The following is a 140,384-nucleotide window of genomic DNA, read 5'->3' on the forward strand; positions in this document are numbered from 1 at the left end:
CTAAAGGAGGAAAGGAGGGAACAGACACTTCCTAGTGCACTTGTCCTGGGCACCAGCACTGCTGAATTGATAACACCATTTTCAGGAAAATCTGGAGAGCATATTTTGGCGTTTGTCGATAGTTTGGACACAGCTGCTATGTTAGGAAATTGGAGTAATGAGCAATTGTTGAGTACAGCCAAGTTAAAACTACTGGGGGCACATGGACACATGTGATGTACCACAAGAATTTAAGCAAAACGCTGTTGTTTGATGTCTTGAGAGAAGAGTTAGTAGGCAGATGTAGAAGGAAGGATACATCGAGACACTACCGTGAGCAACTTAACAGCTTGTTTCAAAAGCATGGGGAATTAGTAGAGTGTTTTGTAGATCGTATTAAGAAAATGAATGTCAATACATAAGAGCTCATGGAGGACGATAATGCTAATGAAGCCTACTTGTAAGAAGCTGAGCAAAGAGAACTTGACGCCTTATTACTGGGTTCACACCCAAAAATGTCTCGTAGAGTCGCGATGGAATTTCAAAAGACTCTAAACAAAGCAGCAGAAACAGTGTTGGTGCTAGCCAAAACTGATGTGGTCACCGAACCTTTGAAAAATAAGGTCCTATTTAACACAGATCTTAAATGTTTTACATGTGGGTATATTAGGCCTGATTGCAGAGAATGGCAGTGCCAGATATGTACATGGCTTGGACATTCTGAACAGAATTGCATGGACAGAAACTCGGAGAGGCATGGAACATGGCTAAAGGCCAGACCTCGCTCCTCTCAGTTAAACAAGGCAGCCAGTAAAAGTCAGCGCAAGTGCAAAATCAGTGGCAGACCCTTTTCTGACCAGTTACATGAAAAGGGACTTTGTAAATTTTTGTAAGACACCGGATTGCAGGTATCTGTGGCAAGTAAGGCTATACTTGATAAAGTGAAAGCGAATCCGCCATGTTGGTCACTAAGCAGCATAAGCTGGGGTCTTGTAGATTCAACTGGTTCAACTTTTTTGGTTTCTGAGTTGGGGAAGATAACTTCTGCGTTGGTGTAGACGTTTTTCCTGTGTTCGGCAGTGGCTATGTGGTCATTCTCGGTTTAGACTGCCTGGTTGCACATCACACCAAAGTTGACATTGAATGGCATATTGTAGAAATGGATGGAGTACCGTTTCATCTGTACTCTATGACCAGAATGCCATTACTGTCGCAAGATTCACCCCTAGGTCAGCGGCGACCACGTGATTGGTTTGAAGAACATTCTGGACAACTGGAGTAGATGATTTGGCCAATTCGAGTGGATGATTTGGCCATCCAGATCATATGATATGAATGCCATCAAATATTTATGGGACATAATCGAGAGGTCAGTTTGTGCACAAAATTCTGCACTGGCAACACTTTCGCAGTTATGGACGGCTACAGAGGCAGCACGGCTCAGCATTTCTGCAGGGGATTTCCAACGACTTGTTGTGGCCATGCCACACCGAGTTGCTGCCCTACAGGGGGCAAAAGAAGGTCCAACACGTTATTAGGAGGCATCCCATGACTTCTGTCACCTGTGTAGACCTCAGTTGCCACTATAATTTTCACAGTAACTGGAATCATATACTACCAACTTATGTGGAAAGTAAACCCAATCCCATCCCTGCCGACTTCCATCTATGAGTTCAAACTTGTCGCAATGGCATCAACCAGAAGCAATGATATGAGGGACAAAGTGTACCTTGAACATAGACCTCTGCACAGAAATAAGTGCTACTGAATTCGAGCAAATAATGTACAGTGTGATACCATCAGAGGGGAAATAAATCCGAAGTGTAAATATTTGTAAATAACTAGTGTTTTTATTGCAGTAAAATTTGAGGCCGAATTTTCTTCGTGGCAGGGAGGAATATAAAGGGATAAAGTTACAAGCGAGTCTTGGAACCAGCAAAAATTGCATCATGACGAAACCAGGGCACCGCTATTTCATTTGTAGTTGGCAAAGGGGTTGCACGGTCAGCAACTTCGCAACAGTACAGTGACGACAGACGACACGTGCCACTTGACGTAACCTACACAATTACTGAAACTCAGTTATGACAGCCGGAAAGTCATTGACACGTTACAGACAGTTCAGTGTGGCACACTAGCCGTGGTGAACAGCACGGAGAATCAGTATTTAAGGACGCTCAAAGCAGCCTGTCGTCTTCTAACAGGTGGCTAGTGCTATGACGTTGAGGCTATGCTATTCTGTCTCAGTGACGCAGATACTTCTGCCACAGCTGGGACATTAACCACTGCCTGATGCCTAAGCCTCTGGGCACCAGGTGCGACTCCACACTTGATCACCATCCTGGGAGTATGATAGGTGGTTCCAGTCATGTCTGACCCCGCCAGGTATTGACAGAAGACTGATACTCTCTGTGATGCAGGCTAATGTCCCTGCGTTAGCTGCAGCCAACCACACTCACTACAGCGAGGAAATATGGGAACCTGGCGATGCAGCACCTGCCGCCCAGCAGTGGAACCTGCCATCAGTAACCTGAGGGAGACGCCGTCATACTCCCCACGCCACACACTAATTATTGTAATGAAGCCTCATTAAAGAGGTCATTGAAACCATCATCGGACCTTCTTCAGTTGCCCGACATTTTCACTCAGCAGCGACTTCTAGTCCACACTAAGCTAGCAGTGCCATCCTGTTTGTTTAAATTCGGATACATTACTTTTAAGCATGCACTTGAAGCTTGTTTGGAATCAATTTAGCATTTTTGGTAAATATTTGTAACTTCTTATATTGCTGCAATCAGACTTCTGCCATATTAGCTCGACGCTGATAAGTGTGCGGCAGTATCGGATATGTAACGACATGGGATTGCCAGCTTGTTACCATTGAGCGGTTTGGCATCTGGCGGCCCCCATACACTGTCAGTCACAACGCTTCTCACACACCTGATTTTGCTCCCTCTCTGCAATTAGGTAGTAACATGGCACTTACCTCAGCCTTCCTTTTGCATGATTCATTTATACCTCGGGCTTATCGCTTGTAATTGCACAATGTACCTTTGATGAGAGATGGTCTTTGTCGAATGATCATCTGTCGGTTGGAACAGAATGCATTAATATTCCAGGTGGTGGCTAGCTACCGTCTGACATTTTTACCAGTCGAAGAGACTGTATCTCCAGGATTGTGGCCGACCGTGAAGAAGTGGTCACTGGTACCTGCCTACACCACAATAGAGATCCCTCGCTCTCCACCAGAGATAATAACACAATTCTTCACTCACAGCTCGAAGAAGATCGTAGCGTACGTTGTATTCAAGGACCAATATGAAGCAGTAACAAACAATCAATAATTCTACCAAGACCACGTGCTCTGAGATACACTGGGCAAAAGGATGAATAACGCATTTGTTTCTTTTAATGTATGTGGTACTCTATTAACTCACTTTCTTTCATTTAACGTTTTCCCAACACTACATACCTGATCGTTGTTAATTTACCTTCAGTGATCTGGCGTCCAGCAATTATTAACAACGGCTGATAGGAGAGGTGAGATACAGTATAAATAGTCCATGAAGTGGGACTATGCAAGTTGCTATCTACAAGATGAAGCTAATAAAATGGATTGAGGAAACCATTGGACTTGTGTAATATAAATTGTCACGATGCTGAGTTCTGTCTGGGAAAGTAATGAAAGCAATTTGATTGTTTTCAAAATTATGCAAACATTGTTGGGAAATTCGGTTTTGCATTTGATTTTGGTAATCATTCAAAATATGTGGCAACCTTTTGTGTTAATAATAAAATGGTGAAACCCTCATGTCTCTCTGTTTCTCCATTTAAACACGCTAATCTCCAAAACTATTAGACGAATTTTCGTAGGGTTTTCACAGGTAACACGAAAGTAGCTTGGTGCAATGCACAGACTTTATTTCATCCATATCAGATAACGGAAAAAATATAGTGTGATTTAAAGTTTTATCTAAAACTGTCGTGTATGTATGTTTGTTTGTACATGCTAATTTTCAAAACTACTACACGAATTTTCATGGGGTTTTCACAGGTAACTTGAGCGTGACCTTTGGCAACATGTCGGCTTTATTTCACTAAAATCGGATCACGGAAAAAAGATATCGGAATTTAAAGTTTTATCCAAAATCGTCTGCTCACCTAAAAGGAGAGGAGGAGCAAACTATTGTTTAATGTACTATCGACAACCACACTCATGCTCATAAATTAAGGATAATTGCAGAATGTGGTGCCACACAACGTGGCACTACACAAAACTGCCGCTAACAGCATAGGCACATAGGGAACACACACGACACAGATCTGTAAGTCCACGGTATTGGTGATAAGTTGAGAAAACCGTGCCGAAACACATGTGCTACAAAACGTCACTGTTTCCTGCGCATGTACCCCTACATCAATATTGGATATGATCACCAACCACATGTACACAGGCCGCACAACGGGTTGACATACTCTGGATCAGGTGGTCTAGCAGCTGCTGGGATATAGCCTCTCATTCCTGCACCAGTGCCTGTTGGAGCTCCTGGGATGTCGCAGGGGTTTGAAGACGTGCAGCGATAAGTCGACCGAGAGCATCCCAGACGTGCTCGGTGGGGTTTAGGTCTGGAGAAAAGGCAGGCCACTCCATTCGCCTGATATCTTCTGTTTCAAGGTACTCTTCCATGATAGCAGCTCGGTGGGGCCATCCATTAGGAGGGAGGTGGGGCCCACTGCACCTCTGAAAAGGCGGACATACTGGTGCAATATGACGTCCCGATACACCTGACCTGTTACAGTTTCTCTGTCAAAGACACGCAGGAGTGTACGTGCACCAATCATAATCGCACCCCACACCATCAAACCACAATCTCCATACAGGTCCCTTTCAAGGACATTAAGGGGTTGGTATCTGGTTCCTGCTTCACGCCAGATGAAAACCTGGCGAGAATCACTATTCAGACTATACCTGGACTCCTCTGTGTTGGGACCACCGTTCCAATGACCATGTAATGTGTTCTTGACACCAGGCTTTACGGGCGCTCCTGTGACCGGAGGCCAGTGGAATGCACCTTGCAGGTCTCCAGCCGAATAAACCATGTCCGTTCAGTCGTCTGTAGACTGTGTGTCTGAAGACAACTGTTCCAGTGGCTGCGGTAAGGTCCTGAGCAAGGCTACCTGCAGTACTCCGTGGCCGTCTGCAGGCACTGATGGTGAGATATCGGTATTCTTGTGGTGTTGTACACTGTGGACGTCCCGTACTGTAGCGCCTGGACACGTTTCCTGTATGCTGGAATCGTTGCCATAATCTTGAGATCACACTTTGTGGCACACGGAGGGCCTGTGCTACGATCTGCTGTGTTTGACCAGCCTCCAGTCGCCCTAGTATACTACCCCTCATAACGCCATCAATATGTGTTCTTTGAGCCATTTTCAACAACAGTCACCATTAGCGCGTCTGGAAACGTCTGCACAATTACTAACTGCACCGTACTCTGACATGCACCAACACACCTCTGTGTATGTGGACTGCTGCCAGCGCCACCGTGCGACGACGGCAGGTCAAATGCAAACTGCCCAACAGTGCGTTGTTTCACCATGTATCAGCATTATCCGTAATTTATGAGCATGAGTGTAGATCACCAGAGACGGAGCAAGAATGGGGAAGGAAATCGGCTGTGCCGTTTCAAAGGAACTAGCGCGGCATTTTCTTGAAGCAATTTAGAGAAATCATGGAAAACTTAAACCAGGAAGGCTGGATGCGTGTTTGAACCGTCATCCTCCCGAATGTGAGGCCAGTGTGCTAACTGCTGCGCCACCTCGCTTGGTCCCACCCAGAGATCTCAATAAAAACAAGATACACAACTGCTGTGCTTTGGACCCTTGAAAATAGTGACGATCAATTTGTATCAGATTGGCAACTCTGTACGTACGGGTGTAGGTCGTGTTGTTTTGTGCTTTCTGTTGTTTGATAATCATTCATTCGAGAGCGATTTATTAAGTTTGTGAAGCTATAATGGTGAAATATTGAGTAGCTTATGGTTGTAAAGAACTCTAGAGGAAAGACAGCGGACTTCATTTTCATAGGTAAGTTATGTTTTTGTTTAGAACTAGTGTCCCTGCCGCACTGTATTTCATGTATAAATTGCACTACTGAAGACGATATTTCTTGGATTTAGTTCTGTATATGCCTCTTGTTTATACAGGTTTCCATTTTCGCGTTCGGAAATGCAGAAATTGTGGGCGCAAGCAATTCGTAGAGACAAGTGCTCACCTACTGCGTACAGTACAATATGCAGCAGACACGTTACCGAAAATCGCTATAAAGTGAGGCCAGGAGCATCATTAAGACTGTTAAAAGAAGATGCCGTCCCATCCATCTTTGATTTTCCGAAACATATTCAGAGAAAGATGACTGCAAGGCAACAATTGGTTCGTAAAGAACCTGCTAGTACTCAAGTAAGTGGAATATATTACAAGCTTTTAATTATAATAGTATAGGCCTGAACAAAATAAACGTCAATAGGCCTATATTTATAATTATTGTTTTAAGCTTGCTTATGAAGTTTTATAATTTTGAACTGTTGTGATGAATGCAAAATTACAATGACCTCCTTTCTTGCAGGATGTAAATCACACAGGTGCACAACTGGAAAAGTCTCCTGAAGCAGTTGCTGAAAATAAAGGAATTCAGGCAAACCTCCCTTCACTATCGAAAACAAATTTAACAAAGAAGATAAGAAGATTGCAAATGACTGTAGGCCGACAAAACAAAAACATTTCGACAATGGCACAGCTGATTAATGAACTTTAAAAAAAAGGACACCTGAACAATGATATAGAGAATCATTTAAAATTTAGTTTTAGTGGTTTTCCTTTGCACTTCATCGTTAACGAATTGGAAAACTCCATGTGTGACGAACAAGTAAGAAGATACTGAGATATTATAAAACAGTTCGCTCCGACACTACATTTTTATTCACCTAAAGCATATAGATACGTTAGATCATTATTTAGTTTGCCCCATCCAAATTGCATCAGATCTTTGATCTCATCTGTCAGCTGTGAGCCTGCTTTCATCAGTGAAGTGTTCAGTTTCTTAAAAGAAAATATAGAGAAAAAACCCTGCTTAAAAGAATGTGCTTTAATTTTTGACAATATGATGATTCATAAACAATTCTTATGGGACAATATTAAAAAAGTTAACAGTGGTTATGTAAATTTTGGTGGCATTAAGCCAGTAGATTTGAATGAACTAGCTATAGAAGCATTAGTATTCCAAATTGTTTTGTACAGAAAAAATTTAAATGTCCAGTTGCATATTTTTTTGTAAATAGTATTCGAGCTGAACTTTCAGCTGAATTAATCCATACATGCCTCCTAAAATTACATGAAGTTGGTGTAGTCGTATGGTCCGTTACTTGTGACGGCCTAGTTGTAAACCTGCAAGCTTTGAAAAACATGGGCTGCAACGATGAACCTGATAATATTATTTCGTATTTTAAGCACCCTTAAGCTGAATGCAATGTTTATGTAGTTTTGGACCATTGCCACATGCGTAAATCAACAAGAAAGGTTGAGAAACAGATTTTGCAGATAGTTGATGGTGAAGCACAGTGGAGCTACATAGTTAATTTAAATGAACTACAGGAGAGTGAAGGCTTGAAGTTTGCTAATTGAGTCACCAACTAGCATGTTAAGTTCCATAATAAGACGATGAATGTCTCTCTTGCTGCTCAAACCCTGAGTTCAAGTGTAGCAGATGCTACTGAATTTCTTGAGTCACATCAACATACAGATTTTCGAGGATCAACTGCAACTGTTACTTTTATCGGAAAAGTAGACAAACTTTTTGAGTTGTTAAATAGCAGAAATATTTTTGCTAAAGGCTTAAAACCACCTTTACAGAAGTTCAACATTAATTTCTGCCATAATTATTGCGAAGAGATGGAATATTTTTTGAAGTCTATCTCCATTGAAGGTTTATCCATTCTACGGCATCCCCGTAAGACATTTGCTCTGGGTTTCTTGCTGTCTATTAAAAGTGTAGGAATGTTTGCTACAGTATGTCTTTCCCATGACACAGACCCATTTCAGCATTTTTTAACGTATAAAGTGTCTCAAGATCAACTGGAATTACTATTTTCATGTATTAGAGGTAAAAGAGGCTGGAACAATAATCCAAAATTTATTCAGTTCCAGTCAGCTCTCAAAGCCATTAAAAAATAGCATAAACTCTGGATATAAGACTAATGTACTTGATTTTGAATCATACAGTGTGTTTTCAATTGCTCACTTTAGGTACCACCATGTTCAAACAGAAAATATAGTGTAAAAGATGCTTCATTGAGACAGTGTTTAGATTATTGTAGTAGACTGAATGACGTAAACCTCAGTAATTATGTTAATAATATTTTGTATTACGTAGAAGGATTTGTAGTTAAAAATGTTAAAAAATTTGAAGTGTTGTGAGTGTGCTAGTTTGTTAATTTTTGGTAATGACAAAGTAAGTGACCATACATATTGTAGGAAGCCTTTGTCTGACCCAACTGCTTTCACTCAGCAGGTTTCTAGGAGAGGAATTAAGTTTGCAATTTACAAAATTATTGTTTATTGTGAGAAGAAGTTTCGTGTGTTTGCAAATGTGGAAGATTTCGGTAAAGTTTATTCCCAGTTCGTAAATTCGGTGTCTCACCATTTTTCTATTAATGAAAAAAATATTTTTGGACCTAATGCACATTCTGTAAATTCTGTATTTGACCTAGACGACATGCACGAAACAAAACTTATTAAAGAAATTGCGTCAGTATATATTGGAGTTAGATTAAGAGCAAATGCAAAAAAATGTAACAAATAAGGTCAATGGGAAAAACTGTTCTGTTCGACAGAAGCTGACAAAAATTATTTTGTTTTCAAATGTCTAACGTAAATGAAAAATATAAATTAATGTTGAACTGAAAATTATTTACTTTTAAGTTTTTTTCACCCTTTCCACAAAAGCGAGATCAAAGTATCAGAGGTTTTATCATTCCAAAACTTTTGTTTAAATAGAGGAGAATGGGGATGGTAAAAGTGGACACAAAATAATTTTAATTAAGTGATCTTTTTGTTTTGGGAAAACTGGTCTTATTTATATATATAAAAACGGTATCAACTTTTACCCTATGCCATTTCAGTTAATGTCAACACTTTACAATGGAGTAAATGTGGACAGATTGCATTTGTTTAGGTTTTTCCATTTGGTGATCAAACTATTGAAGAAACATAGAATCACTTTAATGATTCTTTTAGTATGAAAACTGGTTAATCGAAATACATTAAATCTTAAAAATCTGCCTCAAATTGTTTCGAGATAAATCGTGAAATATAAAAACTATCTGTACTAGCCCCACCAACTCCCTACATAGTGCATTTTTTTTTCGTATGAAGGTCGTCAGACTTTAACGAAACATGTAATAATAGTTACAATCAAATTAAAGAATTGCTGTGACTTCAAGGAAGTTTTGCTTTACAGTTTTTCAGCTGATAATGTGAAGAGGATATTTTTAAACAGTAGGCTACGGTTCTTTATTTTCTGTAGGTATTTAATGCTTCCTGGTCAATTAATTGCCAGACTCAGCAATCAGGGATGTCAAAAATACTTAATTCAGATAAAATGCGATGTTTTGTGCACATAATGATGGCAAAATAAAATTTTACTCGTTTACTTGCGGGACAGCTGTATACTGACAGTTGGATAGGGAGAGACAGATATACGTTCAGCAAAATGGCGGCTAAAGATGTCGAGCGTCAAGATTTCGTTACACATATAGTCCAGTAAAACTGTCAGAAAAAAGCCTGTTCCTTGCAAAAGGTGGGGTAGAAGATTTTATTTTTTTAACTCGTTAATTTTGTTAGAAAGGTTACAAAACTAAGTTTTGCCAACAAAATTTCTCGTGGGAAAACTTTCTGCAGTTAAAAAACTTCGAAAATTTCATACTTTTTCAGTTTTTTCAAAATACCTCAGTTTCATTTGCTCCTATCGCTTTAACCTCTATTTTCTTTTTTAAAGAGCACAAAATTCTCTACAAATTTGGTTCTTACCATTTTTTTCTACTCCCAGTATCTAAGGCGCTACAGCGCGTCAAAAATTACCAATTTTTCAAATTTTGAGCAAAGTGGCAAATTACCTAATTTTTGAACACTGTTATTTCAGTTTCTATATGTGTAGTATAAACATATTACTCATCATGTTATTCATTGGAATTTACCATCTCACTCTGCTGCAGGGCCAGGACAAACAGCATCATATTCAGTAACTACGAACACATTCACGTCGGATTGCGTGAAGTTTATTTATGTTACAATATGTAATACGATTGCATGAAGGTGCCGTACATTTTCTACAGTTGATTGACGTTAATGATCAGTTATAAGAAAAAGTATGTAGGAATTGTTCTTTAGCGGGCAAAAGCGTATTTATTCTTTGGCAGGCGGAAGGCAATTATCTCTGGTGATTGTTCACAGCGCGCTGACAGCTGTTAGCACACAGCAATAAGGGTCTTACAGTTTAGAGTCGCTTCCATTCAGTATATGTTGTGGTGCTGAAAATGATTATGTCTGACATGAATTTGTGTTTCATTTGCGAAAAAACTGTGGTGAGTGGTGGACGCAATGTGAAAAAGAAGCCGGCCGGTGTGGCCGTGCGGTTCTAGGCGCTTCAGTCTGGAACCGCGCCACCGCTACGGTCGCAGGTTCGAATCATGCCTCGGGCATGGATGTGTGTGATGTCCTTAGGTTAGTTAGGTTTAAGTAGTTCTAAGTTCTAGGGGACTGATGTTAAGTCTCATAGTGCTCAGAGCCATTTGAACCATTTGTGAAAAAGAAAGGACTGAGCACACTTATCGATTGTAGTGCTAAACGCAGAGAGTCTGCCCACACCCGTTTTTGAAAACGCTCAGTGAACTGATGTTGCGTGAAGCATGCTACAAGAAGTACATTAATGAGAGAATGATAGCAGCTAGCCTTCTACATCCTCAGGAACCAACAGGCGTGCTACGTCGGTCGCAGGAAAAAGGTCAGTTCAATTTCTAAGAGAAATGCTTCTTATTTGCAAAGGGCAATTCTGCTGACTTTTTAACCAAGCAGTTAAGATTGCCATATGCCAAACGAAATTTTGTTTACAAAGTAATGAAATTGGAAGTGCAATCGACAGTATTAGAACAGGTTAAACGACGTGGTGATGAATTTGGTCAACAAGTGATAGAGCGGATTCAAAATGTAAATGATTTGGTTGCTGCAGATGGGCGATACCACAGATTTTGCTACAGAAAGTTCTTTCACCGTGTTTCAGCTACTGGACAGAATCGAGGTAACCGACCTGCAACACAAGTAGATGAAGGCATGGAGGCTATATTTGCCTACCTGGAAACCAGTACGGAAGAATGTCAGTTTTCTATGGACGATCTGTTAGAGCAAATACCCACATCCTCTCGTCCTGATATTCGAACTGTCAAGGCTCGCCTTTTCCAGAAATATGGTGACGATTTGGTGATGGCTGAAACAGCTTCAAAGCCAGGCACAAGAAGATGCTGACGTTATGATTGTAACATCTGGCATTTCAAGAACCAAAGATTTTGGAAGTGTTGTCATTGTAGGAGATGATGTTGATCTGCTTTTGCTTATGACCGGTTTGGGGCAAGGCATTGAAAACTTATTTTTCTTAAAGCCCGGAAGAGGAAATGCAGAAGACAAGTGGTTTTCCACTGTATCTTACAAGTTTGACAGTGAATATATTCTGTTCACTCACGCCTTTAGCGGATGTGGTGCAACATCCGCTTTTTTTGGTCAAGGACAAATTAAGTGCTGCAATATTGTTGCGAAAAATGAACAACTAACCTCAGCACTTTGCACGTTCAATAAACCACATGCTACCAGTGAAGAAATAATAACAGCAGGAGAACAGGTTACTATCGCATTGTATAGTGGAGGTGTCAGCAGTTCCGACACACTAGACCATTTGCGGTACCAGCTATTCGCCAAGTCTGCCACAAAAAGCAAACTGAATCTTGGACGGTTGCCATCAACACAAGATGCTGCACAACATCATTCGTTGCGGACTTACCAACAAGTCCAAAGTTGGATGGGAAACTGGAAACCTCCTGAGAAATGGGGCTGGTATCACAGTGAGCACGGTCCAATATTCGTTATAATGAGCCAAGATCCAGCACCTGAAGCACTTCTTCACATTGTTTCATGCTCATGCAAGCTGAACTGTGGCGAAGCGCGCTCCTGCAGAAAAGCGGGTTTGAAATGTTCTTCAATTTGCAAGAAGTGTATTGGGGTCCACTGCGAAAACGTGCCAAAATTTTTATATGAAGACAGTGAAGAAGATGTTGAGGATGTTGAGGAAACCGCTGACGAAATCAACGAACTTGCTAAGGCTGACTCGCTGTTTAAAGAAGAGGTCAATCTGGGATCAACTCTATGTACAGACCCTGAATCCGTAACTCAAAGTATTTCTGGTGACACTGAGGAACCTGGCCCATCAAAACGTTGGAAGTGATGCTCATACCTGTGTCAAGTGCGCTAAAGTGCGATATTACAAGTATTACAAACCCAGAATTGTCAACATTTTTTAGTAACTGACAATGTATTTTAATTGTAATAAAGCTACTTATTTTTAATGTCAACTGTGTGGCCTTTATACACAAGAATAATTACCTTCCTAATTAGGTTGCCTATTGCACTAATAATAGTTCAGTTTCCTGAGACAATTTATTTTGTGTGTGTGTGTGTGTGTGTGTGTGTGTGTGTGTGTGTGTGTCTTTAATGATGCACATTTATATTTATAGTTTTACAAATACCAGGGCTGAGGTGGCCCATAGTGAACTTCAGGTAGTGATGTAAGAATCACAATAGTTGGTTGCCCAGCAATCCTCATGTTGCATACAGAGAAATTGAATACCTGAAAGTGAGGTGGTAAATTCCAACATATAGCATGATGTATCGTGTATTTATACTACACAAACAGAAACTGAAAAAATAGTGTTCAAAAATAAGGTATGTTGGCACTATGCTCAAAATTTGAAAAATTGGTATTTTTTGACGCGTTGTAGCGCCTTAGATACTGGGAGTAGAAAAAAATGGTAAGAATCAAATTTGTAGAGAATTTTGTGCTCTTTAAAAAAGAAAATAGACGTTAAAGCGATAGGAGCAAATGAAACTGAGATACTTTGAAAAAACTGAAAAAAGTCTGAAATTTTCGAAGTTTTTTGACTGCAGAAAGCTTTCCCAAGAGTAATTTTGTTGGCAACACTTGGTTTTGTAACCTTTCCAACAATATGAAGGAGTTAAAAAAATAAAATCTTCTACCCACCTTTTGCAAGGTATATCTGCAATTTGACTGGATTAATAGTGCTGCCTCTAGATTTTTCTTCTTTGAGCTCACTTGTCTCACCTTAGGAGTTCGGATGTTAAATCATCACGGTTTAGTACACCAAACAACAAATAGACTGCGCTGTTAGTTTGGTTGTACACCAAAGAACCAATAGATGGTGCTGTCAGTTTTTTTCTTTCTTTTTAACTGCGCGTAAAAATGCATGTAAGTTCTCGATGGCACACGACAAAATTAGGACTATAGTAGGTATCTTTTCAATTAAATATTGATTTCCCGTGGGCCCTGCACGGAGCCGAGTGTCGCGAAGTTTGGCAAGCAAGACTACTAGTGTGATGCCCAAGTTCATTGCACGGCCCGTATATCTCGCTGGCTTTGATTTTCAGAAGTTCAGGTCAGTGACAGAGTTACGCGATACAGTCTCATCTTTACAAATACAAATCAACAGCAAATTTACTACGTATATATGGATTTACTGGTTTCCGTTTGTGAATTTAAAACTGAACGATATTACTTTGCTTCTTTCGATAGGTTTGACTTACGTTCTTTGCTAGGAAAGACGAATTTATTAAATTTGCTATGTGATTTGGGTACTCATTACATTTTGCCGGCCGCGGTGGTCTGGCGGTTCTGGCGCTGCAGTCCGGAACCGCGGGACTGATACGGTCGCAGGTTCGAATCCTGCCTCGGGCATGGGTGTGTGTGATGTCCTTAGGTTAGTTAGGTTTAAGTAGTTCTAAGTTCTAGGGGACTTATGACCTAAGGTGTTGAGTCCCATAGTGCTCAGAGCCATTTGAACCATTACATTTTGATTTCGTTTTGCTTACGAAAACGGTCGAGTCTTTCTGAAAACGGTCTCAAAAATCCAGTGAAGATTACGGAGTGGGACTTGCTGCAGGATCTAGATTTTTTCTTCTTTGAGCTCACTGGTCTCACCTTAGGGCCCCTCCCATCGGAGGTTCGAGTCCTCCCTCGGGCATGCGCACGCGCGCGCGCGTCCGCGCGCGCGCGCGCGCGCCTGTGTGTGTGTGTGTGTGTGTGTGTGTGTGAGTGTGTGTGTGTATTTGAACATCATACTGTAACTCGTTCTCTGGAAGCTACTCTGCATGTGAAGTGCAACATAACTCTGATGGAGAGCGTCATGCATTATCATCTCGCTCCTCAGAACTTTTCACTCGCAGAGGGTTAAAGTTACTTTTCTTCAACGTAACATTATAGAAGCGGAAATTTTGACGGGAAATAACACAGGCGAGTGAGTGTTCATACCCTGAATCTCACTTATTCCTGTCAATTCACGATTTCGCTTCAAACATGTACAATTCTTCGTAAGCTTATGTTATGCCATGACCGTAAACAAAGTACGAGGCCAGACGCTGTGTGTTGTGGGTATTGACCTTATTGTCAGCTGCTTTTTCATTGGCAACTCTATGTGACTCTCTCCTGTATTAGTCAAGTAAACAACCTCTCCGTTCATGTCTCGTATCATATTACTTCAAACAGTGTATACATCGAAGTCTTGCCGCGCGGAGTGGCCGCGTGGTTTGAGGCGCCATGCACAGATTGCGCGGCCCCTCCCGTCGGAGTTTCGAGTCCTCCCTCGGGCATGTGTGTGTGTGTGTGTGTGTGTCTGTGTGTGTGTGTGTGTGTGTGTGTGTGTGTGTGTGTGTATTTGAACATCGAAACCTTATGCGACAAAAAATTCCGCACGTACGAAGTCTCGGGCACAGGTGTAAATGAATACCCAAGAAATGCTAGGTTTCTCAGCTAGCATTACATAAAGGTTGTCACAGTTTTCCACTGAAACTATAATCTCCACTTTTACACCATATACATATGAGGTAAAATATTTCATTCACCTTTCATTGCCAGTCTTCAAATTACACGTTATATGGATGTTTTCAACTGTGGTTCAGTTTCGATACATTAGATAATCTTTAGAAGTAGTATGGTCACGTTTGAATTCAGTCGTTTACTCCTGATCCCTTGAAAATGAAGAAACTCAGTCCTTATAAGCCTTCATCAATCTTAGACGAATTGCCACTGCCGATTTCTAAAATAGTAGGAAAGATTAACCCTATAATACTTACGGTGAACCAGTATTCCATTTCAACAACTGCAACAAAACATGTACGACTGCTATAAAAAGCTGCACAAAGAACAATTCTGCATATCAAGTTCATATTCAACTTACACGTATTAACATAAGAAATACAAAATGTCATTGATATGTAAGTCGTATTTGTGGTAGGCCGAGAAAATTTCACCTGTGACCACAGAGTAGAATGTCAGTTCACACAGCTGTACTTTAGCTCTGTTTAATGTAGTGTAGCCTAGACCTTAGAGCAGTGCAATAGAATTACAAGAAAATACCAGTCCAGGAAACATTACTCGTGCGGCGATTGAATTTGGTGTCCGTGGACGTACCGTGCTTGAAGTGTTATTGCAGGTAAAGCTGGCTGCAAATCTGGATCCCGTCTGCGAAGTGAGGCTACCCACTGGTCGGCTGGCATTCTATTGAACCCAGATGGCGCTTCACTTTTCTGTGTAGAGGTGTTTGAAGTATGACCTGTTTGAAGTCAGAGTACACCAACAAAGGACTTGTAATGAATTGTTACATAAACATATAATAGAGTTATGTTCTATGCAAATCAGAAAATTACAATACTTTCATTTAAACAGTGGTCCTGTTACTTTATTTATTAAATACTAGGGACGTTCAGTAAGTAAAGCAACTTATTTTTTTCTGAAAGCAGAAATATGAGCATAAGTTAAAAACAGATACTGTTGTAACACTAACACATAATGATGATGATAGGAATGATAATGACGAACAACTCATTGCAAACGGTAGTGCTACGGCAAGTGCGGGAAGAGGCGATGGAAGCAGTGACAGTGAATACCAACTGTCTCCCAAGCAGAAGGTTAAAGTTGCAAGTATCATCACGGCGTTTGATGACAACACACTGGAGAACATATACGATGATTATTACGTAAGAGGTTTCGACACATACGACAAGCTTCTGAAAAGATACCCTAAACTGAAGTCTAAAAGCAATATTAAAAACATACTGGATTACGTGGCAAAGAAAAGAGAAGGAAATACAGTTTTCAAAGGAAATCGATCACTGCTGTTCAAGACCATCAAGGAGCGTGTAATGGCGAAATTCGATGAAGCGCGAGAATGCGGTTCCGCCGTTCACTATTGGCATTTACAACATTGGGTATTGGACGTAGCCCGAAATCTCGGGTGTAGAAACTTTACAGTTTCACTAGGATTTATTACTAATTTGAAAAAGGAGTTTAGGATAACATCACGCCGTATCACTGTGCTCCAAGCACGAAAAGATAAGGATGACGAAGAAGAGCTGATTGAAAGAGCTCAAACGTTTGTTGCTGACGTCAATGAGCATATCACGAGAGAAAATATCGATATTAGTTCTGTATGGAACTGTGATCAGAGTCAGCTCAGCTATGAACTTTCTTGTGACAGAACACTATCCATGAAAGGGGAGAGAAACACTGTCGCGATGTTGCAATCAGTTAACTGTGTAACACATAGTTACACGATCGATATTGCTATATCAATGGACGGACGATTGGCAGACAAACTCTATATTTCCTTCCACGAATCCAGTGGAAATTTTGGACCCCGCGTGTCTAGGGAAATAGAAACGCGGTGCCCTCCAAATGTCGTCGTCGATGCAAGTGTGAGTGGGAAGATGACGAAACAACATCTGAAGACGTTTTTTCTGTCAGTTTTGAATCCACATTTGTCGAGAAAGTCATTAGTACTTTGTGACTCCTGGTCTGGACATAAGGATGAACGAGTACTACTGGAAGCACCTGCTGGAAAACATGTAGATTTAAAAATCATTCCGCCTAAAACTACAAAATATGCACAACCTCTGGATGTGTATTTCTTCAGGCAATATAAAACATATGCCAAGACAATAACAGACTACATTAAACTACGTTCCAGTAATATGCAGCCGAAATTGTACAGCAGATTCTTTATCATGAATATGCATTCTGTCATTTACAATAACTTATCTGCGGGAGTATACAGACCAAAGCTTCGTTACACGTGGCAGAACGCTGGCTACAATATTGGTGAACCATCCAACAACTTCAAAAGTTTCACTGACGTGGCCTTCAACACTGATATTATAGAATGTGCAAATACGCCATGCGATCAACTTGCATTTCTTCACTGTGCGTTTTGCAGTCATTCGTATTGCTCGGAGCATTTTATTGACATTCCGCATTTACATTTATAGTTAAGATTGCTGCACTGCGTATGGCGTCTACAATTACATCTACAGTGATATCTAGAGCATGACTGCAGAGTTTTGCAGAAAAACGACACCCACCAGCACATTCAGTGGTACATAATGGTCCTGTAACCAAACGTTCATACAGATCTGTTTGTTTGAGCCCAAGTACTTTCCTGGTCAGTTACCGATATAGTTTAGAAGGTTGTGTACAGGGGCACCATCTATCGGAACGTCATGAATTATATGGGCTGAAGCGGGAATATTCCACAATGTCCCACAACAAATTCCACATTTTTTCATCTGAAATTGGCCGAAAAAAGTGTCGTATTGCTTATCTAACACCCCTCTTATGTTACAACTTATTAAAATAAAAAAGAAAGAGAACAAGATTCCACTTAGAATGAGCTTTTCTGTCTCACTACCTCAGAGTAGCTAGAGCGAAATAAGGAAGACGAATGAAACAAATATTGCCATAATTAAAAATTTGTACTCACCCCCCGCCCATTGCCGCGCCTCTATCACTGTATCCCTCCTTCTCTCCACCTCCACACCCTCCATCTCCTTCATCAGGGCAATTTCCAGCGCCTCCCCCTTCCGGATGATGAACTTCGCCGTAACATCTACTCTTCCTTCCAACTATAACCTGGCCTTGCCCCCCCCCCCTCCCAAGGGCACCCTTTTTCCTCTTCCCTCCTTCTCCCAGAGCGGATTTTCCTCCTTCCGCCCCCCCCCCCTGAGACCCTGCACCCCATACTTGCCTCTTTCCTTCCCACATCCCTCCCTACCTGGCCCACTTCGGCGCGCCCCCGTCGATCTCCCCCCCTCTCTTCCCCTCCCACCCTCCCGGTCTCCCTCATCTCCTTGCGCCTGGCAGATCCACCATTTTGATCATCGTCAGAGTACCACGTCAGTGTTGTGTTTAGTGCTGTTTCTCCTGTGCGTCGAGAGGTGTGATTTTAATTGTGTGCTGGCATTGTACTTCGTGTCACTGTCAGTGTTTGTTTGTGCTACGCCATCCGGCGATACTTTTATGCTCTGGTCATTTTACAGTCGCCCCTTTTTTGTCTATTGTCTTCCATGATGTTCCCCCTTTTTTAAATCTATGTTCATCATGTTTTCTCCTTTTTATATTTTTAAATGTCTTCTATTGTTTGTTCTATGTCTTTCGGCTGAAGAGCAGTGCATATGCTGCTGCCAGCCCACCCCGATGGGGAATTGAAATACAATAAAGGGGGAAAAAAATTTGTACTCATTTCTCTGTCACCTGTAGTACCTTTAATGCATCCTTATACTGAGCTGAAAATGTACATTTTCTGTCAAAATAAGTTCAGATTTGATTTCTCTCCGCTGTTGTATTTTCATACGTGCTTTGTAGGAAAAAATGACAGCCTTCCAGTTTTCCGAGAAATTGATTTGTATGTGACAGCCCTGCGGTAACTTATATGATAAGTAATTTTCTATATTTGAAGCTATCCACAGCAAAGTACTAGAATAGCAGGTCAGAAATTAGATGTAGGCATTTGCAGCATGTTAGTGCAAGAAAAAATGCACAATGGAGTGACAGCACTACGTGACTTTCGTAACATTACCTAGAAACAGTATCAGCGTTTGTTTGTGTGGCCATCTTCCGCAGCAAACATATAAATACTTGTTTTGCAAACCAAACTGCCTTTTCCTGCTGCTCTGACGTGAAGTGAGCTACAGAAACAGCACGTTTGACATTGCTAACACTAGTGGAATCCAATTGGTAATTCGGTTCTAGGAGAGTAACTGCTCTCCCAAGTACTAGTACTATGAAAACCAAGGAAAAGAGACTGTGAACACAGTATTGTCGAGAGACAAAACTGCAGTTCGCCGCACGGGATTAGCCGAGTGGTCTGAGGCGCTGCAGTCATGGACTGTGCGGCTGGTCCCGGCGGAGGTTCGAGTCCTCCCTCGGGCATGGGTGTGTGTGTTTATCCTTAGGATAATTTAGGTTACGTAATGTATAAGCTTAGGGACTGATGCCCTTAACAGTAAAGTCCTATAAGACTTCACACACATCCGAACATTTTTGAGAACTGCAGTTCTAGGGACTAAGACACACTTCCTGAAAATAAAACAACAGTAACGAAAAGAAGGCACAGTGGAGCAGCCTCAGAGAGAACAAGAAGCAAGGCTTAGAGTTTAACGACCCATTGACGTTAAAGCCGTTAGAGACAGCGCAGTAAATCATTTAGAAAAGAATGAGGGTGAGAAATGTGACCTACTTGAGAATCCTGTCTCGGCATTTACCTAAAGGGAAACCAGCTAAAACTTAGACTAGGATGGCAGGAAAGTGGCTTGAGTTAAGGTTACTCACTGCGCCACATTACCCATTCAACATGTATTGAAAGGCAAAGATCAGTAGCTTCCTGTGACTCGTGATGGTTTTCCATGACTAAGAAACGTATGGAGGTAGCGATGTAACTAAGAAATGCCACGAAGAGTGGTAGTGTAATGATTTCCGAGGAGTACTTTTGATCCTTGCAGTCCTACAGTCAGAGGGTGAAATTCATTGTGTTGCAGTAACTCACAAGCTTGACTATGTTTGAAGCGGTGATAAGATGGTTCAAATGGTTCAAATGGCTCTGAGCACTATGGGACTCAACTGCTGAGGTCATTAGTCCCCTAGAACTTAGAACTAGTTAAACCTAACTAACCTAAGGACATCACAAACATCCATGCCCGAGGCAGGATTCGAACCTGCGACCGTAGCGGTCTTGCGGTTCCAGACTGCAGTGCCTTTAACCACACGGCCACTTCGGCCGGCACGGTGATAAGACACAGAGGTAAGTATGTACACTGATAAGCCAAAACATTAAGACCATTTGTTTACTTGCGTGTTGGTCCACCTGTAGATCGCAATACACCGCCGATTCTGCGTGTCATGGTTCGACAAGACTTGGTAGGTGTCTTGATGCATGTATCGACAGACGTCTATCCACAGGTGACGCAGTTCCTACAAATAACGGGATGGTGGTTTTTGGGCGAGGAGCTGATGCTCGACTGCATCCCAGATATTTTCCATCAGGTTCAGAACAAGCAAATTTGCCGGTCAAGTTGCGTTGCGACAAGGACAGTTACAGAGCTCGAAGGTATCGTCGCCGTCAGTGAAGACATCAAACAAGAAGGAATACAGGTTTTCCATAACAATGTTCACGCATACCATACCTGTCACCGTGTGTTCGACTACTATCACAGATCCCGTGGAAGCCCAGGTGAATGTCCCCCATAGGATAATACTGCCTGCGACCATGGCCCATTGCTTGCTTCGTGCATACTAGCTGCCACAAGATAGTATGAGTCATCCGACCGGTCGACACGTTTCCAACGATCCACGGTCTAATTTCGATGATAACTTGCCCACAGTAATCATATCTGACGATGTTGTTGGATCAACATGGGAAGACGTAGGAGTCGTCTGCTGCAGAACCCTATGTTCAGCAATGTGCGCTCAACAGTGTGTTCTGAATAACTTGAGCCTGCATCATCACTGTACTCTGTACTCAGATCTGCCACATGTTGTTGTTGTTGTGGTCTTCAGTCCTGAGACTGGTTTGATGCAGCTCTCCATGCTACTCTATCCTGTGCAAGCTTCTTCATCTCCCAGTACTTACTGCAACCTACATCCTTCTGAATCTGCTTAGTGTATTCATCTCTTGGTCTCCCTCTACGATTTTTACCCTCCACGCTGCCCTCCAATGCTAAATTTGTGATCCCTTGATGCCTCAAAACATGTCCTACCAACCGATCCCTTCTTCTAGTCAAGTTGTGCCACAAACTTCTCTTCTCCCCAATCCTATTCAATACCTCCTCATTAGTTACGTGATCTACCCACCTTATCTTCAGCATTCTTCTGTAGCACCACATTTCGAAAGTTTCTATTCTCTTCTTGTCCATACTAGTTGTCGTCCATGTTTCACTTCCATACATTGCTACACTCCATACAAATACTTTCAGAAACGACTTCCTGACACTTAAATCTATACTCGATGTTAACAAATTTCTCTTCTTCAGAAACGCTTTCCTTGCCATTGCCAGTCTACATTTTATATCCTCTCTACTTCGACCATCATCAGTTATTTTACTCCCTAAATAGCAGAACTCCTTTACTACTTTAAGTGTCTCATTTCCTAATCTAATTCCCTCAGCATCACCCGATTTAATTTGACTAAATTCCATTATCATCGTTTTGCTTTTGTTGATGTTCATCTTATATTCTCCTTTCAAGACACTGTCCATTCCGTTCAACTGCTCTTCCAAGTCCTTTGCTGTCTCTGACAGAATTACAATGTCATCGGCGAACCTCAAAGTTTTTACTTCTTCTCCATGAATGTTAATACCTACTCCGAATTTTTCTTTTGTTTCCTTTACTGCTTGCTCAATATACAGATTGAATAACATCAGGGAGAGGCTACAACACTGTCTCACTCCTTTCCCAACCACTGCTTCCCTTTCATGCCCCTCGACTCTTATAACTGCCATCTGGTTTCTGTACAAATTGTAAATAGCCTTTCGCTCCCTGTATTTTACCCCTGCCACCTTTAGAATTTGAAAGAGAGTATTCCAGTCAACATTGTCAAAAGCTTTCTCTAAGTCTACAAATGCTAGAAACGTAGGTTTGCCTTTTCTTAATCTTTCTTCTAAGATAAGTCGTAAGGTTAGTATTGCCTCACGTGTTCCAACATATCGTCTGCCACATATCGTCGGATATCGTGACATACAGAGCGAGCACGCCTCCGGCCATCATGTTCTATGATGTGGCGTAGACTACCAACACCTCATCATCTACTCGTGGCTTCACCATTCTTCAACCACTTTTCATACGTATATGCTAATAACATACCATAGAACCTGGCGACTAGCTCCGTTGTTTCCAAGATGCTCGTTTCCAGGCGACTTTCCATAACAATTTGCCCTTTGTCAAAATCACTTACGTCACTGCATTTCTCCTTGCGGCTCATATCGTCGCTAGAATGGTTCCTCATTCGTATTCGCTATAATTATACAGCGTTATTCTAAAGTACATCCGGGTTTTCAGAAGACATACAGAAAGTAGACACATATGAGTGGAGAGAGCATTTACCCAAGTTTTAAATTCACTTTACAGATGCTAAATATGGGCACAGTTTGTGGCAAGGCAAATGTCAATACGTGCGTGCAGTGCACTTAGGTTGCTGCTGCCGTTGCTACTTGGGAAGGTGCAACGGTAGCAGTCCTCTTTGGAGATCTGTTCAGTGGGTTGCGTATCTGCAGGAGTAAACAAATTCGATGCAACAATCCGGAGTGAATGGTTTACGAGTATCTACACTGATGGAGAAAAACCGCAACACGAAGGAGTTGTGCTACTTAAAAGCAAGTTGGCAGGCCTGCAGCCAATCTGTCTGCGTGCTAGACACGCTGGACCTATACCTGGAGTTGTGGTCTCGGGTGCGATTTCGTATGACAACAGGAGCACTCTCACGGTTATATTACGCACCCAGACTGCAAAACTGTACGTCAATCTACGTTAATTATGTTTTGATGTTGCGATTTTTTCCATCATTTTATGTTCTGATTTGCCTACCCCCCCATATACTGCACTCTGCACTCTGCAACTACTTCACGGCATGTTTTACTGATCGAAATTTGGAGGGATATTCTGATGCGTCATTTTATTGTGATGTCTTGTAGAGGTACGGAGCTGCTTGTGAATAACTCTATATACTTTCATTATTGCGTCACATGAATGCGTCATTCTACATCTGTATCTACACTTCGCAAAACACTGTGAAGCGCATTGCAGAGGGCACGTCCCATTGTACTAGCTATTACCGCTTTTTCCCTTCCCATTCATGCGTGGAGCGTAAGAAGAACGATTACTTAAATGCCTGTGTACATGATGTAAAAAGTCTAACACTGTCTTCGCAATATGTACGGGAGATATACGTAGGGGGTTGTAACATACTCCTCGATTCATCACTTTAAGTTGGTTCTAGAAACTTTCCAGACGGGTTTTCACAGGATGGTTTGCGTCCATCGCAAACGTGTGCCAGTTCAGTCTCCTTTGTGGATTGAATGCATTTCCCTAGAATCCTACCAGTGAACAGCGCAGTATTACGCCTGCTATACCTAGCCTGTGTGATCGGTTCATTTCATACCCCTATATACTGTTACATCCAGCTATTTGCATGAGATGACCAATTCAAACTGTGACTCTTTTATATTATAGTCATAGAAAACTAACTTTTTTCGTTTTTTGAAGTGCACAGTGTTTAATTTCGCACACTTTGAAATCTTATCAGTATTTGAATGAATGTTTGTGCGGATTCTTTCAGGTAGTACTTTATTATATAACTGTCATCTGCGAGGTTACTGTTAATATTGTCCGCAGTGTTATTAATAAACAATATAAATAACAAGGGTCCCAACCCACTTTCCTAGAGCACAGCCGAAGTTACTTCTACATGTGTTGATGACTCTGCTTCCAAGATAACTGCTCCGTGCTCCATCCAAAACATCCTCAATCCAGTCACTAATTTTGCTTGATACACAATACCCTCGAACTTTTGCTAATAAGCGTACATCTACGTCTACATCTACGTGATTACTCTGTTATAAAGTGCCTGGCAGAGGGTACAATGAAACACTTTCAAGCTGTCTCTCTACCGTTCCACTCTCGAACGGCTCGCGGGAAAAACGAGCACTTAAATTTTTCTGTGCAGGCCCTGATTTCTCTTATTTTATCGTGACGATCATTTCTCCATATGCAGGTGGGTGCCAACAGAATGTTTTCGTAATCGGAGAAGAAAACTGGTGATTCAAATTTCATGAGAAGATCCCGTCGCAACGAAAAACGCCTTTGTTTTAATGACTGCCTCTCCAATTCGCGTAACATGTCTGTGGCAATATCTCCCCTATTTCGCGATAGTACAAAACGAGCCGCCCTTCTTTGAACTTTTTCGATGAAATCCGTCAGTCTCACCTGATGCGGATCCCACATCGCACAGCAATACACCAAAATAGGGCGCACAAGCGTGGTGTAAGCCGTCTCTTTAGTAGACCTGTTGCGCCTTCTAAGTGTTCTGTCAGTGAATCGCAGTCTTTGGTTTGCTCTACCCACAACATGATCTATGTGATCGTTCCAGTTAAGGCTATTTGCAATTTTAATCCCTAAGCATTTAGTTGAATTTACAGTCTTAAGATTTGTGTCTTACCGCGTAATCGAAATTTAGCGGATTTCTTTTAGTACTCACGTGAATAAATTCACACTTCTCTTTATTCAGGGTCAGTTGCAACTTTTCGCACCGTGCAGATATTTCATCTATATTTTGCAATTCGTTTTGGTCATCTGATGGCTTTGCAATACGGTAAATGACAGCATCATCCGCAAACAATCAAAGAGGGCTACTCAGATTGTCTCCTATGTCGTTAATATAGATCAGGAACAATAGAGAGCCTATAACACTATCTTGGGAAACGCCCGATATACTTCTGTGTTACTCTATGGCTTTCCATCTATTACTACGAACTGTGACCTTTCTGACAAGAAATCACGAATCCAGTCGCACGACTGAGGTGATGTTCCATAGGCACGCAGTTTGGTTAGACGACGCTTGTGAGGAACGGCGTCGGAAGCCTTCTGGAAATCTAACTATGTGGAATCAATTTGACGTCCCCTGACGATGTGGACTGTGGTGTGTCCAAAGCGATTCTGGCATCAATATGGGGAGTCTGGGGAGGACTGGGTATCTTAAAGTGGCGTCGATATTTTCATCAAAACGGTCTCGGAGCCAACTCAACGGCCATCGCGGTCGACCCGATGCAATGCGTGGTTATGGATGGTCACTCTGTCAGTGTCGGTCATGCGCGGCTCAGAAAGGCACGCCACATCATTTCCGTTGCGACGAAGCAAGTGCTCCAATTCGTACTTCTTGTCAGAAACGCTAGTGGATATCCAGTTTAGGGTATGGAATGCCCTCAGTCTAATCTGAGCCATCACTGAAGACAGTTATGACAGCGTCAGCCACAATGACGACCTAGGAAAACTTGTCAGTGAGGGCCCGTAGTTTCGTGATGGTTTGCGTCGTAACTCGTGGATACTAAATTCTTTAAACAAATCTTTGATTTATTTCAGGGTTCCTGCGAATTCTGAGGGTATTTGCAGCTGGTAGTGGGCCCCGGAGTTGTGTCGTTTTGATAACGGTGGGGTGGGGAAGCAATTTCGGCGTTAAATCCGCTGCGGACTCGTTCTGGCCGCTGCTGCTGACTGGTGACAGTTCATTAAAGCGGGAAACTGTTCGGGGGTTGAGGTGTACATGGTTAGGCGTGTTGCAGTGGTGAGTGTGTCTTGCACGGAGCTGCAGTACCGGTATGTCGTCAACTTTCCAATATTTTAACGTAATTTGGCACTGGCTATAATGTGCTCGATGTGCTTCACCACATGGCACTCACGTTTGCTGAGTTATTCCTCAGTGTGACACATTTTCGAGACAGGTGATTCCCAGCGTACGTTACGCATGCTGGTTTCACGTGACACTGCTGTGCGTCATGATAAAATACCTCAGAGCGTTAGTACTGCGTGGGACCTTCAAATTCCTCGTAGTTCGTAACTGTCACCTTAAGGCGCAATAAGTTGGTAGGTCGACAAGTTCTTGTGTTTGTTCAATTAGGTCGCCAGGAACCGGAGCTGCCTAATCCTGCCTTCATTTGGACGTTCAGTGGTGGACACTTGGTCATGACTTTCACGCTGTCTACGGTGAAGTTCTCGGGAAGCGCTACCACTATGGCTCTGTTTTCAGATCTGTCAGGCCGGATGTCACGGACGTCCACCTGAATCTTGTATTTCTGTCCAGTAGGATATATGTAGAATTAGAAACTTTGTTTCCCAAAACCTTGGAGAAGGAATATATTGTCTTTCAAGGTGTCTGCCGGAAACCTAAACGTTTTATGTTTGAACGCTGTCTTCAGCTGACCAGTGAGACCAGTGGGTAGCTCACTGAGTTCCTCGTAGTTGCTGGTCGTGCATCGACAGGTGGGGGTAGCCTCCAAATGGCCGTCTTTTATCATATCTCTTCGTTAATTCACTCCTCCAGCAAGCAGTGATAACTAGTTGCTGGTCGGAACGTTGTCAGTCATCTGAGGAGTGTCCTATGCGCCCATGTTGTCGTCAGAGTCTTTTGAGTCAGACTCTTCTATTCCCTGGGTGCCAGCATATCGATTTCACTCCACCCTCTGTTACTGAATAATTTCGCGCGCTTTGTGCTTAATGTGCTCACTAGTCCTGTAACGAACGCGGTAAACAAAGTTTCGGTAGTGTTCAGCGAGTGATTCAGCATGGGCGCTAAGCAGTTACGAGACCAATGATTTATCACCAGTTACCCTTAGAGCTACTTCAAGGTAGGTTTCATGTGTTTAATACACGCATTGTTCATTCTTTCTCACATGTTATTCGAGAGAGGAATGATCTTATTCGGAGAAAACGGCATGGAGTGCATGGAACAAACACCGCATCTAAAAAAGAAAATAGCGACAGCTCAAGGAATAAAAGTCATTTTGTCATCCTGCCACTGAATTGTCTGCAAAGAAAGAGGGTGGTAATGACGTATTTAAAAAAAAACATGCATCTATCATTGCTTTGTAGTCCATATTTAAAAAAAGAAAATCATGACTGACAGTAGAAAAAATTTTTGTAAAAAAATATTACATTTCTTTCCAAACACTGGAGTCTGTGTCTATCATTAACCCCCGTCACTGTTCCATGTGTTGACCTGTGATATTGCAATGTAAATCACTTAAATATGTTAGCCGGTCGGTGTGACCGAGCGGTTCTAGGCGCTACAGTTTGGAACCGCACGACCGCTACGGAAACACAGTGGAGTTTGAGCCTGACGGAATAACTACATTTAATGGTAGTTCACTTGAAAACGTTGTAAACTTACAGTTGTACATCAAAAAATACGTGGAGTGCATTAACAATATTTACTTGCACATCTATATGAGCAGACATTAATAAAGAGTGGAAGCCATCTTAAATTAATTCGAAATAAATTCACTGTTTGCAAATATCTTGGCATTGGCTGTGTTAGGTATAGACTTACTATCTGTTAGTGAGATATAAGAACTTGTGCCGGACAAGGACTCGAACCTGCTTATCGCGAAAAGTCGCCTTAACCACTATGGCCATCCACGCACGCCTCCCGAACGGACCCATACTTCCATATGTCCGCTATCTATATCCCTATGACATTGTCCAGTATATTCATCACTTAATGCTCACAGCTTTACTCAGTATTCCCGCACCGGTGAGGACGAGACTGTGAGGAATCGAGACCCTTGCGATCACAGTGGCATGTAATATTTACTTTCGTGTCTGGATGAATAGACGTTAATGACGACTTACAGCCGTCCGAAATTAATTAGAAAGCCTACCATCAGCTGTGCCTCATAGACCGACTCAAACTTTCACTGTATAGGGATGCAGACAGTGTGACATATGGAAGTTTATGTCGGTCCGGGAAGTGTGCATTGATAGCTGAAGCTGTTAAGGCGACCGCTCGTCATCATTGGGAAATTCGAGTACGAGTGCCGGTCCAGCATTAATTCTCTTACAGGAAAAAAATTAGATACGTATTACAATTCGGGATCTGATTACTGGTTGGAAAAAGAATGAGAAGATTCTGATGCAGATTAAATTGTAATTTAAAATTAGCTAGAAATTATCAAAATTACGCCAAAAAGATGAAGGAAGAAATGTATCTTGCATGTAAATATGTATGCAACAATTAATAAAGATTTTGTACAAGAATATTTGTTTTCATATTCAATACACTATCAAGAATGGGTTGGTTTCTTTGACACCGAGTTGAGATTCGGATTCCCCCACCTAAGTTGTGTACCTACAAAATATTTGCAAGAACACTCCTTCTTCTTCATCATTATCATTTTCTTCCAAATAACTGCTCAGGAAAACTTTAGTCAACACAATGCTAGCTGTCAAAGCTACCCCTTGCACACAATAAAAGTGCACATTACATCCACACGAACTTCCTGTCGCATTATACATTCCATCATGTCACTGAATGCTGATCAGTTATCTGACATATTCTGTCTATGGCAAAATACAAAGCTTCATATACCCTTCCCAGGTCACATTAAATTTTATTTAATCATATACAACATTGGGCGACATGCATGCGATCGTTTAGTTGGCGTCACGGATTTTCTAAACAAACTCCAATGGTAGACATTACAAGAGTGGCGTGGTGTTTCACAGAAAGGTTTACTGTAGAAAATCCGACAGAGTATGTTCGGAGAAAGATGTATTATTTCCTGCCACATACATCTCGTAGGATGTTCACAAAGAGGAAATCAGAGGATTCAAATTCAAATTGCTCTGAGCACTATGGGACTTAACTTCTGAGGTCATCAGTCCCCTAGAACTTAGAACTACTTAAACCTAACTAACCTAAGGACATCACACACGTCCATGCCCGATGCAGGATTCGAACCTGCGACCGTAGTGTTGGCGCGGTTCCAGACTGTAGCGCCTAGAACCGCTCGGCCACTTCGGCCGGCGGAATCAGAGGAATTAGAGATAATACTAAGGCTTACCTACAATCATTCTTTTCATGCACCATTCACAAATGGAACGGGGATGGGGTTAAATGATAGAGGTAGCAGAAGTTCCGTTTCTGGAACGAAATGTAAGTAATGGATTTGTTTCTAAAATAACTGTATTCTAAAGTCAGTCACGATTTTATTTTTTAAACACCGCCCGTGTTTCGACCTGTCAGTGGTGATTGTGATGCATTCCATGCTGTCTTCTTCAAATATAACCATTCCACTCTTGAACAGTACACGAGAACAAATTAACAATGCATGATGGAATTGCTCTGCATCTCATGATTGCTTACTGTTATGGTCCTCTGTAATATATAATTGTTTAACATGCGTTGCACATTATGTGTGTTCAGTAATGATAAATTGTAATAGAATTACACATGACAGTGACCAAAGTTGGAGTCACTATGGTTGAACGCAGTGCATGGCAACGATGTCTTCAGCAGAACCACTTTTTCAGCATCACTCGCTCATCGTTTCATTGTAATAATTATTAATTATTAGGAGAGCAGGTTACCAGGTTTGGCTGTAGGAGTTGGCTGTGTATTTAGCTTCTGTGATCCAGGGACCGAGGGACATGATTGGGGCGGATATAATGCACAACTGGTTCAGGGAGTGGGGTGGGGGGTGGAGGCGCTTCATGTGTTAATTCAGGCTACAACCAGCAGCAGCTACCCTCGCGATGTGTTTCCGCCAGTGCGCTCTTAGCTGCATAATATACATCTGCTGTAGGTCCTTCACACAATCAGTGATAGTTAAATACCACTGCTTGCATGTCCAAGGAGGCAGTGGTAACTGTTAAATCTAGAACCAGGAGACTGTCAGTGTAATACTGCTACATATATGTTGAAGGGACTCGGAGAAACATTACGAATGTTTTAAATAAATAGATTATGCAATATGAAAAGTATGTTTCTCCGATTTTTTAAAAATTTCCTGCCTTTTTTACAGCACTGGCGTGTTTTGAATGTATCACTGCTACACACATATCTGGAGGGACCTAGAAACAATAAACAGTCCGTTTCATATTGAAGCTATCCCACTCGTATTTGTTTAATCTTCCGCTGTTTTTACATTCGGTGACGTCCATTTTGATGTCAAAATGTCAGACTTTTCTTGGGCAGCTGTGTTTGAATCCTACAGCCATATTGGGTAAGAAATTGTCGTGATAAGGACGATAAATTATAGGAGCAAGAAATGCAGTAGTTCTAATAAGGTAATAAATTATAGCAACAGCCATAGTAGTCTGTGCAATAAATTAAATCCTAAGTATACACCAACATATGCAGTCCAACTCATAGGATAACACACCATATTCGTAAGTTAGATCCTCAATAAACGCAGGATAACAGCACAAGCAACCTACAGGGAAAAGGGGAAGAAGGTGGAGGGGGGCAGGGGGAATAAGAGGGAGGCAGATAGTAATGATACGAGGGGCGTTTGAAAAGTCCTTGCAAAATCCGAGAGATGGCACCACCGGTGTATATCGAGGTCATGTTTAGCTAGTAGCATCTTTGGAAAGAACGCACACCAAGTTTCAGCCATATTGGTCTATTTCTGTGTGTTTGGCATTCGTGTGAATCAAGGAATTCGAGCGATTGTCAATAAATGGACGAAAAAGAATTTCGTGTAGTGATTAAACATTACAAAACGACACAGGAGACTAAGGAGAAGCTTGATAAACATTACGGTGTCTCTGCACCTTCAATTAGAACAGTTTATAAGTGGTTTCAAAATTTTCGGAGTGGCCATATGGGCACAAGTGACGTTGAACGCTCTGAACGCCTCATGGAGGTTACGACTCCAGAAATCATTGATAAAATCCATGATATAGTGATGGATGACAAAAGAGTTAAGGTGCCTGAGATTGCTAGTGCTGTGGGCATCTCGAATGAACGGGTACATAATATTTTTCATAAGCATTTGGACATGAGAAAGCTATCCGCAAGATGAGTTCTGCGACTGCTCACGCTTGACCAAAAACGGAATCGTGTGAAGTGTTGCAAGGATGGTTTGCAGCTGTTCAGGAAGAATCCGCGGGACTTTAGGTATCGTTTCGACACTGTGGATGAAACCTCGTACTCCAGAGACCAAACAACAATCTAAACATTGGGTTTACCAAGGGAGAATCTGCACCAAAAAAGGCGAAGACAATTCCTTCGGCCAGAAAGATTATGGCTACTGTCTTTTGGGATTCACAAGGGATAATCCTCATCGACTATCTGGAAAAGGGTAAAACTATTACAGGTGCATATTATTCGTCATAATTGGACCGTTTGAAAACCGAGCTGAAAGAAAAACGCAGGCGATTGGACCGCAAAAAAGTCCTTTTCCATCATGACAATGCATCAGCACACACCTCAGCAGTTGTGGTCGCAAAATTAATGGAAATAGGATTCTAACTCGTTTCACATCCCCCCTATTCTCCAGACTTGGCTCCATTGGACTACTATTTGTTCCCCAATTTGAAGAAATAGCTGGCGGGACAAAGATTTTATTCAAATGAGGAGGTGATTGCAGCAACTAATAGCTATTTTGCAGACTTGGACAATTTATATTATTCGGAAGGGATCAACAAATTAGAACAGCGTTGGACGAAGTGTATAAGTCTAAAAGGAGACTATGTCGAAAAATAGAAAAGGTTTACCCCAAACACGTAAGTAGTTTTTATTTTTGCATGGACTTTTCAAACGCCCCTTGTAGGTCATAATCATTGCCCAGGACCCTCTCAATCAAGTTTGATTGTGATGTCATAGTGTTGGCCGTACTGCATCCGCCATATTGAGTCACAAATTATCCCAATTGGGTAATAAATATCAACGATAAGGTAATAAACTGTAGTGATAAGGATAATTAATTGGGTAATATATTACACTCTAAATAAACACCAACATTTGTCCTTCAACCCATAAGATCCACTCCAGGGTAATAAATTAGGTCCGAAATAAACAATGGATAACAGCCCAAGTGGCATAGAGGGGTGGTGGCGGGGATTTGGAGTAGGAAAGGAGTGAACTAAGGACGATAGTTCATAAATCTTTGCCTCAATTACGGTGGCTAAGAGGGTATGTGGCCAGAGTCACCAGCTTCAAAAGTGGAGGGGTTTGCTGCCAGTGAACCTGGTTGCCCTTTCGTTAGTACCTGCAAGGAGGTTTCCAGAGCAGAGCCAGTCCCTCAGAACTAACGACACAAGCGGGTAACGAGGTAGTGTCACGGGCTGTGGTATGCTGGTTTCCTACACTCAAACCCCATTTTACACCAGCGACTTTCTCGCCACAAACGACTACTCATTGTTGGTGCGCATTCTGTGCTTGCGTGTAAATCAGCAGCCAGCTAAGTAGGGAGCGGAACAGTGACGTCAGTGACCGACTGCCTGTGCCTAGTGTGGAGCTATGAAATCTTGAGCATGTTTCAGACTTTGCATGCGCAGAATAGATTATGTCGTCGTCTGCTATCATCAGAAGTTAAGGGAGGTAGACCAGGGTGACGCTCGATTTGGAACCGATGTACACGTTCCTTTTTTTTCCAACTAAAAACAAACAAATTACCAAACTGACTTTAGACATTTATTGTACACCCTTAAGATTGTTTTCTGTCTTTTTAAGTAAAAGATTTGCGCCCAGAAGACACTACACGACATCGACGAAAAATCTTCACAGAGTGCGAAGGCGGCTGGTGGGAGCTCTGAACGCCACAATTTTCGACCTAGAATAAAATTTCAAAAACTGCTTTGAAACTGATGATATTGTCTAACGTAATACGTACGGATATTTTAAATGGTTTTTAACAAAATGGCTTCACTCTGAAGTACAAGTCAATGTTTTGGGAAAAGAATCGTTATAAAAATGCTGGCGCCCGATAGCGTCCCAGTTGGGTTTAATCTGATTCAGATAAGCCGAATTTTATGACCAAGACATCAACGTGAGCTCACAATCATGCTCCTCAAACCATTGCAGCACGATTCTGGCCTTCTGACACGGACTGTTATCCTGCTGGAAGATGCCATCGCTGTTGAGGAAGACATCAAGCATAAGGAGTTACAGGTGGTCCCCAATAATGTTCATGGATTCCAGATGTGTCATGGTGCCTTCGATTACTTCCGCAGGTCCCATGGAAGCCCAGGCGAATCTCCCCCATGCCATAATACTACTCAGACTGGCCTGCGTCCGTGGTGTGCTGCATGTTTCGAGCAGCAGAGCGCCTGGATGACGGCGTATCTGGACACGACCATCGGCTTGGTTTATCAATAAATGGGATTCATCCGACCAGGCGACACAGTTCCACTGACCCGCTGCCCAGTCACGGTGATCCCGTGCCCACTGTAATTATAACCGACGATGTTGTTGGGTCAACGTGGGAGCACGTAGGGGTCCTCTGCTGCGGAACATCACTGTGCGCCGAATGGTGTGCTCCAAAACACTTGTGCCTGCACCAGCACTGTACTCTGTAGTTAGATATGCCACAGATCGCCACCTATCCTGCTTTAGAGAGCGGGCAAGCCTCCGTTCCCTATGTTCCGTGATGAGGTATGGACGTTTATTCATTTACGTTATTATTTACGCATTGTCTAGGCTTTTACTTTGTACACATATTGTAAAACGTATTGTCATCTGCTCCTGGTTTCATCATTCTTCAACCACTTTCCATAGACGGTCACGACAGTAGCAAGCGAAAAGCCGACTAGTTTCGCCGTTTACTAGATGCTCGCTTACAGGCACTGGGCCAAAACAATCTGGTTTTTGTCAAAGTCGCTTAAGTCAGCGGATTTCCGCATTTGCGCTACTTATCGTCGCTAGAATGATTCCCCATTCGTTACTGCTCTGCTCATATACACTATGTGATCAAAAGTATCCGGACACCCCCAAAAACATACGTTTTTCATATTAGGTGCATTGTGCTGCCACCTACTGGCAGGTACTCCATATCAGAGACCTCAGTAGCCATTAGACATCGCGAGAGCGGAGAATGGGGCGCTCCGCGGACCTCGCGGACTTCGAGCGTGGTCAGGTGATTGGATGTCAGTTGTGCCATACGTCTGTACGCGAGATTTCCACACTCCTAAACATCCCTAGGTCTACTTTTTCAGATGTGATAGTGAAGAGAAAACGTGAAGCGACACGTTCAGCACAAAGCCGTGAAAATGATGGTCCCTCGCAAAGTCACTGTCACCTTGCAGGTGCCAAACTGCACAGCAGACAGCTCTGACAACGCACGAATTTTGGTGCTGCCATGTAAACGAAAATGGTCACTCGTGACGGACGAGACAGAGTACAGGATAACACGTCCGAGTTGTTGCAGTAGACTCACTTGCCACGAGTTCTCAACTGAGACAAGAAGTTGTTCGTGTAAAATGGGCTCAAGGTGAAACAAGAAGGTTGCCTCACAGGGGCAGTGGACGAAAGCAGGTCGGTAAGATCGGAGCCAGTTGGCACCCTTGGCCCTGCAAATTGCGCAAATGGAACTACACTCATCAGGAAACCGCCAGAGACCAAAATTACACAACTGACAATGTAGAAAAACGCAACAGGCAAATAAAACAACCACGAAAGCATGACAGTCGTGCTCGAAAAATGTTACACAGCGTGGCAAACAAGCCCTACGGCAGCAACAACGACATCAAGCTCGTGAGGCCTCACAACACACACGCTTTGTACCACAGATGATGGGTATCTGGCGGCGGAATGCGTGTCCGGCACTCCTTGTGAAGCCAAGCCAAGTCCGCTGAAGCGGGCAGTGGCGCTGCGGTGGTCGTGAGCAGTGCACTCTGCACTCGTGCCGACGAACGCTTATCCGGGCCGCCGGGCTCTAGATGAACCGGCGCGGCGTTTCAATCTATCGCGCGATAGAACACACCAATGAGCATGTTTCAAACCGGTCGACACTAAAATGGGCTAGGGGGAGATTAGCAGTCGGATGTGCACAGTCGTGAGATTACGATGGAATCTCAAATACCACATTCATCTTCAGTCATGCAATGTAGTATAAGGGGCAGTTGTATGAAAATGAGGCAGATGGATAAAAGTAAGTAAAGTGTTCATTATTTCAGATGTAATCGCCATAACTGTTGACACTTTGCCGTCCGCCCGTCTCTTATAAATTTATTCGCTTGGTGCCGGCAGCGCTAATTCGGATTGGCTTGTCGCCGGCCGCTTGTCACCTTTGGGTTAGTGACAAGCTTCAAACACATTGATTTTTGCGAGCTTTAATTTTTCCGGAAATCCTCCATTTTGCTGTATCGTTCCACAAACTCGAATTTTCTTTTCAAGTAACTTCTCTGCAAGTTCTACACTGTTATAATAATTATCTATGCAGAGGTGATGCCACTTTCCATAAGAAGGTGTCAATAGTTCCATCATTGTTTTTGCTAAAGGTTGTCCAGCGCCGGAACATATTTCGAATGAGGAAATATATCCCTTACTCGAATCACACAGCTCCGAAAGCCATATTTGGTAATTTTCGACGGATTGTAAACTTTAAAATTTAACTGTCCACGCCATGGTTTCATTCCTTCATCAACTGAGATGTTTTGACTTAGATTAAACGTTTCTTTAAACTTTATGGAAAAATAATCAGTTACGAATTGCACTTTGAAAAGCCGGTCGGCATTATTCGGTTTATTGTTGTTGTCGGAAAAATGTAAAAATGATAATATTTGTCTGAATCGTTTTGCGAAATATCGGTGTGTCTATCAACGAAGTTCGGGCCCCATAACGTCGACAAATTTGGCATTTTTTAAAATCCAGTTCCCTTCTATTGAAATTTTGACTGTAATACTTATTGGTTTCGTTGCTAATATATTCAAACAGATCGTTCCCAATACATAATTCTACGATATCCACCACGCTCTGTGTATCTTTGGGAAACATGTGTGGACCCGGAGATCCTTCAAATTTGTTATTGGTCCTCAGTAAATTCTTCCGAATCAGATGGCAACCGTAGCGTTCGCCGAGTTCTTCTTGGACGTATTTCACTATCTATCCTCTGACGGTTTTGCTTAATTTTCATTTTTTTGATATCCAATGTCTTCTTCCCAATCACGCCTGAACGTCAGACAAGACGTCCGCGCATTCATCGTAAATAATCGTATCGTCTCTTCCGTCTGCCATGATGAAAGTGCACAAGTACTTATAAAAACAAAAAACTTGATGGGGTGTGTAACTTATTGTTACCTAAACAAAACACCAACAGAATGAAAATGATACTTAAGTGCTGTCACAGGCCACTGTGCGATAATATGCTCACGACCCCACTGTGATGTCGACGGCCTCTCGGCGATACTGTGCACACGACACCACTGTGGTGTCGCCGGTCTTTGACGACTATTTCGCGCACGACACCGCTGTGGTATCGCCGGTCAGCAAAGTGTTAATACATTTATCCCTCTGCGAGGCAAGGGGGTCACTACCTTCTTGGAAAAGTGTTTGCGGTTGCCTATAAAATGATGATTGTACCCATCCGTGCACCTCTTCGTCCGAAGCAAATCTATAGCCACGAGTATCGTTCTTCAGGATTCCAAAAAAATGGTTCAAATGGTTCTGAGCACTATGGGATTTAACATCTGAGGTCATCAGTCCCCTATAACTTAGAACTACTTAAACATAACTAACCTATGAACATCACACACATCCAAGCCCGAGGATGGATTCGAACCTGCGACCGTAGCGGTCGCGTGGTTCCAGACTGAAGCGCCTACAACCGCTCGGCCACTGAAGCCGGTGGTTCCAAAAAATCTGGAAATCGCATGGGGAGGGATCGGGACTGTATGGGGTACGTGTAAGGGATTCCCAGCGAAACGACTGCAATGTAGCCAACACAACCTGTCAACAAAATGCCCGCCCTCACGTTTCGACTACGCTGCAGAAGTTTCACTCGGATGCCCTTACACATACTCCATGGAGTCCCATTCTCTCCCCATGCGATATCCATAATTTTGGTGCCCTGAAGTAAGATACTAGTGGCAGTCGATTTGCTTCGGACGAAGAGGTACAAGCCCGGGTAAAATCACGGTTCCGTAAGCAACCGCAAACTTTTTTCGTGAAGCCACTGACCGTCTTGTCTCACAGTGGGATAAATGTATTAACAATTATGGCGATTACTTTTGAAATAATGAAGACTTTTCTTCCTTTTTTCCCATCTGTCTAGTTTTCATTTGTCTGCGCCTTATACAAATGAAGGAATGTGGTCAAACCCAAAGTTCTGTCAAGAATCCAGGAAAACTGACAAATAGTAATATCTGAGTCGTTCAATGTATGTTGAAATCCGACCGGAGACTTGTAAGATTCGTGGCAAACGCAGGCCACAGATTTGTCATTTGGAAGCGGAGCCAGCACTCCCACCACCCAGCCTGGTGTAAGTCCTTTTAGCCTGACTCAATTTCGGCGGCTCATGTGTCAATGTTGACACTTACTGATTCACGCAGCATGTCACGCGCCTTGGACCCAATTGCAGACCTCTCAATTCAAGAATAGTTACCGGAAATGAAGCTCCTACCTAACTTTCTAGTAACAATCAGCAACACTAACTATTAGAGATAGACGGTGACAGCACATAAAATAAGGCTCGTGAAACTAAAGAACTGCCGTGCATCAAAACTATCTAAACCGTAGCCTACGGAGTAGGCTGCGACTGGATTCGTGATTTCCTGTCAGAAAGGTCACATTCGTAGTAATAGACGGAAAGTCATCGAGTAAAACAGAAGTATATCCGGCGTTCCCCAAGGAAGTGTTATAGGCCCTCTATTGTTCCTGGTCTATATTAACGACATAGGGGACAATCTGAGTAGCCGTCTTAGATTGTTTCCAGATGATGCTGTCATTTACCGTCTTGTAAAGTCATCAGATGATCAAAAATACAAGCAAAATAATTTACATAAGATATCTGTATGGTGCGAAAAGTGGCAATTGACCCTGAATAAAGAAAAGTGTGAAGTTATTCACATGAGTGCTAAAAGAAATCCGCTAAATTTCGATTACCCGATAAGTCACACAAATCTTAAGGCTGTAAATTCAGACAAATACTTAGGGATTACAATTATAAATAACCTAAATTGGAACGATCACATAGATAATATTGTGGGTAGAGCAAACCAAAGACTGCGATTCATAGGCAGAACACTTTGAAGGTGCAACAGGTGTACTAAAGAGACTGCTTACAACACGCTTGTCCACCCTATTCTGCAGTATTGCTGTGCTGCGTGGGATCCGCATCAGGTGGGACTGACGGATGAAATCGAAAAAGTTCAAAGAAGGGCAGCTCGTTTTGTATAACCGCGAAATAAGGGAGATAGTGTCACAGACATGATACGTAAATTGAAGTGGTAATCATGAAAACAAAGGCGTTTTTCGTTGCGACGGGATTTTCTCATGAAATGTGAATCACCAGTTTTCTCCTCCGATTGCGAAAACATTCTGTTGCCACCCACCTACATAGGGAGAAATGATCATCACGATAAAATAAGAAAAACCAGGGCTCACACAGAAAAATTTAAGTGCTCGTTTTTCCCACGTGCCGTTCGCGAGTGGAACGGTAGAGAGACAGCTTGAAGGTGGTTCATTGAACCCTCTACCAGGTACTTTATTGTGAATAGCAGAGTAATCACGTAGATGTAGATGTAAATGACGTCACTGAAGGAGTATGGATTTTTCAGCTAGTACCAGTCCAACGATGGTTTTTAGTGAAGTTAGTTCTAGCTACTGGAGTATCTTGTTCGCTTAGAGAAATATCGTAGTTGAGACACTATGGTATGTCAATGCGTTCTGGTTTTTTTTCAGCTGATGATAACCCCTCGGATCCTGAATTATGAAGATTTTGAGGTAATACGGAACAGCTGTCTGCTTCTCACACTGTGTAAACCAAGTGGAAGTGGCTGATGCCCTCTTCACTGGACTGGTGGGTCGGAGGATCGAGTTAAAAGTCTCAGCTCAGATTTAGATTTTCCGTGGTTTCATCCTAGCAAGTGGGATAGATGCTTCACTACGGCCGGAACAGCATCCCCCTCACGATACTGCCACAATTTTTGTGGTATCGATAGCTACGATGCGACGGCTTAGGTACAAGTTCTTAGGTTGGCACTACGAGAGCGGACGAACAACTCCGACCACAGCGCCCTCTAGCCGACGATGTGGAGCTCGACGAGCGCCGCTCCACGTTCAGCCCATTTGATTACGAGCAGACGACCTAGCAAGATTGTTTCTATTGCATAGTGGACGAGCCACTACAGATTTTGCCTTTGAAACTTCTAGTCGATGTTAGCTTTGATTGATGTACGGCTTCGCATGAACGCCAAAGTTAAGTAACAATTTAAGTATTCATATTCTTCCTATAGTAAAGGTGCTTTAAATTTACACGCAGTACCGAAGTACTTCACCCTTTCCTGCTCCTACTCGCGTCCTTTACTCTCGGCCTTTTTTGCAGAAGCGGTTCACAGGAGCAGATCCACGCGCTGGAGCAGATACAAAATTTTTAATGAACTCGAAGACGGGGGATCACAAGCGCTCACCCTCTTCTCTTTTATTCCAGCATACTATCATTCATAGAGCGAAGGCTGTGACTGGAGATTTCATGAAAAATGTTCCAGGGAAAACAAATGGCCAACTCATAGCTGTAGTATCAACATTCACTATTTGAGCAGAAGTATACGGTTACCCTTATATAATACGGAACTGACCACTGGATGTCACGTGAGGCGGATCCGCCAGTAGAAACGGAGGTGTGGAGTGTGTTGTCAGTAGAGGAGTAGTAACGGCAGAATGGGTCGGTCAGGAGAGCTTAGTGACTTCGAACATGGACTGTATAGTCACTGCATGTCACCTAAGTAATGAATCCATCACGGATATTTCGGCCGTTCTAAAGCTTCACAAGTCGACTGGTGATGCGATTGTGAAGTGGAAATGCAAAGGAACAACAACAGCTAAACCAAGACCATGCAGACTCAATGTATCGACCAACAGGGACCGTCGAGCACTGGGGTAGGCTGATTGTAAAAAGTCGTATGAAATCAGCGGTAAAAATTACTCATGAATCTCAGTCCATCTAGCATAATGACTGCATAAGGAGTCGAAAAGAATGGCGTACTCTTATGGAATAATTCCTGTTAAGTCACAAATTTCTGTAGTCAGCGCAAAGAGACACTTGTAGTGATGTAAAGTGCGACGCCACTGAAGAGTGAGTTGTTGGAAACGAGTGATTTTGAGTGATGAATCACGCTACACCCATCGAGAATCCGATAGAGAGGTTTTAGTTTGTTGAGTGCCTACAGAACGTTGCTTGCCATGATATATAGTGCCTACGGTGAAATACGGTTACAGATGGCCGTATGGGTGCATTTTTCGTGGCTAAGATGTGGTTTCCTTACTGCACTTAAGAAAGCGCTGTACTGCGTACAGCAGGGGAACACTTCGGAGACAATCCTGGTTTATACCAGCGGGACAATGTTCCCTGTCGTAAAGCAGCATCTGTGAGATAATGTTTTGTGGCCAATAATATGCCTAAAATGGAGTGGCCTGCTTAGAGTGCCGGCATGAACGCAAAGAAAAACCTTTAGCGTGAGTCAGAACGTCAACTTTACTCCAGACCCCAGCATCCAACATCACTACCATCTCTGGTTTCGACTCTCGAGGAAGAATGCCATTCCTCCACCGTCATTGAGACACGTCATTGAACGTGTCCCCAGCAGAACTGAAGTCGTTATAAAGGCGAAGGAAGCACGCACCCCTTATTAACGTCCACTAATAGGTGTCTGGATACTTTTGATCATATAGTGTATGTAAATATTGTACGGTACCCGTTGACAAACCGCCACAGCCACAAAGTGAGGGTAGGCGGTTTGCGAGCGACTGACCTGTGGCGGGTGACTTGTTCCTGTGCAGGCGGGCGCGTGGGCGGTGAGCGGGCTGCGGGTGCTGCGTGGCGGCTGTCCGGCGCTGTGGCTGCGGGGGCGGCGCGTGCGACTGCCAGCGCGTCGTCGTCATCTTGGTGAAGGCGAACGGCTCCAGCAGCGTCATCGCGTCCATCATCCGCGTCACCTGGTGCAGCGCAGAGTGCGACGACCTCGGGCTGCAACACAGCACGCAGTCGGCTAAATGCGTACTGCCGATCTCTGCCTATCATGTGTTAGCATTGCCAGAGGGAACTTTTGCTGTATGCTCGGACAACGAATGCAGAATAAAAATCTCTACCAGTTCCATTATTTATATGACTGAACATCTCCTGCAACAGAAGTAATATCGTATGGGAAAGACATGGAATCTATTGTTTCTTGACGAGACCACAAGTTGCGGTAATAAGTTACACGTATAAAAGACAGAGCTATTTATCTCGAGATAATATAGACAAATGGTGATGCCAATTCGCACGGGTACAAAATGGAACTGTTGCTTTGAAATAAAAATACCCCACTTGGCGACAGTAAGTGATACGTACGCAAGACAATGTCTGTTGTTTGTACGGGGTGATCCAAACGTCAGTTAAAATTAGAAAATTCAATACTTCGCGGGGAAATGTAGACAGAGAGGTAAAAATATACACACATGCTTGGAATTAGATGGGGTTTTCTTGAAACCAAAAAAGTTCAGCAAATCACCAGCGCATGGCGCTTCACATAATAAACACATCAAAAAAATTTTGCTTCACCTCGGTTCCGAGAGTTCCGGAACCTGTTCAGAAAATTGGTATACAGATAAACATAAACATCATTTCCGCCATTTTTATTGCTCATGAAACCCACACATTGCATATTGCACCACCATACAGCGAGGCCTTCAGAAGTGGTGGTCCAGATTACTGTACACGTCGGTACCCCTAATACCCAGTAGCACGTCCTCTTGCATTGATGCATGCCTGTATTCGTCGTGGCATACTATCCACAAGTTAATCAAGGCACTGTTGGTCCAGATTGTCCCACTCTTCAACGGCGATTCAGAGTAGATGCCTCAGAGTGCTTGTTGGGTCACGTCGTCCATAAACAGCCCTTTTCAATCTATCCCAGGTATGTTCGATAGGGTTCATGTATGGAGAACATGCTGGTCACTCTAGTCGAGAGATGTTGTTATCCTGAAGGAAGTCATTCACAAGATGTGCACGACGGGGGCGCTAATCGTCGTCCATGAAGACGAATACCTCACCCATATGCTGCTGATATATTTGTACTATAGGTCGGAGGATGGCATTCACGTATCGTACTTCCGTTACGGTGCCTTCCATGACCACCAGCGGCGTACGTTGGTCCCACATAATGCCATCCCAAAACAGAAGGGAACCTCCACCTTGCTACACTCGCTGGACAGTGTGTCTAAGGCGTTTGGCGTGACCGAGTTGCCTCCAAACACGTCTCCGATGATTGTCTGGTTGAAGGCACATGCGACACTCATCGTTGAAGAGAACGCGATGCCGATCCTGAGCGGCCCTTTCGGAATGTTGTTGGGCAAGTCTATACCGTACTGCATGGTGTCGTGGTTGCACAGATGGATCTCGCCTTGGACGTCGGGAGTGAAGTTACGCATGATGCAGCCTATTGCGCTCAGTTTGAGTCGTAACACGACGTCCTGTGGCTGCATTATTCAACATTCTGACGTTGCTGTCAGGATTCCTCCGAGCCATAATCCGTAGGTACCGATCATCCACTGCAGTAGTAGCCCTTGGGGGGCCTGAGCGAGGCATGTCATCGATAGTTCCTGTCTCTTTGTATCTCCTCCATGTTCAAACAACATCACTTTGGTTCACTCCGAGACGCTTGGACAGTTCCCTTGCTGAGAGCCCTTCCTGGCACAAAGTAACAATGCAGAAGCGATCGAACCGCGGTATTGACCGTCTAGGTACGGTTGAACTACAGACAACACGTGCTGTGTACCTCCTTCCTGGAGTAATGAGTGGAACTGATCGGCTGTCGGACCCCCTCCGTCTAATAGGCGCTGCTCATGCATGGTTGTTTACATCTTCGGGTGGGTTTAGTGACAGTCAAAGGGACTGTGTGTGTGATACAATAACCACAGTCAACGTCTATCTTCAGGAATTCCTGGAATCGGGGTGATGCAAACCTTTTTTTGACGTGTATACAAAAGTAATAATTAGCATAAAAATTGATTTTTGGGAAAGACGGTGTTTTTTGTAACACATGCTCAACATATCGGCTGTCATTCATCAACAATACCTGTAGTGGAGCGACAATGTTGTGAACAGCACTGAACAGTAGGTATGGTGAGAAACTGCCGTCGGATGTTTTCTTTTAGCGTTCCTAATGAAATCGGATGATCGTGGTAGGCTTGCGACTGCAGATGACCCCACAATCAATAATGACACGGATTAAGGGCTGGGGACTTGGGAGGTCAAGGATGACGGACGTGACAACGCAGCATTCGATCCTCACCAAGCGATGTACACAAGACGTCTTTCACAAGCATAGCAATATGGAGAGGAGCGCCATACTGAATAAAGGTCGTACCTTCCAGCACGTGTTTATAAACCTTCTCTCATTACAGCTCATTTTATACACGATTCTCATGCGGCGTCACCGACATTTTACTGTCCAGCATTGTCTGTTAGCCAGTTTTTGCACTCGTTTTTGGTTTCAGTGAAACACCATGTCATTTCAGGCATGTATATCAATTTTTACCTCCCTATCTACATTATTCCCTGAATTAGCGGGTTTTAAAATGTTAACAAACTTTTAGTTCACCCTGTATATTAAACGGAGTTACACAAATGCACCGTATAGCACTGACCTAGTTTGTTAGACCTCACTACATTACGTGAAAAGCGGCAGGATTGATAACAAGCGTCAAGTGCATTTGGGATCATGGCAAGCGAGTGCGCGTTCTTTAAATATCTGTGACTGCATCGTTGTTACAACTGTAATGATATCAGTACGCTACATGGGACTCCACGTAGCAGTAACTGAACATTTCAGTAGTAACTAACTTCTAGTACTAATTTGTTCGGATACTATAACGACGATGGAGAGAGGATATGAGAGCAGGTGAAAAATTAATTATTTAATGTTCTACCTATGTGTCGAAGCTGGAACTGCTATAATTCCGACTAAGAAGTAAGCATATATTTGAACTAACCGTGATTATCCTTAAATTAGAAGCCTATTCTCGCTCACTGCCTGTCATCACTCGCTCATACTTTTAAATATTTGCTGGCATTCAGGTTAGATTTGATGGGAGGCTAAAATTAACTACGCTACCACCAACAAAATTTGATAAATGGAGCACAAAATAACGTAAACGTAGATTCAATTATGGTCAAAATAACTGCAACTTTCCTTCGCTCCGCTCTTTGAGATTCCGTGGCGTAGCGCGTAGTGTCAGGGGACTTGAAAGAGTTACACGCGTCGTCCCAGGCTAAGATCATTACGCAGCACGAGTGGCGCACTCTGAGAAGAGAGCACATGTTCTTGGTCTGCTGCAGTGGCAGTGCTGCGGTGTGCATCACACTGTGGGAGCGGCAGTTGGAAACGAACTCCAGGGCGTAAGTGAGCGCCAGAATTTCACGTTGAAAATGTATACAATTTAGATGTACAATTCTTATAGGTGAAACATCTAAATGATTCACAGGGTCACCGTGAAATTCTGGTGGTATTTAAACTAAATGCGATGTCACGTCCAGCCATAGTGAAACAGAGCTGGTAATCTGACAACGGCGCACAGACATGGGTCATGCTGAACGGGAAGGAAGACCATCGATATGGGCCACAGACGGAAATTTTCAGTCAATCGAGAAAGTGATTCACAGCAGTTACAAATTTTCCGACGATGAGGACGTTCACACAGTGGTTCTCGAATGACTGCCTCAGCAAGGGATGGATCGTCGAGGCGCTGAACGATTGGTTGAACATCCGATCGTTGTTTTACAAAGAGCTGGTGACTATGTCGAAAACAAGTGTCACGTATGTCTGCCATTTTAAAGAGTAGTACAGCATTCAATAAAAGTTTCTTTGCCTGCCATAATAACGTATAACTTACATTCTGAAGTCCTCTCGTATCATCTGGACCGAGCAAGATGGCGCAGTGATTAGCACAATGGACTCGCATTCTAGAGGACGACAGTTCAAATCCCCGTCCGCTCACCCAGATTTAGGTTTTTACTGATATCCCTAAACTTCTCCGGCAAAATGCCTAGCTAGTTCCTTTGAAATGGCCACGGCCGATTTCCTTCATCATCCTTTCGTATCCCGAGCTTGTGCTCTGTCTCATACCGCCGCCACTAGTTTTCGGTGCTACTAAGCGGAATTGCCGCAGCTGTTGTAAGGAGGCCGCGACCGCCACTCGGCACGGAGCGAACCAAAACACCATTGCATGAGATGCGGCAGTAACACCCTCTGGTTTCCACATTGCGTGTCAGAGGCCAGTACTCGCAGTACTGTCGGCGAAGCAGAATGGCAGGGCGACCACGGAAGTCGCAGGCCAGTTGCCCACATTCTGGCCGCAACACTGTCTTGGGGTACGTGTTTAGAAGCAATGCCCCGGCACTATTGGACACCAAACCTGTATAGATACCCATTATTTCCAGTAGAGATAATCGGAGTCTCGCAGCACCTACTATGGCTGTAGGTTGATATCAGGCAACAGGGTGACATGGTCGACGAGCCGACTACTGGCTCTAAGTCTACTCCCGTGAAGTTGGCACCTTCCACTGGTGGACCACCTCGGGTTCACTTCGGCAGTAGCTGGATTTCTGCCTCGGAGGTCAGCCGTTCGTGACCGGAGTTGTACACCCGACATCAGCCTGTACTTGCGCTGTACGCCTCCGCTAGGAATGGCGAACACTACCGATGTGAGCTGTCATCCGCTACAAGAACCATGGCGGACTACCCTGTCTACAGGCGCGCCCTGTGGTCAATGAAGGAAAATTACGAGAATAAAAACATAGACACAAAATTTTGTATAGTTGTATGAGGAAGTGTCATGAACGACATACTATAAATCCCCACCAGTTGGGTGTGAGCGTGGTAAGCAATGCACCCTCTGTAGTTTGCCGGATGGGCAGCACCACAGTTGGCGCACTTGCGAGGTGCTGTATGGGGGAGTTTGCAGCGTTGGGTTGTGTGACCGCCAGCGCAAATGCGGCAGCGGGGTGCGAGACCGCATCTGATACCCGCGTGCGCATAGCGATGCCACAACTGCCAGCGCTATGCGCACGCGGGTATCAGATGCGGTCTCGCACCCCGCTGCCGCATTTGCGCTGGCGGTCACACAACCCAACGCTGCAAACTCCCCCATACAGCACCTCGCAAATGCGCCAACTGTGGTGCTGCCCATCCGGCAAACTACAGAGGGTGCATTGCTTACAAAGCAGCTCTGAGGCGCAAAATCGCGAAACATGCGAAACCTACCGCCATCACAGTTCCAAAACCGCCCCCGCGCCCAGTAAGAAGTGGAATATCCTTTGCTGGAGTGGTCGCTGGCAGCCCCAGCAGCGCGGGACGGTCAGAGGAGCCCCAGAGCTCAGAACACGCTCAGCAAACACCCCCAGCAACAGACACACAACAGACAAGCACAACGCCTGACACCACACCCGCACCGGGCACACCACACGAGACAAGCAACAACACCCTACCCCCTGAGATCGCGAACTGCAGCCCACCACAGGCTACAGAAAACGCACCCACACAGGGACAACCACAGCGCCAGAGGAGGAGGAGAAGGAGAAACAGCCGAAGCACGAGGAACACGACCACACCACAACAACCACACAGGCAACAGAACACCAACACCCACGAACACATCCCGGACACCAACTCAACAACTCACATTACACACCCACTCACCACAGAGAATACACAGGCGACCACAACTGCCACACGAACAACCGACTCGCAGGCCAGCCCTCACCAAACGCCAACACTGGAACAAGCGGCCGCTAACACGACCAATAACTCGCAGGCCGACATGACCAACATTACTACAACATTCCAGAGAATAATGGAAACATTATTCCCCGGACGCACGACCACCGAAATAGTCTCGAAGATTATGGGGTGTGTCTCACAACTCTTCATGCCGTTCATGTCGGGTACGCTCAACTGGACTAGCTTCCAAGCCACTATCACACCGCTTTTCACACTTCTACATGGATAATACACCAAACCAGCCCCGAAACGCAGACTTAAACACAATCACACAGATCCTGTTTTGGAATGCCAACGGGATCGCAAGCAAAAAAGCCGAGATGGCCGCGTTCATGGAGCGAAAGGGTATCCGAATCGCTCTTGTGAACGAAACACTGCTTACGCCTCGCAAACAACTAAACTTCCCAGGTTTTTGCGTCTATCGTACCGACCGAGCGGATGGCAGGAGGGGAGGCGGCACGGCAATCATCATACACAGAGACATAGACCACACGAACATCGAGCTCCCAGCACTTGAAACACTAGAGGCTACGGCCGTCAGGGTCAAGTTCAACGGAGCCAACACCACACTGGTATCGCTATACAATCCTCCTAATCACATAGTAACACGCGATATCAGCACAGTACTCAACATAGCACCGCGGGTAATAGCCGCTGGAGACCTCAACGCAAAACACCCTGATTGGAACTCACGAATACAAACCTCCAACGACAAGAAACTGTACGAACACGCGCTAGGCCGAAACTACATCATACTTGGACCGGACGTTCCCACGTTCGTGCCTACACAGGCCCGACATAGGCCAGACGTGTTAGACATAGCCCTCATAAAGGGCATTACATGTACACTCAACCTAACGGTTGAAAACGATCTGGACTCAGACCACATGCCTGTAATACTGCACATGGAAGAGACACTGCAGGACATCGAACCACGCAGGATGCTCAACCACAAGCGTGCGAATTGGACACTGTTCAAGGAAACGCTTGATAGTCGCATTCCTGACACACACGAAATTAACAACACACAGCAAATTGATGAGGCTGTGGAGGCTCTCACAACTGCCGTTCAAGACGCAATGACTGACGCCATTCCATTTACAACACCAAGACAACACTCGACGGCCCTGCCCCAGGAAATCCTGGGCCTTATCTCAATGAGGAACCGCCTCAGGAGATACTGGCAGCGTACCAGGCGCCTGTTCTATAAACTGCACGTCAACAGACTCCAGGGCATAATACGGAATAAAATTCAAACATTCAGAAACGAACAATGGGGACAGAAACTCGCTGGGCTGGATACCACACGTCCTGGCGTGTGGCAGCTGGCCAGACACTTCACCAGGGAGAAACATTACATTCCCACGTTACAAGGACCAGACGGCCCAGCCTACTCCGCGACGGAGAAGGCAGAGCTTATGGCCACAACACTTGCAGCGTCTTTCATGCCGAATCTGGTTCCTTCAGACCCAGCATTCACACTTGAAACGGACCAGGAGGTTACACGACTTGTAGCCCAGCCCTCGCGCAACGAAATAAGACGTGCTAGCACAAATGAAATCACATGGGCTATCAAGCACACCAACGCTAGAAAAGCCCCTGGGCCTGATGGCATTCAAAATCGTGTCCTCCAGGAGTTCACGGATAAAGCCGTAGAATACCTCACACACCTAACGAATGCCATCCTGACACACCAACACTTCCCTGACTTTTGGAAGGCGGCCAAGGTCCTGATGTTCAGGAAGCCAGGGAAAGACCACGCCCTCCCACAAAATTACCGACCTATCAGTCTGCTGTGCTCGCTCAGCAAGATTGTTGAGAAGGTAATACTAAAACGTATCACCAGGCATTGCATCGCCAACGACACCCTAAGACCGGAGCAATTCGGCTTTAGGAATCACCACTCGACAACACAACAACTCCTCCGCGTAGTCGAACATATAACACACGGCTACAACATGAACAAAGCCACAGGGGCCGTGTTCCTAGACATCGAAAAAGCTTTCGATCGTCTCTGGCACAACGGACTCATACGCAAACTAAGCGAAGCTGGTTTCCCGGACGGACTCGTGCGTCTCATACACTCATATCTCACGAACAGATGTTTCAACACTAACGTGCAGGATAAACAATCAACACAACACGGTATCCAAGCTGGAGTACACCAAGGAAGCATCCTAGGGCCCATCTTGTTTAACCTGTACATTAATGACTTCCCAGCGACACGAAACACGACGTTAGCCGTCTACGCGGATGACACAGCCATCCTCGCGCAAGCCTGGAAACCGTCGAACATCAACTCACGAATACAGACAGCACTCAGAACAGCTGAGCCTTGGCTGGAGCGATGGCGTATTAAAGTAAACGTCGACAAGTGCGAAGCAGTTCTGTTCACACGCAGACCGAAACTACTGCGCAAACACCAACACTGTAGACCGATAACACTACATACACGCCCAATACGTTTCCGAGAGAAAGTCAGACACCTTGGTGTCTGGCTGGACCGGAAACTTACATGGGGGGACCACATCGAATACGTTGCCAACCGAGCGCACGCGAGGCTCAAACAGCTCTACCCAATGCTCAACAGGGCAAGCACACTGAATAGGAGGGTGTCGAGGTCTTTATACATGACACTGATTAGACCTCTGATGACGTACGCAGCTCCCGTCTGGGGATATGCAGCTCCCACACGACTGCGCCGCCTGCAGATCATACAGAACAAGGTGCTACGAATCATCAGCAATGCTCCACGCTACACACGCACCGTGGATCTTCACCATGAATACCACCTTGATACCCTCAAGGAAGTATTCAAGAAACACGCCACACGACTATACAGGAACGCGAGACACTCGAACAATCCTTTCATCCTCACTCTGGGAAACTACGATCACAACCACAGGTGGAAACACAAGCGGCCAAAGACACTGCTAGCTAGGACATAACCACCTATGGTAAACTAACATACGCAAACAGCGACAAACGCCGGTAAGCCCCTGCATATCAGCAACACTGACTGGCAACTACCAGCTGCTATTAGAGCCAACCAACAGGCCACAGCAGGGACACCGACCAGCTCGCCCACAGACGCACGAACAATCTGCCAACACTCCCTCACACTGTGCCTCCGGTATATGACCTATCGGACACAAGACCGATAACAAACCTAACTGTTGCAGGTTGCAGGACGCTGAACGAGGACTCTGTACCAGCACCCAGCGCCAGCCGCCGAGCAGCTCAAACGCACAACGTCAAGGTATCGACATGCATGATACCCACTACTAACAAAGCCTATCCTTACACAACCTATCGCAGGCAGCAAGACAACCGCTACTGCTCTTGCCGCCCGACCTAACTTTCGCAGAGGTTTTTTTCCCTTGGCTCTTGCTTTGGCACTTTTTTTCCTCTGCCCTTCAAACCGCTACCCTTCGTCAGATTTCGACCAATCTATCTCCAGATGAGCGCGTATTAATGGTTAATCCTAACCAGACGTACGCAGACATCGCAGTACCCACATCCTGCGACACCTCACTTTAGTGAATACTAACCCTTATGCAGAGATGGCAGTAGACCTTTTGTGTTGGCCATCATGCCGGTGTGGGCGTGGAGGGGCTCCACCTCTTTAAAAAAAAAAAAAAAAAATGTGAGCGTGGTGGTTGGGGGGGGGGGGAGGGGGTTAAATGTAGCTTTTTTTAGGTTTTGTTTGAATGACTCAAAAAACAAAGCTTCTAGCAAGACTGTTTCCCAGTAAAAAATTAAAATAAAAAACGTACTATTCGTATTTTCTCTACGACCAATAGTTTCGGCGTTGCTGAGGGATGGAAAACCCGCAGTTTATTAAAAGTAGTGTTCTGATGGTATCAAATTAATGCCTGTTGTTAGATGAAGTAGATTAAGATGAAATGTTAAATGTCTGTACCCCGTATAAGTATCTTAGAGCCTACTGCGGCATAAATTATACTCGAGTGTGTAACAGGGTGGAGAGGGTGAAGATAGAAGTGCGAGGGAAGATAGTTCGCCAGACTGTGGTCATGCCATTCCCTCCTGAGGACAGAACAGGTGATTTCCACTCGCTACATCACAAGAAGCAACTACTGGGTGTTTCACAAACTTATTTAGACCCTCTGCAGCCCGCCATACTAATCACTGGCAAAGCGTAAGCGTTTCTGCGTTAGTATTAGTGGCACAGTAACTCATAACTGTATCCCATGTAGTGTAACACACTTTTGTGGAAAATAAACACACCATCCTGTGGAGGGCAATTGTAGTATAACGTTGTGAAACACCCTATAGTTGCTTCTTGTGAGGTGGCGAGTTACATAGAGTGGTGGGAAGTCACCACTCGCTCTTCGTTTTGCAGACATATGAAGGAGAGAAGTGCATGACTACAATTCGGCAGCCTACTTCCCTTGCACTTCTGTCCTCTACCTATGCCTCCCCACTCTCTTACACCAATAGAACACAATTTATTCCTTATTGCATCGCTACTGCACTTAAACGTTGGACACAAATTTAATATTTTTCTTCCTACCCCACCTTATTTAACAGTAAACAGTAATTTTTTACCATGAAAACAGTATTTTTAATAATCTTCAGCTTTTCCATCCCCTGCAACGCCGAAAATGTTAGCTCTAAAGAAAAAACATATAATACCGTTTTTGTACGAAATTTAATGTAGTTTCAATTTGTACTGGGAATAATTTTCGCTAGAAGCTGCGGTTTATGAATTATTCGAGAAAAACTTAATAAAGTGACCTATAAATGCCCCCCCACCCCCACCCTTACACGCCATTAATGTGGAGTTTTAGTACGTTGTCGTGAAACTCCTACCACCGTAAAAAATTGCGTCTACTTCACCTTGTTTGGTCTTCATTGTCTGGGCTACTGCCCTGACCTGCAGAGACGGTGTACGAGCTGCCGCAGGTTACCAGAGTCAGTCCTGCTCTGCTGTTGACGTTAAGCCGGCTGCTGATCGGCCACAGTATCAGTAACCGCCGGCAACTGTCGTCACACGACAAGCGGGTGTAACTGTTACGGAGCAACGCTAGGAGTGTTGTAACTTTTCTAATAAAATGAGTGAGTGTTAATGCTGTTTTCTTGGTCGACCACCGGTCAACAGCCTGGCTCAACCCACCACCTCGTCTCAACCCTGCTACTGTAGATGTCATCAACCTCGGGCCTCTACATTTGCGTGTCTAAAGCAACTCCGATACGGCTATCGGCAGCCCGACCCAGCATCTCATACCGGCTGCAGCAGTTAGCAGGAATAATTACAGTGGACTAACTGTTTTGTTTAGTTCTTCTACTTTCGCGTGCAGAGGATTTCTAAGCGGGAGTGTTATCGGAACTTTAGAGTAGTGTTTATGAGGTCGGAAGAACGGCTGATTTGTCAAAATTTCGTGGCAATTTCAGGGAGCACTCTTTATGACCAATAAGGTGCTTGTAGTGCAAACTATTAGGGCACAGTGTGTGTACCATGTACTGAGTCACTACTGTATCAATAGAGCATTTTAGGTGCCGACGTTATGACGATGGTGCTAGGCAGTGTAGGGAATTGAAGTCTCATGATTATGCGTAAGATGTAAGATAGTATTGTAGATTTGCGAGAGTCCACCTCCGTAGTTGAGTGGTCAATGCGGCTGACTGCCAGCTGGAGGACCCGTGTTCGACTCCTGGCACTGCCAGGATTTTTTCCTTGCAGGGAGGTTACGGGGTGCACTCAGCCTCACGTGGGTCAATTGAGGATCTACGCGACCGATTAGCAGCTATTCCAAGATCAGGAAATCCGACAACGACCGGGAGAGCGGAGGGATTAGCACATGCCCCTCCATCTCGCATCCAGTGACACCATTGGCAGAGGATGACACGGCGATGGGTCGGGCACGATTGGGCCAGAAGGCGGAACTTTATCTTACCTTAATCGATGATTGTGAGAGGATATTGTCCTGATGTTGTTGCTGTTTTGGCTGATTTGGGGAAGGGGACCAAACAGCGAGGTCATCGTCCCATCGGGTTAGGAAAGGATGGAAAGGAAGTTGGCCGTACCCTTCCAAAGGAGCTATCCCGGCATTTGCTTGAAGCGATTTATAGAAATCACGGAAAACCTAAATCAGGATGGTCGGAAACAGATTTGAACCGTTGTCCTCCCGAATGCGAGTCCAGTGTGTTAAGCACTGCACCATGTCACTCGGTGTGTTGCTGTTTTATTATACTTAATTGTGTATTGGGGTCAGTGACAGAGTCCAGGACGCATGGTATTTCCGGGCGGGAGGTGATTCGTACGTTAATAAATCAGGTAAAGCAGTTAACAATGGACTTGGCAGAGACGTATAGGCAAATGGTTGATGTGAAAGAAGATGGGCTATCGTCCAGTTTATCTACTACATCGGTGGATTCAGCCGCCGCTAATTTGATTTCTCCCTTTTCTGGCAAACCAACTGACGATGTGTTGTCCTTCTTGGGCCGGCCGGAGTGGCCGAGCGGTTCTAGTCGCTACAGTCTGGAACCGCGCGACTGCTACGGTCGCAGGTTCGAATCCTGCCTCGCGCATGGATGTGTGTGATGTCCTTAGGTTAGTTAGGTTTAAGTAGTTCTAAGTTCTAGGGGACTGATGACCTGAGATGTTAAGTCCCATAGTGCTCAGAGCCATTTGAACCATCTTTTGTCCTTCTTGGGTGGTTTGGAGGCAGTAGCAAAGATTGGCGTTTACACAGATGATTAGCTATTACAAATGGCTTAGTTGCGGCTGACAGAGGACGCAAAAGCGTTTGATAGGTATAACTGGGAGTTGAAGAAGTACTGTCTTCTGAGCGGTTTGAACAGTGGATCAATAAACGCTGTAGAAAACAGAATAGCGCGAGGTTTTTACGGAAACAGTTGAGTGGAACGTCGGGGAAGCACAATGATTCAGTCGAAAGTTTCAGCGATGGGATAATAAAAGTCAATTGGCATACTTACGAATTAATGGGAAGAGATGAAGCAAATAAGATTATCTTCCAGGACGAGGAGCATAAAGGTCCAGACGCTTTCCTCAGAGGTCTGCCGTCCGATGTGTATAAAAGCGTTCTGTGATGTAGCCCGAAAGACATTAACGCTGCCGTTAGGTTAGCTACGGATCAGGAGATAGATATAGCGACAGGGGTATGCAATAGGCGAGTCATTTTGTCTGCTGACGTGCGATCCTACAGGTGTGGGCGCTCAGGGCACGTCCAGAGGCAGTGCCGTCAGTCACAACGTGAGAACTGTCGTGTGGTTGGGCACCACGGGAAGAACTGTACAAGCAAGGGGCGGAATGGACGGGGGCGAAATGTTCAAGCGTTAAAAGCAAACGGGAACCCCATTCAATATCAATGCTGCAGAACGTATGTGGAGGCGGAAAGTGGCGTTGTGGGAGTGGTAAGCGACTAGGGGCGTACATTTTATTGGGGACAGGGGCGCATGTGTCAGTGGCAAATCTTCACCTCGTTGGTAGGAAACAATTAAACGCCCTTCACTATAGTTTGCAGGGGGTAGGAGACGGTGACGAAGTAACTGGTTTCAGCAATATTATGTTTTAGGTGGGGGCAGAATGAGTTCATGAGTGCGTCGAGTAGCTGTATAATGTAACTAAAGGTTGCTACGCAATTCTGAGTCTAGATTTTTTGCTCCACTGAACTTCTGTGACATATGGTGGACGTCATGGTGACCATGTTCCAATTGGGATAAACTGCCACCAGCGAAATGCTATCGCAAGGTTCATCTACAAACCATTTTAACGACGGACAAAATCACTAAGGCTTAATACGTATGATATCTTCATCTATATCTAGATACATACCCCACAAGCCACCGTATGGTGCATGTCGAAAGGTAAAACATACAACATACCACTGATAGTCACCTCCTTTCCCGTTCCAGTAGCAAGCAGATCGAGGGAGAAACGACTGTCTGTAAGCCTCCTTACTAGTCCTACTTTCTGGTCCTTAGGCGAAATGTACGTTGGCGACTATGAAATCGTTCAGCAGTCAGCCTCAGAAGCTGATTCTTTAAATTTCCTCAGTATGGCATACGTCGCGAAATGAACGTCATCTTCCCTCAAAGGATTCCCATTTGAGTTCACGAAGCATCTCTGTGCTACTTGCTTGCTGATCGAACCTACTGGTAACGAATCTAGCAGCAAGGCTCTGAATTGCTTCAGTGTCTTCCATTAATACGACCTGGTGTGGATCCCAAACATTCTAGCAGTACTTAAAAATGGGTTGAACTAGTGCTCCACACACAGTCTCCTCTACAGGTGAAAAATTCTGCGATGAAACGAAGTCGACCTCTCGTCCTCGCTACTCCCAATCTGACGTTCTCGTTCCATTTCATGTCGCTTTGCAACGTTACACCTCGATATTTAATTCATATGGAGTGGCGAGCAGCACTACTAATTCTGTATTCGGAAGTCACAGGATTATTTTTCCTGCTCATCCACATTAACTTTCATTTTTCTTCATTTAAAGCTAGTTGCCATTCATCACACCAACTAAAAATTCTGTGTAAATCATCCTGTTTCCTCCTATAGTCACTCAACGAGACACCATTCCGTACATCACAGCTTCATCAGCAAAGAGCCTTAAATGGCTACTCACCCTGCCCGTCAGATCATTTATAGAATAAGAGCGGTCCTATCACACTTCCCTGAGGCACCCCTGACGATACTCTTGTTTCTGATGAACATGCACAGCCGAAGACAACTCACTGGGTTCTATTTCTTAAGAAGTCTTCTAGCCAGTCACACAACTGGAAACCTATTCCGTGTGATTGTACCTTCATTAGCAGTCTGCAGTGGGGCACCGGCTCAAACGCTTACCGGAAATCGAGGAATATGGAATCTGCCTGTTGCCCTTCATCTATGCTCAGCACGTGAAAAAAGGGCAATCCGTACAACGAACTGAGGATATGTTAAAGAATTCTGCAGCAAATCGATTTTGAGGATAGTGGTCTGTAATTATGTGGGTCCGTACTTTTGCTTTTCTTGTATATAGGAGTCAACTGCGCTTTTTTCCAGTCGCTCGGAACTTTGCGCTGTGCGAGAGATTCGCGGAAAATGCAAGCTAAGTAAGGGACCAGTGCCACAGAGCACTCTCCCCGAAACCGAATTGGGATTCTATCTGGACCTGGCAACTTACTTGTTTGCAACTCTTTCAGTTATTCCCTACGCCAAGGATGTCTATTTCTATGCGCTCCATGCGGGAGTCTGTGCGACAGTCGAACGACGGTATATTTGTACCATCGTCCAGCGTGAATGATTTCTTAAACGCGAAATAAAAAACTTCACCTTTCCGTTTACTGTCTTTTATTGCCAACCCAGACTGGTCGACGAGTGACAGCTTAGAAGCCTTCCATCCGCTTAGTGATTTTACATATGATCAGCAGTTTCCAGGGTTCTTGGCAAGATCTTTCGCTATGGTACGACGGTGGAAATTTTTGTATGCTTCGCGTATCCATCTTCTAACGGACGCACGAAGTTCTACCAATTTTTACCTGTCGATCGCTGGGCGTTCTTTTTTGAATCGAGAGTGCAACACTCTCTGCTTTCTCAACATTTTTCAAATTTTATTATTATCTGCGGTAGAACTTTTCGATTATTAATGCACTTACTTAGCACATACGACTCCAGAGCGCGATTTACATTTACTTTGAATGCGAACATTAGATTAGGCTTTGCAATGACTTATTGATACCGAATAAAAAGAACATACATCAAAAGAGAAACAAATATCACTTTGTACTTCGAAATAGTGTTTCTGTTTTTCCTGTGTGTTTTTTGCACCTATCAGTTCTAGACACCATCTTCGTTTACAAAGTGGGAGAATTTATATGTCATGTGTTACGACAGACAAAGTAGCTTGTAACCACATAACTGAAATTGTCGAGTTTTAATCACAGTCAGTTTGATGTAACATTGTAAGATAGATATGTCAAAGCAGTTTTTAGTATTCCCATAGGGAAGTGGGGTAGATGCAGTATGAACTACACTTGAACTTGACAGTCAAGAAATTGTAACTAAGGTTATTGGTGTTAGAATACTGTAACTATTTTGATGTACTTGTAAATTTTGAGTTTTAATGTGTATTGGTTGAACCCACTAATAAGTATGTTATGTGACACAGAAACCAGACAGCCTGTGCAAACTGTATGAGATGGATGAGAACCACGAGCGACGCATGTGGCTTGACAAACTGCTGCAGTTCATGGAGGAGCGTGGAACACCTATCTCAGCATGTCCCACCATCTCCAAGAATCCTCTCGATCTCTATTGGTTGTATGCTTACGTCAAGGAAAGAGGGGGCTTCATGGAGGTATGCAAGGTGTAGTGTTTAGTTCCATGGTAGTTCCATAGACATACTAACTAGATGTACTGTAAATAGATTTTCCTACTAACATATTTTTTAAGAATATTTTGTGATTGGAATTTAATGTGTTTCAATAAATAATAGAGCCATTGTGCAAGTGTTAAGTTTTTTTCTGTGCGTTTGATAAGGAAAGAGAAATATCTGTTGCTTAAAAGAGGGTCAGTCAAAAAGAAATGCTTCTTGTGTGTGTGTGTGTGTGTGTGTGTGTGTGTGTGTGTGTGTGTGTGTGTCAAAGATTTCAAATGCAACTACATAGATTGGAAAGCACATATTGACAATTAATCTACGACTTTTGAATATAATCTGTCCATTTCCATGGGTTTGGTCCATCTTTATAACAAGGGCACGTAATCTGGATTGGTAAAATGCACAGTCCTGCTTCTGAAACCGTTGACACACTGATGTTTTCATGGGCTCCTCATCTTCAAAGTGAATCCCATGAAGAGCTGCTGTTAGTGGCCCGAACAGGTGGAAGCTTAATGATGCCAGGCCAGGGCTATATGAGGGATGAGGCAAAACTTCCTACCCAGTTTTCACAATCTCTTTAGTGATGTAATGACTGATGTGTGGTCTTGCATTGTCGTTCAGAACAACAGCATCCACCATAGCTTATGTTGTGCAAACTCACTGTAGATGTGCTTTAAGCTATTTGAGGGTTCTGACATGGTTGACAGAATTAATTGTGCATCTCTGCTCCAAAAATTCAACAATAATCTAGCCCCCTGCATTCCAGAATACTGTAGCTATAATGTTAGCTGCCAGGCACGAAGTTTTGAACTTTTTCTTCTTCAGTGAGTTCCTTTGATGCCATTCCATTGACTACCTCTTTAAGTATGCTTCAGAAAAATGACCCATGTTTGGTCTCCAATCACAAATTTTCCCAAAACTCCTCTCCCTCCAAACAGAAGGGCTGCAAGAGTTGGCAGGAAATTGTTTTTCTTGGCCTTTTATTCTGCTTGGTTAACCATTCGTCAGGTGCAGTTCTGAGACTCCTGTGTTCAGGCACAATGAGCGTAACAGGCAGAGATTTTGAAATCAGCTATTATTTCATATTTTCAACTTTAGTAACCTAAATGTGGTAGGTGGCTTTCATGGGAAAGTGTAGTAACACAACATATGAAAATGGATGCTGAAAAAACATTTTATTAAACACAGAAGAAACAGAATATAAATGACCGAACTTTTGAATCCACCACTGAACAGTAACAGTTTTCAGCACATAAATTTTATCAAACAATAAATTTATGAAAAAAACTACCATTTTAAGTCACTGTTTTGATGCTGGTGCCTTTCAACTTCTCTCAAAATTACCAGAGGAAATACATCGGTGCACAGATAAGCAAAGTTGGCAGACTATATTTGTGACAGCTTTTACATTCATAGTTTGACATCCTTCTGCGACCCATTTCTGTAGTGCAGGTGATGCGTCTACGTATATTGGGATGTGGGAGAGGAGGTGATTTCTGTGTCTTTTTTGTGAATAAATCTTTTGAGTCAGCTTCGCAAGCTGGAGGGGATTCTAATCTTTTTCATACTTCCTTTGTGTAGCTCTCCAAGCACAAGTTGATGTGCCAGAGATTTTAGGTACACTCTTCTCTGCAATTTCTCCAATTGACTTTCAAGGTACATAACCTGGGAGTTGAGACCACCTACATTCAACATTGTGAATAAAAAACGATCACTGGCCAGCGCTTTGTGTTTCTGCTCATACAATAAGTAACACACATTTGATATGCACTATCAATGCCACCGTCTGTTGAATTCTAGAAAGTGACTATCTCTGTTTTTTTTTCCATTTCTCCAGATTCAGGACCAGTGACATCATCATTGTGAAGCAAATGTACAAGAATCTAATTTTTTGTTATGGCGCAGTGTGTAGGAAACGAAAACCTTCCCATCATTAAAGCCAAACATACTGCTGTATTGTGTGTTCCCTTTTATGTTAAGAAAATCTGGTGGCAGTTGTCTTTCATTTTTTCAGACAGTTCCAACATACGACAGCTTTTTTGTCTTCAAATAGTCAAAAGATGAGAATCTGAATACCAGTTATCAGCAGTGATATTTTGGCTAGATCCAAATATGGGCTTAACCATTCTCTTGACAACTCCAGTGGGTTTGTTGCTGACACAGAAACCACTTCCAGACTGTAGTCCAATTTAGATCTCCATGTTCACTGTGTATATCATTTTAGCATCAAGAAGACCAAAATGTTTTATTCCATATTTGTTAGGTTTTGAGGGTATATACTGCCAAAAAAAGACATAAACCATGTAAACCAGGAAGCATTTCATCTGTTGTGATGCTATCCTCAGGACAATAGCTCTTCTGACAATTTTTCATGAACTCTTCGAAAACTTCATGAATAGGAGCTAGCTGCTCAAGTTCCATCTGTTGGGCTCTGGTAATTCAGGTGTCAAAACGAAGCCAACATATCAGACTGTTAAACTGTTTGATATTCATCACAAGACTTAATTTTTCAGTCTGTCACCTTCAGTATCCCAAAGTTCTTCCAGACTTTGACCATTCCCTCCGTATGCACCTGCTGGGTACAACGAACCAATAAATGCTCTTAGGTCAATTACATCTGTGGATCTGATGTCTCTCTCACTAGTGAAATGATCCTTGATAGTGTCAGTGTATTGATTTGCATATTTGATAATGGTGGCAAGGATATCATCGGCTAATAAATTATTCCAACACTCAACTGCACTTGTAGCATTCTAAGCATTTCCTATGACTCCAGGGAGGTGAGTGGTGATGATGTAAGATCCCGTTACGATGTCTTTCCTCAGGTGCCTTTTTGGCCCACATGGTCTTCTTATCTCTTCCCAAATAAAAGTTCCTTGTTTTGTTGTCTCTTCTTTCTTCGTCTTGAGCAGTATCCTCACCATCTCGCTGCTTTAAAGAATCACCTTCACATTCTTCCATCTCATCTTGTGAATCAATGTCACTTTCATCACCAAGATCCTCAGACAGTATGGAGTCTTCCTCATCATTGTACATCAGCAAATCCTGTATTTCTTCGAGATGACAGGGGTTAGACAGTTTGTAATAATTCTGAGCTGTATCTTTGAAGAATCTAGAGTCTAAAAGAGAGAACTTGAGGATAATTATGTACTCAGTCGGAATGTGCCTGAAAGGCCAAGCTTACTGAACTGTATATTTTTACAAGATATTCACAAAATTCACATTACTCATCCATAAAGTGAGCAAAATAACAACTCTTAAAAAGAACCAAAAATACACACCTCCAAAAGCAAAGATGTATTAAAGTGCAATGAGCATGAGAGGCCACTAACGTCACATCTGCTCTCTACAAAGGTCACGCAAAAATTTGTGGAGGGTGTTGTAAACACTGCCTGAAGATAGGAAGGTACTAATGGCAGGCAAATCCCACGCTGACTTATTTGGGAGAGAGGGAACAAAAACATTTCAGTTGTGCCTGTCGGGCCAATTACGCCCGACAGAGTGTTAATATTTTTGATACTCGAGTCGCACAAAGCTTTGAGTATCACATTTGCTGAAAAAATCATCATCATCACAATGCCATTACTGTGGGAGGTAATGTAACACAAATCATCCACAGTCACCTGGTGATCACCATGAATAATGTCATCGACTCACTTCATGTTGGGTGGAGTCACCTGCTGCTCTGCTTTTCATGAGCCAATGATCTGTCTTCAGCGTTGTTACGCCGACAAACAGTGCTGGTATCCACTGTTCCATCACTTTACACATTTTTCTGTCTTTCATGAATGCCAATGGGCATTTTTACTTCTACATTTCAGGCTTCTATCACAGAACGCTGTTTAATACGAACATAGACTTTGACCACGTTGCAAGCAACTGCAGTACTGGCATCTGTTGATGCAGGAAGTTACCACTGCAGTAGATTAGAGAAGCTTTGTAGAATAGTGCCAAATTCAAATTTTTAAATTAATAAGCATTACTGAAGAACGAGGCACTGCTTGTTGACTGATCCTCAAACGATTTTTCCGTATACCATGAGAGGTGGCTTGCAGGGTGTAAATCTAAGTTTGGATGTGTTAGGTCATGCGTGTGCTTGATCAGTTACACCCTTCTTCAGTACGAGTGTGGGAATGAGGTAAGATATCACAAGGAGCCATGTAGCTTTACTATGTAATGAATTGTTCTCTTTCCTCTTAATCTGAAACATCCATTTCCTGTACTTTTATTGTAACCAGTTTTATGATAATTTGCAGTCTAATGTCTGCAATAAAGAAATCCTGTTTTGTTTGTAGTGGTTAGCAATAAGATAAAAAATGAGTTTTGACGTATCTGACTTGTTCTGCACCAAAATATTCCCCATCTTGTTCATCGCAGATATTGAAATTTATGAACTTGTAACAAAACAAAACAAAACAATGCTTTACATTTTCTCTGTGTTTTTGTAGTTCATTAAACAGAGTAAGTAATTTGAAGACTGGTTACATTTCGTTAATCTTCAGCTTCACATACTGTGCTGGATAACCATTAGTAAAGAATTAATACAGTTCAGAATGAAGATAAAGAGGAGTGGCTGTTTGTCGTTTTAAGCCCTTCTTCAGTTGCTTCTTAATTGCTGAGCAGTATTTGCTCCTTTTTTTTTTGTCTCGGATATTGAGATAGTAGGATTTTGTGGTCATTTGTGTGTGTGTGTGTGTCTGGGGGGGGGGGGGGGGGGTTGTCTGTGTGCAAGCTGTTTTCCATAAACAGTAGCAGTTAGTTTTTTACTGTGTGAAATTCGACCAGTGCACAACATCTTTCTATTTCATGTGTGTTCCAATAATAAGTGAAAGTTAATGTTGACCACCTCCTGAATTTTATGAATTACTTTGGAAAATACTTCCATTACTTTGGAAATACAGATTACAAAGGAATAAGGCTCTCACCTAAACCACTGAAGGTGGTGAATTACCTTCAGTTTGAGATTATTGTGTATGTAGTAAATGTTAAAGCTGAACTTTGAAATTTATTAAAAATGAATGCACATTAAACAGTAATGTAGTTAAGATCAGCTGTAAAATTTGATGTCATAAATAGATAGTTGCTAGTGTGTTCTATTACTTGTTAATATCTTTGAGTTCAGATCTGTCAGTAGCATAAAAAATATTTAAATAACAGTTACCTTAAAGGGAAATTTTTAATTGTTAACTTGTAGCATAAGAAAGCTCATTACTTACAATGATTCTTCACTAGCAACCTACCCCTGGTTTGCATGGGTAACACTAAGTATCTATGGTCAGACAACTTGTCTGGCACACGGGTAATGAATTATCTACACAAACCTTCCTCATCAATCGACCTATCTATTAGTGAAAGCTGTATCAGTATCTGTACACTATTTCCTGAGATTATCCTTCACATTCAGACAGAAAAACATGACAGGTGAATTTAATTCATAGTATGTATATTTTATAACAGCTATTTGTGTTTCAGCAAACACAGTTTTCTCATTTGTGTTTGATTACAAACTTAAATTCACAGGTCACAAAAAACAAAACCTGGAAAGACATTGCAGGGCTTTTAGGCATCGGAGCATCTTCAAGTGCTGCATATACACTTCGGAAGCATTACACGAAAAACCTTTTGGCCTTCGAATGTCACTTTGACCGTGGAGGTATAGACCCACAACCAATTATAAATCAAGTGGAATCTACTTCGAAGAAGAAGATGACCAAGACATCATCAGTTCCATCTCCAGGTAGTCCATAACACTGTACTGTTGAAATCCTTACAGAAAATTTTAATTTTATGTACTTAATTGATTTGATTTGTGCCTCTACACAGCTGCTCTGAAGTGATTACTGACATGGGCTCTACATTGCTTTTGGCCCTTAAATTATGTAGAATATTGTGATCACATGCCATCTGATGCAAAAGAGTGGACAGAGGAATTGCAAGTTCTACTCTTCTCTCTTTCAGAAAAGCTTGCAGAATCTTTTAACTTATGTACTCATATCCTGTTCATAACATATTTTGTGTTAAAGTGAGTTGTTGAAAAAGGGCCAAAATGGCATATTTGGAAGTGAATCTGTAATAGAATATATTATCACAGTGAAGTGGGCAATGGACATTTTTCCATTGTAAGATAACGGCAACAAGTGACAGTAGCATCATTCACGCTTTTGGTGCTGGTGGTGTGAAGTAAAAAAGATTTTTATTAGTTGTTGATAATAGTATTGGTATGTGTTGATACATGAAATAAGTATTATACAAGAGAATAAATTTTAACTCTTGTGCATTGCTAAAAAGCACAGTTAAAAATACACATTTATATGTTGTTGAGGCTGTGTACTGTCAGTACTTACTGATGGTACACATTGTACAATATACGCATCAAATCATATAACAAAATTGAAGATACTAGTCAGTGAGAAGCCATTAGCGTGTTTAATATTACTGGAGTTAAATTCCGTGAGGTAATGTATGATCCAGTCACATCAATGCAACCACCTGTGAGAAGCATGAACAACCACCTTTTGCAGTGTGGGTGGGCAGAAAGAGAGTCAGTGAGGTTCTGAAAGGAACCAACAGGGATGAAGAGCCATGCCAACTCCAGTGCCATGGCCAGCTGCACTGGGTTCCTAGGCTGTGGACGCATTACGCAGACAGGCCGATTGAGATAGTCCCACGGATTCTTGATTGGATTTAACTGGTGAATTTGGTGGCCAGGGTAGTGTGGTAAATGCATCCTGGCACTCTTCAAAGCATGCAGCTACACTCAGAGTTGTATGACATGTTGCATTGTCATGCTGGTAGATGACTGTGCTGAGGAAAAAAAACAAACTGTGTATTGGGGTGGACATGGTTCCCAAGGGTATTTGCATAGTTGTGGTGATCCATTGTACCATCCAGAATGACAAGATCATCAAGGAAATGCCACAAAAATGTACCCCAGACAATAACGCTCCCTCCTCTGGCCTGGGCCCTTCACTTTTAGACGTTTCACGCCATCCGTGCCAACTACCATCTGCATGATGAAGCGTAAAACATGATTCATCAGAAAAGGCCACCTGACACCATTTAGTAGACTTCCAGTAGTAGCATTGGTGTGCAAATTACAGCCTACTGTGAAGCCGCATGCACAGCAATGTATACTAAAAGGTTGTTGAGACACTGTTGGTAATCCCTTGGTTCATTAGAGCAGTCAGTTGCTCAGCAGTTGCAGATCTATTCAATCCTACACTTTCTACAACCATTTTCACCTCTGTCATCTACGGCCTGTGTTGAACCACAGTTCCTTGGTGCCGGTTTTGAATAGTGCCATTTGGCTATGCGTGGTATACTTTAACCACGGCGACGTGTGAACAATTTACAAACTTAGCCATTTCAGAATGCTTCCGCCATTGGCCTGAAAACCAATAAACATGCTCCTTTGGGAGTCAGATAAATTGCTCCATTTTCAAATTAGAACAATGACTGCATTGTTTCCCATGTGCCCCCTGAAACACCTTATATACCCTCTGCTGCCATCTGCTGTCTGTGAGTGGTTACTGTATGTTGACATCGAACATAGGTGGTGGTCACATCACTGTAACTGGACTTGTGCATATTCAGTGTAAGGATTTTTAAATTGATCCTTCACAGAATAATTTAATTTCCTCTGAGTGAACATCAAATGTAGCACACATGTTCATCTAAATTGCTCAAAAAGAAAAAAAAAAGTTTCACATCACCCACATATCTGTGATCGTGTTCACTCGTAGATTCGAGGGGAACAGGGAGTAAAAGAATTAACATTATGGAAATAAAAATGGTAAATATTGTGAAATAAAATAACAACAAAATAAAGGCAATCTGTTTATAAACATACATTTTAGCTTTGTAAATGCACATTTTAGCGAGTGTGAATTAAAATCTGTTTCTGGATAACATTCAGTATGCAGTTGCTCCACTAAGTGTATTATAACATACTTTGATCCTCCTTGACAAGCTGTCCATAAGGTGGTAGCCACATTACAGCTCAGATTAGCCTCTCTCTGATGAGGTAGTAGATTCCTTCCTCAGTACTGCGCAATGTTCAAATTACCCTCAGTAGCAGTGAGAGGTGCCTGACATTTATACATGGTACCAGTCCACAGCGTGACTGAGCCACCTCCGCGCTGAACCTATCGGTTGGCATGCCCGAGATGTGTGTTGGTACCTGGTAGTCTCTACAATCTTCTGTGATGACAATTGTCAGGTGTCAGACAAATTCTGCATCTACTGGCAAAGAGATCCGAATGCTTTTGGTAGAAGTTTCATTCTAGATGATCCCTTACCAAACCTGTCAATGTACAGAGTTGATTTAAGGTCTACTGTTGTCAATAACATATGTCTAGAGATGAAACTGACTATACAGAGACAGTCATGTGGCATCTGGTTTGACACAGTTCTCTCAGTTGCCTTTGGAAAGTCATTAAGCAGCTCTCTTGCTTTCTCCTTGGATATACAGGGTGAGTCACTAACTATTGCCACCTGGAATAACTCTGGAAGAATGAGAGTAGCTGAAAAGTTTGTGAGACAAATGTTGCATGGGACAACGGGGGCCATGATATGGCATTAGTTTTTTGTTTCTAGGTGGGGTGCTTCAGAGATATGAAGGTCAACTTTGTTTCTTTAAATGGGACGCTATAGATTGGTACTTATTTTCTGATAGTGGCTATCGAGACGAATCCAATGATGTGTAACACTATGGCCTTTGAAGTTCAACAAAGGTCAAAAAGGTGGCATGAACATCGATTTACAGAATGTGTTTGAAGTGATGACCATTTGTATCAGTGCAGTGCTGCAATCTTATCATCATGGATTTGGTGGTATTCCTTATCACTTTGGCACTGATTGAAACACAAGCTCTGACAATTCTCTCTTGTATATTGTGCAAATAATAAATATTCACCGAATATGCGTATCCATCTAATGTACCATTGACATGTAAACACCATTCGACGGTTTCACAATAAAACACTAACAGAAACTGTAAGACTAGTAATGTCAAATCAAGCGAATGTTAATGATGTATTCCTTCGAAGAACAAATCGATATGCTTCTCATTTACAGAGAATGCCAACGAAATTCAGTGAGAGCTAGATATTTATACACCGAAAGATATCCTCCATGTACCCACCCTACATGTCATACACTTAAATGTGTGTATAATAAATTGAGAACAACTGGGTCTTTAACGCATGGGAAACATATCCGGCAAAGCAAAGTTACTAACAAGGAAATGGAAATTGGTACTCTTGCCACTGTGGCTCGAGATCCTTGTGTTAGTTCACATCAAATCACAAGGGAATCTGGCATGAGCCAGAGTAGTGTTGTTCGTGTTCTGCATAAATATGATCCTTACCATATCAGTCTCAACCAACAATTAACTGGTACGGATTGTATGGGTGACATTGAATTCTGCCAATGGGCTCAATTTCAGATTCAGAGTGATGACACATTTTTGAATTTGATTTTATTTAATGACAAGGCCTCATTCACGAACCGTGGAAATGTTAATTTGTATAACATGCATTATTGGGCAACTGAAAACCCATGTTGGCTGCAGCAAGTTGCACACCAAAAACTGTGGTCGCTGAATGTATGGTGTGGGATTCTAGAGGCCAGAATTACAGGCACCTATTTCATCAAAGGAAATCTTAATGGTAGGAAGTACACCACATTCGTGCAAGGAACATTAAGTCTGTTGTTGGAAGAAATACATTCAGGAACAAAGAACAGAATGTGGTATCGACACTATGGGTGTCCGACACATTTTTCGCTGATGGCTATAAATGAGTTGCAGAGAGAATTCCCAAATCATTGGATTGGACACGGAAGAAATGTGTCGTGGTAGCCTCGTTCGCCAAACTTGACGCCTCTGGATTTTTTCTTGTGGGGATTCGTAAAAGACATAGTTTATAAAGACATTCCAACTACACTGAAGATATGCGAGAGAGAATTGTCAGAGCATGTGCTTCGATAAGTGCCAAAGTGTTAAGGAATATCACTAAATCCATGATAAGAATATTGCAGCACTGCATTGATACCAATGTTCATCACTTACAACATCTTCTGTAAATGGACGTTCATGCCACCTTTGTGACCTTCGTTGACCTTCAAAGACCTTACTATTACACATCATTGGATTCGTCTTGATAGCCACTGTCAGAAAATAAGTACCAAACTATAGCATTCCATTTGAAAAAACAAAGTTGACCTTCATATCTCTGAAGTGACCCCACATAGCAACAAAAAACCAACGTCATATTATGGTCCCTGTTTTTCCCATGCAACTTTTGTCCCACAAACTTTTCGGCTTCTATCATACTTTTGGAGTTATTTAGGTGGCAATAGTTAGTGACTCACCCTGTATATGAGCCATAATGTATATGTTAGACACATTAGCTAGTACTGTTAACTGTCAATGACAACAACAAGGCATATCTCTCTCTCCTGTCTCGTGACAGATGTACAAATGACATTACTGTGATGTATGTTAGCAGGTGGGCATCTTCCCACTTAGACATCCTGCCTTGCCCTAAGATGATAAAGTGCACACAGTTTACTTTTGAAGTGACTCTTTGAGACATATCGACAAGCTAAATAGTGTACACAGACTAAATTATCATTCCATGTGCTCTATTAAATGGCACAGAGAATGTAGTTTTATGTTTAACACATCTACACAGTCATTGTCGTATGAGAGCTGAGAAAGAGGTTGTGTGTGTGTGTGTGGTGGTGGGGGGGGGGATTATAATAAACAGAAATTTTGTCCCACAAACATAATTTTGTTATTCTTGTGTTTAAAGTGAAATGGATATTTTATTTTTTGCCCCAATCTCAAAATACACACATCAAAAAAAGTTTTACATCACCTCGGTTCTGGAACCTGTATAGAAAATTGGAATAGATATCAACATAAACATCATTTCCACCTTTTTTTATTGCTCATGAAAACCACACATTGTGTGTTGTACCAACATACAGTGAGACCTTCAGAGGTGGTGGTCCAGATTGCTGTATACACCGGTACCTCTAATATGCAGTAGCACATCTTCTTGCAATGATGCATACCTGTATTCATCATGGCATATTGTCCACAAGTTCAGTAAGGCACTGTTGGTCCAGATTGTCCCAGTCCTCAATGGCGATTCAGAGTAGATCCCTCAGAGTGGTTGGTGGGTCACGTTGTCCAGAAACAGCCCTTTTCAATCTGTCCCAGGTATGTTCAATAGGGTTCATGTCTGGAGAAAATTCTGGCAACTGTTGTCGAGCGATGTTGTTATTCTGAACGAAGTCATTCACAAGATGACAAGGGGGCGTGAATTGTCGTCCATGAAGACGAATGCCTCGCCAATATGCTGCCGATATGGTTGCACTATTGGTGGGAGGATGGCATTCACGTATTGTACAGTCGTTACGGCCCCTTCCATGACCACCAGCGACGTACGTTGGCCCCACATAATGCCATCCCAAAACGTCACGGAACCTCCACATTGCAGCACTCGCTGGACAGTGTGTCTAAGGCGTTCAGCCTGACCGGTTGCCTCCAAACATGTCGCCGATGATTGTCTGATTGAAGGCATATGCGACACTCATGGGTGAAGAGAACGTGATACCAATCCTGAGAGGTCCATTCGGCATGTTGTTGGGCCCATCTGTACTGCACTGCATGGTGTTGTGGTTGCAAAGATGGGCCTCGCCATGGATGTCAGGAGTGAAGTTGCACACTGTTTGAGTCATAACATGACGTCTTGTGGCTGCATGAAAAGCTTTGTGCATCATGGTGGAATTACTGTCATGGTTCCTCTGAGCCATATTCCGTAGGCAGCGGTCATCCACTGCAGTAGTAGCCCTTGTGCGGCCTGTGCGTGGCGTGTCATCAACAGTTCCTGTCTCTCTGTATCTCCTCCATGTTCGAACAACATCGCTTTGGTTCACTCTTTGACTCCTGGACACTTCTCTTGTTGAGAGCCCTTCCTGGCATAAAGTAACAATGCAGATGTGATCGAATCAAGGTATTGGCCGTCTAGGCATGGTTGAACTACAGAAAACATGAGCTGTGTACCTCCGTCCTGGTTGGATGACTGGAATTGATCAGCTGCCGGACACCCTCCATCTAATAGGTGGTGTCCATGCATGGTTGTTTACATCTTTGGGCGTGTTTAGTGGCATCTCTGAACAGTCAAAGGGACTGTGTCTATGATACAATATCCCCATTCACCATCTGTCTTCAGGAGTTCTGGGAACCGGGGTGATGCAAAACTTTTTTTGATGTGTGTACCAGTTAACGATTGATGATACATTTTGGAAGTTAGTATCAGTTGATGCATTTGACTTATGTAGGCATTGGTTGTCTCATTCTTTCTCTACAAATAACACATTCTGAAAACTCTTGTGAAATGACAAGATAAACCATATGCTTCCATTCATTATTCTGTTATTTTAGTTACTTCTGATGTGATAGTAAATCTATAAAGATTTTAAAGAAAATTGAGAGATTGATTGTGCAGTAATTTAGCAGAGTTGAGAGTAGGTCAGTATTCATAACGTTCAATGATAGCATACGGAAAGTTGGTTTTAATCATTGGCAGAGTGGTTCATTGACAGGTTTATCACTCACAGTGTAAGAACAGTGGTCATAAAAAGCTCTTAACATACAGGGTCCAGAGGTGAGTGTTGTGCCTTTTCAATGATGATAGGTTTCAAATTTAACATGGCTTGGTGCCATGGGTGAGCTGTGGTCCATCTCAATCAGTTTCAAAGAAAACTATATGAAGGGAAGTGTGTGCAAAGAACATTTGGAATTGTGTAACTCATGAGAGGCCATTGCTCAGAGCGGTACATAAAGCTGCACTTCTTCAGTGGACCAAACACACACAAAAAATGGAAATGATCGTATGGTGTCAGTGGCCAGGAGTTCCCAGTCGGGAAGTTCTGCCGCCAAGTGCAGGTCTTATTGAGTGTGACGCAACATTGGGCGACCTTCGTGTTGAGAATGGGGATGAAATGATGATGACAGCACAACACCCAGTCACTGAGGGGAGAAAATCTTCCGCCCCAGTCGGGAATCGAACCCGGGCCCCCGTGTGTGGCAATCCAATGCACTGACCATTCAGCTAATGGGGCGGACAACACACACAAACTGGACATCAGCAGGATGGAGGTGAGTAGTGTGGTCTGTCGAGTTGCGATTTGACCTCTTTTATACAGTGCAAGGCATTGGGGGCAGTGACACCCTGATGAGGCAGTGTGTGGAGGCAAGAGGTAGTTCTGTGATGTTTTGGTGGTATTTTTTCGTACCATTACTTGGAATCCCCCATTCGGGTTACTGTGAACATGAGCTGGGATGTTGATTTCAACACTGTGAGTGACTAAATGTCACCCTTTCCTCATAGTCATGATGAGAATGCTGTGGACACTCCCCTCTTTCAACACAATAACAGCTGTGTTCACTGGGTTTCACGCATATGTGCTTGGTTTGATGAAGACTTGGGGCTTTACTGCATTTCAGTTGGTGTACTAAATCATCTGATGGTAATCCCATAGAAACTGTGTGGGAAGGTTTGGAATAATGGGTGAAATGACAGTCAGCCTCCCCACATTTTGGTAGCTATACAGGATTTAACCATAACTGAGTGGCTTCAGTTAGGTATGCCACACCTGAAGAAACTTACTGGTTCTCTTCCTTGCAAAACTGGAGTGATTGTGAAAGCTAGAAATGTTGTGCAGTATTAGCATTGTACTGTTTTGGGGGGTGACTAATTTTTTCCCCAGTATGCTAATGTAACATAAAGATGTGCCACATTCTCTTCATGACATCATTTTCATCATCTGCCAGTGCCATTATCAATTATGTAATTAAATCATTTTTAAGTATGCAGCACTTGACAAGAAAAAAGTGAGAGATCATCCATATAAGTGTTAAAAGGAATCCATGAAACTTCGGTTACACTATAAGTCAGTTAGCTCTAAAGGCCATAATTGAACTAAATACCTAAGAATTACAATAACGAACAACTTAAATTGGAAGAAAATACATAGGAAATGTTGTGGGGAAGACAAACCAAAGGCTGTGTTTTATTGGCAGAAAACTTAGAAGATGCAGCAGATCTAGTAAAGAGACTGCCTGCACTGCATTTGTCCATCCTCTTCTGAAGTACTGCTGCACGGCGTCGGATCGTTACATGGTTCGATTAATGGAGCACATTGAGAAAGTTCAAAGAAGGGCAGCAAATTTTGTAGTATCGAGAAATATGGGAGAGAGTCATGGACATGATACAGGATTGGGGTGGACATCATTAAAACAAAGGTCTTTTTCACAGTCACAGTAACTTCTCACGAAATTTCAATCACCAACTTTCTCCTCTGAATGTGAAAATGTTTTGTTGACACTGACCTACATAGGGAGAAATGATCATCATAATAAAATAAGGGAAATCAGAGCTTGCACGGAAAGGTATAGTTGTTGGTTTTTTCCATGCATTGTTTTAGAATGGAATAACAGTTAATAATAGAGATATTATTCCTCTACTGGCAATGATTCATCAGCATGAAATTGAAGGCCTCGGTGGTGTTCTTCTAGTTTTGGAAAAAGATTGAAGTTAGATGGGACCAAGTCAGAACTGTGTGGAGGACGATCGACCGACAGTGATCCCCCTAAGCATCGGATTACAGCAGATTTCACTGTGCTCGTGTGTGATTTGGCATTGTCATGCTAAAGAAGAGGTTGGACGAACTCTTCAAATTCAAAAATCGATTACAGCATTCAGTTTCTCACACACCGACATAGTTACATTACATACTGCCATGCTGTACACTACAATCCGGAGCCCTCTAGTGGCACACAGTTACATTACATACTTCCATGCTGTACACTACAATTCGGAGCCCTCTAGTGGCAGAGGGTTGCAAATATGTAGACACAAAGAATAAAAGTGTAGAATGGTAACAACATTAATTTTATTTAAAAAATCATTGCAGGCGTACTTTTCAGTAAGCCTTTGTACAGCATTGCTCCAAATATGTTATAAAGTTCCCTCCAGAATTATAATTCCAAACAGAATGGAAAAGAACAGCTTTTGTATAGTGGAGCAATTCCTGCCACATAACAAACTGATTTTTATTCAATAGCTCAGCACGTGCAGACAGTCCCAGTATTTGATGAACATCTTAATATGCAGGTCCTGGTCTGAATGCCTTGTAGAATTTTGTGTCCACTGTGACTGCTAAATATGCAGCAGTACTCGCGATGTAGCCCCTTTCCCCTCTCTTTGTATATATACTAATGCTGATCATCGTGGATCTTTGTTAGCACTGAGTGATAAGATTCATACATTGGACCCACTTTATGTTGGGGCTGCTGATATTCAAGTCTACAATCCAAACTTCTTGATTTAGCGCTGTTTGAGTTACCATTGTCTTCTTTCCCTAAGCTCCTTAAACAAGGCCACAGCTGAATCCTTTCCCCATCTGCTCCTCAACACCTCCCCTTTTTTCAGCAAGTTCATGTTGATGGTTAATTTAATTGTCCTCTTTGACTTGTTGACAGGTCTCTATGTGCATGTGCATGAATCAGTGATAATTCCAAGACAAAACATTATTAGTTATTTTGCTGTGCTAATGATTTGGTGAGAAATTTCTGAAAAATGTACTTCCCTGTATAACACCTTCGACATTTTCACATACTGACTGAATGTATGTTCCTATAATTTACACACAGTTTTTTTTTCTGTTCCTTGCTGAGAAAAGGTAATACTTTACTTTAATATGAAATCTTTTTGAGAGACTATTAAGCAGATTGTTATAAAAAGCAATTTGACACTTCTGTAGTTTGTGAATACTTGGAGCAATTACTGATTCAGATTTCGACTATTGTACTTCACTTGTTGAAGCATTTGTGTGTGATAAAGGATTCTTTCAATTACAGGCTCATCAAATTCACAGGATTCATTTCCAGCAGCTGGTTCAAGTGGAGCATCCATGGATGGATACAGTTACGGTTACCCACCAGGAAGCACACCTGATTACAGTTCTCCACCAATGCAAAGGCCTTCCTCCCAAACAAATGCCCCTTCGCCCCACCCGGGTAAGTCTTAAACCTTTATAAGATTTGATAGAAAATATTTTGATATTACAGTTAAGAGACTATTTCCCATATCTTCTGAGGAGTCCAGTTTGCACTGCTTTTGTACAATTTCCAGAGGCAAAAATCTGAAATTCTGATAAATTCGTAATGCACAATCTTCATTTTTTATAAACTCAGTATCAAAATACTATGTCACATGTAGATATCTGCTTCAGATTGCTGGATAAATATTTCTCCCCTGCTGAGGTAGACCAGCAAGTTCTGGCAGGAATTGTTGCTTTTATATTTGTTATTTTAGGTGTGTGACCACTCTTTGGTGCCATTGAAGGGGGAGAAAGCTAGGGTTATCATAATCTGAAAGTAAAGTGCTCCTCATGGGTAGGCATTTATTGATACTTTATTTTGTATTACATCTGTGCCTCATTTTGAGCTTAATTTGTAAAATATAGTATAATGTAAGAGATTGCTTTGCATTTTTGTGTTTATAATTTGCTTTGTTAGTAGCTATGGAGACCATGAGAAAACATACTTTTAAGTTTGATCTTCCTTCTCTGCTTTTATCTGTAAAACTCATAACTTGATTTTGACTGCAACCTGTTGGGGGAATTTGTGACAGCAGTTGCTTATTGTGCTAGGTGTGGGGGTGCCGACGCAAGGTGCGGGGGATAACATTAGCGTTTCCAACCCTTTTGACGACATGGCGACTGGGCAGAGGCCCAATCCTTACTGCCCTTCTGGAGGCCCCTCTCGTCCCCAAGGTAACCCTCCCTAGATGTTCTTGGTCGCATGCTTCAGTGTGAGTTTTCCTTTTGCTTTCTGTTTATTACTTTTTTCTCCATTTCACACGTCAGCATGAACTGACACTTTAATCTTCTAAGAAAACTAATTTCCTTGTTAATTTGCCTATATATGTTAGCTTGAGTGGCAAAAATTCATAAAGGGAATTGTGTTGTTTCCTAAAACATGGGAGGGAATGGGTGGCTAACTGTAGAATGGTTTCTGTGTGATTCTGTCCAGTGTTGTTGCTTGCTTGCTGGTTTACCTCTTTTTGTACTGTTTCTTCCCATAGATTTATTTCTTTGCACTTTTTTGAAAATTTTTTAATATGTTGAGCTGTTGTTGTTGTATTGAGTAATGATGTTTTAACTCGATGCATTTTGTATTTGTTTTTCTTCACTAATTTGTCTTTAAGTCTGTATACCCAGTCTGTATGAAGTAAAGTAATTGTTGCATTGATTGTTATTGAAATTCAGTAAGTTGCTCATCTCAGTAATTCTTTTAATTTGCAATATATAGAATATCCAAATTACACTGATTACAATTTACTACAAATATAGTACAGTTTTGGAATGGTACTCTGGTTAATATGAATTTTTGCAGGAATTCAGCAAGGCTATCAAGGCCAGTCCGGGTACTCTCAGTATCCGGATCAGTATCCCCATAGTCGTGGACAACCAACGAATATGGGGCAGGAATTCAATCAGCAGTACTCTCCCAGCAGCTCATATCCACCTGCTCGGCCTATGTATCCTCCCTACGCTTCTGAGGCTGAAAGGTGGGCTTCGAGTTCCTCAGTATATAAACCCATGTGCATGTATTTTATCATGGAGTGATCTGATATTGACTTCTTGTAATATGTTGTCAGGATATGTATTGTTCTGTATTGTTCACTGACATGCATTTGTGACTAATTTTTGCTTCAGAAGAATAGAAAAGAGAAGTACCACAGATCTCTGAAAGGTAAACATCCCTTAGTTGGAAACAACGAAGTATATGAGAGGACAGTGTAGTGAGGCAGCAGTCGTGAAACAATACTGAGGGGGGGGGGGGGGTTAGAATGGTAATAAAATTGCCTCATATTTGGAGGAGAGAAAGGTCAGATATTTTTGTTTGTGTTTATTTATTACTCTGGAGAACAGCCAGAGTGGTTCTTCCTGGAAAATGTTTATGTTTGGAGAAAGAAACTGCAGGTAATGTGTAATATTAATGAATGAATCTTGTGCAAGCTCCTGTGCAGTGGTGTAGTCATTCTCACCAGAGGATTACAAGTGTACTATTTGTGCTCTGTTCCTCTGCCATTTTCGCAGGGGAATGAAAAATGTGAACTCCACCACAACACATTTAAGCTGTGGTAAGTGGCTTACATAGAATTACCAACAAATGGAATATTGTCTGCACTGTTTGGTCTATGCTGAGGTAAAGTTGATGTTAAAATATTTCACATAATCAAAATTTGAATTGTTGCTGTAAGATGCTGCTTATATTTTACCATCTACTGTTTCTTCCCATAGATTTATTTCTTTGCACTTTTTTGAAATTTTTTTAGTATGTTGAGCTGTTGTTGTTGTATTGAGTAATGATGTTTTAACTCCATGCATTTTGCATTTGTTTTTCTTCACTAATTTGTATTTAAGTCTGTATACCCAGTCTGTGTGAAGTAAAGTAATTGTTGCATTGTTTTTTCTCCACTACAAATTTTTGCTTACAACATTCAAACTGTAATGTAACAACTGTAATATGAAGAGCAATCAAAGGAGCTGTCTCTGTTTACTGCTCTACAGTATTGTTTGATGTTCTTTTATTTCTGTATGGTGGAAGGGGGGGGGGGGGGGGGGAGAGGGAGAGAACTAGTGTGCAGATGGCATAAATGAATTTTGCATGAGAGTTCAGACTGACTGACATGAACCATGTAACAAAGGTTAAAAAAAGTATTTTATTTATGGTGCCGCAACATGAATTTTCTATTGACTCCCACTAGAAATAAAAATGTGACAAGCATTACATTGCAGACGTGGATTGAAAATACCACCACCACCACCACCAGGACCAGGACCATTCCTCTCCACAAGATAAGTTATGACTACATATTCTGGGATACAACAGTTGTGGCAGTCGCCAGGAGAATGTCAGTTCCCCCAACCCTTGTACTTTCTTCTTCTGTAATTGCCAATGCCAATTAGAATTCAGTCCATGGAAGTAAATGCATACAGTTAACACAGTGTCAATTATGACATGGCTGTCATTCAGGCAGCACCATAAAAAGCAACAGTTACTCAGGTGATACCTATCACTGACATGTATTATTTAGTAATACTATGCTTGATTCATGCAGTTGCTGTTAGTATGGCTTTCAAACTGTGTTGTGACTTTGAGTCACTTATGTAGTCACTGGATTAAATAATTGGCAAGGAGAATGTAGATTCCTCTTGAGTACTTCCTTGCTCATGTTTGTTAGCTAATGCTACTAAATTCCAGTACGCACAGAGGAAAATGAAAGGATCACATACGAGGTATTTAAGAATTTCATGCAATTTTAAAGAGAGTCCCAGAGGAGAAGAAATCGTGACCAGACAGCAGATTGCCACAGCAAAAGCATGTGCCTTTTCACCTTAGATACTAAATAGAATATGTGCAGAAGTATACTGAATGGAAACGTATGATTGATATGGAACTTTGTCTCAGAATAAGGATATTATCAGGTACTGCCAGAAGTGAAGCTTTGAGGGCCGATCGTGATTCATGTTCAAGTAGTTCAGTTGCTAGAACACTTGGCCACAAAAGGTGACGGTTCAAGTCCTGGTTTAGTGTATGGCTCTAAACTGCCAAGAAGTTTCAAGTATATTAAGGAAAGAAGACTTGTGTTCATAATTTGCACAATTTCTAGAAAAAAACGTTTTTCATCTCACTTTTTTAGAATTGTGTGATTGTTGTCCATATCCTATAAGCCACAAGTGGCATATGTCTTAATGTCTTAAATGCATGAAATGATTTCACAGGGGGCCTTCATTTGATAGACAGAATTGTAAAATTTTTGGGATTAAAATACATAAAGTGTGGTGATAAGGCTTACAATCCAAAGAAGAATCCAATGTTGGATCAAAAATTTTGTGTGTGTTGAAGACCTGACGTAACGACAGTCACATTTGGCAAGATTTGAAAGACAGTAGTAGTTTACAAGTGTTCGCCATGAAAGGAAACAGACATTTTTGCAGTCTTTGTTATTTCAGTTGCACTTAGACAATAAATGTATATTGTTATTTGTATTTATTATTGAAGTGTGATTGAAATAGATGAGACTTTGAACAAATTGTCAATAAGTGCTTTGCGAGATACAACTAACTGAAGAAATGTGCAAAATTAATACTCCTTTCCAACAAATTCAATCTTTATCATGAGGAGGTGAGTGCAAGAAGAGGTTACATCCAGAAATTACACATGCGGAATGAATTTAAAATGTGCAGAGTTTGCTCCAGGAAGTGATTGATCTTGTAACTGTGGGAGATGTGTTCAAGTGAAAGGCTTACACCACACTGAAAATTTGCACAGTCAGAAGAAAGTTCTGTAGACAGTGTTACCACTGATCTGAATGATTTCTCTGATACTGAATTTTAAGATATGTTCTAAAGTTAATCAAAACATGGTAATTGCTGTTATATTATTTATTCCCTTTCTTGCTACAAAGCTGTAAAACCTTATCTCTTGCATCTTTGCTGTCCAGAAATTTTCAGAGAAATACATTTTATCTGTTGACATGTAATGTATACAGAAATTAGAGGACTTCTATCCTTTGTTGGTATGTCATCTCATTGCAAATGGATAATTGTGTACTGTAATCCCACATAGTTAATGTTAAACTCTTGCCTTTGTTTTTGCCTCTGAGCAGTAATCTTGATAGGTGTATCTCAGAACAGGGAGCCACTGTAAAGTACAGGGTAATTACCATTTGAATTCCATTTTCGAAATGCTGTAAATTTAAAAAAAAAAAAAAAAAAAACCATTGCTCAGAATGACATCTTATATCAATAGAACATTATTGAAGACGGGGGAAACGTTATTTTTTTTTTTTTTTGGGGGGGGGGGGGGGGGATGAAAATTTTACCACTAGGCAGCACCTTAAGCGTCATAATGTAAGTGATTTTGGCTACTAACAAAAGATGAATCGCAATATGACAGCCATGATGTTAGTTGCATATGAAACCAACCATACTATGTAATGATGGCAGAAGTTTGGCATTCAATAGTTGTGGTACTTTAAGTTAGCAAAGCCCATCCACTGCGACATGGTTGTACTAAGTCGGATGGGAAAAATTGGTTTTTAACTGTCCAGAGACCAGAAACTGCATAAAAAGCAACAATGACATCTGGTTTTAGTTTTCACAAGGCCAAGAAATGGCATAAAAAGCATGTCATAGGACTGGCGCAAGATGTGTTCAATTTGCTGTCCACCGTTTCCTGCCACAAGTTGAAATCTAAAAATGGCATGTTGCACAACAGATTGGAGTGTCTCATGGTTCACGTTCAGAATGTGGTGCTCAATGTGTGCATTCATATCAGCTGTGTTTGTTATCAGAGCACTAAACACTATCTTTCAGGTTACCCCACAGACAGAAGTCACATAGATAAAGATCAAATTATCTGAACATCCAGGCTGTAGGGAAATGACAGCTGATAATTTTAGCATTTCCAAAGTGCCTCTGCAGCATCTTCATCACTGACTGTGCAATATGCAGAGGAGCACCACCTTGCATTCAGTGTTTAACTGTGATGGCACAGGTAACAGGCCCTGCAGGACCCATCTCCTCAGAAAATATGGTCTTTATATTATCAACCTGCACCATGCAGTTACTGTTGCAGATTGAAGCAGTAACGGTTGATGTGTGAGCAGATTTCCCGTCGACCATATTCTGCAATTCTGTGTATTTTCATGTCCCTGTAGTTGGAAATGGGTTTTGTCTGTGTGCAGAATGTTCTATGGCCATTCATTGTCCACTTTCATGCAAGTAAGAACACTAGAGAAATTTTTTTGTTATTGGTAAGTCAGCATGAAGCAACTCCTGAAGATTGGTAAAATTGTGGATAGCAATGCAGGATGTTTTATAAAAATTTATTCACCATGCTCACATTCATGTCCAAAGTTTGGGCAATTCCCCATGCACTGCATGTTTACACACCACCTTGTGACCTCTCCTGCAATGCTGTGGTCACTTCAACTAATGTTTGATCAGTTGTTTTTCTCCCTGTGCCACACTTTACTACAGAAGAACCTGTCTTTTTGAATTTTATAATAATTTTCTCCAGAACCTTGGCAAAAATTGGACCAATGCCTATTTTTGTACCCTTCAGCACCTGGAACTTTCTGCAAAGCAGCTGACACACCAAGCGAGATGGCACAATGGCTAGCACACTGGACTCTCATTTGGGAGGACAATGGTTAAATCCCGCATCTGGCCATCCAGATTTAGGTTTTCTGTGATTTCTCCAAATCGCTCCAGGCAAATGCCGGGATGTTTCCTTTGAAAGGACATGGCCGACTTCCTTCCCCATCCTTCCCTAATCCAATGAGACCGATGACCTCGCTGTCTGGTCTCCTCCCCCAAACAACCCAACTCAGCCCAACTGGCACACATCACTGTTCTTGTAGAAGAGCTTTACCAGTATCATGCAATACTGCTTTGAGACATGCATGCCGAGCATCTCAGGTTCAAAATTAGGAACAGCTGTTACCTGTGTCTTTTATTTTGCTTATTCTGCCACTTTCAGTCCCATCTAGTCATAATTTTTTATTCATAACATTTTCCCCTTGTTCAATAATAATCTGTACAAATTTGGTTAGGTTTTTACTGAGTTTTGAAACTGGTACTTCAATCATAATCACCCTGCATATACTCTTTGAGGCTTCTGAATTAATACATACATTTATAGCAAACTAGGAAAACAGTCAGTGCCATTTTGATGATGATTTGTGAAAATGCTGAAATTGTCTGTATGTATGGGAAAATCCAAACCTAATGACAACTCTACAATCAGTTGCATGAAACCAAGTTGCATTCTGAAGGGTACTTTCATTTATATGCTTCAGTTGTTAAAGATGGCAATGTGAATCCCAGTGAATTGAGCAAAATGGTCACACTCCTGGCCACATTTATAGGTAGTCCACAGCACATGCATGGGTACGCACAAGATGCAATAACACATGTTTGTGCATAGGCCCACACAGAACTTTTTAAATCACATGCACATGAAATCCTACACAAGATAAAATAAAAGAACTTTTGTTAACTAGTCAATTGTCATTGGATCATCATTATATTTCTCCAAGGCTTTAAACAAAAATTGAAATCTTCAGTGGATTTCATTTCCAAGCATCACGGTTTTGAAGAGAAATGCTGTTGGTTGTTTTCCATTTAATGGAAAAATATAATTGTCACATGTAAACATTTTGCCTTAGTTGACAGAAAAGATCTCTCAATGTCAGGTTGATAGTGTCATCTCTGCAGAAACAGCAGGTATCACCAGTGATCAGGACTTCTTTGAAGTTGTCACCAAAATGTTATTTATGGTCCATGTGGCTTATTCAACAACCATTCTCCATGCACATCTAATGGGAAATGAATGAGATGATACCTAGGAGCATTACTTGCTGAGACTGACTACCAGTGGCACTGAAGGATATCCACTGTAACACGACACTCCACTGAAGATGGCTGCAAATCCATCACTTAAAAAGTATGAAACAATGATGCTGAACTCTGTAATTGTTGGGCTTTTCTGTACTCGCCATTACTCTCAAAAACATACAAAGCACTCGTCAGTGTCGAGTATTGCAATTCAGGGAAACTGATAAAGTACATTTGCAAATATCTCAATGGAGGAAATGATATGGCAATTTTTGGAGCAGTAAATGCAACAGCACCTATAAATGGAACCGACCACTATCAACTGGAATGGTACATTAGTAGGAATGAAATAGTATGGTGCATTTTATCATTTCCAATCCATGAACAATGTCAAATAGTTACTCATTTGACAGTGCACCTTGAAAATTGACAGTGTGTGTACTTCACAATGGAAAATGCATGTGCAAGAGCATTGTCATGTTTGCCAACAATGTTAACTGTGTTTTTTTTTCAATGTGTGAGGATGTTACATGCATAAGACAGTAATCTGAAGTGCCAACATGTTATTCACAGAATGCATGAGAAAACAAGTTTAAACAATACAAACAGTGCAAAGCAGTTTCAAGACATCCCAATTTAGGTTTGATTGACATCTTAGGCCATCAGTACACCATTCACCAGACAATGCAGCATGCTGTTACTTGCAATTACTGTCAATTAGTCTACATGGCCCGACAACCTTCCAAAAACTGGGAATAGTAATTGGTCACGTATGTGTGTGTTTCAAGTGTGCAATGCTTGCCAGGAACTAAATTTTGGAAAATCCACCAGTTATCCCATGTAAAACAGCCATTGATGACATTAACTCATGTCTCAAATCATCAGTTTTATTACAACATTTACAGACATTGATTTCTGAAGACCAATTAACATGTGCAATTACGACATGAAGCATCTGCTGGACATTTGCAAAACAGTTGTTGGATACTAGAATGTTTAAATAGCAATTGATGAATTTGCACAACTTTATGCATTGTCAACAAACTTCTATAAAATCACAGCAGCTACAGATGAACTGATTCACTAAGTTCTACCAAATATCACACAGAATCACAAAAATCACTAGTTGCTCATGCAAGTGCTACATTAACAGACAATACCAATGATGTCAGTGCCGTCAATTCCTGCATCTAAAATGAAACACCTGGTAGAGTGACAACATATGAGTCCATTGATACCGTAATGAATCAAGAAAAAGCTCTTAATTATTCAACTCAATTTGCCAGGCATTCCACGACACATTTCAACATTGAAAAGTGGCATGCCTATCATTCTTCTGTGGAACATAAATCCATCACTACTTTGCAACAGCACCAGGGTTGCAGTGAAAAAGATGTTGAACAATATCATCAAAGCTTCAGTTTGAAGTGGAAAATTTACAGGAGAAGATGCACTGTTGTCACACATCCCAATGATTCTCTAATGGACATGCCATTCAAACTGAAATGTTTGTAGTTTGTGTTGTGACTTGCATTTTCTGTGACCATCAACAAAATACAGGGAAAATTGCTATGAGTGTATGGACTAAATTTGGGAAATTCGTGCTTCTTATGCATACAGCTGTATGTGACATGCCCACACTTTTGGAAACCTTGTGATTTATTTGTTCATACATCAGACGCAAAAGGCAGAGATCCAGCACACAGTTCTAAGGATCAGTGCATAGTCTGTTGCAGAGTGAAAATTCATTCTGAAAGTAACTGGCTTGTTTTATATAATATTCCATTTGTTTTGTGGTGAAAAATTGTCATGGATTTGGTACTCACTTTTTTTGCCTGTATTCATTTGATTGACCTGAGGGCTTTAAATAAGAAAATTCATTATTAGTTGCTTTGCTTTAGGGTATTTTGAGTCTGTAACTTACCAAGTTCAGATAGCAGAAATAATTTCAGTGGGACAGTTATTCTGTGTATAGTTATTTAGTTTTGTTCTGCACTTAAGTACTTGTTTATGTGTATGCTACAGTTGCTGATCAACCCTGTGTTCACTATGTTGTTTGTGACACCTTTTAGTTACAGATTATCATGCCTGCAACCTTTGACCTTGCTCAAAGAACTTCTTGCAATTTCTGCCATCTCTCTCATGTGTCTGTTAACAAACATTTTAAATCATTTTGTGGATGTTATATTTATGATGTAATAATTAATGGCTCTGGACCTTAAAATTCTTTTTATTGGAACTTAAAGCCTTACAGTGGAACATTTGCTGTGGGCACTTTAACATTCAAATTCTGAGCTGTTCACTTGGACACTTGCTTGCAACTTAAGGAGATAGTTAAGGACAATACATTGTGACAAATAGATCATTATTAACACTTTCAAGATTGGTCTCTCAGGTCTATCTCAGACTATCCACACTATCATTTTTAGAAGGTTTCTGAAAACTTGCTTCTTTGGAACAATAAAATAAATACGTTGAATTATTCCATAAAAATCTAGACATTTGTTTATTGAAATATATGTAAAGATTTATTGTATTCTATCTTATCAAATGAAAACATGGATTATCTGTATTAAAATACCATGTTTATGTCATCTGAAAAAAGAAACGCATCATACACATTACATGTATTTTGTCTGTGTGTGATACATTTTGAAACAGTTTAGCATCTAGAGAGCTCCACAACTCAGACAACATACCACAAGAAAGTGTCTCTCCATGGGATTTACACCTCTGTAGACTGATTACTTTGTTACACTCTATAAAATCAATGTTTGGATTCACCTTCTTTTGGGATAAAACTGACTGCTAGTTCCAGAAGAAAATTTGCTAATTTGTATTTTTTCCTTTCAACATTGATTCCTGGTTTCCTAATACCGGATAAAAAGTACTAGCAGCACTGATCATAAAAAGGTGAAAGAATAATTTTTCCCAACATTTCAGCTGTTTTCTTTTGAATGGCTAATGTGCTGTCATCTGGTCTGATCTGTCAACACCTTTCTTGTAAATATTATAGTGTAGCAAACTGTTGAATCTGCTGGAAGTAGTACAACTACTCAAGTGAACGCTGTGTGACAGGTCAGCAGCTTTAATGTATCTCCTTTATTAGTCCCGTTTTACATACAACAGGCGTTTCCTTCTGCTTGGAATTATTTCAGCTCTTTTTCGGTTTTTGTTTGATAGTGCTTTGCGGAAACTTGCTGTTTACCGTACAAGTAACAACTGGTGTTACATCTTTATTTGTACAGAAACATTGAAGCTGCTGGCACAATATAAAAGCAAGAACATACAGAGTGAATATGAATGTGTAAAGTTTCACCTGCAAGTAATATTTCAACATAGTAGCATACTGATTATGTGCTTGCTTTCTGACTGACTCATAGCAGCAGACCCAGTTATTATCTGTGTATATTAGTTACTGAATATGTAAATGAGCCATTTATTGGTAAATGAATGTAAGTGTATGGTATGTACTTATGTGGGGGATGGCTGGATGTAATTTATACGTTACTGCTGGCATACCAATTTTCACTTTGTTTATGCAGCTTTATTTTTATCACATGGATGGCTGATACATTTCTGTACAGATGCAATTTGGAGTTTATATTCATTTTTGTAACTTGACTTGTACACTCTTACAGCTGATGATATCTGTATCTTATCACATGATAATTAAAACACAAAACAGTGTCAAGGTTTTTCTCCTTTTTATGTCAGTCTCTTGGCTTCCTTAATAATGGCCATCTAGAGGCTGACATCAGCCTTTTGTGAAAGGCCCTCAGGGGCTCAGGATTCGTTTCCTGGGTACAGGCTTGGTGACCCTAAGGTTCCTGAGCTGGGGACTGGTAAGTGTCACCAGTCGCCTGTCACCAAAAGCTCTGGGCATGCTGCAGCAACCACTGTGCAGCATGATGGTGGAATGTTGTGTGTCATGGGCTTTACCACCCAGATCACATGGATGGTACAAACTGCAGTTAGAAACCCCTCAGTCTCAAGGTGTGCTGTGCGCTGATGAGGTGGAACAGTCATTTGCGGGCAACTTCTGAAGAACCTGGTGTGCCTCTGTTGTATAAGGCTTACTTTGTTATGTGGGGCTCTGTCTAGGTGAACTTTTATTCCCATAGCTGTTCATGGGACCAAAATGGATCCTTCGAAATTTTCCCTTCCTCCTCTCAGTGGAAAAGGTAGACTGCTGGAAGTTACCCAATCTAACAAACGGGCTCATGTAGCCAGTCCTTCTGATTCATTCTAAAAGTATTGTCTTGAGTAGTAGAACACGTGCTGATTATCAGAAAGTGGTTTTAATAGTGAGAAGAAAAGAGTGTAGTTTTGAGAAGGTTTCCCCATCCTATATCCCAAAGGGTTTTGAGGGAACCTGTGGCTCTTTAAAAACAGTAAAGTGCTTGTGCAATGCGACATTGTTAGTGTAAACTTCTAGTTCCCAACCATCAGCTAACCTCCAAGAAGGTAGCGGCTTCGGGGAGTGTGCAATAGACACTGAACTGTGCAACACGTTGAACTACAGCAAAGGTGTTGTGACTTGCAGGGATCTCGTTCACATTCCCAAGGAGGTATTGTGATGTGAGTGGGCTCTAGAAGGTATAGTCGATGTGAAAGACATTGTGAAGAGGGTAGATGGGATCTTGTAAATTCAGATTCCTTTATCTTGATATTCAATAGTATGGAAGTCCCTGAGTACATTAAGGCAGATTTCTTTCATCTAAACATGCGGCCTTATGTCACCAACCCAATGCCTTCTTTCAAATGCCAGCACTTTGGACATACTACTTGTGGGAGTCGTGGAGAAGCCACTTCAGGAAAATGTGGTAAGGCTGCCCATGAAGAGTTGCTTTTACATCTCCTTTAAAGTGTATGAACTGCTCTGGGGCTCACTGTGTCTGGAGTCAGGATTGTAGTGTATACCTTGAAGAACAAAAGGTGCGAAAGCGTAAGACTCTGTAATGCGTTCCATATAATGAGGCCGAAAAAATAATAAAGCTATGCCGCCCACCAATGTTCACTACTTGTACCTCCTTTGTTTCAGTTCCTAAACAGCTGATGTTGCTATGCAAACAGAGGTTGCTACTATCAGCACTAGTACCTGCGTTGGTCAATGTACTTGTGCTGCTGCAGTCATTTTGAAGCCTGTCCCTTCCTCCAAAACTTCAGAAAAAGCGTGGTTGCTGACAATGCAGAAGTCCTGCCCCTCCAAAGACTCAGTCTGGTCCACTGTCCAGTACTGACACTACCACTTCTGCAGTTGCCTCCTCGGACCAAAAAATCAAAGTTGAAGGCAAAGAATTGTCCACTGGTGGGGATGGGAAGTACACAGTCTGACAGTATTGATGTCATCCTTTCAGACACCTGTTTTGACTCTTCTTTGGAGGCTATGGACCTTGATGTGAGACAGGGACAACCATCTCAACCAAAGACTGAGCTCCACCCATTGTGGCCTCCCCTCCCAGGCCGAAAGTTAGGGTGAAAGTGTTACCTCATGATAGACGGCTCCCATCTAAAAGTGGAACATTAATGGGTTCATATAATGTTATAAAATGTGACACCTGCAGTCGTCCTTTTGATGTTATTTATTATACAGTTACCAGTTTTGGTGACTCAATATACGATCTTCAGGCCTTAACTGATGCCAAGGGGGTTAACTCCAATCGTATACACAATCCCATCAGTGGCAGACATCTCTGAACTGGTTTCCATAGACTATAACATTGATGTTGTGTCTCCAACCCAAAAATGCCAACATAGCTTCTGAGGTGTTCCATTTTATTACATAAGTGGATGACCGAAGTCCCTCCAACCTTCAGTCAGAAGGATGGACATACGAAAACTTAATGTGTTCAGGACACACATGGAGGAACCAAAATTCCTTACAAAGGCACACTCCCTGTGCTTGTGTTTAAGGAAACACATTTCAAGGCCACTGGTGCCCCTGTGCTACTGGGCTGTACCCTCACCTGACATGGGAAAGAGCCAAGATTGGGGTTACTGTCTTTGTCAGTAACGCACATCAATCCTATCAATCCTCTGCTCTCTCCTTGGTTACCAGTCTAGAAGCAGTAGCTGTTGCTCTTCACATGGGTGATAAGATCACTGTCTTGCTCCCTGTATCTACCTCTACAGGATGTGATAGACTCTGAGGCTTATATGTCTTATTGCACAACTCCCCTGCCTGTTTCTGCTACTGATTAATTTCAATGCCCATAATGTATTATAGGGCTTGAACTATACTTGTCCCAGGGGTCGAAACTTGGAGAACCTCATGATATCTCAGGAGCTGTGCATCCTCAACACAGGCAGTCTTACTCTTCTATCAGCTGCTACTGGCTTGTCCTCAGACAATGACCTCTTTTTCTGCTCTCCAGCCATTGCAGTCTCAACACAGTGGGAAGCAACTGATGACCTTTGTTCCGGTGACCACTTCTCAGCGTGGATTCACCCACTGGAAATGGATTGCTTGAACAGAAATCACCGAAATGGATGGGCAGCAGGGCTAACTGTACACTGTTCAGTCAGCTGGTTGTGTTTGAACACCATGACAGTGTCCAGAAATGAGTGGATCACACATCAGACGAGTGATCCTGCTGACTTTCCGTTCCAAAGTCTTCAGGTCATCTTAGGAGGCAGCCTGTGTGCTGGTAGACTGATGTGTGTTGTTCAGCAGTCTGGGTGTGGCATGCTGTTCTTCGATGGTTTAAATGCCTCACAACAGCAAGCAACCTCACAGCCTTTCAAGTTGCAGGAGCCAAGGCTCAACACGTAATTAAGGAGAGCAAGGAAAGGTCATGGCAAATGTTCCCGGGCTCCATCAACTGTTCCACATATTCTACAGAGGTATGGACAGCCATCGGGAGGATTTTCTGGGGCACAGTTGTTTACCAATAGCAGCAGTGCTGAAATGAGGGTGTTTTCCAAACAATGCCTGGTGTCATCACTCAGACAATGGCAGAGCATTTTACAGCAACTACTACCAATTCCAGCTGGGATCCAGTGATCTACCGTTACTGTGTGACTGCAGAGAGGGACAATATGGACTTCAGATTCCACAATTTTGAGGCTTTCAACTGGCCTCTTGCCATGTGGGACCTGGAATTAGCACTGCCTGAAACTCAAGATACTGCACCCGGTCACAACCAAATCTAGTGCTGCATAATTCGACATTTGCCAGCAGCATCAAAGGAAATCCTTCTCGAATGTTTCAATCTTATATGGCAGACAGGAAACTTTCCCAACTCCTAGAGAGAAGCAATTCTGCTACCTCTCCCCAAACTAGTAAAAGACCACACATGTACCAGTAGTTATCAGAGTGTCGCCTTAATGAGCTGTGTAGGAAAGACCCTGGAGCAAATGGTTAACTGTCGTCAGGTCTGATTCTTAGAGACCAGGTAATTCCTTAATCACGCTTGGTGTGAATTCCAGATTTCAGTCCACTGTTGACAACCTTGCCGTACTGGAGACGGCTATTCAGCAGGCTTACTTACAGTACATCACTGACTTGATGTCTTCTTTGATATAAGTAAGATGTATGATACTACTTGGAGAAAGTATTGTCATGCAGCTCCATCAATGAGGCGTTTGTAGCCATCTCCAGATCTCCATGCAGTCTTTACTGTCTTAAGTGCTTTTTTTAGATCCCAAGTTGGTGACATGCTGTTGGATCATTTTGTGCAGGATAATGGTGTTCCTAAGGACAGTGTTTCAAGTGTTACTCTATTTGCTGTACTTTAAACACAATCATGTCTATGGTAAGGAGTCCTGTATGTGCTTCTTATTTGTGGATGATTTTGCTATTTATTTGTTACTCCTCCAGTGTTGCAGTCGTGCCCTGTCAGATGTAACTAGCTGGCCCTTGTGGCCAAATGGTTCTAGGTGCTTCAGTCTGGAACCACACGACCGCTACGGTTGCAGGTTCAAATCGTGCGTTGGGCATGGATGTGTGAGATGTCCTTAGGTTAGTTAGGTTTAAGTAGTTCTAAGTTGTAGGAGTGGTCTGCACAGAGAGGTTTTCAGGTTTCTGCAGAAAAGTGTGTATGTGTTTTCATTTTAGTCATTATCATAGTATTTTTAATTTACCTGACTTGCATATGGCAGACACCATTTTACATTTGAAAGACTCAGTCAGGTTTCTGGGCCTCATTTTTGACTCCAAACTGTTATGGTTACCACACCTGAGAGAGCTGAAACCCAGAACCCAGAAAGCACTCAATATCATAAAGTGCATTAGCTACAGGTGTTGGGGAGCAGACAGGGCACATCTGTTTAGTTTTATAGGGCTTTTGTGTGTTCACGCTTTGACTGTGGATGCACATTGTGCAGCTCAGTGAGGCCTTCTTATCTGAATATCATTGATGCTATCCATCTTGAGGCGATTAGACTGGCCACAGGTGCTTGCAGGACCAGCCTCATACTCCAAATTCACTTGCATATAATACTGTTGCTCGTCCACCTTTGGAACACCTTTTCTCTAATCGTCTATGAGCAACAGTGCCATTTGCAATCTGCGTGCAGTGTGTGCTGGAGTCACTTAATATGGGAAACGTAAGTCCTCAAATCCAGGATTTTAACTACCTGCCACTGTCATCATTGCATAGTCCCAGGGTAATTTTAGAATTAGTGCAGTACAGGAGAGATTGCACTCCTGCATATGTTTAAATACTATATTTTCTGCCATTTTAACTGAGCACCACAGCTCTACAGCTGTCTTTCTGGATGGGTTGAAACAGCGGCCCCATTGTTTGCTCTGTTGTTTTCCCTGATAGTGTCCTCAAGGTTTAACTGCCTTGAGACTCTACTGTCTTCGATGCGGAACTGTACACGATCTTGTGGGCACTGGAGCAGATGAGGTGTGCTTAGTTTGCTAAGTTCCTTGTTTGTTCAGATTCTCTGAATGCTCTGGACTCTCTACAATGCTCGTATCCAGCAGATAAGGTAGGCCAAAATATCCAGGACATCCTCCATCAATTACAATGGCTGGGTGGGGAAGGAGGTGTCCTGCTGGGTACCAGGACACATGGGTATTGAGGGGACCAAAAGGGCGGATGTAGCAGTCAAGGAGGCATGGAGCGATCTTCAGTTATTTCAGTGTGCTACCCCCTGCATGCCATCACCTCGCTGTTTAAGTAGAGTTGTGTGTGTGGTGTCACCGCCAGACACCACACTTGCTAGGTGGTAGCCTTTAAATCGGCCGCGGTCCGTTAGTATACGTCGGACCCGCGTGTCGCCACTATCAGTGATTGCAGACCGAGCGCCGCCACACGGCAGGTCTAGAGAGACTCCCTAGCACTCGCCCAGTTGTACAGCCGACTTTGCTAGTGATGGTTCACTGAAAAATTACGCTCTCATTTGCCGAGACGATAGTTAGCATAGCCTTCAGCTACGTCATTTGCTACAACCTAGCATCAATTACCAGTTACTATTGATGCTGTAAGACATGTACCGTCAAGAGTGATGTTCACCATTTATGGATTAAAGTTAAGTATTCCAGCAGCTACATTCGTTTTTTGTTAGTCTCATTTCCTTGACCTGTTCCAGACCTCATGCCAGCCTGCATGAGCTAAAACGTGTGCCTTTCGGCTTCCTCTCATAGTGGGTTGGCTGTCTTGCCAATCCACAACAGTGTGTTAATGGGAAGATGATTGGGTGGGTGGAAGTGATTGGTAATAAGCTTTGGCCACAAAGACGGGATGAAGTCCTGCTTACTTGTCTTCACATAGGCCAATCCTCTGATGCATGGCTTCTTGCTCTGCCAAGAGGATCCTCCAGTGTGTGCTGCCTGTAGCATACAGATGACTGTGCACCACATTTTACTAGATTATGTTTTATTTTTAGACCAGAGGGCGGCAGCAGCAGATGTCCCCTTTGTTTCAAGTGACATTGAAAGGAATGTGTTTGAGAGTTTTAAGATTTTGTGATATCTCCAACGTGTTTCCAAAAATTTTAGGATGATGTTCCTAATCTGTTAACAGGATGACTGGGTCACTCATGTTTTTGTAAGTGGTCGACCAGTCACTTTTCCCTGTGCCTTTCCTTTAGCTCTTCTGTGGTTTTACTTCTATTTTAATCCCAGGAATGGTGCCCTTCACCCTTCTCCATTGTATTAATTCCTGTGAGACATGGTGATTGTGTGGTTCCATGTGAGTGGCATGGGAGTGAGTGAATGAGTGTCATTTTATAGGTTTCCTTCACACTGTGAGATAACAATTTTGGACATTTTAATCATATTTGTTTCTTTCAAAATATGTAAGGGCACTGATAGCCTCAACACTGAGCACCCGTAAGCTCCAAAAAGAAAAAAAAAAAGAAAAAAAAACACACACACCTACCATGGCTGTTGCAAAAGATTTTGGGATTGGGCAAGCTCAGTGCCGATAAAACACCATTACTTCAGATGCAGCAATGCCACTGGCAGAATCCCACACTGTGCTCCAGAGAAGGGGTTGGCACCGCCATAATGACGACGCAGCAGAAAGGCGTTGGTAGCCCAGTAACTATACACCCAATCAATAGACTTCTTATGCTCTACATGGGTACAAGCTGTGATTTGCAAAGTGAAAGTAAAAACAAGAGAATATTAAATTTTCATTTGGGTCTATTGCATATTGTCTTTGGCTTAGCAAGAACATTTGTTCTATCAGAGAATAGGCTGGCAGTAGTCTAAAATTGAGCAAATGTGAGAATCTATATTGAGGTAACAGTTGGTGGCATTGTAATTAGGAAAATAATGTGTTGCAATTAGTCTTTTATTATTTTCATGAGTTATGGACAAGGTAGTGGGATGCAGCAGGCGGCTAGTGGTCAAGATCCCTTTGGACACAACTGGTACGGGGGGCCCAGCCAGCCACCTGGCTATCCTTCACGTACTGGCTATCCTGCTCCACCTACGGGACCACCAGCACAGCAACCCACAGGGTATCCACCACAGCAAGACTATTACCGTCAAGATCCGGTAATTATAGTCATTTGTATAAAAGTAAATCATACTTCTTCATTAAAATGTGAAAGAAATAACAATGCTGATATTCATTTACATTTTCTGGATCAATGCGATGTATTTTTGAATACCTACAACTGTAAAGAAGATGACAGAAGATAAATATGGAAATGGAGTGGGATGTTTCTTTTCAAGTAAATCATCCCTCCATTTACTGTAAGCTTTCTACGGCAACCATGTGTAACCCATATTTGGGTGGATGAATGTACCTGTGGTACACTAATCACTGTGTCATGTTAGTCAGTGATTATAACTGTAGGAAGCAATGCAATATTAAATATTTTGTTACATCACATAAGGTTTTACAGCTCCAAATGCTATGCCACAGAAATTGTAAATGCATGAGTGTGTCATACCATTTCTTAAGTATATGTGTAATTATGTTCTATGTTGAGTGAGATATCTAAATTATATGGTTTCCCTTTTCATCCATACATAATTGTACCATTTGTGTTACTGTGCCTTGTAACTTTCTCATTGAGGACATAGACAATTAAGGGATTGTATATTCTTTCTTGAGTAGTTCTATTTAAGCCATGTAAATGTTGTTATAGCCTGTATTGCAGTTACTGAAAATTTTTAACTTCCAAACAGTCTTACCGCAAGTTCAACAGCCCACAATTTTTCAGATCTCTAAAAGGTTTACTGCAATGTTTGTCTAGATGTACATGGTGCCCAAAACTTTTAATTTTGAGACTTCCAAGATTTCCATCCACATTTTCTTAATAAGTGTTTCATGATTGGTTAATTTAGACACGAGTATAACCCATTATAAAATATATGTAGCTACAGTTTTATAACAGCCTCGGCTGGTTTCATAGGACAGCATTGTAACACTAACAGTTTCAGTTTTTATTAGCTGCCTTTCTTTTAAATTCTTTAATTCTGTGATATGATTTGCTCCCTCGTTTGTCACATTCTTTAGACTGATATCCTGTGTGTCAAACTACTGACTTTGTATTTGAGTGCCTCATTGCCAAATCAGTATTGTATATTAAAATTGCATCTAATTGTGCTTCATTAAGTTTTCACTGACTAAGCACAGATCATGAAGTGAATTCACATTTCAACCAAGAGGAAGGTGGATCTTCATGACTGTAATCACTTGGTGCACGCGTGAAACTGTGCGTCTTCTGTAATTTGTTTTTCTTGTCATTATAAATATTGTATGTTTTGGGCCTGATTGTACCAATACCACATCATGCAATACTGTTCACACCTGTTTGTATGGTATGCTACAGATACTGCACAGTGCATAACAATATAGTACATCTGGTATGTACATAGACACATTATTATATATTTATGTTATAGAAGTACTGTGCATGGCCTTTTATCAATAGAGTTCATGTAGTGTTACATTACTCAGTGCATATTCAATCATTTCTTATCAAAACATCAGTGATACATGGCATACACTTTTCTCGAAGTTTTAGCTTCCCTTTGAAGTTCACTCATTTGAGATTTTCCAGCCCCTTTCAGATGTAATGGTAATACTGGCAGGTTTCTCTAACATTTTACGGAACAAAGTTGAATGGTACAAAGAGAGCAAATCAAAAGAAGGTTGTAGAGGAGCAGTGATGATGTCTACCAAAATGCTGACTTTACCTGTGGCATTCCAAAACTCTGAGCACACCCATTACTTATTCAAGACTCTTACAAATAAATGTCAATGATACATTGAAGCTACTTAAGCTAAATTAGTGCTCAGCCTGAGAGGTCTACATTTTTAAAAACTCAGAGGGGAGATAAAAAAAAATCTACATTTCTTGAAGTTGCTTCTAATGCAGTGTCGGATGGACTGTTGGCAGAAGATTTTAAAATTGGAGAGAAAATAAAACAGTAGTTGGGAATGTATTATGTATGGAACTAAATATAACATGTCAACAGAAAATTTCTGTTGTCCATTGAAAGGTAATTTTCTAATTATGTTGGTTAGAATAATTTCTCTGTAGTAAGCTCTATGAAAGTCACACATTTCCATTATCATTGCAGGTAAACTTACTGTAAGAATGAAGAAGAATAGTGTGTGTACTTGTCATTGAACAGATAACTTTCCACACAGTGTGTCTCAACATAGTTGAAATTTTATTATAAAAAATGTGTATTTGCAGTTGATAATTTACTGTTTAATGTACTCGTCATTGGTACATAATAATAATTAAGGGTAGTTAGTATATACAGTAAAAATCATGAAAACATGTCAACCTTCTACAGATCATAGGTTTTTTAAAAAATCGAATTTCACAACTTGTTTTAGTTTTGCTCCTTCTACACAGTTATTTCTGGGTAATCAAAAGTTGCCGTAGTTCTGTTGATATTCTGATGGAACTCTACTGTGGCATAAGTTCATTAGTTTTGTTCTTTTTATAGATGAGAGAAGCAAAAATGTTTACATTTACAGTTATTAGGACTTCATGGTAAAGAATGTTCATCTTAGGATGAAATCTGACTTATATGTTACCTCATGAGTAAACTACACAGAATATGTCACTTGATATGATAGAAGTATACGATACAAAAACAATCACTTTGGACACAAATTTCTATTTGCACTTGATGTAGGAAACACGATGTGAAATCTTTTACATACATACCTGATGTTATCATCAGTCTGCATTTTTAAAACTGTCAATAAACAGTGTAATAATAATATGTAATGGGATAGGCCAGTATTCACTACATAGAGGAGGCTTTGAAGTGCAGAGACATACACTGAAAGAGGCCTACTATATACGAGGGTACTTGAAATAGTAAGTTACACTGGTTGTCCCATGTTAAGACTATTGTGCAACAAGAATGGCACATTGTCAAAAGAGAGTACATGTTTTAGATGTCCTGCAGACACTGTTCTACTGTGGTATGGATAACAACTGCATCACAGTGTGGAAGTGAAATGGCACAGAAACTGTAAACATACTCCAAAGCTGCAAAGTCTTAGTACTTGAGTCTGTAAAAATCTTATGGATAAAAGTCTAATTTTCTCACAAATGCAATTTGAAATTCTGGTAGTATATGGACAAAATGCAGTGTTGCATCCAGCCATAGCAAAATGGTGCTTACAATGTGACCAAGGCTGCATGGGTGTGAATGGTGCTGATAGGGCAGGATGACCAGTGGCATCTACTACAGATGACAATGTCCAAGCAATTGACAAACTGATTTGAAACGGTCACAGATTTTCCGATGATGAGGATGTTCACACAATAATGCTCAAATGGCTTTATGACAGAGGAGCAGATATCTGTTGTCGAGGGACTGACTGACTGACAGACAGAACATTCTGATCATTATTTACAGAGAATTGATGATGTTGAAAAATGTCGTGTATCTGTGTCACTTTGAAGTGTAGTGGAACATTCAAGAAAATATACTTAGACTGCAATTATATTATGAAACATACTTTTTGAGTCTCTTTGTAATATCAGCTATCAAACTATTCCCTTTGTCAGATGTAGGCAACAAATTCTCCTCCTCCCCATCCCCCACAGACACACACACACACTGCCACTGCCCCCTCTGGGCATTCACTGATAGTATGTAGCAGTCTTCTTTCAATGTGCTTGTCTTCCACTCACCACCACCATTGTGTAGTGAGTAGCTATCTATCATAACTCTTTATTTGTTATCATCTCACCCTAGGTTTTCTGTTATTTGAATAAACAGTGTAATGTACTTTGCCTTAAGGAGGACAATATGCCTGCAACACTTCCACCCTCGAGATTAATAATACAGTATTCTCAGTTGAAACCAACAATATTATTATCTAGTTAGGCTTCATTATGTGTAAAAACCTCAGTTGAAATGTAAAAATTAACAGTCTTAATATTCTAAAACAAAGTTCTTGAGATTTGATCACTTGAATTCATGTGATTCCTACTTTGAAATTGTTGCAGATAACAACACTTCATATAAATTTTATGATCTCTTGAACACCAATTTGAATTTCATCCCTATACGAATTTCTTCCCAATATGAATTTATAACACATTCTGGGACACACAAAGCATACTTGTTACTTTTCTGCCAACAAGTTTTAAGCTAAAAGCCCACCCCTACCTAATTCTGAACAGAGTTTGAAAATTTCAAGTCGTCATAAACAAATGTGTATTTTAATTTTTTTTATTTTATACATACACTGTCTGTACATTATGTATAATTGGGGATCATTTATATCTTTTTAGCTTCCTCATAGTTATTATTCAGGTAGATATGAGATCACATTCTCACTGATACAAAAATGTTATGATTCTGATGTACTGTTTCTAATAAGGGGAAAGTGTGAAAATGTACAGCACAATTGCAGTTCATTACCAGGAATAATTAGTGCAGTTAACAGCAAGGAGCTTGTGAACAGTAATGTATAAACACTTTTTTTAAAAAATGTTATTCATGAAGAAACAGAAGTGAAAGTTTTGTTACAGTTTGTGTTGTTATTTGATATTTGTTTGTGAAAAATAGTTACAATTGAAAATAAATACTGCCAACAGGTATATTCTGGTCAACAAGCAGCTACTGCAACTGGCCCAGGTGGTCAGATGTATCCTGGAAGCCCTCATAGTAAATCAATGCCACCTCCAGCTCCACAGACCCCTAGAAGGCATCCAGATTTTGCAAAAGACCCACAGCAGTCTCCCTATCCACCATATAGTCAACAAAGGCCTTCTATATATGGTAAGTGGTGAGCACTGTAATTTGGAGGGTTCTTAAAAGTTTAAAGATTGGGGACAGGAAAAAGAAGCTAAGTCACATAGTTCTTGGTGCTGTTAGGGGTCTCTTCCCAGCTTATGAGGACAATATGAACTTTCTCCCTCTGTTTAGCTATTTTATGTGATATTCCTCATGTTTTAAAGTGACAGTAAAGTTTCATAATTTGATATTGTGGACCTATCATCATCATCTTTGTTTTTCCCTTTACTTTGTGGTGTAACAGCCAGGAATTATTTGTTTCTGGGATTTTTTTGTGCCATGTACATTAGACTTAATTTTTGATAACCACAGTTTGTCAGTTGTATTGATTCAACCCAAACATCTTCTATTTGTTGTATGTAATGAAAATAATTCATTAGTTACAAATGAGAAACTATAGAGAGGCAATACTTGATTTCAAAAATTTAACACTTTAACATAAAGCCAGAGTTAGTTTTTATTATTCTGACAAAAACTTAAAATCCCAAGTGTATCCCAGCAACTTAAGAACAGACCTCTGAAAAAGTAAAGCCTTGCTTACATCCGTTTCAGCATGGGTAGTTAAGTGTTCGGCCACTAGGGGGCATCCAGTCCCGTATTTGTAGCCTAGATATTGTGTTCTGGTTCAGATGTTTGCCAGTGGATATCACCTTTACTGTTTGTAGCTTTGAGTACTTTAAAATGGATGGCTGTACAGTGATCCTAAGTTTGACATTGAATTTAGCACCCCAGAAAGTGAAGTAGTATGTGATGTTATTTCGTTGGAGACTGAAAGTGATAAAAGTTGAACAGATGACTGACAAGTACTCACCAGTGGTACGAGATAAATACTTAAACTGTACTGTGACTAGCTCCACCAATATTTCCATTCAAAGGGACACACTGTGAAACACATGATTTGATTCCATATCTACACACAAACTACAAAATGACTTTATGATTCAGGATACTTCAGTGAAAGTCCAGTGCACAAGTATATTCTGGATTTTATTAACAGTGATCTTCAAAAATTTGTAAGTCACACTTACTTCAAAAGCTATTTTCATTAATAATAAAATACATTTTTGGAACAGTTTGTTAAGAAAAGTCAATATATCAAGGGATTAATTTTCCAATTTTGGAAATATGAAATACTATACGTTACAGTTACACCAGTTTATTGCCGCATTATATGGAACTGCATAGAAAGTAAATAGAATTGAGTAACACGGGTAATTACAGTACTCGGTGATAATTTTTTCTGGTTCTGTATAGAAGGGCAAAAAGGATGGGCGCGAGATACCTTGCAGAAAGCTGAGCATCCATCATCTCTGACTTATGCTTAGAACCATACAGATATATGTTTTGTGTTCGTGTGTCCCTGTGCCACCATTAACTATTTGTTGAAGGGCTCGTGTATTGTTAAGCATGGAATTTAAGAGGAAACCTTTCCAAAATGTCTTGACATCCAGCTTCTCAGAGCTCTAAAAAACATTCCAAGTAAATAACTATTGACCATTTCTTACTTGCTTGATGAATTCCGACGTAGCATTGGTCCATTGCTGCTCTTGCTTCATGTTAATGATGTGCCATTTTATTTGCATTGGGAAGCAGAATTAATTCTGTTTGCAGATAATACAAGCATTTTTGTGAAGTTGAGCAATGAACCATCAACAAAGAAAGCAATGAACCATCAACAAAGAAAATGGTAAATGATGTTTCTGTGAAAGTTACTGAATGGTTTTGCACAAATGGGCTTACTGTAAACTTTCAAAAAATGCATTTAACCAGCTCTTGTACTGTTGAGAATATCCTCCCTTCTATTAACTGAGTACACCAACAGTAAATAATAAACTGGGATGGAAATTGCAAAGTGTTTGGTGTGAATGTGATGAAAACATAAACTGGAAAAACCATACTGTAGACCTGCTAAGATGTTTAAGTTTTGCTACTTTCGTCATAATAGTAATTGCCAACTTTGTGAATGTAGAAGTCAGCAAGCTAAAATATTTTGCTTGTTCATTGATGTCATATGGGATAATACTCTGGGCTAACTTCTCGCCTAGGCAAAAAGTGCTTGTGGCCCATTATAAATTAAATAGAGTTATGTATGGGGTGTGCACATGTAAATCTTGCAGATATCTCTTTAAGCAGCTGGAAATATTAACCACAGCCTCACAGCACATTTATTCACTTACGAAACTTATAATCAGTAATCAGTCCAAATTTTACAGTTACGTTGATCTTCACAAATACAACACTAGAAGGAAAAATTACCCTTTAATGAATCTAACTTTGGCACAGAAAGAGATTAAATATGCAACTATACAGCTCTTTAAAAGTCTACGTACGGGAATAAAATGTTTAACAAATAGCAGAAGTGTTTCCAAAAGTAGATTAAAGAGCTTTCCGGTTAATAACTCCCTATACACCATAGAGCAATTCTTGAGTAGAGATAATTAGTCATTAAAAGAAGCAGAAGAAGATCAAGAAGAACTGTAAATGGCAAACATGCAGCCATTATTTTCAATTTTTTATTTAGTTGTAGATAAAAATTATGTGTTTGTTGTCACATTCCACATCATAATAATTATCATGAATTTTATGTGTGGAGCAATTAACAAACTTTATGGAACAAGCAACAAACCAACTGATAGCTTTAGTGTGCATGAGGGGGATCAGGTAAGATATACGAAAATAAGTGTTTCTCACTTAATAGTTTTTGAAAAAAGATTTCATAGAACACTGTGTCTCGGCACAGGCACCAACATCTGGAGAGCAGTAAAGCCTTAACAAAAGCCACCTCAACACAGAATGCAAAGAGCACCTCTGTAGCAATGAAAGGGTTAAGTAACCTTCCACAATAGTTCACCGAGACTAGTTATGCTAACAAATGTGTCTTCAGGTTGAGTTTAATGTAGGTTCATTTGGGAAACAAATACATTACAACATTTATATATCTTCCAGAGTATGGTACATTAGTTTGCCTTTGATATAAAGATTGTGTGCCAGTTGTCTTCAAAACTAATGCCTAGAAATTACATTTTACTGTTGCACTCATGTAGATAGAGTTGTAGCATTTGAGCATTACTGACTGTCCTTCAGCAATACCCTCATCTTAGGAGAGAAATGATGCTTAACAAGTTTGACTTCATAATGAATATAATTTCTGGCATCATTTGTATTTCTACCTATGACATGTTCTTCATGAACTATTTTTCAGTACAACTACCAGTTTGTCTCAATATTTTTCAAACCATTACCTACAAATCAGGATATGGATTCCAGCAACAACAAAATAATGAAGTAGACCCTAAGAAATGAGATTTGATCAAGGTATAATTGATGTTTGGTACATTTCACCACTACCTCATCTGTAGGAGCAAGAAATACCATCTCCTACAGCAGAAAAGACTGTATTTATCATATTGTTTAAAACACACACATAATCAGTGCTATTATTTCAGCAACACATAAAATTAATTTTACTTTACTTCCCTGTGCAGGAAGTTTAGTTAGCAATACTGAATTCAATGTATCGAAGTAGTGTAGAATCGAGTGTCATCAATATTTGTATTTCATTGCCATAACTTTAATTGAATTTACTCCATTAACTTCAAATGATACGATTCCACACAATTTCATCATTTATTTTGTGATTTTTCTTAAAGATAAACAGTTACTCATTTTGAACAAAATTTGTAAAATTTTGTGATTTTGCACTTTGCAGAAAATAGGTACCTTTAATAATGAGTCATTACTTGGGACTGGAATAATTCACATTTTCCGATAAATCCAAAATAAATGTGAATTCTGCCTCAAAATGCGAAATTACTTAATAGATGCCATTTCATAGCGAACTGTATCCAGATGAGCTATTTGTTAGCGAAAGTTTGAAATGGCTGTATTTTCTGCATAGAATATCGAAAATGTAAGCAGTCACTGGCATTATACACCATATGACGAAACCCAATTTGGATAGATAATGTGCACAAGGACCTATGTGCAAAATAAAGTGTACAAATGCAAGGATGTATCAATACACTCAATGATCTGGTGTGATGCCAATTGTGGATGATTGAGTGGTCTGTTTAACACACACTCGCGTAATGCAATGTACCGCTAGAGTTCCGGCCTGTATCATTAACAATACTCTGCAACTTCAACAAGCAATTGTGTGGTAGCTACCCCGAATGCTTTGTGTTGTGTGTTACTCATTGTTTTCTTTTCTTATTTTGAAATAAGTGAAGCGACTAATCCTGCTCCATCACAGATTTCAATTATGACTCTTGCAACACCAGAAGAGATCGGCAATCCCTGTGACAGTGTGTCAGTTCTGCTGTAGGCTGCTGCCCAATGAAATGGAGGCGGGGTTTGTTTCCCCACACTGCTCCTTCCCCTGTGGCGGTCAAAATTCTAGTCTGTTTACACTTGCTGCCGTCTGTGACTATAGCCTATAATGCCCTCTGTGCTATAGTGATTGGAAAACAGTCTTTAATGTTTTTTGATGGTGCAGAAATAATTCTTCTAATGTTAAAACCAAGCTAACGTATGATTGATTTACTTTACGCTAAGTGTCTTGTCAGTTCTATTTGTAGTGTTGTCAAGCATGGGTTGTAGGGCTATGAATGCCCACGGAAGGTCGAAATTAATAGTCTGCAGATTTTTTAATCTTCAGATTGGGCAAGAAAAGACAAATAATGTCCAGAAACACCTTAATCTGAGAGGAATTCAGTTAACTGGTGAGAAAATGCTGGTGCTTTGCAACAGAACAATCTTTTTTGAAAGTATAAATACAGCCAAATGAAGAAAACAAAAGCCATTTCGGTAGAAAAAGTTGTTGAAGTGTTTTCAAAAACAAACATGCCAGTCAAAAGCCCCCAATCAGCACTCTTTTTAACAGTTGATTTCAAAGAACTAATAATTTGTCTATTTGCACTCATGTAGTGTGTCAACCTTTTAAATTTGTGTGTCTAGTCATTTACAAACTAAGAAACTGGACACGAATTTTGCCAAAAATAGGTGCTACATTTTCCAGTCCCTAGTCATTACACATGCTTGTCCAACACCCTTTGCTGTGTCTAATGTCCTATTCCGCTTCCTGCTACTTGCTGTTTTCTTTGTATGTTCCTCTGTACCAACAACTCTGATTGATACCTTAACCAAGGAGGTAAATTGGTGTCTGTGCATGTGACTAGGTGACTGACTGGGTAAATGTTCATACATGCCTGAAGGAAAAGACACTGTGGTGACTACAGCTGTTATGAAATACATTAAATGTATTTGCAGCTGCAAATATGGACAGCCATTGCTGTTTAACGGAGTGACAACAGTGAAAATTTGTGCCAGACCAGGACTCGAACCTGGATTTCCCGATTACCACAAGTGGTCACCTTATCATTGTATGCATGTCCAAAGGAACAGTGCTTTGTAATTCTGAATAACACAGGTACTGAAATATAATATTTATCCACTGACACCGGGCAAAGTGACTTTTGCCTAAAATGTCTCCCCTGTACGAGAATATACATATGAATGTACGAGTGCAGGTTGTAGACACATGGTTGGAAACATGTGGAAGTTTGAGTCTGGCCATGAGTCGTGCTTATATAGCTTAATGGTAAGGCAACTGCTCACGATAAGCTGGAAATCTGGTTCGAGTCCTGGTTCGACACAAATTTTCTCTGTTGTCATTCCGTTATACTGCTGATGGTTGTCCATATTCACAACTGTGAATACATTTAATGTATCCGGTTAAATTATAGCTGCCCAATAACTGATTGGTTGAGTTAGTTCACAGATTCTAGGAAGTCAGTGACATTACCACCATTAAAAGTTCTGTATTTATTAAAGCACTGTAATGTTCAAACCCATCTTAAGCTTGAGCACAGATTTTTCATGTGCTGTTTTGTCTGTGGTGCCTCCTTATATCCCAAAATCTACAGCCTGAGTAATTTCGGGGGAAAAGCCCCTTTTCAAACTTACTAGAGCATATCGTAATCATGATCTAGAAGAAAAGGCGATATCCACTTTTGGCATGCAAACTTGGCATTAGTTTGGAAGGAGATGCACTTCAGTGGCTGTTAGGTTTTTAGTGCCCTTTATTCACAAATTAGGTTTGGCAGATGGCAAGACGAGCTCTTGTTTAAAGAAATTTAAGCCAGTTCCTGTTGTGTGTGTCATTTTAGACCATAGAGTGTTTATGATCCTGTCTCTTTATTGTTGTAAATGTATTTATTTTTATATTATATATGTACTGTAATATTTACATTTTCTGTAATATTTATTTAACTGCAAAATTTGTTTTTTAGTGTTAGAACCTGAGCTTTAGATATTAAAAATGAATAGTAGTACTACTTTTATAATACCATAACACATCAGTAAAACTGACATGTTCAATACCCTGTGATATATCTACAACACAGCTCTCCAGAACACAAAATATATAAATAAATCGTACAGCTCATGGTTCATTGTGGTTTTGCAAGTGTTTTCAGATGTATTGTATCAATGAAATGTACTTACAATTTTCCCTTTCAGTACTTATAAATGAGAATTATTGTTTTATGGAATGTTACAAAAATGTTTTCTTGTGTTTGGGATGACTGAATGAATTGGCAACTGAAAAAATGTTGATCTGTGTAGGTTCGTCAAACTTGATTTGTTGGACAGTAATATGTTAACTGGAAGTGCAAGAATGTATAAAAAAAAATTAGTGCCTTGGAGACTTTTATTTACTTAGTTTTTAACTTTGCGTTGGTTTTCTAAAGATTTAAACCTGTAATCAGTTCCAAATTAATAAAGTTAACAGTGAACATTTAAGAGAGCTAAGTTATGCAATTCTGTTTTTATAATTTCCTCAGATCCAGACACTTTGTTGTTCCATTCGAAATACATTGCAGCAGGATTAATAACGAGCCTCTTAGGTTAAACTCTCATATTCTTGGTTGTATGTAGTTATTGGAGGGATTCACATTAGAGTGAGATGTTCTAGTATTTGATGAGACATAAATGCATCTCATGAGATTGATTTAAATGTGGTGTGATTAAAATAGAGAATTTGTTGTATTGTAGGCTGGAGTAGTGGTAACACTCAGTATCGGGCACAGTACCCTCCACAAGGACCTGTTCCACAAGGGCCTCCACAGTGGAAACAAAATGCTCAACGAGCTGGTGGTCCTGTGCCTGGTCAGCCAGCTAACAGCCAGTGGGACCAGCACCGCTACCAAGCTAGTGGACAGTCACCGTATCAGCCTCCACAACAGGTATTGTGTTACAGTTTGAATTACGATGTTCCCTGTCACTTTTGCCCATATAGGGTTGGTTGTTTATGGTGGAAGACATCCGTAACCATAATTTTTGTGTGAACTGTGTATTTCTTACTCTTTTTGAGATTGAAGCTGTTAGTGAAACTGTCAGAGATGTTACTATAAATAATTTTAGTAACACAAGTATTTTATTCAGAGTCTTATTTACTTCTTTCTTTCTTTTTTCCTTAAGGCACAGCAGCAGTGGGTTCCAAGTATGCAGACTCCTGGTATTAATCAAAACTCACTCCTAAGGCCACCGATGGTTAGCCCACGTGCTCCGTTCCGACCGTAAGGAAAGCCATATTCGATGCAGCAACTACCGGGTTCAAAGGTTCGCTGCTTCTAATTTTTTCTCACTCAATCTGAATTTTCTACACACATCATGAGTCTACTTATGGTGTTGCTTTTTGTACCATGTTGAGATACTGAAAGACATTTAGAGAAGCCTTTGTTTCGTGTGCTAACAACTTGAGGACAACCTGTGTTATAAAAAAAAAATTAAGAGGCTTGTACGTTACAGTATGTCAAAGTCTTTGCTTCGTATTGAAAAATAAACACTTTCAGTGTTTTGTAGACACTGTTCCAAACCATTGTGTTAAACTCGGGTCATGTCGTGAAATGATTTTGCAGCACATTGTGAAGTCGATGTACTTTTATTTCATTAAATGAAGTGCCCATAATAAAGAGTATGTGCATTTGGTCTTACATCACATATGGCTTGTTTTGTCTGTTCTATTAATAAATAGTCATAAATTGATTCCGAAGCACGCATTTGAAGTCAGCATTTAACAAATATTAACACACTGTCGAGGGCGTGTGTCTCTATGGTAGGCATATCTGGCAAACACATAAAGCTTTCATGTTTGTACTGTGTTATGACCAATAAATAAACCTGTTACAGATATTTAGTAGGGTGCCCTCAGCCTCGTGAACACTAATGGGGAGCTTTGTTATGGCATAGTGGTAGCTCTAATTCAGAAACTTGACACTAGCAGCTGACAAGGTCATGTGCTGCCTGTGAGTCTTCGTAATACTACTGCACAGTGCTGATTGAGTGGATTTTCAGAAGATGGTGTCCCACAGCTCTAATGTATTTGAAAAATGTCATATTACCACCTTGAAGTGCTGGTAAAATTCTGTATTTACCCAGCTAGTTTGTCATCCCACATCATCAGGTTCATAAAAGTACTCACAACCTAAGATTAGGTGAAATATAAAATAATCATCATCAGATGATAAAACGGTGGAATATTCACTGTTATTACACCATAATATAAATTACATCCTCAGTCTATAAAAACTGTGCTATGTAGTGTGCTCATTCATGTTATAACCGTAACCAACATTAAAACTTTGAACAGATTAGTACTGCACATCTGGTATGCGGTATGAATCTGTTCACAGCATTAATGAGGATTACAGTTATAACATGAACAAATACACTACTTAGCATAGTTTTTATAAGCTTACAATGTAGCTTATATTACCTTGTGATAGCAGTCAATAATTTGTGGTTTTATCATCTAACGATGATGATTTTTAATTTCACTTAACATGATGCCATAAATATTTTGATGAACCTGCTGATGACCAGACAACTGAAACTGGTTGATAAGGAATTTTACCAGCAGCTCAAGGAGGTAATATGCAATTTTTCAGATGAAGTAGCGGTCAGACAGCAGGTCAATGTTATATAGTGTGATAGTACCATAGAGTTTTAGTTCTTATGATGTGTAATTGTGAGAATAATTCTGCATAGTGCTTAAGCCGCAGTCCAAGATTTCTTAAGTTCAACCATGAGTAAGCTGCATGGTTAATAAGTGAGCCATTTAGTAGGTTGTAAATGAGGCATTTAAAATTTGAGAAAGGAACAAATAGTGCAGTGTCAGGATGCTCAAATGTAGTTGCTTCATTTTTGCCCCATTAAAGCAGCTTGTACAGTTGGTATTCTGTATTGGCTTTTGACTGAAGCACAGAGTGACTGAATGGGATTGCCATCAGATTTACATGGCTATAGGTAAGAGAGCAACTCGGCTGCTGCTAGGACCATGAGGTAAACTGCAGATACAGAGATTTCAAAGATCATATAAGGTTTGTGAATCTGTATCACTATTGAGATTTCATTTAAAACAATAGGCCCTGATCTCCCACTCCACACACACATACTTTCTGGTTCCATCAGGAAACAGGTTAAGATGAGTAAAATTAAAGAAAAATAATAACAAATCATATTTTCTTAAAGCGTTTATTAATGATTCTGTCAACAGTTGCGGTATTTATGTTAGGCGGCTAGTTTCAAACCTTACAGGTTCATTTTAAAGTCTGGCCTACTGAGGCTGCACTGACAGTGCCTGATATTAATAATAAACATCAAAGATGCAACATAAGCTGTATAAATGTTTCCAGAAAATATGCTACAATCCACACATGCCTTTTACTAAGTCAAAATCAGACTCATGCATTGCCTCTTTGATGTTTATTATTATTGTTCAGGCACTGTCAGTGCAGCCTCAGTAGGCCAGGCATGAAAAAGAACCTATAACATTTGAAACTAATTGCCTAATATAAATACAGTAACTGCTGACAGAATCATTAATAAATGCTTTAAGAAACTTAATAAAGTTACTGTTTCCTTGGCAACAAAATGTTGAAACTGGAAAAAAAAGGTCATCTTGATTAAGGCACTACTTAGTTTGCTGTGTTAGAAATCAGTATGCATGTTGACAGTAGGTATTGAGTATTTTTTTATGGGACTACATACACTGCTGAAAAAAAGCAACAGCCTCAAGGACAGTCGTTTTACTGACCATTGAGGTGACAGGTTGTTCATCATTCAGATCAAACGAAACTCCCATCGCAGTAAATAGTGCCCAGTCGCATCAATACACAGTGTATTCCCCTCTGGTGGTGATGCAGGTGTGTTTTCTCACATGCAAACTATCATAAAGGTGTCAAATGGCATCCTGTGATAGATTGTCCCAAGCATCTTGTGCCTTTTATAGTAATTTGGTCGTGGTTCTTGCAGGCCCACAGAGAACAAGTAAGTTCCCACTTCATCATGTCCCGTACATGTTCAGTAGCCGAGAGATCAGTTACTCTTGCTGGCCAGGGCAGTTTCTGCACACCACAAAGAGCTTGTGTTGCAGCAGCTGTATGAGGATGTGCATTATCCCATTGAAAAAGCACATCCCTTTCTATGAAGAAATGGCAGTAGTGTGGGGATAATAGCCTGTGCAAGGCAACGGGCACTGTTTGCTTTGGTTACTTTAACCTGTAGAAACACCAAATATGACCATGACTGCTCCCCCCCCCCCCCTTCCCCAATGAGACCTGGGATGTGACCAGCGTGTTCAGGGCAAATACACTCTGGAGTAGGCAGCTCACCAGGTCTACACCATACAGGTGTGTACATCCATCACTAGTGATGCTTGACAGTGTTGTGGTATCAGTAATAGTCTGGACAGAGGCACATGTGATCTTATCCCTGCTGCAAGCAGACGATTCCCAGTGCTCCATGATGACACAACAGGTGCAACATATGCACAGATTTTGGCCCTGGATGATAATCGATCAGACACCAATGCTCGTACAGTGCACCTATCTCGTAGTGCATCTGTACTGTGAGGATGTCCAGAGCCTGGTATACAGGTATGGGAATGTTCCACAAACCTTTGTTGAAAGCAGCAACACACCACTGATATATTGTGTCCAACATGTGCAGCGATCCGTTAATATGTCCGCCGCTTCCCCCAGGACCCCAATGTGACACCATTCAAATGGCTGAATCTGTTCAAGAGGAGTGCTGACTCATCAGTAGGGCGTGGTTGTACCCCAAAATGATTATGGCAAACTTGGCGTAGTTACTGCCTGCAGAGTCAAAACAGAGGGTGCACAGACAGGCCTTCAGACTGCCATCTGATCACTAATGACTGTGACAAATAAAGCAATAACACAACCACCCCTCTGTATATGCACATACTATACAGTGGTGCCACCAAACCCAGTCCTTCGAGGATATTTTTTGATATTCATTGAGTTTGTTCATGTTCAGTTTTTATTCAGGTATACACAGTTAATTCTTTTCCATTCTCTCTCTTAAATATGAGCACATTAATTTACAAAAATATGGCTCTGATCCTATTATAGCCATCCTTAATGTGGAACAGAAGTGACAGTGGTTTGGTTCAGTTAATGGTAGTGCAAAGTCCAATTTATTTAATAGTTCTCATTGTAGAAAAGAATGAATTAAAAGAATAAAGGACATAAATTATCATCTTCAGCTAAGAATTGTCGTTTTAAAAAATCTTGCACGCTTGTGCTCCACTTTGAATGCTTATGTTCTGCAGCTTCTCAATCTTTGTTAAAAGCCATCTACAATGTTCATATTAAAGATGAAAATAGATTTGCACCCATCATGTATGCTACCTACAAAAATAACAGAATTTTCCTATTGGATAATATATTGCATTACACAACTTACTTCTTCCTACTTCATATCACTTTACCCCAACCTTACTATGTACCACACTAAACTAATAAATTTTGTGGTCTGATAGGTGGAGAATGATAATGAGAAATAGTGAACTCGGCTTGTCGAAGAATAATTCTTTCGAGTCGCGAATATTAAAAAAATCATTGGTGGAGTTATTGAATCCCTACTGGCATTGTGATGTTGAAGCTTCACTACAGACTCTGAATGAAAAGAGTTCATCTATAGATTGCTGAATGTTGAATGAGAATACCATCAACAGGCACCAAAAGTAGTTACGTGGAATGATTGTGTTGGTAACATTAAAGAAAATGGAAATTCAGTGAACTACATGACTTTATGAAACAATTGCAGTCACCAACTGTTTTGGTACACATTATACAAGTAGAATTGGAGAGGCTTTATTGTTTATCAGGCAGAACCATTGGAGACTGTCAGAATTTTCAGATACCTGCCTAGACTGTACATCCCCACAAAATATGATACATGCCATAAAAATAAGAACCTGGCTAACCACTAGTAAGATCAGTAGTCAGAAGTTCATAACTTACCCTCCACTATGCAACTTAATGCTGTAGTTATATAGATTTCAAAAGTTGTGTGTCTCTTCATTTTCTGTTATCCTTGTAGCAGCTCCACATGACCACACCACTTACTGAGACAGTTATAAGGAACAAGCCCCCCTCCCCTGCCCCTTCCCCAGCATTACAGTCAGAATATTTCTTCTCCTTTGTCTGTTTCCCTTTCTTGTGCAGACTTTGAATCATGAATGCTTTTTATGCACTTTTTAAAAGTTATATTGCGTATATTCATTTTGCTCACTTCATCCTAAGTCAGCTCTCATATTTTTTTGGTGGAGTATACAGCATGTTGTACTGTTACGACTCATTATGGCATATCGTTCTAACCCATTACACTGTATTAAAGTACCGTAGGTTGCCACTTGTACATAATGGCTGACGTTACATATACTTGCCATATCCTTTTTAATGCTGAAACTGGACTGCTATATGCAAGTTACTTGTACTTCGTGCAGAGATGCCACAGTGCCACCATACCAGCAGAACAGCTTGCCTCTAGCTGTTATTTAGTTATGACTGGGTAAAACAAAGGAACAAATTGCCAATCATTCCCAAAACATGAATCACTTCATTCCACAGAGTAGCATGACTAATAAATTTTGCAAGGTAACTTGGAGGCTATTATAATACAGTATTTGTTACAGTGTTTAATTTTTTTTGCCTCATCCCTTTTCAACTTGCTTAATGATTGTGCAGTAAGTTATGTAGACTTTAGATGACAACAAGATAGGGGTTTTATTAGTTTCTGTAGAGGCATTTTCTCTCCTCCTGAGTATTTCATACAGGTAGATGATCTTGCATTACTCTTAATGTACCAATTTCTTTAATTCTCAATGCATGGGCCACTTACTCAAAGGCTTGCAATTTTTTAAGTATTAAGTCTGTTCTTCAACAAAGCATGATAATCCTGGTGAGTATAAATTTTGCACATGTTTAAACTTTTTGAATTTGATTTTCTCCCATAGCCCATTTCATAGTACAAAGTAAAACTTATTAAAAAAAAAAATCCAAATTGAAGTTGAAAAAATTACATGTGTTAAGTTTTGTCAGTTTTGCTGACCATGTTTTGTACCTATATTTATTTTCTACTGGTGTCTTATTTCAGGCGCAGCTGCGTGGGATGAATAATGCGCAAATCTACCAACAACAGAGTGCCCCAAAGCGAGAGATCGTTTTCCCTCCAGAAAGTGTGGAAGCAACATTGCCTGTTTTGTATAAACGCAAGCGAATGACACGAGGGGATGTAGCACCTGTAGAAGCATGGAGGCTTATGATGAGTCTGCGCTCTGGCGTACTGGCAGAGAGTGCTTTGGCTCTGGATATTCTCAACATCCTTTTGTTTGATGATAGCACAGTTGCATATTTTGGACTAGCCCACATGCCAGGACTCCTTGATGTGCTGTTGGAGCATTTCAGACGCAGTTTAGCTGACATGTTTGACTCGCCTCTTCCAGATTCTGGGAAGAAGTGGTTCCAGGCACCAAAGGTGGAAACACCGGAAGTGGAACTAGGCCAAGTTAGAGTGCCAGTTGATCCTGCAGATCACATCACATTAATGAAATCGACACCAAATTATACTCTTGTGACTAGAAAGGGTGAGGTAGTTCGAATTGTGAACAAAGATAATGAGATTTTTGCTGTGGATAATCGGAAGAGCTGGGACATTGAAGGTGACTTGGCAGAAAACGATGATGTGGTTCAGGACCCGTGGCAGTTGACCTCTTCAGACATCAGTTCGATGAAGTACATTGTGTCATGTTTCCAAGGAGAGTTCGGTAATGTTCCATTTGCGAGACTGCTCGATGACAGTAAAACTGTAGGTGCCGAAGAGGAAGAAGATTGTCGGACAAAAGTAAGAGAAGAAGAATCGTATCCCATTGAAAACTTGAGTGTAACTCCTCCTATAGTGCTAAAAGTGGAATGTAGTGATGACAACGGTGTTATTGATAGTTCGAGCAGTGCATCTAATGTGATACTTAATGAGGAACATTTGAGTAAAGACAGCTCCTTCATAGATGTGCAGGATAGTGATGAAGTGAAACGGACTAAAACTATTTTGAGTGATGTGTTTTCGCGGATAAAAACGGAAAATACGGAAGAAAATTCATTGCTGCCTGAACACTGTGTAGACCCCTTAGAGCCTCCTAAAGAAACTGTAGAAGTGAAAAAGGAAGCAAACTGTGTCGAAAGTGAGAGCAGTAGTAATTATGAAAGGGAGTTGCCGCATTCTCCAAATGTACCAAAGGATATTGAAACAAAGAGTGATAATGCTGTATCAGAAACTAGTGACACAAATAATTTTAGCAGCAGTAACATAAAAACAGAACATACAAACAATGACAATAGTTCTAATAGCAATGAGAGTAGTATATTCAACATAAGCAAAGGTGATAACTGTAACAGCACAACACCGAATGAATCCAGTTTCGATTATAAGATCAAAGAAGGTGTTGAAAGTGAAATTATTGCCAGTGAAGAAAACAGTGAAGGTAATGAAAGTGCTGGAAATGCTGTTGAAGGAACTAGCCTTAACAATTGCGAATGTTTAGAAAGCAATGGAAGTAGTAATGGCAACAACAGTTGTAATGAAACTGTAAAAGAACACGAAGAAACAGAAACAGAAATGGAACAAGATGTGTTCCTCGAAGGTTCTGAACATGAAGGAAAAGACATAAAAATGGAAGATGACTATGGTGACGAAGTTGAAGAAAAGTCAAAAGTAACAGATGTGAGACCAGAGATAAAGGGAGAAAACAGGGGCGGCATACAAATAAGGGATCCTGCGGGAACGTTGAAAAGAAGACGTATGTCAGATTATGAAGAAGAATGTTACGCGAGAGATGAAGTGAGCCTTTACCTTGTTACTGATACACAGGATGCAAAGGCAAGGCGTTGTGTTTGTCTTTCAAATATTTTGAGGAATCTGACATTTGTCCCGGGCAATGAAGCAGAGTTTGCCAAAAATGTTACATTCCTTGGTTTGTTGGGGAAGCTTTTACTCTTACACCACGAACATCCTCCTCGTGCACAGAAACAGCGCAATTATGACCGTGAAGAAGATGCTGACTTTGCAGATTCTTGTAGCAGTTTACAAGGTGAGGCGGAATGGTGGTGGGACTTCTTGCACCATGTGCGCGAAAATGTGTTGGTGACAGCAGCTAATATTGCCGGTCATATGGACCTCGGTCAACATCCTGAGGAAGTGTCGCGGCCCGTAATTGATGGACTTCCTCACTGGGCAGTTTGTCCAGCTGCTCATGGTCAGGACCCATTTCCAAGATCTTCAGGCTCGTTGTCACCCCAGCGCCTCGCACTGGAAGCTCTGTGCAAATTGTGCATAACGGACTCTAATGTAGATCTGGTTGTAGCTACGCCACCCTACTCCCATTTGGAACGTCTGTGTGCTGTGCTGACACGACTTCTGTGCCGTTCAGAAGAGCAAGTGCTACGAGAGTTTGCAGTGAATATGCTGCACTACCTGGCCACTGCGGACAGTGGTGTGGCACGTACTGTTGCACTGCAGAGCCAGTGTGTGTCCTTGCTAGTAGCATTCATCGAGCAGGCGGAAGCTACTGCATTAGGGGTAGCCTATCAGCACGGTATCGGTGCACTTAGAGACAATCCAGATGCTATGGGAACCAGTCTGGATATGCTGAGGCGTGCGGCTGGTACATTACTTCATCTGGCATGACATCCTGAAAACCGGCCGCTCTTCCTGCAGCAAGAACAGCGTCTGTTATCCCTCGTCATGAGCCACATCCTCGATCAGCAAGTGGCAGCTGTAATCTCCAGTGTTCTTTTCCAGTGCTCACGGCCCTCTTCGTAGCATGCACAGCAGTTGTAGACAACTAAGTGGTGAAACTGGCACGGATGTTTCCTTCTCTTGTGATTTTTGCTGAAACATTTTGTGAGAGATGACTTTTGAGTCTGAATGTAATGAGGACTGAGTTTCCGGTTCGTCAGTCCTTTATTCCTTTCTTTTGTGCCTTGCCGAAATGGTGTTAGTTAAATGTACAGTTAGTTATGAGTGAAGTGGAAGTATATGTTTGTTTACAGGAGGAAGTCGGCTGATGTTGATATTATGTACAAACAGTCAGACTGTCTTTGATTAGATTTAATAGATATAAATAAATAAATACAAATACAAATATATATATATATATATATATAAGAAAAAACCTTCAAAACAAAAGACATGGCGATCACCTAACAAGGACATAGGTGAATTCCAAATTGACCATATTGCAATCTCGTATCCATGTCACAAAGAAATTTTAAATGTTCAAGTTCGTAACGGCGCCAATATTGACTCAGACCATTACTTAACCCATGTGAAACTAAAGCTAAAACCCCAAAATTTCAACAAAAGGATATCATTAATCCCCAAATTTGACACCAGTAAAATCCAACCATCATTATTAGCAGATGAATTTGACAAAACAAGTGCACAAAATTGGGAACAACTCAAACACAAGATTATCAAAACAGCTCAAGATCAAATTCCTTTACGAAAACACAAGAAACATGCTTGGTGGAATGAAAACTGTGATCATGCAATCAAAGCCAGACAAGAGACATTTAAAGCATGGAATAGCAACAAGACAGAAGACACATATGATACATTCCTGACAACTAGAAAAGACACTTCAAAACTAATTAGACAAACAAAAAGACAATATGAGAATAGTCAACTCTTAGAAATTGAAGAAGATTTTCAGAAATACAATACCAGAAATTTTTATAAAACTTTTAAAACCAAAATAAAGGGGTACCAACCCCAGAATCTTTGCTTCAAGAAGGAAAATGGACAGTTGGCTCTTAACAACCAAGAAAATTGCAAAGAACTTTCTAAATATTTTAAGAATCTTCTAAATTGCCCCGAGCCCACAGAAAGATTTCCACCAAAAATTCCCCAACAATGCAATCCAGTTTCACTTGCACCAAATGAAGAGGAAATCATTAAAGAAATTCATAGGTTGAAAAACAACAAAGCATCTGGTGAAGATGGAATTGTTGCAGAACTTTTAAAGGCAGCTGGTCCAAAAACCGTTAAAGAAATTACTTCAATCATGCAAAACATTTGGCAAACTGAAAAATTCCTGATGAATGGAAAACCGCCTTGATTCACCCACTTCATAAGAAGGGAGACAAAACTGATGTTAATAATTACAGAGGAATTTCTCTTCTTCCAGTCACATACAAAATCCTCTCTCAATGTCTTCTGAACTGAGCACAACAACAACTTGAATGGAAAATTGGCGAATATCAAGCAGGTTTCAGGCCAAATAGATCTTGCCCAGAACAGATTTTAGTCCTCAAACTAATTCTCAGACATCAAAAAATTTACAATAAAAAACTAGTTTGTACCTTTGTAGATTTTAGAAAGGCTTATGACTCAGTGGATCGTGAATCTCTTTTCCAAATTATGAAAGAACAAGGCCTGGATCCTAAAACCACGGCAATTATCAGAGACACGCTAACTGGTACAAAATCAAAAGTAAAGTTCAGAGGAGAAATTTCAGAATCCTTTGAAATAAAAACAGGCGTGAGGCAAGGTGATGGACTCTCTCCGTTGCTATTTAACTGCGTTCTAGAAAAAGTAATACAAGAGTGGCGCGAACGAAAATTGGAGTTCAAAATTGACCAACCAGTGAAATTAGGACGAACAAATATTCGAATAGACTGTTTGGCCTTTGCAGACGACTGGGTTATTCTAACACAGGACATCCAAATTGCTCAGAAACAAATAGAAATTCTCAAAGAAACAGCAGAAAGAGTAGGTCTCCAAATCTCATTTGAAAAAACACAGTATATGACTAGCAACAAACTGGCACCCAAACTTTTGGAAACTAAGTATGGAAAAATCAAAAGAGTTTCGCAATTCAAATATTTAGGTGAAACAATCTCAGAGACTGGTCTAGAAAAAATTGGAAATGAAATTCGTTGTCAAAAGATGGAGACAGCTTTTAGACTTACAAAAGACATCTACAACAAAAAATGTTTCTCGAGGTACTCTAAATTGAGACATTACAACACGGTCATAAAACCAGAGTGCCTTTATGGGGCTGAAACGCTAATTTTAAACAGAAAAAAGGACATTCAAGAAATCCAAAAAAGAGAAAGAAAAGTAATCAGAAAAATTCTAGGTCCAAAATATACTGAAGAAAGAACATACAGGCTAAGAGCAAATAGTGAAATTCAACAATACACCAGCAAATATTCGGATATGAAAAAACGCAGATTAAAATTTTATGGGCATATTAAAAGAATGGATGCTACCAGACTAACTAAACAAGTAGTGGAATTCTACGAAAATCGAAGTAAAGCTAAATTTGAGACAATAAAATGGATTGCTGCTATAAAAGAGGACATGAAAGAGGCAGATATAAAACAAGATGAAATTCAAGACAGAAAATTATTTAGGCAAAAAATTCATGACTGGGTAGTTGGTCAAACTGAAAAACCAAAGAAAACTGGAACCACATGGTCTGATGAAAGGAAAAGAGCTCATTCCGAGAGAATGAAAACAATTTGGGCAGAGAGAAAGTCTAAAAGAAAATAACTGAATGCCCCGTGATTGTACTTCGCGTGGTCCAGTAGGGCCCAAACGTGAATAATAATAATAATAATAATAATAATATATATATATATATATATATATATATATATATATATATATATATATATATATATATATGTGTGTGTGTGTGTACTTATACACATACATACATACATACATACATACATGAAATATAGATACAGTAAATACCAAACAGTTACGTAGTCTTGCAGCGAAACGGTTGCTACAGCAGTAACACGAGTGGGGCAGTAACTGAGAATTACCAGATGAGACTGATGGTGCCACTTCCAGCATTCACCAATATCTGTTACGAGTCGGAAATTTATTTTGTATTTATCATCAGATGTGGTTGGATGTGAATGAATGTGGAAGTTCTGTTATCTAGAGCTATGTGTCGACTGTCTTATTAGCGTAGGGCCGTTGCTACAAATGCTGTTGAGGGACAGTGGAATAATATTAAATACCAGAATACACATTAAGTAATCATGCATATAGTTAAGTAAACTGAATTAGATTCTTTAGAATACAACACAAAATTGAGTCTAAGAAACATGACTTGGAGTGTAGGAAGTTAAGGTGCCACCACTGCCGTGTTACTTGTGGAACAGGTGAAAGTAAGTGTGTCTAATTATTTACTTTGATGTGTGGAAGTGACGTGGGGTGTAACCTAATTGAGAAAAGATTGTTATAAACATTTTCTTTCTAAACACGCCCTTGAAATCTGTTCATTGATACCCATTGGATAAAAAATGTATAGCCCATTTTATCCTACTGATGGCTGATTTTCATCCCTCATACTAAGACCTCTTGTGGTCATGCTAAGTACCTTTCCCTTTCCTTACTTTCATATTGGTATTACTGTGCAAATGCTTTATATATGTCGAACAAGTCATAAATAAATGTACATAAGGAGTACTAAGGCAATTGTTATCATTCCTCCTTCGTGTGCCTGTTAGGTGGATGGCTGGTAAATGTAGTAGACTGAGGGACCTATCACATTATTTATAATTTATTTTTTTTACACTGTTATGTACATGTTAAAGTGTGCTTCAAAATTTCTTTTGCTTACTTGTAAGCTCCCTTTTCTACAAATAATTGAGATACGTAGTATCCATTTGTAGTGGTCTCATTGTATTTTCTATTCATTCTGTTTGTTTCTCACTGGCTACAAAATTAGATTGTCTTGAGTGTACTTACTCTCCACAATTTCTTCTCTCTGATTAGTTGTACTTGGTTTCTAATACTTCAGTTTGCTCAGTATTAAAAGCAGAAGCAGAATGTGCTGTATTGATCCAAAAAATAAAAACTGAAGTATTAAAATGACCCTTAGTAAGTATCTTCTACGTTTTTGAGAGTATTGTTTCCTTCTGTGCATCTTGTCCTAACTGTTTCCTTTGTCTGATGCTTCTCCCATGTCTCCTTTATGCATGTGTTGCATCTGTTGAATATTTCAGAATGAGTGGTGGTTTGACACACTTTTAAGATGAAAATTGTTAGCACAAAATTTGTACATTATTTATTTAATGTTTTCATTAGTTAATGTATCTGTGGTCTCGTGTTCATTTTATTAGTTGTATGTATGTGTATATATTGGACGTTTTTCTGGAAGGCTTCTTCTATACAATTGCAGAACTTCATAGAGACATCTGCCGTGTGATGTGTTGAGAGTAAACAGTGGAAAAGTTATATGCTTGTCATTTTAAGTTGCTGTGATTTTTTTTTCTTTTTTTGGTCATTTATAATCTCCTCCACATGATTAAGTATTTTGTCATTTGTATACTTTTTTTAAAAATGAAGAAAAGGAAGAAACATGTTTGATATGAGATACTCAAGTTCTTGACAAGGTTGTTGTCAAAAATATTTGCTACAAATTTTATATTTACGGCTTCTGATATACTCATAATTGTTGTCTCGGTAGTAATTCCCTGGCACCTTGTATTAAAAGGCTATGCTATTATTTTGTTAAAATGGTTTCTGCATCGCTGCTCCTGTATCAAATTGTTGGCTGACAACTGTTGCATCTCATGTGAGAGCAAGACATTTATAGTTTTATTTTAATTGAATTTACATAAACACAACAGTGTTCTATGCATGGCATTCTTCTCGATTTGTTGCAGATAAATAAAAGTTCTGTTTTACTATGTTTATGCTTTGGCTGTGGAAAGTTTGCTGTTGCAAAAATTTAGTGTGTTACAGAGGGTTAAGTTCTATGTTTTTTGCATATACACCATCTGATCAAAAGTATCTGGATACCTGTTAGTGAACATTAATATGGGATGTGTCCACCCTTCACCTTTATGTCTTGAACTCCACTGGGAACACCTACAGTGAGGTGTCAGACTGTCTGTGGAGAGGACTGGCAGCATGTTCTACCTCAAGAGTAAAAACCAGAGGATGTAGTGGTGTTGGATGCTGAGGTCTTGTGTGAATTTGACATTCTAACTCACCCTAAAGGTTCACTGGTGGGTCCAGGTCAGGACTCTTGGGTAAGCCAGTCCATTTCAGATGAGTTATTGTCCTCAAACCATTGCCTCACGGGTGCTGCTTTATGACTGTAGACTGTCATGCTGGTGCAAGTGATAATTGTCTCTGAACTGTTCCTCTGTTGTGGGTAATACACAATGCTGTAAATTATCCTTCCACACCTAGCATTTCCTTAACTACAATAAGGGACCACCCTCTAAACGCATAAGTCTCCCTTACCTTAGCACCACCTCCTGTGTAATTCACTGTTGGCACTACACATGACCATAGGTAATGTTCTCCAGCCATTAGCCAAACCTAAACTCTTCCGTCAGTTTGCCACAGGGTATAGTGTGATTCATCACTCCAAATCACTCATTTACAGTCATCCACTGTCCTGTGGCATGGCTCTCTGCACCACCTCCAGTGTCACTTTGTACTGACTACAAAAACATGGGGCTTCTAGGGAGCTGCTCATCATTGTACCACATTCTTTTTAACTCCTTATGCACAGTCATTGTGCTAGCTGGGCTACTGGTGGCACTTCGGAACTATCACTAATAGTCAACATGGACAGTTATAGAAGGTTTGAAATGCCCTCAATGGATTTGTTACTCATATGACATCCAGTGACTAGTCCATGTTCCAGGTCAATGAGTTTCCATTCTGTTGTTACTGCTTCTTTACTGACAGTATTCTTCATCTCCTCTTATATTAGCGGGTCTGACTCTAGAGATATCTAGTTGCCAGTTCCACATTATACAGGGATGTTCAGATATTTTGATCAGATAGTGTATGTAGTAGTAGTCATGGTGCATTGAGAAGTGAAGCTTGTCTACAAAAACCTGGAATACCTTCTACAATGTGCTAAAAGAACACAGTTGGGCAAAGTTATTGTTGGAGGAGAGCAGATATTTGTTTCTCCACATACGTCCTTCAGTGTTCTGCATTTAGAGTTTTCAGCTCCTTTACACTATAAACAATATCCAGTTCAACAATATAGTGATGGATATGGCCTATTTCTACAAAACATTCTCCTTTCACAAATAAAAGATTGCAATAAATGAAAGACAACTTTAAGACCACTTCATGTAAAGCAGTTGTAATATTGTTCCATGAAGGAAATAATCAAACTGCTGTAACTGAAATGCGCACTCTTGTTAGTGTGCCCCCCCCCCCCCCCCCCCCCCCCCACACGTATTTTAAAGCATGCACTGTGACCTGTGCTTGATCTCTTACAGCATCAAATGTGGCTTTTTATGAAGTTTCTTGCATCTGGTGTTGACGACAACAACAATGCTATATGGAGTGGATACAAAAAATATTGTATTATTGGTAGGAATAGATATATTTCTTACCATTGTAATAGTCTAAAATAGCTCCAGAAAGACAATCTTCTTTTAACACTGGAGACAAGAAGCCACATAAAAAGGTAATATCATAGTGTATAATTTAAAATGAAGTACATGAAGGCGGAATTTAAATCTAAATACAACAAAACAGTTTTGATGTTGTAACAATTGACTGAAGGCAATTGATTATGTATAGGATAATGCTTCCTGCCACCCTCCACCCCATTCTGCATAATTTCTATTTTCTTTGAGCCTGTTATTGCCAGCTGGTAAATTCATGATATTTGATGCATTTTTCCAGTTGGCCAATGTTATTGCACAGTTTTATAAGATTTCAACCAGTATTTTGTCAGTGAAGATAATTGTCTTCTCTCGAGTTACGTTAAATTCATGCTGGCACAATTTCTATCAAAGTCAACACACTATCCCCTTCTATGCATTATTTTTTGTTTTCTGATTAATCTTACATATCATTATAAGGAACTCAACTAATTGTTATTTTGGTCCAGTCCTTGATTAACATGGTCAGTGATATTTTAATTAGATGCCACACCACTTTGACAGTTTTTTGATTGATGATAAAAGTTACAACTTGCCAACTGCATAATCCCGATAGAACTCGAGCTACACTGTCACATTTAAAGGTAGCCTTTGCATTTGAAATTATTTTTTAAATATACGGCTTTAGTGGTTTTTAAATCAAAATTTCCTGCAATTTATTGAGTAATTGAGCTTGTAAAAATGGAGAGAGAGTGAGAAGAAGGGGCGTGGCAGGGGGGGGGGGGGGGGGACACTGGGGCAATTAGGAAGCATTATTGTCTGTTGCGGTAAGTAACTGAATGTATGTGCTACGCTCTTTTTTGTACATGAAATGCTATGTAAAAAGTTTTCTTTGCAATTCTTTTACTTGATATTCACAATGCTAGTAATTTTCTTTAATACTACTAGACAGTGGATGTTTAGAAGAGTACGCTACTGGCTGCCAAAGGCTGGGCTTTAACTATTTTGACCCTGTTGTGTGGAGGGAAGAAAGATACATGGGCTGGTGTAGTGGCAATAACTTCTTTTTTTTCTGAAACAATAATTCAATTCTGTTTGGCAATACAGATTCTTCATAGAACAGTGATCTTATCTATTACTGCTTAGGACAGATGTATTTCTGACCAGTGTGGTAATGTAAAATAGCTCCAGAAACACAGTCTGTATTTTTGTTGATACCAGGCATAATTCAGACACAGTGTGTTCAGAAAGTAGCTTTGCAGTGACATATATATACAGGAAATGATGATCAGAGATATCTATACAAGTCTTTGCAATCACACTCTTAATTCTATTGGAAAACCCTTTCTACAGACAAGTGGGGGGGCTGGTTTATTGAGGTGATGCATTTCTCAAAACACTCTTCCAGAAGATGCACAGAATTGTTAACTGTGTATACAGTGCCATCTTGTTGAAACAATGAGTACTTGATTTTGTCTTCATTTAGCTGGCCAATGGAATTGTGGATCATTAAACAACAACATTTACTGTTCATGGTTTCTTTAAAAAAAATAAAGGTCCAAAAATGAGCTGCCTGGGTATTGCTACCCACACTCCAAATTTTTTGATTGAGCAATTGTGTTTCAAGCACAGCACGAGGATTCTCCATTGATCATAATCATGTGATTTTGTATGTTAATGTGACAAGAGGTGAAATGAGGCCTCTTCAGCACAGAAGGTGACAGCAAGAATTTGATGTTATTCCTCTCAATAAAAGATGAAAGCTATCTTCAGTAGCAGATTTGCTTTTCATGATATGCATCCTTCAGTTTTTGTATTGCTGCCATTTTATACATGAACAATTTCACTGTTTGCCTAATTGCTTTATATGAGGTTGCAAGCCTCTCTCTGGAAATTTCTCAATAAGTCAACAAACTGTATTATGGTGAAGTGCAGCTCTTTCCAGAAACTGTTCTGCGAATGCCTCCTGCACTAAATCTGTGTATTTATTGCCTTGTCGAAACGTGTTCAGTGGAAAAAATAAGTTCCTCAGTTGAAAGCACTGTAATTTTCAAACTTACAGAACATCGAAGCACTTAACATTGCATTCAATAGCTTTTGTAAACTGACCCAAACTGTTAAACGTTCCACATCAGTAGAACAAATTAATAAATAGTCATGTATCTATGGAAAAAACATCTGCCAACTTGCGTTCTTCCAACTTGTGTTCTGCCAACTTGCATTCTGCCAACTTTGTTTCAAACTTATAGTTTAGTCTCGGCCCATAGTCCAATATGTAGCGAATTTCTAAATAAACTATGTTTTGGTTATTCTCCTGTAGCAAGACAAATCTGGGCTTAGAAGACATTATTTGACAACTGCAGGAGGTATGAAGAAAGCTAAGGCCCCTCTTTGTTAAAGATTTTATTAGATAATGAAACTCATGTGATTGCCAGTTGTGAAACACTTATTACAGCTGACAAATAAATTCAATTAAAGTGTTCATTATGATGCACAATCTACGATCATTTGCACAAGCAACCTGAAATGACTTAAAAAAGCTGCTAAAATATCTCAACTGCTAGTATGCACGAGTAGTCACTATTGCATGGTTTTCATGAACATGGTTGATATTACCACCACCAATAAACCTACAAGCTATCTACAATTTCTCTGTGGGTGTATGATAGCTACTACTTGTATTTTCCTGTTGAAATCTACTGTTTTGGCTGAGTACCTGTAATAAATGCAGAGGTACAGTATCCTCATATCAGATGAACAGATGTTAAAAATCAGGTGGTTGGTGCATACTGGGAATACTGAATAGAAACAGAAGAACAAGTAATGTCTTTGCTTTTTATTCAGTAGTAAATCGCCACCCCAGTTTTTCCATTACTCAGAATGGACATATTTCCCAGGCAACACAAGTTTTTAGTAAATTATGTAATATCAGTGGTCACTGGAAATTTACATATGTGAACTGAAAAAAGTTTGATATCAAAGTGTGTGAAATAAATTGTGGGCACTTAAAAGCTACAGCACAAGTATGTATGTATTTGAATAACTTTACATGTGGTGACTTTGTGTGCTACAAAAGAAAGTAAAAATGAATACCTTATGTGTGCAGAAGTGTGTTTGCTCAACATTGTGATGAGGAGATAACTCAAAGAATGTATTGTTGTTGTTGTTGTTGTTGTTGTCGTCATCGGTGGTGGTGGTGGTGGTGGTGGTGGTACCATTGTCCGTTTATGTTGGAGAACTGTGGCAGATTAAGGTTCGTTGTTTTGAATAAACTGAAGTAATATTAATGTAAATGTGAAACTGCCAAGGTAAGATATGGTCAGTTTATTGTTAGACTGACCTTATCTCATGGCATTATTTTAGAATTGCTCATGTAAAGTGAAAAGGAATTTTCCATCCACACTAAAAACTCTGGTGTGTCAGTGATTTAAGGGTCAGACAATATAACCAAAGGTCTGGGATTTAATTGTCAGTTGGTCCTAGGAATTTTTTCCTATCACTTCTCGCTTCTTTCACCTCTGGCAATAATATCAAAAATTGCCAAGCTGCACCACTGTTTGGAGTGCACACCAAACTGTACATCACCCCCTCCCCTCTGTCTGTAAATCTACAAGTCACTTCAAAAGTTGGAGGAAAGCAAGGACATGATATCTGCAATAGGACTGCGCCTAGTAAAGCACTGTAGCTTTCAAACCAGCTTTTGGTTGATGACGAGTCTACCTTTTTAGCACAAACTCCAGCTTAGAAAATGGTTTTTAGAAATCTGTGATCAGTTGCAATGTGTACTACTACTACTACTACTACTACTGCTACTACTCTATTACTAATACCTGAAAGGAAAATCATTTGTATAATCTTAATGTTGTAGCTGGAGTGGGGAGGGGGTCCATATCGGAATCCAGCCACCATTGTGCTTACTGACCACAGTGTCAGCAGGGCATTAAATCATAACAGAAAGGAAGGACAAGAGAGAGTGCCATTGTGTTCATTGACTTTTTTTTTTTTTTTTCTTTTGACTGCACATTGGAATTTATTGTGGCTGCATTTAAGTCCAGAATGTTGCAAGTCCAGAATGACGCAACCCATGCAAGGTAATACTGTTTATCTGCTCAACACTATGATGATATTATCAATATCTTGAAGCAACTGCTGTCAGGATTAAGAAAAAATTATATTTCACTAATGTATAAACTGCTTCACAAATGTAGAGTGCATAGCCACATATTAAGATCATTTATACATAGTCTAGTCACATTAATGTGACCACGACCCACGTTCAAAATCATTGTGTGGTAACCATTCACAAACAATATGTGGTAGCACTAGCAGTGGAGGGTATATAAAGCATTTTGGAGGGACGCGAAAAACAGTGCAGTCGTTGTCGTAATGCAGGAACAGAGCGATTTATCTGCCATCCGAAAGAGGATCATCATGGTGTTCAGGGCAAGGGTGGAAGAAATGGCTATGTTTATAAACTGTTCAAGTGTAACCATTGTTAAAGTATACTGTGCATGGCAAAATGGCACTATTCGAATCTGGCACCGAGGCATGCACCACAGGCCCTAGATGACAGGGGTGAATGGTGGCTGCAGAGATGTGTAGAGGGGTTTAGATGTGCAACTGTTGAGCAACTGGCCACTCACATGAACCAAGGGGCTACCAACAGTCTGCACAATGACTACTGAGCAAGCGTTGCTGTGTACGGATTTCCACAGTAGGCACCTGCTTCGTGCACTCGTGCCGACTGCTGTTAATTGGCAACAAAGGCTGAAATTTGCATGGCAATACTGCAACCGGATATCCACTGAGTGGTCACAGGTGGCCTGTTCAGGTGAATTACATTTCATGCTCCATCGGATAGATGGCTGTTGGTAGGGACAGTAGGTAGGCCTGAAAGCAAAGGGTCCAGGCCAGAGGACAGAGCGTTGTGGTCTGGGGAATGTTTTTGTGGCATTCCTTGGTGATCTTGTCATTCCGGAAGGCAAAGTGGATCAACGCAAGTGTGCATGTATCCATGGAGACCATGTCCACCCCTGCACATTGTTTGCTTCCTCAGCACGATGTCATCTATCAGCAGGATAATGCTACATGTCAGACAGCTCACAGTGTATGTGTGTGGTTCAGAGAACACCAGGATGGGTTTACTGTACTCTCCTGCCCACCAAACTCATGAGAGCTAAACCCAATCTAGAATCTGTGGGACCATGTCAATCGGGCTGTATGTGTCATGGAGCCTCAGCCTAGAAACCTAGTATAGCTGGCCATGGCACTGGAGTCAGCATGGCTCAACATCCCTGTCATTACCTTCCAGGACCTCTTTGACTGTCTTCCTGAACATCTCACAGTGGTCTGTGCTGCAAAAATTGTTAACAGCCCGTAAACAGACTGTCTCCCCATAGTTAGCAAACACCTAACAAGCAAATTGTTTAGAGCTAAGATTTCAGAGGGAGTTCACATAATCTGTTGTGTAAGCTGAGAAGTCCATGAACAATACAACACATTGAGCAAGTGGTAACTATATATTATTGTGTTGTGTGCAAGATTACTGAATCTTGTAAAAGACAGACAAAATGAGAAATTATAATGAATGAGTGTGGACATGTGAGTGGCAGATTTGCTATAAAAGTCATATAATTGAAAAGTGGACAGATAGTGCTAAAATTGCCAGTGAAAGCCAAAGCCCCAAGCTGCTATAATTAAAATGAGATTTCTGATGTTTAGCTGAGTAACAGTGAGATAGTAAATGGGATGTGCTACAGTAGGAGTTCTGTTTACAGCAAATATGCTAAGTACTTAGGTATAATAACTGAAAAAACACTGCCATTCAAGGAGAGTCCTAAAGATACAGCTATCTCTTAAATAATCATTGAATGGCGTCTCACAAAAAATTACACATTACAGAAGTGCTGTTGCTCAGCCAGTACTTACCATAATCCACAGATTTGAAGGAGTGGTCCATATGAATTGAGTAGATGTGCAACTGATTGACAACATACTGATGACTACACAGTCTGATTGTGCAGGGGAAGGTACATTGAAATTCCTGCTCAGTCATTCAGTTTCCTTCAACAAGTCCAATAACCTTATTCAACTTGGTACTGCTCCTCCTGTTAAGATGTTGCAAAAATATTAAAACTGATGTTGTGTGTGCTCCCTTTCCGAAGACATCATCACTTTTATCTCCATGTCTCACGATGCAAAGTTAGAACCTGTTTTCACCATGCATATGAGATGTTTTGAAGAAATTTCTGGAACTTTCAGTTAATACAGTTATGAGCACAACCACTGTGTAAGGTCTTCATAAGTGAATGCATCTGCTGTGGCTAATCAATTGACAGATGCTTTGCCTGTCCCACTTGTAATATATCTATGCTTTAAACTGACAAGAAACTACAAGGAGGAAGATAAGAGGATGTTAATATTTGGTAATGATGGGTTTGGCATATAGAAGACGGTGAAATCTATAAAATTTCATTTGTATTATGTTGCTACACTATTATTATTATTTATTTTAAAATTCAGGTTATATGTAATTTGTCCATATATGGGTAAACTAAAAATTATGTCTTCATAAAGATTTTTGTTTGAGAACATATTCCTAATTGAAATTCATCAAAATTTGGTGTATGATCCTTCATTTTTGATAGGTAAGAATTGTGTGACTGAATTCAAATATGGATGTACATTCCTTGAAGGTAACTCATGTGAAGGTTGCGTCAAAAGTTGAAAACAATATAGTATTGGAAAATTATTAAAGAATTGAAAGGATATGGTCTCAGTTAAGACTTCTAGTTTAAGGGACCATGGTCAAAGAATTTATCAGGTGGATATATACGTTTTATTTAGACATTGTGTTACAACAATTATGTGCAGTACAACATTGAACTTTATAATAAAATTGATGGGTTTGCCATTGGCACCCATCTTCGTCCATTTGTTGCCAACTTCTTTTTGGAGATATTTTACCATGTACATCATACAGAACAGATCAACTAAGTGGTACTGCTATATGAATGATAACTTCATAGGGTGCACCCAAAGCAAGAGGAGTTGGATGTCTTCTGGTACATCTCATTAGCATCAACCCAAAAATGCAATTTACAGTAGAGAAAGTGAGCAATGGGAACTTAATTGTCTAGATGCATTAAGAATCAAATAGGTAGATGGTAACTTAGGGCCATAAATTGTACAGGAAAGTAAAAACACAGATTGATACTTCCATGAGCAATGTAACCCTCATCCAAGACAAAAATTGATGGATGGAGCTGGTAAAATATGTGAGCAGGTTTATTTACAAGAATAACTGTCCAGTTACTTTTTTTGAAAAAAAAGAAAGTTATTCCAATAAGGACATGGAACAAGCACTACACCCAAAAAGTCTAAAAATTAATTCCAGTATGTATCAGGAACAATGGCTGCCCACTGGAAAAGTTTTCCTGTCTGTTATTAACGAAGTTTTCAATCGAATAAGTAAATATTTGGCCAAGAACTGGCTTCAAATGATTTGCAAGTCCAACAGGAAAAATAAAAGAATGCTTAATAGTAGTCCAAGATGTCTGTCACTAATGAATGCTGGTGTGTATAAAATTCTGTGTAGTTGTGGCCAAGTACACAAAGAAGTACTACTACTCAGCTGAACTATCGTTTTGGACAAAGTGTTAAATCAATTGGAGTGGGAATGCTTTTTAGATTGCAGGCCATGAAGTAAAATTTAATGATAGCAACATTTTAGCTAAGATAACACATTATGATGTATATTTTAATAGAGAGGTGATTTAAATTCATGAACACCATGATAACATTACGAGAAAAGAGGAGGGAGCTACACAAAATATGGATGCAAACGTTGTGACGAGAGTAATCAACATTATTTTTAAACAAGAATGATGCCACCAGCCAAGGATAATACCATAGTCAGTTCTTCAGACAGCCATGGATCTTGGAATATTAAATTCCCTAATGATTTCCAAAATGGGATATCCCATGTGTCTAGCTCCAATTACCATTCTGTGTTCAGAGGCTGTCAATTCCCATCCTGCGACCATAATCATACCGTAACTGTTTCACATAATTCATCTGGGTACAAATGACAACCCAACCAATGTACATAACTAATGAGAAGGTATTGAATAGAATTGGAGAGAAGAGAAATTTGTGGCACAACTTGATTAGAAGAAGGGATCGGTTGGTAGGGCATATTCTGAGGCATCAAGGGATCTCCAATTTAGCATTGGAGGGCAGTGTGGAGTGTAAAAATCGTAGAGGGAGACCAAGAGATGAATACACTAAACAGATTCAGAAGGATGTAGGTTGCAGTAGGTATTGGAAGATGAAGAAGCCTGCACAGGATATAGTTGCATGAAGAGCTGCATCAAACCAGTCTCTGGACTGAAGACCACAACAACAACCACCACCACCAATGCACTCCCTTTTATACTGCTTGCGCGTGATAGTATTGCCATCTGTATATGTGCATACCGCTAATCCATGACTCTTTTTGTCACTGCAGCATAAAAAGCTGTGCAGTGTCTGCAACAGAGTTGGTATATGACATTACTGATTTCACAGGTGACCTGACCTCTGTTATGTTGCTTAAGCCTGTGACAGGACTGGAGTAGGAGGTGCTGGGTGGGTGGATGGGCAGGTCTTGCACATTGGTCGGGGTTGAGAGTGGCAGAAGGACAGATGAGATGTTGGGTGGGGGATGGAACACCACTTTAGTGGGGATGGGAAGATTCTTGGGTAGGATGCACTTCATTTAAAGGCAGGATGAGAGGTAGTCAGAGCATTAGCGAAGGATATGGTTCAGCTGTTTCACTCCAGGGTGATATTGCATGAAGAGGAAGGGCCCTCCTTTATAGCTGTTTCTTGGGGTGGTGGGAGATTTGGGGGTGTGTGGAAGGATGTCATGGGAAATCTGTGTGTGGACTAGGTTTGGAGTGTATTGACTGTGAAAACCTTCATCATGCCTTCAGTATACTGGGCTTTGGGGTTCTTTCACTGAAGATACATTGCCCCTAGATGGCTAGGCTGTGTGGAAGGGATTTTTTTGGTGTGGAAAGGATAACAGTTGTCTTTTGTTTGTGCATATTGACAACTCAGTGCTACATTTTACAAGAAATTTCGTACAACAGATACATACTTTAACTTATTTAAATACTAAAGGAGTAAGGTAGACCACTCACTGAAAAGCAGAAGCATGGAGTCATCAACAGGCACAAACAGAAGGGAAACAGGCCTTGCTAGCTTATGGTATAAATTCTTTTTATGCATGAGCTAGGCATGTTTCCTCCTGTAAACATACCAGCCTCAGTCTCCATTAGCCCACTGTCCCCATACCCTCTACCTGACAGCTCTCCCTTCCCAATCCATGTCTCAGCATAACCATCACCATGTGCCGCACTCCATGGATTCTGGTACACATGTATCACATGCCTAGCCCATGCACATGCCACCACTTTCCTCCATCCCAAATTCCTAGTCAACAATCCTGTTACCTCCCTTGATACTGCTAGATACCCACCCAAAACCCTCTTCCTGCCTCTCCCTTATCCACCACACACAACACAACCCTCACTAACTCTAGCCCACCTTCTGAAACGCAATCCTGCAACTGTGTTTCTAGTAACTGGCACAGATGTGTGTGCATGCGTCTATGTACTGTATGTTGGCAAAGGATTTATACTGAATGCTAGGAAGTTTACTTTCTCTTTTGTATGTTTCTGTCAATGACTCAACAATTCTGCTATTTTGTGGGTGGTCTCCCTTACTCCTAAAGTATGTAAGTTGTGCCAGAACTTTCCATATTTGAGGACTATTTTGATGAAATTCAACAAGTGCCATTTACAAAATTTTACAGGAGAGGTATTTTTTTGTTTTACTGATTCAAAAAATTTCAAAACTCTACCATAGGTATACATTCTAGGCATTTAAAATCAGTGAGCTCTTATGTACATTGTATTTTGTAGACAATATCAGAATAATAAGTTAACAATAGATTTGTAAATTGAACAGAAGTTTCCACAGTAACGAAATCTGTTTCCCACATCCTAAACTTATAGTCATACGTTCAAATGACTTCTAAAGAAAGAGTACATATTTTAATATAATAGCTAGATTTACTTTGTTTCCAAATTAAAAAAAGAATGCTGCAACACAGTCGTCTTTAATGTAAAGATTCTTCATTATACAGAATTTTTTCTTCAGTATCATTAGCATTCCCTTATACAACTTTTGAAGAGAACTCTTTACTCTCCTATTGGTAATTATCAAAATAAGACATCAATTTCTTCACATCAAAAGCTTTATTACTGCTCCCATGTGATCACTGATGGAAGTTGAGGTGCTTCAAATATTATTGAAACACTTCTCTCCCCCGGTTTCCGCACCTCAACATCTATTTCTGAAGTAAGTAAGTATTCTGAAAAGGCATTGTGTCCTGGTTTTAGGTCTTATTACATAATGCACTACTCTTGTCTTAGGCACCATAAAAGACAATTTGGCTTTCATTACATGTTTGGAGATTGATTTCATGTTGTGACTATAGCAGTCTTATCCCAAACTCTAACCTCCCTGCACTTTCCCCAATATGTCATGATATTCTGGGAAAAAGTGATTGTTTCATGTTTTATTAGGCCTTTTTCAATAAGACCAAAAACCCCACCATGAGGCAAATAGCTATGCCCACTTATTGGGAAGTAAACTGAATTCCTCCAAATGTCTTTGAGCTTTTAGTGTAACTCATAAGCATTGCCATGATTGTATAATTTCTGTTTAGAATTGGAAAACATCCCAAGACTTAAGATTTTGTGCACCTCCTTTAATTAGCTATTTTGTTTAAGGGAGTTAAGCGATCTCTCCTGCAGATGCAATTTCATTTGCCCCCCCCCCCCCAATCCCATTCTGAGTCACTCTCAACCCATGTGCAGTTAACTACATTGTGTGCTTTCTTTTGTGAATACTTTAAGATTGTGCAGTTATAAAGCCAAGCTAGTCTGGAGTAAAATACTTCTCCAACAGACAGTTCAGGTACGGGTTGTTCTGCTGGCAGTTGAAACAGGCTGTCAGTGTTGTTTTGATTTTCATTTAAAATATCAGAAAATATTTTTGCCCCTATTTTGTGCAACATATAATCTGTTCTTATGTTATTTTTTAATTCCAAATCTTGAGCTGATGTACAACAAGAACTGCGCAAAGGTTGAGAAACTGCGCAAAGGTTGAGAAACTATCACTATGAGGATTTCCGAAGCCTAAGTTGAAATATTTGCAGAATACCTTTTCATACTTTGAAAGAGAGCAGCCCAACAAACCTTGTATAATGTGAGAACTACGGTACCCATCATGCATTTTTTTAAAGATTTAACTCTGTTGGAAGATACAACTGCCTAATTTTATTTCTAGAGTAATGAGATGATCTGCATTTATGCTTTAAATATATCATTCTTAATTAACTCTGTGCATTCTTTGTCTCTTTCCTGCAGCTTGTGAGCTTGTCCATCTCGATTATCCTGAGTTTGTACACTGTCCAGTTTATATATTTTGCTAATAGGCCTGAGTGTCTCCTACAGACGTTTTGTTTAGGCTATAAATAAAATCACTCTTACCTGTCAGTTTATTGACTGTTGAGGCACATGCATGAATGCTTTGGCCTTCTTCTTCTCTTATATAATATGAGACTGAGGCAGATCTTTGTTTATTTGTATTGTCTTCTTTCCCCATGTGTTGTTTAGATGAGTCCATTCATGTATTGTAGAAACAAATTATCCAGTTAAACTTTTGTCTTATATGTGTACAGGCACTCTCTAAAATGAATATGATCATTGAAACGTGAACATCTTTCTTTGCATGTTGTTTCCTTTGTTGTTTCAATGTGGTTACAGTCTATATTCAGATCTTCATTTGAAGGTGCAGTCATGCTCTTCTTACTCTTTGGCATTGTCGACTCCTACTGTGTGTTCCACTTTTCATCTCCTGAATTGCTTCAGAATATTCTGAATCTTCTAACACCTTACTAATGATGATCCAACAAATGTGTTGTACAACAGCTGCTAATATTATAGCAAAAGACTGGCTGAATATGAAAGAGAAATATGCGGAACAATATGCATTTTGTCCAACAACTGCTTAGCAAACATTTGCTTTATGTTGTGGAATTGCCTGACAACAAAAGCATGGAAGTGTAAAGGCTATTAAATATAACTTTTAAATTTTATGTTCTAAGTTTCAACTGTATAGTAAAAAATAATGATTCATTGTGTTTTTTTTTTGAATATTGAAAAATGGAGATTTCGAGTTTCTTGGAAATTACTGTATTCAGGCACTTTTTACAATGGAGAACACTCAGTTTTGTCATATTTTCTATTATACATTGTGTTAGGCTCATATTAAAGTACCAGAATGTTGAAAACAATGTTAAAATGGTTCTCATTGGTACTTTAACTTGTTTGAGAGAGCTTCACATTGTCACAAAGTTGGATGACTTTTGCACTTTACAAGAATTCATTGTCATATTGGCATTACTGTGGTGCAATTTCTTCTTGTGTACACATTCACATTTGTGCACTACAGAGCCCAAAGGTTAGTTCCACCTGATATGGATGGTGTGTGTGTCATGTGTGTATATTCACTTGTAGTCAGACTTCCATTATTATATCTAGATACTCCCTGATTAGTGATATTTCAACCAAAATGCAAATCCTAGGGGCTGTTGAGTGTTTCATGATTCACAGATTGAGGTTTTTAGATTTTGAATGCTATTCTGCCCAAATCAGCAGCAGTTTGTTCCAGCTGCACCACCTTTCTTGGATTCAGATCTCAGTGTGAAGTGATTTGGTGGTATTAAAACAGGTAGTTGCCATGGAAACAATCTAACTGCATTTCAGCAAGGTCCTCTCCCATATTTTATCCTGTTTTGTTATAGCGTAAGAAGGTTTAATCTGCTGCAAAGTAACAATTATTCCAGTAGAATTGAATCTACTAACAGTCTGTATCTCCCATTCAGGCATAGCAGGTTTCAAGTCGTCGTCTAGATATCCTGACTTAAGTTTTCTGTTTTTACTGTAATTCATTCAAGTGAAGTTTCAGGATCATTGCATCAATAAAGCCATTGTGTATATCCTTCCTCTGTCTGGCAATTTTAATATTTCTCTGCAACTGGTCAGTGAGGTGATTAAGTAATGTGTAAATTGGATTTTATAATAAAATTTCTCCCTCTGGTTTCCTTCTTTTTGGTATAACTTGGAGTGGGAGCAAAGGGTGGTTGGAAATTGGAGGCTGCCCAAATGAAATATAGTAATCAGTTGATCAGAAGCAGCACACACAGTTTTTTACTGAATGATTCCAATACAAGTATAACACAGAGAAGCACACATGTAAATATTTGGCAGCTCAATTGTTCTTCATGTTACTTCATTTGAGAATATTAGTATATTTTTTAGTGGAAAGCTGAACTACTTTTAGACATCTCAAAATCAAAATTGATACTAAGTAATTTTTAAAGCAGAATTATCATACTGATTACTCATGAACATTCTAGTTATATTGAAATAATAATAAATGTTTTGTGAGTTTTCTCTCATGCTAATTTTGTTCTAGTCTTACATAGACCAGTCAGGTGGCTGTTTACTGAAAATTATTTTTCTGTACTAGACATAACCTACTCACCTGTGGCAGGGCAAGAAAACTTATTTTCTTTGTGCATCTGACAATTCTTTGAAGTTGGTCCTCTTTTTGAATGACTGTATAAAAAAGCACCCCATTATTATAATTATTATTATTATTATTATTATTATTATTATTATTATTATTATTATTATTTAGGAAGACACTAAAACTAAAGAAAAATACTTATTACTTGGAATAAAATGTATTTTGTAATGCTTTTAATTCCTGCATTTTAGCTATTTAAAAAAGTTCACACTGTCTTTACCTAAACAAACTGCATGACTGTTGATTACTTTTAAAGGTGACAAGCATTGGTAAAAGGGACCAGCTTTTCAACTTTTTCATCTACATTTGAGCTTATGGTATCAAATAAAATTGACTTGTTATGTGAAGTAGGAGGGGAGAGCCTCAGCCTGCTGTCGGTCACAGTAGGTTACAGCAGACTTACAAAAAAGGAACTAAGTGTAGGTTGGTGTAAGCCAGATGGGGAGACAAACTAGGAACAGGATGACAGGTCACAGATATATTGTGAAGCCAAGTGCTAGCCTTAGCCAGGTGACAGAGGATATACAGAATTTATACAAAAATTTTAGCATAGAGGGTCATATTACTGTAGTATGTATACTGAGGAACAGCTTGGCTAAGGATAGAAATTAGAGCATTAGGGGTGACCTGGATGAAATTAGGAGCAGCAATTACACACACAAATGTGAGTCTTCTGGAGCTTCTACAGTGACATGACCAGACTTGAATTAACTCTGTTGTGCATGTTGTGAACAGTTGAGAGGGCTGCTGCTGACTAAAATGGTATCTCATATGAATGCAGTGCCTGTTGCTACAATTGGGAGATGAGGATGTAAAAGACATGGCCTACATATGAGTAGCGGAAGTGAAGTGGCTGAGTTTTTTGTAGAAAATGTATGGGGAGGCCACCATCAGACAATGCAAGGGAGAGTATATGGAAAAACTGTTCAAGGTAAAATTTGCAGCAATATTTGAAACAGCAACCAGCATAGAATTCAATCAAATGAATGTATCACCAACTTCTCCTTTTGAAATTAAGAAAATTATACATTCACTCAAAAATAAAAACTTATTTGGATTTCATGGTATTTCCAATAGAGTACTAAAGATTTGTTCCCATATCATACATCCAGTCTTACCTGAAATATGCAATGCATGACTATTGCAAGACATTTTTGCAGAGAAACTGAAATATCCACTGCTGCCATTTTCCAAAATTTCTGAGAAGGTGGTGTATTCGAGACTAGTATCCCACCTGAGCAACAATAATATCTTCAGCAAATCACAGTTTGGATTATATAAGAGTTGCTCTTCTGAGAATCCCATTACGTGTTCACTTACCAAATTTTACAAGCATTAAATAATAAAACAGTACCAGTTGGTATTTTCTATGATTTATCTATTGCATTTGATTGCAGAATTGATATTCTTCTACATAAAAATGGATAGCAACATATCTAACCAAAAGCATGCAAAAGTTGTACTTGGTAACCCAACTGATGTAGTTGAGGGACCTTATTCTGACTGGGGAGAAATCACATATGATGGTCGCCAAGGCTCAATCTTAGGCCTGATATTGTTACTCATGTATCTAAATGATGTTTCATGTAATATACATCAAGCAGAATCAGTTCTTTTGGCAGATGACAGTGGTATTGTTATTAATCCAAGCATACATTCAGCAAGATAAGAAGTAGTAAACAATGTTGTTGAAAGGGTCATTGACTGGTTTTCTGTGAATGGCCTCGCCCTAAATTTTAGAAGACACAACATATTCAGTTCTGCACATCTAGGGACATTATACACTGATAAGTATAACACATGCTGAGGAAACATAAATAGGGTGGAAATTCAAAATTCTTAGATGTCCATATTGATGAGAATTTAAAGTAGAAAAAGCACATTTCAGAACTCCTAAAACAAGTTGCTTCAGGCACATTTAGTTAGTTAGTTAGTCTTATGTTCCATGGATCAATTGCACAGTAAATTGTGATGACATGGAATGAATAATATTGCATGCACAGCACAACTTAATTTTTAAATATGGCTATATGCTGAACAGTTGTAAACTGCTTTTTTAATTCTTTATAAACATCTGCAAATGTGAGCTACTAATTCCTCCCACCACCTTTTACACATTACAGTAATAGAAATTATTCTACAGAACAAGAGAAGTTGCCAAGGATAAACTTTTTTAGTTTGTTTTCAAATTTTACTTTTCTGTCTGTCAGACATTTTGTATCACTAGGTAAGTTACCAAAAATTTTTGTTGCAGCATTGTGCACACCTTAATTTGCTAAAAACAACCTTAATGTGGAGTGATGAATGCCAATTTTCATTCTGGTATTGTAATTATGTACATATTGTTCCTTTTGAACTACAGTGGATTATTTACAACAAATTTCATGAGATAGTAAATGTGCTGTGAACAGTTCCCAACCCTTTCGATGGATGTCTACAAGATGATCATGGGTGTGTGACACATGTTACTCTTACAGCTTGTTTTAGAACAATAAAGACTTTTTACTTAAAGATGACTTTCCCCAGAACATTATTCCATATCATATTACTGAATGAAGATATGCAGAATGTCAACTTACAGATTCGTCTCTCCGTAAGATCTGCAGAGATTCTAAGTACAAACTAAATTGTTTTGGTGTTCCAAAATGTGCTTTTTCTTGTTTAAATTCTCATCAATATGAACATCTAAGAATTTTGAAGTTTCTACCTTTTTTATTATTACCTCACCACACGTTACACTTGTCAGTGGTGCAGTACCCCTAGACCTGCAGAACTGAATATGTTATGTCTTTTTAAAATTGGGGCTGAGACCATTTGCAGAAAACCAGTCAATGATACTTTTATGAACATTGTTTACTATTTTTTCTGTTTCTGTGTGTATGCTTGGACTGCATCTGCAAAAGAACTAATTCTGCTTCTTGTCTATCAGACGGAAGATCATTTACCTATATGAGGAACAATAGTGGGCTTAAGGCTGAGCCTTGGGGAACCCCATGCATGATTTCTCCTCGGTCAGAGTAATGTACCTGGACCACATGGGTTGACTTACTAAGTAAAACTTACTGCATGTGTTTTGTCAGATATGACATTATCCATTTGTTGCTTATACCATCATCCCCATAAAACATCAGTTTATCTAAGAGAATATTGTTATTAACATAGACAAATGCCTTAGATAGGTTGCAGAAAATACCAACTGACACTGTTTTATTATTTAATGCCTGTAAAATTTGGTGAGTGACCATGTAAATGGCATTTTCAGTGAAGCAGATCTTCTAAAATCCAAATTCATGTTTGCTGTGGATATTATTGTCGATTAGGTAAGATACTATTCTGGAATACACCACCTCCTCCAAAATTTTGGAAAATGGCAGCAGTGGACCAAGTCATTAACTACTGACATCTGTTCTATCACCTTTCTTACAGAGAGGTTTGTCAGTGGAATATTTCAGTTTCTTTGGAAAAGTGCCTTTCAATAGTCATGCATTACATATTTCAGATAAGATGGGGCTTATGATATGGGAACAAATCTATAGCACTCTATTGTAACGATCATCAAATCCAAATGAATTTTTAATTTTGAGTGAATGTATAATTTTGTTAATTTCAGAAGGAGAAGTTGGTGATACATCCATTTGATAGAATTCTATGTGGGTTGCTTTTTCAAATACTGCTGTGAATTTTCCCTTGAACTGTTTGTCCCTGTACTTTCTACTGTATTTAATAAGTTAGTATTAAACATATTTTCTACCTGTGACTCATCATTTATAGTCTTTCCATTTACTTCAGTAGTGATGATGTACAATTCTGTGACTGGTTGTCCTGTCTCATTTCACTACATTCCATATAGCCTTAACTCTGTTGTCAGAATTACCAATTTCCAACACAATGTGCATGTTCTTTGAATTTTTAATAACTTTTCTTAGTAATTTTGAGTAGTTTTTGTATTGTGCAAATATTGAATGAAATCTCTTTGTTCTTGCCAATGGGTACATTTCCCTTTTCCTTTCACAAGATACTTTAATTCATCTTGTCATCCACAGTTTTTTACATGGCTGTTTAATGTTCTTTCTGGCTATGTGGAAAGCTATTTTGAAATAATTATATGACTTTATTGTGGAATGGATTAAATTTTATGTCAGCATTTGGTTCATTATAAATTACATCCCAAGTCATCTCTTGTAAATCATTCTTAAAAACATTTGGTCTGGAGTCATGAATTATTCCAACTGATTGTCACTGAATATTGATGCTGTAAGGCACTATCTTATTCATCCTAACTAACTGAGCGTCATTATCTAAAACAGCATTTGTTAAGACGTACACAGTTATTTTCTTGCTTTAAAGAAAATATTATGAATTAAGGTCCAACTGTCTTCTGCTTCTTGTGCTGGAATGTTAGTTACTGAGATAAAATTTTAGGCTCCAAGTAAGGTTTCCAGATCATTTTTCCTTTCAGAATCCTTTAGAAAATCTACACTGAAGTCGCTGGAGACTATTAACTGCTTGCTGCTGTCTTGTAGCATAGTAAGGAATCCAGATTCCTCATAAACAGTTAGAAATTTCCCAGTATGGATTTATATACAGTTGCAGTTAAAAGCGAACTATTTTTCAGTATTAATTCACAAGCACACACTTCTTTGTGCTGATCACCACAAAATCTTATCTCATTGTTTCTGAATTTGTGTTATGTTTTATCATACGTAACAACTCAATCTTTTCCTAAATTAATTCTGCATGAGGAAGCTGATAGTGTAATGTTTTATATGTAACTTACTTACATAACCCTGTGGTCATTGTAAATTTTTGGGAGAGACGAATCTGTAAGTCGACATATTTTTTTATATTTTCATTCAATAATGTCATATGGAATAACCTTCTGGGGTAACTCATCATTAAGAAAGGAAGTCTGCATTGCTAAAAAATGTGCTTTATGAATAGTGTGTGGTGCTCACTCATGATCATCTTGTGGACATCTGTTTAAGGAGTGGCACATACTGGCTACCACTTCACCATGTATTTATTCTCTCATGCAGTTCATTATAAATAGTCCATTACAGTTTAAAGGGAATGATATTGTACATAATTATAATACCAGAAGGAAAAATTTCCTTCATTACTACACTTTAAGGTTGTCTTCAGCACAAAAAGGTGTGTACAATGCTGCAACTAAAATATTTGATCACTTACCCAGTGATTTAAAATATCTGACTGACAGCAAAAGAAAATTTGAAAACAAAATAAGGAAGTTTCTCCTTGACAACACCTGTTCTGCAAAAAAATTTCTTTTAATGTAATGTGTAAAAGGTGGAGGGTAGGTATTACTAACTCACATTTGTAGATGTTTAAAAATGTAATAAAAAGTTTAAAAAGAGTTCAGCATGTAGTCATATTTACAAATTAATTTGTGATGGGAGTGTGAAATACCACCTTCCATATCACTACAAGTTTATCATGCGAATTATCCTTGGAACATGAAACTAATGAACTTTACTTGTACTTAATTGTAATAAACCTTTCCATCAATGTGTGACAATTTGGTTGTGTAATAAACAAAATTATCAGATTACAATATTATGAAAAGGATAGTTGCTACTCACTATATGGTGGGGATGCTGCTTCACTCTATGGTGAGTAGCAACTATCCTTTCATAATATCGTTACGTTCCATCCTGGATTTTCCATTGCTAAAACATCAAGTTAGTTTTATACATTGTTCTTTATTCTGGAACAGGAATTCCTAGCCTTGTGGAATTAAAGATACAGTATTAGATTTCCAACATACTTTTGTGCAAATATGTTAAACTTATGTCAAACAATAAATAGTAGTTCCACACAAATTTATTGGCGTTCCCCCTCGTCATCCTCAGGTGGAAAAATTGTGTGGCACCTCTGATTGGAGGTACAAGTCCATTACTAGTTCTATGTTTTAATGTCTGAAATGTCAGTGCTTCATACAAGAATTTTTCTTCTTTGTGTATAAGTCTTCTTATAGTGCATATCTGGTATTCACTACTTCCAGATTCCCCCACAAATTTTCCAGGTAACAGTTATCCTTATATTAACCTTCAACATCTTTGGTTCTTCAGGTGTCTGTAATATTTATAACAAATTACCTACTACAAACAAGCCCTTCATGTTGCATAATTTTATTTTGTCCTTACAGATTGTGGCTTCTACTCATCTGCAGGTATTTTTATTACTAGATTACAACTCTCTCTCTCTCTCTCTCTCTCTCTCTCTCTCTCTCTCCCTCTCCCTCTCTCCCCCTCTCCCACCCTCTCCCCCACTCTCTCTCTCTCTCTCTCTCTCTCTCTCTCTCTCTCTCTCTCTCTCTCTCTCTCTCTCTCTCTCTCTCTCTCTCTCCGTATCATGGTCTTTTTACCTTCTTCCAGATGTGGATTCAGTCATATGTTTACTGTTATTACTCTGTCTGTATGTACAAATGGTTTAGTAGATTTACATTTCCTCTCTTCCATTACTTGTTAGCAATGGAAGCCTACTACTGGGCAAGTGAAATGGTGCATATGCTATTGTGCTATGGTCTAGCAAATGGACATAGTCTGTGAGCCCACACTGAAAAATATTCACAGTGCAGAGTGCCCTCTGATAAGCTGTTTGGTAGACTTTTCAGCATCTGAGGGACACACATACCCCTGCACCTTGGAAGACTGGCAGTGGAAGGCCCCGCACAGTCTGCACATCTGACATGGAGGAGTGTGTGTTACCTTTGGTGGAAGAAACATCTGGGAGCTATGTGCGATGATCAGCAGCAACAGAAAGTGTGTGTCATTCTCTTATCTGGCAGGTGGTTCATGATCAATTGCTGTACATGTATCATCTAAAGTGTGTTCAGCCCTAAGGCCACAGGATCATCATGGCAGATGGCGGTTCTGTCAATGGCTGTTGCAGAAGTGTGGTGCAGACCGCTGTTAACATCCAAGATTTTATTTACTGACGGGGCATGGTTGTCAGGAGATGGTGTTGTGAATTTCCACAACCAGCATGTATGGGTAGATATAAGTCCCCAAGCATTTAAGGAAAGAGGGCATCAACACTGATTCTCTATCAACATATGACCAGATGTACTTGGCAAAAGATTAATAGGACCATACATGCTGCCACAAAGGTTAACTGGGTGCACTGTCTGGACTTTCTCATTGATGTATTGCCTATGTTCCTAGAGGCTGCATGATTTTAGCGACGAATACAGATGTGGGTCATGCATGATTGTGCACCAGGACTGCTGGATTGATCAGGGGGCCCCATACCTTGGTATGTTCATTCCTCAGACC

General features: G+C 40.6%; 1 protein-coding gene across 1 annotated transcript; it reads left to right on the plus strand.

The window, feature by feature from the left end:
* Positions 1–32,317: 32,317 nt before the first annotated feature.
* On the plus strand, positions 32,318–113,135 carry LOC126470864 (trithorax group protein osa-like). Its single transcript, XM_050098880.1, is given in 11 exon segments — positions 32,318–32,383; positions 41,206–41,334; positions 57,238–57,426; positions 62,968–63,184; positions 73,382–73,540; positions 74,176–74,298; positions 74,921–75,095; positions 91,705–91,894; positions 96,430–96,613; positions 103,682–103,872; positions 110,093–113,135. Coding segments are annotated over 11 exon segments (4,344 nt in total). The 3' UTR covers positions 112,814–113,135.
* The last annotated feature ends 27,249 nt before the right edge of the window (positions 113,136–140,384 follow it).

This window comes from Schistocerca serialis, chromosome 3, assembly GCF_023864345.2.
Source record: "Schistocerca serialis cubense isolate TAMUIC-IGC-003099 chromosome 3, iqSchSeri2.2, whole genome shotgun sequence".
In the NCBI taxonomy this organism is placed as follows: Eukaryota; Metazoa; Arthropoda; class Insecta; order Orthoptera; family Acrididae; genus Schistocerca; species Schistocerca serialis.